This window comes from Salmo trutta, chromosome 39, assembly GCF_901001165.1.
Source record: "Salmo trutta chromosome 39, fSalTru1.1, whole genome shotgun sequence".
Classification (NCBI taxonomy): domain Eukaryota; kingdom Metazoa; phylum Chordata; class Actinopteri; order Salmoniformes; family Salmonidae; genus Salmo; species Salmo trutta.
Genome location: NC_042995.1, coordinates 18,298,792 through 18,442,970, shown reverse-complemented (window position 1 = coordinate 18,442,970; position 144,179 = coordinate 18,298,792). Strand labels below are relative to the sequence as shown.

The window sequence follows — 144,179 nt, the reverse complement described above, 5'->3', positions numbered from 1 at the left end:
TTATCTTAGTAGAACTCCCTACCTCCCTAGGTAGTTAAGAAACCCAACTGTCTGGGTGAAAAATAACTCAACGTGTTGTTGTGTCCACTATTTGCCCATTCGCTCGGTTGTTTATAACCCAGCATTCTTTTGGAGTGCAATTACTATGGATCAAGTTTGAAACCTGGACGGTTTTGCTTAGTACATGCACAGTATGCCTTTGCCATGAGTAATGTCTCCTTTGGGTGTAGTAGTAGCAGAGGTTATTTGGCTAACACACATGAACCGCGAGAAGAGTGCGTATAACACAACTCTGTGTAAACATGAATAAATCAGGAGAACACCAGGGCCTTCCAATGGAGCTCCCAGAGGAGTTCTAAAGAGATGTCGTTGACATGTGATACTAATACACTGAACAAAAATATATAAGCATACAACAATTTCAAAGGTTTTACTGAGTTACTGTTCATGTAAGGAAATAAGTCAATTGAAATTAAATCATTAGGCTCCAATCGATGGATTTCACATGACTGAGGCTACAGATACGCATCTGTTGGTCACAGATACCTTAAAAAAAAGGTAGGGGCGTGGATCAGAAAGCCAGTCAATATCTGGTCTGGCCACCATTTGCTTAATGCAGCGCGACACATCTCCTTCACATATAGTTGATCACATATAGTTGATTGTGGTCTGTGGAATGTTGTCCCACACCTCTTCAATGGCTGTAAGAAGTTGCTGGATTTTGTCGGGAACTGGAACACGCTGTTGTACATGTCGAACCAGAGCATCCCAAACAGGCTCAATGGGTGACATCTCTTGTGAGTATGCAGGCCATGGAAGAACTGGGACATTTTCAGCTTCCAGGAATTGTGTACAGATCCTAGCGACATGGGGCCGTGCGTTATCAAGCTGAAACATGAGGTGATGGCGGCGGATGAATGGCACGACAATGGGCCTCAATATCTTGTCACAGTATCTCTGTGTATTCAAATTGCCATCGCTAAAATGCAATTGTGTTCATTGTCCGTACCCTACCCATACCATAACCCCACCGCCACCATGGGGCACTCTGTTCACAGTTGACGTCTGCTAACTGCTCGCCCACACAATGCCAGACACGATGTCTGACATCTGCTTGGTACAGTTGAAACCGGGATTCATCCATTAAGAGAACACTTCTCCAGCATGCCAGTGGCCATCAAAGGTGAGCATTTGCCCACTGAAGTTGGTTACAATGCCAAACTGCAGTCAGGTCAAGCCCCGGGTGAGGACGACAACCATGCAGATGAGCTTCCCTGAGACCGTTTATGACAGTTTGACAGTGAGGCCGGTTGGGCGTAGTGCCAAATTCTTTAAAACGACATTGAAGGCAGCTTTAGGTAGAGAAATGAACATTACATTCTCTGGCAACAGCTCTGGTGGACATTCCTGCAGTCAGTTATGCCAATTGCACACTCCCTCAAAACTTGAGACATCCGCGGTTATTGTGTTGTGAGACAAAACTGCACATTTTAGAGCGGCCTTTTATTGTCCCCAGCACAAGCTGTACGTGTGTAATGACCATGCTGTTTAATCAGCATCTTGATATGCCACACCTGTCAGGTGGATGGATTATCTTGGCATAGGAGAAATGTTCACCACAGGGATGTAAGCAAATTTGTGCACATTTTAGAGAAATAAGCTTTTTTTGTGTGCGTATGGAGCATTTCTGTGATCTTTATTTCAGTTCATGAAACATGGGACCAACACTTTACATGTTGCGTTTATATTTTTGTTCAGAGTAGAACATGCTAGGAGGTTGGACATACTGGCATACTGGCATACTGCCATACTGTGTAATTCAAGTACATGGTCTAAGGCTATTCGACTAAAAGGAGATCCTTTTCTACAGTTGAGATTCTAACCTTGTGGCCACAATACACATTTCCTCATTTCAAGCAACAACCCAGAAGCTCAAACACTTGATGTGAATGTAAGATGTAGAAGATCTGAAAGCTAACTCAAGAGATTTGGGATGAAGCTATGCAAAGACCAAATTCAAGAGATTTGGGATGAAGCAATGACAAGACCAAAGTCAAGAGATATGGGTTGAAGCTGTGCAAATACCAAACTCAGCATTTTATTCAAAGGAGGAACCAATTCAATGGGGGAAATGGGAATATTGTTTTAAAGTCTTGTTTTACAAAGTGCAGCCTTTGGTGTTTTTAATTAGTAGACATTAGCATATTTCTGCCTGATAAGGCGTCGGGACACAGCTGGGTAAAATTTTGAGTTGTTCTGTATGGAAGAAATCCAGGGGAAGGTCAGAGAGGACTCAGAGGCACCGAGACATCAAGGTAGAAATCCAAAATCAACTGACTTCGCATCTCAAATTCCATTGAACGATGAATGTTGAGTAATTTATTTTCCCCCTCAATAAAGCAACGAGCTGGAAGATATGGTAATTACCTAAAGCACCTAGCACAAGCCCCTGAGATGAATGCATACATTAATTGTTTTTGAATTAGCTGAAAATGATCTTTATATGAAAAAATGCAATGCGGCAGAATGTAATTGTGTGATCATGAAAGGAATATATAAAATGTTCTCTTTTTTAACTGAGGTTACAGATAAAAGGTTTACAACAGGAATGTTCCAGTGTAGCTTTTTGTAGCGTACAATAGACCAGTAATGATAAACTGAATATGTAGACTTGAGATGTACTGAAGGCTACTTAGAAAGGGGAGTTGAAAACTCAATAAGTGCATCACAGCATTGGAGTATATACTTTATCTACATTATCTGTACATTATGTACAGGACCCATAGTCCATAGACCAGGGCTGTTGTCAACACCATACTGTAGGGAATAGGGTGCCATTTGGGATACACATAATAATTTATCAGCCATCACACTCCAGCCAGACTCATTTCTTTTTACGTCAGCAAACAGCATAGACTGCATTTATATTTTTTGTTGCATTGCCTCCAGGAATTTCATGAATTCAAAATTATAGGAAATGCCATGTAAATAACCTGAATGGCTTTTTATTCACTGTGAAAAAGGTCAGACAGATCAAAAGAGAAAAGGGAATCATAGCTAAGCTTCTCCCTTGGCTTTGGTTGTAAATGTTCACCTCTCCTCTCCCCTCTTTGACAAGGTTGCTGTGTGTGTGTGTGTGTGTGTGTGTGTGTGTGTGTGTGTGTGTGTGTGTGTGTGTGTGTGTGTGTGTGTGTGTGTGTGTGTGTGTGTGCACGTGTGTGTGGGTGTCTGTGCTTGTGTGGTTGCAGCCAGGTAGCTGGCATCTCACAGCAGGCAACAGGAGTAAAATGAATAGCAGCATCTCCAACCTAGCCTCTCCCCCTCCAAGCCCTCCCCATGTTATGCGAGTGTGCTGTGCATTAGGTATTGCAGCAGCAGGACGGAGATAATTACCACAATCAGACGCGAAGCGCATCAATCTCAGGTGAGCCACGGGGAGTAAATGAAGCAGAAAGAGGAGGAGGGGGGGATGGAGAGAGGGAGCGAAACCCCACTCAGGGGGAGAAGTACGTAGTTGTGAGCCCCCGGTTGTTTGTCGCCTCTCATATTCTCTGACATTTGCTGTCAGAAATTTGCCACTCGCAGAATTAATCACACAGATAGAAAATCTATTTATCTACACATCCATCCATCCATCTTTCTCTCTCTCTCTCTCTCTCTCTCTCTCTGCATTTTTGTCTCTCTTTTCATTTCACACCCCTCCCTCTCTCATATCTATTACATGGTCTAGGTAAAACATCACGCTGAGCCTCTCACTATGAGAGGAGGAATGTTCCGGAGTGCTGTTATTATTCCGGAATTTCTGGAGTGACATTTCAGAGTGACACGCTATCACATTCAACCTTTTAAAAGTCCAGCAGCCTGCTGTGCATAATAGTATGATCCTCCTCATCATGACAGTAAAGGCTCAACGACAGACAGTCATGTACTGACCAGATTCCCACAACACAGCTGAGACGGAAGGCTAGCCCAGTTTTAAGCCTGTTTTGGATGGCATATATCTGTGTCTGCATATTTCCTCTGCCTCAGGACTCATCACTCTCTTCCCACCACAGCGATCTGCTGAGTAAGAGAAACTGCAAAGTTACCGAGCTGATTATCCCACTGGTAAAACCACTGTTTCAAAATAGAAGGAATCACCAACACTACAAATGGATTATCCTTATGGAAACTCAGCCACTTTTCCAAGTTTATAATGCCTCGAGCAACAACTTCACCCCCTATTGTTATAAAGCTGGCGAGAGACCAGAGCCCTATACTACAAATGTAGTTTGAGGAGTTAGCGAGGTAACTTTGGTCAACTCTGAGTTCAACCTGGGATAACCAGTAACACGAAAGTGGCTCACCTTTTAGCCAGGTTCATTTCTATGGCAACGAATCCTTCAGATCTAATCTAACTAGCTTACTCTGTGCTAACTCCATTTATCATTGAATTAAATGTCTGAGCTGAGAGTTGAGGACCAATGAAAACAGATTCCCTCCTGCTAGCAAAGATAGTCATCATCCACTTCATTTGAATATATTATTCATCAAATATACTATTAGTCAAATGTTGTTGTGTGTTAAAAAATAGCCATGTCAAAAATATCCATCACATTACACATTTAGTAATGACAAATGCTTTTGAAACTTCACGCAAAGTAAAACTTTTGCATGACTTAATACAAATGTTGTATTGTTAAGAGTGGGGAAAAAATATGCTTGTGCATTGATAACCACAGCAAAGCCGACCAAAGATCAAGACAGCACTTCTAAAAGTCTATAGCCTGCTCAATTTACAAGATAACTTTTCCTCATTTTGATTTTGGCACATCTGAAAATGTGGCACTGACTTGCCCATGGATTGACGTTTCAGCATTGTCATAATGAAGAGTTCAGGGTTCAACTAGCCACATACGACATGCACGCGCAGTTACAAACCCCGCTAGAGTTAGCCGCAGGTGGACGAGCAATATCCACCGTCGTGGTATGGATGAAGCCTAAACTAGAATGGGAAGCTAACTTTAGAAAACCCTGAGTAGATGTAGCTTCCTTTGTAGTATACCCCTCAGGCTGTAAGGAAATGTTTGTGTTTAGGTATGAGCAAGTTTTGTATGAGGTAAATATCTAGTACGTTTAGGGACTATTCCTCCCATCCCTTATAATGCATGCGTCCCAAATACCACCCTATTCCCTATATAGTGCACTACTTTTTGTCACATGAGTTGACGCTGGAGAGACGAAGCAGGTACGGGGAGTCAAACATTTAATAAAGAACGGACATGGAACGAGACAGGAACAGCGTCAGCATACAAGAAAACAAAGACAAAAAACAATCAATGCAGAAGCAGGGAACAGAGCCGGGGAACTGACAAATATAGGGGAGGTAATAACAGGTGACGAGTGAGTCCAGGTGAGTCCAAAATCGTTGATACGCTTGACGAGGGAAGGCAATGGATAATAGGAGTGCGTGATGCAGGGCAGCCTGTCGCAATCAAAGCGCCTGGGGGGGAGCGGGAGCAGACGTGACACTTTTGACCAGAGTAGTGCACTTCTATTTTTTTAATCACCCTTTATTTAACCAGGTAGGCCAGTTGAGAACAAGTTCTCAATTACAACTGAAACCTGGCCAAGACAAAGCGAAGCAGTGCGACAAAAACAACAACACAGTGTTACACATGGGATCAACAAACGTACAGTCAGTAACACAATAGAAAAATCTGTGTAGAGTGTGTGCAAATGAAGTAAGGAGTTAAGGCAATGAATAGGCCAATAGCGGCAAAGTAATTACAATTTAGCAAATTTACACTGGAGTGATATATGTGCAGATGAGGATGTGCAAGTAGAAATACTGGTGTGCGAAAGAGTAGAAAAACAAAAACACATATGGGGATGAGGTAGGTAGTTGGTTGGATGAGCTGTTTACAGATGGGCTGTGTACAGCTATATAGGGATTACAGTAGTATGCCATTTGGGACGCAAACAAGACCTCATACTCCACAAAACATCACAGGACCTGTCTGTTTGGCAGCGAGATTAGAGGAGGTTGGATGAAGAGTAGAGTGAGACAGAGGAAGAGACAGAGCCCCATCCCAGTAGTGATAAGACTGGAGAAGAGAGGAAAAGAGAGCCATAGCTCCATCCCTATCCACTCCCTCTCCCTTTCCTCTCTCTGTTGTGATTGGTGATGGTGAGGAGGGAAACTGGATCAGCACAGCAGCATGGCTGGGTTCTCCTCCCCAAAGCCTCACGGGCTACGAACTTCTTAGAAGGTCCCCATTATTACCAGAGGGGTACACACGCACACATAAGCACACATAAAATGTATATTCATGTACAAATTACCTCAACTAACCTGTACCCCCGCACTGTGACTCAGTACCGGTACCCCTTGCATATAGCCTCGTTATTGTTATTTTATTGTGTTACTTTTTATCATTTGTTTTTACCTTAGTTTATTTGGTAAATATTTTCTTAATTCTTCTTGAACTGCACTGTTGGTTAAGGGCTTGTTAGTAAACATTTCACGGTAAGGTCTACACTTGTATTCGGCACATGTGACAAATAAAGTTTGATTTGATTTGATATTCCCACCCAAATACACACACTGCGGGGAAGTGGAAACACTCACATGACACCCTGTGTTCCTGCCAGGGTGCCTGGTTGTTGTCGTGCCATCTGAGGGCCCACTAGAGATTTGCTCAACTAGGAGCTGTCTAATGGCTTAACAGGGCTCTGGTCAAAAGTAGGACACTACAGTATATAGGAAATAGAGTGCCATTTGGGAGGCTCACGTCTTGTAATAATGATCATGTTTATGACAACAATGAATAACACATGGAAGAAGGCATTACGCCAAATGTGTGTGTGATTTTAATACTCTGGAGGAAACGCAGGAAAAGTGTATTTATCGCACTAAACATGAAGTCAGTATGTAGATAAAGTACTATTGATTTGTTGTTGTGGTATAGCCTTAGTCATTTAGCAAGTAGTTTATAATAGAGCACTATTTACTGTAGCCTATATTATGTGGTTGAATTGAGTTTCCCTTTCCCTATCATCAGCTGTTTTGTGAATCTGGCATCATTATGGAAGAACATTTAGGAACATATTTCCATGGAAATGCATAACTGTAACACTCTCTCCAGTTACAGAAGGACATATATTCGTCTTAATGAGGAATCTGGCTAGAGTGTAATGGCTGATGCACATCTGAATGGGATAAATCATTAAGTGTATCCCAAATGGAACCCCATTCTCTATATAGAACACTAGTGTTGACCACAGCCCTGTTCTGTGGACTGGGTCCTGGTCAAAAGTATTGTTCTTTGTGTGGAATAGGGTGTCTTTTGAGATGCAGCCGTTGGACTAAATAGCTTTGCTTTAATGGATTCATGTTTATTTTTATTTGGTCATCATTTTCTCAAGCTAAGCCTAACGTTTATGTTTCATGAAGTTATAGACCTACGGTGTCGCAATGCTGGCTGGTGGCAAAAATGTATTTACTTGTTCAGTAATTCAAGTGGTAAATTCAAACACTGCAGATTGTAAAATGAACTTTCGATGCAACAGCAAACGAATTAGTAATGAATTTCCAGGACCACCAACACGTAAAATGTATGCATGCAAGATAAAAGTGGATCAAAGTGTCTGCTAAATGACATATATTATTAAAATACAATTGTCCTGTAGGCCTATAGCCTCCCTTAGCCATCCTCGCACTCTCTCAAAGCTTGGATACGCCGAGTCAATATTCACTTAAAAATAAGGAATTCCCCTCGACCATGCACACAAATTGGTGGGGAAATATTATTTCCTACTGACCCCCATTGTAAAAGAGACAACGTAGTAGTATATTTTTTGTTATAGATAAATAACAAAATATATCGAAAAGTTGCTGTGTTGTACAATGTACATGTAACCAGGTCAAAAATTCAGACTTATGGTTCGATATGATCACACATAGGGAAATAGAGGCTTCGAGAAGAGCCCTGTGGCTACATGCTATGTGGCGTGGTAGAGTGGGAAATGTGGGGACCCGTTGTCCAAGTAGGCTGCAAGTAGCTATGTGTATGGAAAACATTTAATCACAGGTAAACCATTTAACTTGTTAAGTATAGTCTGTTTGTAACTCCACTCACTACTTGTAGCTGTATAGTCTGTTTGTTTGTGTTGTTGGTCTTGGCTAGCTTAATGTTCAGGTCAGAGAAATATTTAGACATGTTGTACTTTTCTTAAATGTTGTTTTGTAATTGACTAAAACAAGCAGAGCACAAGATAATTGCATTTGAAAAAGGTGAAGTATTTGCTGTGAGCCAATTGGGAAACCACAGGTTGTTTTCCACACAGACGTTCTATCTAATATCGACTGGGACTGTAGAAAGTTTCTGATGCGTAAAACCAGTCTACTAATGCCAAATGATACAGTCAGCCCACCGTCAAAACAATAGCTTATTCTGGATTGTTTTATTACGCAGACAATGCAGTCTACTAGCATATGTTTGGCTATATACAGTATTTAGCTGGTAGACTATTTATATTACACATTGGAACTCAGATTCCACGCTGTCAGGGCTATCCTTCTCATCACTAGTAGGCTTATCAGTGTTCACAGAAGGGGGGTTTCTCTAGTGAGCGCGGCTAGGTCTCTGGGAGAGGAGGACCGGCACTCTCACTAGACTAGAGGAACTGTCACTATTCTTGATTGGGAGTAAAAAGAGGAGGAGCAAGGCCACTGTCATTGCTAGGCCTGGGAAGTGAGGTCTCTGTCAGGACTGCTTGTGCTGGCTGCTGCATAAGTAGGCCTATAGCTTCCACCTGTGATGGTGTTTCGTCAGTCGAGGACGAGGTGGTAGTTTACCTGATGTGGTTATCTTCGGTAATTTGGCACAAGCTTCATCCGATAAAGCTTTTTTTGCGGCCTTCTTATTCACCACTTGGTCTTGCCTTTTGTTTATCCATCTTGAGTAACGCACTCACTCTCCTGTACTACCTGATTCACCTAGCTTTTTTAAACTTGATAGCCTATTAGGTGAAGAGGCCAAGGCAGGCTGCCGCCCACGCAGCCGAGAAATAGGCTAATTAGATGCATGAAAACTATATTGTCTGCCTGAGTCACCTACTACCCATGTAAATTGGACAACACAAACACTTTGCTTGCTACATGTGGAAATTAAAAAGGAGGGTTACTGTCAAAATTATTTAAACTTCAAAACACAAACTTTAACATACAGTGTCTTCAGAAAGTATTCACACACCTTGACTTTCCACATTTTGCTGTATTACAGCCTGAATTTAAAGTTGATTCAATTCTGATTGATTGATTTTGCGTCACTGATCTACACACATTACCCCATAATGTCAAATTGGAATTTTGTTTGTCTACATTTTTTTGACATTTCTATAACATGAAAAGCTGAAATGTCTTGAGACAATAAGTATTCAACCTCTTTGTTAAGGTAAGCGTAAATAAGTTAGAGTAAAAATGTACTTCACAGATCACATAATAAGTTGCATGGACTCATTCTGCGTTCAATAATAGTGGTTAACATGATCACCCCATCGCTGTACCCCACACATACAATTATCTGTAAAGTCCCTCAATTCAGTAGTAAATTTCAAGAACAGATTCAACCACAAAGACCAGGGAGGTTTTTCAATGCCTTGTAAAGAACGGCACCGATTGGAAGATGTGTAAAAAAAAAAAGCAGATGCTGAATATCCCTTCGAGCATGGTGAAGTTATTAAATAGGGTTTGGATGATGTATCGATACACCAAGTCACTACAAAGATACAGGTGTCCTACCTAACTCAGTTGCCGGAGAGGATGGATTTCACCATGAGGCCAATGGTGATTTTAAAAGTTTAATTTTACCTTTATTTAGCTAGGCAAGTCAGTTAACAACCAATTCTTATTTCAATGACGGCCTAGGAACAGTGGGTTAACTGCCTTGTTCAGGGGCAGAACAAAAGATTTTTACCTTGTCAACTCGGGGATTCGATCTTGCAACCTTTCGTTACAAGTCCAACACTGTTATATGAGAAAAATTAGGAAGGTTCAACAACATTGTAATTACTCCACAACACTAAAAGAAGGAAGTGAAAAGACAGAAGCCTGTACAGAATAAAACTATTCCGAAACATTCACTTAAGTAATACTGCAAAAAGTTGGCAAAGAAATTAACTTTTTGTCCTGAATACAAAGCGTTACGTTTGGGGCAAATCCAACACAACACTACCACTGTTCATATTTTCAAGCAGGTGGCTGCATCATGTTATGGGTATGCTTGTCATCAGCAAGGACGAGGGAGTTTTTTGGGATTAAAAGAAAGGGAATAGAGCTAAGCAAAGGCAAAATTCTAGAGAAAAACCTGGTTCAGTCTTCTTTCCAACAGACACTGGGAGAATAATTCATCTTTCAGGAGGACAATAACCTAAAACACAAGGCCAAATATACACTGGAGTTGCTTACCAAGATGACATTGAATATTCCTGAGTGGCCTAGTTACAGTTTGACTTAAATTGGCATTGCAAATTCAATGGCAAAACTTGAACATGTCTTTCTAGCAAGGATCAACAACCAACTTGACAGAATTTGAAGAATTTAAAAAATAATAATGGGCAAATATTTTACAATCCAGATAAGTAAAGCTCTTAGAGACTTACCCAAAAAGACTCAAAGCTGTAATCGCAGCCAATGATTTATCCCATTCAGATGTGCATCAGGCATTACACTCTAGCCAGATTCCTCATTAAGACTAATAGATGTCCTTCTGTAACTGGAGAGAGTGTTACAGTTATGCATTTCCATGGAAATATGTTCCTAAATGTTCTTCCATAATGATGCCAGATTCACAAAACAGCTGATGATGGGTGAATGGAAACTCAAATCAACAAATGACAGGTGAAGGGAAACTCAATTCAAGTCATAATATAGGCTAGAGTAAATAATGCTCTATTATAAACTGCATGTTAATGGGGGGTGTACATTAATTGTGTGTGTGTTTGTGCATGTGAGTGTGTGCGTGTGTGCGTGTCCGTGTGCGTGTGTGTGTGTGTGTGTGTACCCCTCTGGTAATAATGGGGACCTTCTAATAAGTTCGTAGCCCGTGAGGCTTTGGGGAGGAGAACCCAGCCGTGCTGCTGTGCTGATCCAGTTTCCCTCCTCACCATCACCAATCACAACAGAGAGAGGAAAGGATTAGAGAGTGGAGTGGGCCATATAAACCAACCCTGTCCCAGAGGGGCTCTGTGCATCACTGCTGGGATAAGGATGGAGCTGTGGCTTTCTTTTCCTCTCTTCTCCAGTCTTATCACTACTGGGATGGGGCTCTGTCTCTTCCTCTGTCGCACTCTACTCTTCATCCAACCTCCTCTAATCTCTCTGCCAAGTTTGAGTTCAAGGTGTCAGCTACCTCCAGGGGCTGCTGTTGCTTCAACTTGTATAGTATATCCGTGATGTTTGTTTCAACTGACTTACCAGCTAAAAATACCCTTATTAAAGCACCTCATATCTGAGTGAACAGCACATTAATTACACTTCTCGCTCAGACATACTGACATATTGAAACATGCTCAGAGATTTGGATATGAGATAATATAGAATAAGGATAAACTGGAAATAAACTCAGTATAAGTTCATCATTTTGCATGATGTATTAAACCACCCAGACTCATCAAAGATACAGTAGTCCTTCTGAACTGAGCTGCAGGACAGGAAAGAAACTGTTTAGCGATGTCACCATGAGGCCATTGGTGATTTTATAACAGCTACAGAGTTTAATGGCTGTGATAGGAGAAAACTGAGGATGGATCAACAACATTGTAGTGATTCCACAATAATGAAGGCACTGTAGGTGTGAGATGACGGGCGCTTGGGCCCCCAGAGCTGCTAGGCCCCCCCGCCTTGCGGGTGCTGTGGGGGTTTCTGCTATCCCCGTGAAAAATGCTCACATACTATACTGTGTTATCCAGGTAATGCAGAGGAGAGGATAACACTTTGCTCACAAAAGTATTTTAGAGATGTGCTGTTCCTTCAAGCCCCGGTCTTGTGTCCTTTAACAGTAGTGCGTTAAGGCGAGGCAAGGCCATGTTTGGTGCTTCAACAAATGATGTCCCTAAAAACAAAAGAACAAGAACATATGCCTGGCTCTGTTGGAAATTCAATAATGACTTCATCCACTTTGCCTTCTGTCTTGAGGATGTTGAATATGATTATAGATCAAATCCACTCCAGATTGTCATTCACCCAGCTTTAAAAGGCTTCATCCTCTCAAATTGGTTGTGAGCAGTTGTGTGCAAAGAGGAGTACAGTGAATATATTGAACATTTTTCTTGGAAAGAAAAAATAAATGAATAAATACATAATTATTTATTTAATATTATAAAAAAAAATCAGTCCCTGTCAGAAATGTTGTTTATTTCATCTCAATTACTTAATTAATTCTCTAATACCCAGCCTATTATATAGAGGGCCAAAAGTATTGGGACAGTGACACATCTTTTGTTGTTTTGGCTCTGTACTCCAGCACTTTGGATTTGAAATGATACAAATACTACAGTATGAGGTTAAAGTGCAGACTGTCAGCTTTAATTTGAGGGCATTATCATCTATATTGGGTGAACCGTTACAGCAATTTTGTACAAAGTCCCCCCATTTTAAAGGACCAAAAGTATTGGGACAAATTCACTTCTATGTGTATTAAAGTAGTCAAAGGTGTAGTATTTGGTCCCATATTCCTAGCACGCAATCATTACATCAAGCTTGTGACTCTACAAACTTGTTGGATGCATTTGCTCTTTGTTTTGGTTGTGTTTCACAATATTTTGTGCCCAATAGAAATTCATGGTAAATAATGTTTGTCATTTTGGAGTCACTTTTAAAATAAATAAGAATATAATACGTTTCTAAACACTTCTACGTTAATGTGGATGCTACTATGATTATGGATAGTCCTGAATGAATCGTGAATAATGATGAGAAAGTTAGACACACAGATATCATACCCCCAAGACATGCTAGCCTCTCACCATTACATTAACAGGGGAAGTTAGCATTTTTTGGAGGGGATATGATATATGTGCTTCTGTGACTTTCTCACTCAACATTATTCACTCTGGATAAGAGCGTCTGCTAAATGACTTAAATGTAAATGTAAATTTTCGATTCAAATCAGGAAAACCCATTCACAGACTTTAAAACTATTTCTACGCCTGCTGCGTCATTTTTTCCCCATCTTTATCTTTAACTCTGCATTGTTGGAAAGGGACCCGTAAAGTAAGCATTTCACTGTATGTCTACGCCTGTTGTTTACGAAGCATGTGCCAAATAACATTTGATTTGATTTGATTAACCCTCCTGTTGTGTTTGTTTCATGTTAATTAATTCTGTGTTCCTGGTCCAAAATGACCGCCCCGTTATAGCTGATTATAAATCCATAATATACATATATTATCACCTAATGTTGTGTTAGATCTTTTTGTCAACTTAAGTTCTTGTGAACATTACAAATTTTGAACTTCTATTTGCTATTTATGGCCTGTAGGCCTCATTGACCTGAGCTCATACAACTCGTTTTTGAGTAATAAAAGCATTATGTATGGATTATTTTGACTATAACAAATACTCAGATGAAACATATTGTGCTATTTATCACAGACTACTTAGTGTCAAAGTTTAACAAGGACTCTCTCCTCCTCACCAGTGTCATGATCAAAGATATGATCAAGAGCCTCACATACAATATAACGTTTGGTCATTGTGCTGCCACAGAAAGAATTGTGAGCAAGGCCTCAAAAAAGCTTTATATACCAGAGCTGCGAGAAAAGTTCTATATATTATTGAAACAATGTTGTGATTGTTTGTGAGAATGCCAACAGGTGTGGTTCCCGGGGGGGAAAGATTCTATTATGGAAAGGTTCCGTGGGGGTTGCCATGGAAGCCAAGAAGGGGAGTGAGGTGTGTGCGTGCGTGCGTGCGTGCGTAACAGTGTAGGTTCCGTCCCTCTCTTCGCCCCAACCCGGGATCGAACCAGGGACCCTTGCATACATCAACAACTGACACCCCACGAAGCAACGTTACCCATCGCGCCACAAAAGCCGCGGCCCTTGCAACGCAAGGGGAAACCCTACTTCAAGTCTCAGAGAGAGTGACGTCACCGATTGAAACGCTATTAGCGCGCACCACCGCTAACTAACTAGCCATTTCACATCGGTTACACGTGCGTGTGTGTGTGTGTGTGTTTAAACACATATGCATGTGGGTGATTAAATTAACTACATTTTTCAGAGAGAAAACTTGTAAATCGGTCCAATTCGACCGGAACACAGCAGGAGGGTTAAGATCATTTTTTGATGTGAATGCAACACTATTTTTGTGTAAATTGATTATTTGTCTAAAAACATGCATTTTCCCTGATTTGGGGACTCAGACTGGCAGCCGTCTGCAATGTTGTCGCCCGTGGACAATGTTCTGATAATGTCCCTCACCCTCTTCACGACTTCCCACCCACTCCTTTAGGTGATAAAGATCCTTCCGTTGACGGAAGAAAATGTGAGTGATATCGCTCATGGCCGTCACCCTTCCTGTCAGCTATTGGCTGATTGGACGCCTCCAGGCATAATGAAACTCTATACTGGGTTTATTTCCAGTATATCCTTATTCTATATATTCTCACGTCCAAAGGTTTTCAATATGTCAATATGTCTCAGCGAGAAGCGTGACTAATGTGTTGTTCACTCAAATATGAGGTGTTTTAATAAGGGATATTTTTAGCTGGTAACTCAACATGTGATATACTATACAAGCTGAAGCAACAGCAGCCCCTGGAGGTAGCTGACACCTTGAACTGAAATCCCAGGCGCTCCTCTTTTCCCTCTCTTTTTTAGTGAACTTTCTCCTCCACTTGTTCCCTCTGCCACTTTCCTTTACACTCTCTGACTCCAGTTAGTAGATCAAATAAAAGCAATGATTTGGTGTTTGCCGGCGTGACCGACATTACTGTGATATTTTGCAAGACATTTGAGTATTGCTTTTACGTTCAACTGTTGGACAACTTCACATAAAGTTCTGTTTTGGTTTTGTGCGAGTTCATTTTTCCCTACTGGGTACTCTGGTTGTCGTGGATGGTGAGTGAGAATGAATGGTTGGTCGTTATTGAAAGTGACTAATCAACATGGCGCCTTGTCTTTTCAGCTCTCTGCTGTCCACAGCGCCTGTTGTAGCACTCTGTCCCCTACGGGGACTGTAGTCCTCTTTCCTCTCATCCATATCTCACCCACCAGCAACAACTACTGGAAATGCACACAGACACATGCACACATCGCAGGCACACAGACACAAGTCCAAACGGTGTAAGATGTAACGGATGTGAGCACGTTGACAAGCACAGCTTAGTAGACGGCACATCTTCTAACATCAGTAGAAGTGAAGTGACGTAGCTACCTGCTACATAACTCCTCTTCCAGACCAACGCAGTCTAAGGCAAACACATTCTCATTGAAAATAGTTCACAAGAAAATACAATTGTACAACCAAATGAAATTGTATTTGTCATAGACGCAGAATACAACAGGTGTAGAACTTACCGTGAAATGCTTATTTACAAGCCCTTAATTAACCAACAATGCAGTTCAAGAAATAGAGTTAAGAAAATATTTACCAGATAAACCAAGTTAAAAATAAATAAATAAATGCAAAAGTAACACAATTAAACAACAATAACGAGGCTATATACAGGGGGTACCGGCACTGAGTCAATCCGCGGGGTCACAAGCCAGTCGAGGCAATTTTACATGCAGGTAGGGGCGAAGTGACCATGCACAGACAACAAACGGCGAGAAGCAGCAGTGTAAAAGCAAAGGGGGGGGGGGTCAATGTAAATAGTCCAGGTGGCCATATGATTAATTGTTCAGCAGTCTTATGGCTTGGGGGTAGAAGCTGCCAAGGAGCCCCTTGGTCCTGGACTTGGCGCTTCGATACTGCTTGCCGTGCGGTAGCAGAGAGAACAGTCTATGACTTGGGTGACTGGAGTCCTTGACAATTTTTTAGGCCTTCTGACACCGCCCAGTATATAGGTCCTGGATGGCAGGAAACTTGGCCCCAGTGATGCACTGGGCCGCACACACCACCCTCTGCAGCGCCCTACGGTCAGATGCCGAGCAGTTGCCATACCAGGCAGTGATGCAACCGGTCAGGATTTTCCCAGTGGTGCAGCTGTAGAACTTCTCGAGGACCTGGGAACCCATGCCAAATCGCCATGAAACTCTTGAGTCGCTCCACTACAGCCCAGTCGATGTTAATGGGGGCCTGTTCGGCTCGCCTTTTCCTGTAGTTCACAATCAGCTCCTTTGTCTTGCTCACAATGAGGGAGAGGTTGTTGTCCTGGCACCACACTGTCAGGTCTCTGATTTCCCTATAGGCAGTTTCATTGTTGTCGGTGATCAGGCCTAGCACAGTTGTGTCGTCAGCAACTTAATGATGGTGTTGGAGTCATGTTTGGCCATGCAGTCATGGGTGAACAGGGAGTACAGGAAGGGACTAAGCACGCACCCCTGAAGGGCCTCAGTGTTGAGGATCAGCGTGGCAGAAGTGTTGTTGCCTACCCTTACCACCTGGGGGCAGCCCGTCAGGAAGTCCAAGACCCAGTTGCAAAGAGAAGTGTTTAGTCCCAAGGTCCTTAGCTTACTGATGAGATTTGTGGGCACTATGGTGTTGAAGGCTGAGCTGTAGTCAATGAACAGCATTCTCACATAGGTGGTCATTTTGTCCAGGTGGGAAAGGGCATCTGTGGATCTGTTTGGGCGGTATGCGAATTGAAGTGTGTCTAGCATTTCCGGGATGATGGTGTTGATGTGAGCCATGACCAGCCTTTCAAAGCACTTCATGGCTACCGACGTGAGTGCTATGGGGTGGTAATCATTTAGACAGGTTACCTTCACCTCCTTGGGCACAGGGACAATGGTGGTCTGCTTGAAACGTAGATAAGTTGTCTGAGTTATGATCCGACAGACTGTGGACATCACCATGGAAAATCGATGCAATAGATTGAATGTTAAATATTTTCACCCAGGAGGGCATGAGTCCATGAAGATACCCTTATGCCAATCTTCCTTGTAGATTGGCAACATTGACAGGAACTGCCGTGCTAATTTGTTTGGGGAGTGAGGAGATCCCATAGATGTCCATCTATTTTCCAGCGTCTGAACTCCCTGGCATGCTGATATTGAAATATCTTCAGCACTAATGTGAACTGTGCCATGGCAGCTCTTTATGGGGGCATGATTTTCACATTTTCGTAAATTCCCTGATCTCTCAGCTCAGCCAGGCTGTCCATCCGAGGGGCCGGGCAAGAGACAATTTTCCCTTATTTGGGGATTTAGACTGCCCGGCGGACCGTGAAATGAGTTCATTTAATCAGACCAAGTAGCAAATGACTGAAATGACTGGTGCTGCAGTAATATCACACACCGTCATAATCATTTATGCATTTAGAAAGGTAAAAAATGTGTAATTTCCCAACTGTTGTTTCTGTGTGTTGAGATGGAATTTCTCGACTGAAGCCTACCATGCAGTCAGATATAGGGGAGTTGGATGGTAGGACCAATCTGGTATTCAGTCATTTATTGTAACTTAAGAGCACAATAACAAAGGTTAGCTGAAATAGTAACCACAGATATCTGTAATATAAAAAAAATGCCATATTTAATTTAGAACTTTCAGTTGTTTTCCTATTTCCTTGCTTTTCTTCTTAATCAATCATACTGTTTCAGAGACCATGCAGTGGCAATCTGGATCTGTCATCCAGTCACTTTATCTACATCAAAAACCTAAATGGTTCTCCCACCACAGGGCTCATCATTTCACAGGCGGATCCAGATCCATCCTCATCATCATAAATCTGTGGATAAATGCTCACGTTTCCATATGCCAACAAAGGAGTCATCGATCCATAACCGGACAGGAGCAGATGATCAGGCAGTGGAGTGAGGGATAGCACCGCTGTTTATACCTCTTACTCCAGATCTCAAATATTGATTGGCTTTTGAGACTCACTCACACGCCTCAGCCTCAGACTGTGATTGCTGATCAGCATCAGAATGAAGCAGCTTTCTCTTTGAAGGTGAAGAACTGTCTGTAGGCATTGGGATTTTGGTCATTATAAGAAAGCAAATGTGTTGTACTGTCTGTCTAGCCTACTCTGGGCACAGACATCAGTTCAACATCCAGTTTTGATTTAGATTTGATTGAGTTGTCAATTAACGTTGAATTCAACATGAAATAAACTAAAGAATGGCATTTGATTTCGGTAAAAATTTTGATAAAAAAAATATGAATTTCCCTTACGTTGTTTTTACGTTTACATTTTAGTCATTTAGCAGACGCTCTTATCCAGAGGGACTTACAGTAGTGAATGCATACATTTCATACTTTTTTTTTTCTTCCCGTACTGGTCCCCCGTGGGAATCGAACCCACAAACCTGGCGTTGCAAACACCATGCTCTAACAACTGAGCCATGTTGTTGACTTTTTTCTAATCCAATCAAGAAACAATATTGATTCAACTAGTTTTTTCCTATTGGGTCTTTGTTTTTGAAGGCAAAGGGATTGTTGTTATTGAGGACACCAAAGTCAGCTCAGATTATGTTGTTGTTTTTTTAACAAAATTCCTCCATTGCTCCAAGGTGTTGGTTTCCCTTCGTTATCAACTGACATATGCATGACGTTCATGATGAGAACATTTATGTTTCTACATTTGTCTTGTGGTTTAATTGTATGCCTGATACATGTTAATTGTATGCCTGATACATTTGTTTATCGATTCATAAAACATGATTATCAGACCACAATCCAAGCAGTTTTTCTAACAATTGACCTCCTTTTGCTTTGCCACCTTGTCAGAAAATGGCTGCTTTCTATGTAGATAATGAGTGCTGTTAGCATCATCCTCTGTGTTCTTAGAACGTTGTCTGGTAATGGGCACAAAAATAAAATGACTAGAATGGGAGTCTCTAGTCAAGTCAATGGTGTTAGGTTATATGGCCACTCTAGTGATTATATTTCTATGATTATGGTTTCACAGCACAGTGCATGGGCTTCAGTTGCAGCTTCTCTTCACCCTTAGTATAACAATGAGCCGAGCAGCATGCTCAATGAGACACAGAGGAGGGCCAGCCTAGTGTACGGCTCTGTGAGCAGTAAATTGACAATCTCGGTTCTCTCAGAAATGTCAGACGGAAGTTATTAGCCTGGCACGCAGCCTTTTTCTATAAATAGAAAATGACACATTTTCATAGGCACATTATCATTTGCCAACAGATGAGCTGAGGAGAGGAGCGAAAGGAGAGAGAACCAGAATCCTGCAAATGAAACAGTCAATTTAGTGTGAGAAATAAAACTATTTGTTTTTTATCATTAAACGAGGGGGAGGAAATTGAAATGAAAAATGTGCAGCGATATTATGTCGTCCCCTAAATTGCTTAGTTCCAAAGTGATGAATTTGGTGCACCAAGAAGTCATGAAAAGGGCAACAACAGAGTATATATGGGTTGGCATCGCAAATCAGCGTGGGTGAGATGATGACTGCGTTCTCATTAAAACCTCTCTAATTTGTCTCCCCTTTTTTCAGCATCCCCATTGAGATGAAGGCTTGAATGCAAACAAAACTGAAGCTCCATGGGATTCAATGTGAGGGATAAATTGCTACTGGTATACTTCTCCCATGTAGTCAACTTGGCTAACACTGGAACCACAGAACTGTAATTCCACCATTCACGTTCTAGTAATTCTAGTTATACGGCTAAAATGGAACTCCATCCGCAACTCTCCTATTCGAATAAAGATTGACATCTGAGAGAGTTTAGTGTCAGCACAAGTACCCACTCATAATGCAACGCATAAATTATCGTACCACACAACCCATTGTGGACAGAGGAAGGAAGACCCTATGGGCCCTAGTCAAAAGTAGTGCACTATATAGGGAATAGGGTGCCATTTGAGATGCCACCCAAACCATTCTGACTTGCTGTGAGTGGCTGCATAGCCAGGGATCAAGCACCACAAGGTTGATGTTTCCTCCCGACTCAGACTCAGCGACATCAGATGTAAACACTGAGTACAATCTGGGGATGTGCACATGTACAGTGTCGATGTGGGGATATCATCCCTCATCCACGACAGCTTAGTCAGAGGTAGCAGGGCTGAGGTCACGAAGGGCATGCATCATAGTCACACCAAATATCTATCATCTGAGATTCATTCAGAAACGTCCTATTGACATGTTTTGCTGTTGGTGATAGTGCGGTTGTTCTTGTCATTTTGACAAAGCCTTTGTCTAGATACGATCCTATCATAACAGTCGTTCTTGGATTTGACTTTGAACGTGATAAAAATGACTGCTTATTAAATCATTAGTGTATTTTTATAATTGAGGGCCCAAATGAAGACACACAGGACAGTTCTTTTTCTCTGTATGCATTGTTGAAAATATACAAAATATCTATTCTTTATACCAAACATTAGCCGTCTCCTTTTCTCTCTCAGTGGTCTCTAATGGGAGCTTAAGTACAGTGTGTAAGAGCTTATTTTACTCCGTTCCTTCAGAGTATTTCTTCCATCCTATCTCTGGTGTAATAATGAGTCCAGTGGGAACTGGATTAGAGTGAGAAAGAGACTCATGGTGTGAGAAACTCAGGGCTCCTCTCTTCTCTTCTAGAGGAGATCCTTCTACTACACTGAACACATGACTCACAACACACACACGCACACACGCACACCACAGCTACCGTTGTTTCATTTCCTGATTGGCTCCAACTCCCAACCCAACGGACAGCTGAGAATCAATCTGTATGCTAAGTTTCTCTGCGCCGAACCTGAAAATGACAGTCATTATCCAGATTTAAATTTGATCCCCCAGCTAGAATAATGACAATATATCATCAGGGGTGTCCCCGGTGTTGATAATTACAAACTGAATGGCTGGTGAGGAATTTGTCTTAGGAGAGCCTGGCGAGACGCCACGGTAACAGCAGAGTAAGGGGGGAAAGATGACAGTGAAAAATGGGATTGATTCATCCACATGGGGAAACAGATATAAGATGAAATTGATAACTTCTCTTAGGTCCTTTATAAACTAATATTGTCTTTTTTCATTCCCACTTGCAGTTGTTTGGATAAGCTCAGCAAGGGACTAATAAAACAATTTCATAGAGATACAGTAAACCCTGATAATCCAGTCATGGGTTACAAAAATATAAAGATATAACAGCTTTCACTGAGATGGGACATCATTATTTGGAATCTAGATAGAACAACTGCATATCATTATCTGCCATGGCAACATGACATGGAACCGGTTCAGACACGCACATACTGTATCCATGAGTTTCATGAGTCCTATTCATGAGTCAGCTCTCTATGGGTAACATAAGAGACATGCGAACAGGGGGTGCAGTGATCCTTCTGGATGGATCAGCATGTACTCTTCTGCCGAGTAAGGGCAGGCCTATTGTTTTTTGATTGGTTTGTGTGGGCTGAAAGAGGTGCTTGAACTGTAAGGTAAAAGAAGAGAGTGTGCTGAGTGGTGGCTTAAGTGGAGGGGGAACTTTTAAAGGTACAAAGAATGGATGTTTGTGTGTGCCGTGTGTGTGTGTGTGTGTGTGTGTGTGTGTGTGTGTGTGTGTGTGTGTGTGTGTGTCTCTGTTTTTCAGTAATGACTAGTTGAAACTACTTACCATCAGCATCGGAACAGTCTGTTGTTTCTCTGACGTGGCGTCAACTGAGACAGAAAGGCCAGTAATAATGCTGAAATTGGTCTCTGTTTGATGGTTCAACAACAACATTTCAACTAGACAACGATGCTTTCACAGAAAGAGATGAAGGAACATATGATTGAACTTATAGAGAAAGAAAGGAAAAAGGAGAGAAAATATCAAACTTTTACAAAAGCATCCGTTCACACCGAAGCAGAAAAGAGATTGCACTTACCCCATCAACACAAAACGGGGATGTATTTTACTTTACAACCTGTGAGAAGTTTAACCTGAAAATAATAAAACACGTCGGGCACAAATATCTTAATCCAGAGGTAACAACCACACACGGATCAAAACGTGTGCGTCCCAAATTGGCTCCCTATTTCCTATACAGGGCACTACTTTTGTAGTGCACTATGTAGGGAATAAGGTGCCATTTTTGGGATGCAGACAGTATATTCTCCACCTGGTCAGAAGCCGAAACACCATGATTAATAGATAGGGTCATACTGTTGTGACCCACTGAATAACAACCATACATCCTCTCTGTCTACAAGACTGCAGGCGAATGCATGGGGGGGTTTATGCTCAGTGTGAACAATGAACATTGACAACCTAGCCTCTATACTACTGTACATGCATTATTGAGCTACCCAGCAGGTGAATGTATTTATTTACCCTTATTTTACCAGGTAAGTTGATAGAAACATATTCTGTTTTACAGCAAGGACCTAGGGAAGAGTTAAGGGAGGGGGGGGGGATGAACGAGCCAATCATGAATCAATCATTTGGCTTGATACTGAATGCATCTCCCGCTGAGAGCAGTTTAGAAAAACATTAGAGGTATGCGCTCAAGTAAACGACGCAATATTGTCTACTGTGGATGTTTTGTTATGAAGTCCGCTGCCCTCTCACCCTGTCAGCTCGACAGCTACAACACACTGTACAGTAGAAGTGTCAGATTTTTGTTACAGCCCGGTTTGAGCTGTTAATTACCTGGAATGTACATGGTGTTAATTCAACTTCAAAAATGTGTGGTAACAACGGACACATTCTGGTACTAGCCTCGAACAATTCAACACGATTGGTTACTCCCTGGTACCAATAACATAACACTTGCGTCAATGGATCTCAAAGAAACCAAAGTGTAATCACTATGCAATAGGGAGGTATCAAATGATGCGTCATTCCAAGTGACTAATTCTCTGGAGCATCCAAGGTCATGCTGTACTGTATACCCTTCCTATTTAGCATCAGGTAGCCTCTCTCTGCCTCTACCACATCTGATGCATCCTATAGCCAGATATCTGTCAGGGCCTGCTGGCTCATAAGGAGAAGCTACATAAATCAGTGGCTTCATAACTCATCAGACCTTGGTCCAGATTAAAAGGGGCAACCAGGCGAGAAGATTCTCTTTCAGAAACCTGCAATAAGAGAGAAGATAGGGCACATTGTTGCGTACTGATTATATGCAGAATACATGATCGATTTAGGACAACTAGCTTGTGAAGTTAATGGTAAAAATCTAAAAATCTAACACGTCAAGTGAGTTCCGTTCAACTGAATATCACTTGATATTACCCCCTCAGTATCACTAAAAATGCAGTGAGGAGGAGATAAAAGGAGGGAAAAGGAGAAAATGTCCCAATTTTGACGTTGAACAGACACCTTCTCACTTATCTGGCTTCTGTGAGGGCTCCCTGTCACTCATTTTATCTTGGGCGCCCTGTGCGGACCAGTAGTTCCTCTCAATTTGCTAAATGTCAACATCACCTCTCTCTTTCTAGTGCCTCCAGAGAGGCTTAACCTCTATGCTGCTTTATCTCTTTTGAACCTGTTCATCTCTATTAAACCTGTTCATCTCTATTGAACCTGTTCATTTCTATTGAACCTGTTCATTTCTATTGAACCTGTTCATCTCTATTGAACCTGTTCATCTCTATTGAACCTGTTCATCTTTTACCTCTACTGAACCTGTTAATCTCTATTGAACCTGCTCATGCCTATTGAACCTGTTCATCTTTTACCTCTATTGAACCTTCTCATCTCTATTGAACCTGTTAATCTCTATCAAACCTGTTCATCTCTATTGAACCTGTTCATCTTTTACCTCTATTGAACCTGCTCATCCTTTATCTCTATTGAACCTGTTAATCTATATTGAATTTGTTCATCTCTATTGAACCTGTTTATCTCTATTGAACCTGTTCATCATCTACCTCTATAGAACCTGTTCATCTCTATTGAACATGCTCATCTCTATTGAACTTGTTCATCTCTTTTGAATCTGTTCATCTCTATTGAACCTGTTCATCGTCTACCTCTATTGAACCTGTTCATCTCTATTGAACCTGTTCATCTCTATTGAACCTGTTCATCTCTATTGAACGTGTTCATCTTTTACCTCTACTGAACCTGTTAATCTCTATTGAACCTGCTCATGCCTATTGAACCTGTTCATCTTTTACCTCTATTGAACCTTCTCATCTCTATTGAACCTGTTAATCTCTATCGAACCTGTTCATCTCTATTGAACCTGTTCATATCTATTGAACCTGTTCATCTTTTACCTCTATTGAACCTACTCATCCTTTATCTCTATTGAACCTGCTTATCTCTATTGAACGTGTTAATCTATATTGAATTTGTTCATCTCTATTGAACCTGTTTATCTCTATTGAACCTGTTCATCATCTACCTCTATAGAACCTGTTCATCTCTATTGAACATGCTCATCTCTATTGAACCTGTTCATCTCTTTTGAACCTGTTCATCGTCTACCTCTATTGAACCTGTTCCTCTCTATTGAACCTGTTAATCTCTATTGAACCTGTTAATCTCTATTGAACCTGTTCATCTTTTACCACTATTGAAACTATTCATACCAGAAACAACTCTGTAATAACTTAATAAAGTACATTTGGTACATACTGCACTGTGTACTCCAATCATCTACTGTATCATGCATTTGTTAGGGTATGGATATTTATTCAAGGTTATTATTGGTTTTGAATGAACGAAGCAAATCAGCTTTTAAAATGAAATAAACATAATTAGATTTTTCTGAGCACAGTTCCCCATTCATTTTGCATGTCAAGCAATTGCAACAACCCCAGATGCTCAAGGCTCAAATAAATTCCAAATCATATTTTATTGGTCACATACACATGGTTAGCAGATGTTAATGTGAGTGTAGCGAAATGCTTGTGCTTCTAGTTCTGACAGTGCAGTAATATCTAACAAGTAATCTAACAATTCCAGAACAACTACCTAATACACACAAATCTAAAGGGATGGAATAAGAATATGTACATATAAATATAAGGATGAGCGATGGCCGAGCGGCATAGGAAAGATGCAATAGATTGTATAAGATACAGTATGTACATATGAGATGAGTAATGTAAGATATGTAAACATTATTAAAGTGGCATCATTTAGAGTGACTAGCGATCCATTTATTAAAGTTGCCAGTGAATTGAGTCTGTATGTAGGCAGCAGCCTCTCTGAATTACTGATTGCTGTTTAACAGTCTGATGGCCTTGAGATAGAAGCTGTTTTTCAGTCTCTCTGTCCCAGCTTTGATGCATCTGTACTAACCTCTCATTCTGGATGGTAGCGGGGTGAACAGGCAGTGGCTCGGGTGGTTGTTGTCCTTGATGATCTTTTTGGCCTTCCTGTGACATCGGGTGCTGTAGGTGTCCTGGTGGGCAGGTAGTTTGCCCCCGGTGATGCGTGTGCAGACCGCACTACCCTCTGGAGAGCCTTGTGGTTGAGGGCGGTGCAGTTGCCGTACCAGGCAGTGATACAGCCCGACAGGATGCTCTCAATTGTGCATCTGTAAAAGTTTGTCAGGGTTTTAGGTGACAAGCTAAATTTCTCCTGAGGTTGAAGAGGCACTATTGCACCGTCTTCACCACACTATCTGTGTGGGTGGACTATTTCAGTTTGTCTGTGATGTGTACGCCGAGGAACTTAAAACTTTCCACCTTCTCCACTACTGTCCCATGGATGTGGATAAGGGGGTGCTCCCTCTGCTGTTTCCTGAAGTCTTCGAAGTCTGACCAGGAGGCCGCTCCGTCTACCTCTTCTGGGGCGATGTTGTTTTGGGTCGGCCTCTGGGATTAGAGGCCTGGCCCTAGCGGCCATATGAGACCTGGCCCTAGCGGTCATATGAGGCCTGGCCCTAGCGGTCATATGAGGCCTGGCCCTAGCGGTCATATGAGGCCTGGCCCTAGCGGTCATATGAGGCCTGGCCTTAGCAGCCATATGAAGCCTGGCCTTAGCAGCCATATGAGGCCTGGCCCTAGCGGCCATGTAAGACCTGGCCCTAGCGGCCATGTGAGGCCTGGCCCTAGTGGCCATGTGAGGCCTGACCCTAGCGGCCATGAGACCTAGCCCTAGCGGCCATGTGAGACCTGGCCCTAGCGGCCATGTGAGGCCTGGCCTTAGCAGCCATATGAAACCTATCCCTAGCAGCCATATGAGGCTTGGACTTAGCAGCCATATGAGACCTAGCCCTAGCAGTCATATGAGGCCTGGCCTTAGCAGCCATATGAGGCCTGGCCCTAGCGGCCATGTGAGGCCTGGCCCTAGCAGCCATATGAGACCTAGCGGCCATGTGAAGCCTGGCCCTAGCAGCCATATGAGGCCTGGCCCTAGCAGCCATATGAGACCTAGCGGCCATGTGAGGCCTGGCCCCAGCAGCCATATGAGGCCTGGCCCCATTAGCCATATGAGGCATGGCACCAGCAGCCATATGTGGCATGACCCCAGCATCCTTATGAGGCATGGCCCCAGCAGCCTTATGAGGCATGGCCCCAGCAGTCTTATGAGGCATGGCCCCAGCAGCCTTATGAGGCATGGCCCCAGCAGCCTTATGAGGCATGGCCCCAGCAGTCTTATGAGGCATGGCCCCAGCAGTCTTATGAGGCATGGCCCCAGCAGCCATATGAGGCCTGGCCCTAGCAGCCATATGAGGCATGGCCCCAAGCAGACGGAATCTCTTATTAGGAGGGCAGGACGAGCCCCCGGCCCAGTCTGCTGTTGGTGTGTTCAGCAGGGTGCCCTACAGAAGAGCCATATAGACTGGGGGATCTCCCACACACACACACACACACACACACACTAATGTGTGCCCTCTAGTGATGCCCTCTTACCAGTCAGGAATAACTGGGGATCCTTCATTTGCTCCTTCAGGTTTTAAGAAGCGTTTAGGCAGCTGTTTTGGGGAAATAGGAAACATTGGGAAACTCCCACTGCAGGTGAACAGCATAGCATTCTGCTGTTGTAAGATGCTGAATCTGTTGAACGATGGGGCTTCACATCTGAATATTATGGTTCCTTCAGAGTTTAACGACCCCCTTCCCTCTCACAATCACTCTGGATTGGGAGGTGATATGATTGAAAAATGATTATTGTAATGCTTGAAAATTGGTTACTGTAATGGCTTAAAAATGGTTTACTGTAAAATGTTTGTTTTATTAAAAGATGGAGGGAATCCATCTGGAGAAATGACGTATTCATCCTCTATCTTCTAGTCTCCCAGGGATCAGAAGGCAGTCAGTTAGGGAGGGTTTCCTTGATGTCTGCTCTGCTCACAGCTACAGGGTCGGTGGCCAATCCCCCGACAGCTACTCTCCTGCTCCCTAACTGAGGAGGAACAGCTAACCATACGCTCCTAGAGTCTCCCCATCTGTAGTTAAGACAGAGGGGTATCTACTTGGGCGGCGTTACTGTAATAAAGTATGGGCTAACTTAATACCCATTTCCCAGTGTCTCTGTACAGTCAGATCTTACTAAGATCATAATGCACTCTCAATAAAAAAGGTAGTGAATTGTACCCAATAACATCACACCTTACCCTATAACAAACACTTGTTCCTGTAGGGGTACCCTATAAAGTAGTCCATTGTACCATTACTTATAGGTACCCTTGCAGTTGGAACCTTAAAAGAGCCAAAAGATGTTTTGCCTTTTTCGGTTACTGTCACGTCCTGGCCAGTATAAAGGTTAATTGGTATTGTAGTTCGGTCAGGATGTGGCAGAGGGTATTCGTTTTATGTGGTTCGGGGTGGTGTGTTTGTTGACGAGGCATTTGATTTAAGTATTCCGGGGTTTTGGGGCACTGTTTGGTTTTCATGTATTCTATGTTTAGTCTAGTGTGTGTGGTTCTATGTTGAGTTAATTGGGGTTGGACTTCCAATTGAAGGCAGCTGTTTGGTGTTGCCTTTGACTGGAAGTCCTATATTAGTTGGGTGTGTTTGTCTTGTATTTTGTGGGAGATTGTTCCATGTTTAGTGTGTGTCAACATTACAGGACTGTCAGTTAATCGGTCGTTCTCTTTTGTTATTTTGGCGTTCATTTTGGAGTGAATAAATCTCAAGATGAGCTTACTCATACCTGCTGCGTTTTGGTCCTCCTTCACCGACGTAAACTGTGACAGAATCTCCCACCACCAAAGGACCAAGCAGCAGAGGAAGGAGCAGAGGGAATTTGGATTGGATACATGGAGGAAATGGAGCAAAGACCGGGAATGCTACCGAGGAACACGACTGGCGATTAAACCCGAGAGGCAACCTCAAGAATTTTTTTGGGGGGGCATATGGGTAGTTTGGCGGGGCAAGTTTGGCGCCCCAGGCCAAATCCCCGGACTGTTTCTCGGAGGCCAGTTAATGGACAGGTCTTATGCTTCGGGGTAATGGGTGTTATGGCGAGGCCAAGTGTTTTTAGGCCAGTACGCGCTATACCAGCGCCCCGCAGTTACCAGGGGGTAGTAGGCATTCAGCCAGAAAGGGCGATGCCAGGTTTAAGCTCGAGACCGCCAGTAAGCCTCCATGGTCCTATATATCCTGTTCCCGCTCCACGCACTAGCCTAGAGGTGCGTGTTCCCAAGCTGGCATATCCGGTACCAGCACCACGCACCAGGATTATAGTGCGTCAACCCGCCAGTCAACAGTCACCAGATCTGCCCGCCAGTCAACAGTCACCAGATCTGCCCGCCAGTCAACAGTCACCAGATCTGCCCGCCAGTCAACAGTCGTCAGTGCTGCCCGCCAGTCAACAGTCACCAGATCTGCCCGCCAGTCAACAGTCGCCAGAGAGGCCAGACTGCCCTGAACTGCCGGAGTGGCCAGACTGCGCTGAACTGCCGGAGTGGCCAGACTGCGCTGAACTGCCGGAGTGGCCAGACTGCGCTGAACTGCCGGAGTGGCCAGACTGCGCTGAACTGCCCCGAGTGGCCAGACTGCGCTGAACTGCCCCGAGTGGCCAGACTGCGCTGAACTGCCCCGAGTGGCCAGACTGCCCGGACTGTCCCAAGTTGCCAGACTGCCCAGACTGTCCCGAGTTGCCAGACTGCCCAGACTGTCCCGAGTAGCCAGACTGCCCAGACTGCCCCGAGCGGCCAGACTGCCCAGACTGCCCCGAGCGGCCAGACTGGTCAGACTGCCCCGAGCGGCCAGACTGGTCAGACTGCCTGGAAAGGCCAGAACCGGAGCCACCTCCTGATATAGGTGGGTTGGGGAGGGGGGGGGTGTAGCACAGTGCCGTCGTTGACGGCAGCCACCCTCCCTTCCCTTCCTTTAGTAAGGGGGAATTTTTTGTTGTTGTTGTTTGGGGTTGTTGTTTTTTTGTTTTTAAGGTGCTTCCGGGGTTAGCACCTTTAAGGGGGGGGTACTGTCACGTCCTGGCCAGTATAAAGGTTAATTGGTATTGTAGTTTGGTCAGGACGTGGCAGAGGGTATTCGTTTTATGTGGTTCGGGGTGGTGTGTTTGTTGACGGGGCATTTGATTTAAGTATTCCGTGGTTTTTGGGCACTGTTTGGTTTTCATGTATTCTATGTTTAGTCTAGTGTGTGGTTCTATGTTGAGTTAATTGGGGTTGGACTTCCAATTGAAGGCAGCTGTTTGGTGTTGCCTTTGATTGGAAGTCCTATATTAGTTGGGTGTGTTTGTCTTGTATTTTGTGGGAGATTGTTTAGTGTGTGTCAACATTACAGGACTGTCAGTTTATCGTTCGTTCTCTTTTGTTATTTTGGCGTTCATTTTGGAGTGAATAAATCTCAAGATGAGCTTACTCATACCTGCTGCTTTTTGGTCCTCCTTCACCGACGTAAACTGTGACAGTGACAAAGCCGTTTGTTCCTTTTAAGTTGCGAAAACATACCCTTTCTCTATACCAAGTCCCTCACATGTACACACCACTTCTGACACCAATGTAACAAATTCAGGGGGTAGCCCCGACCGGGATGCGAACACTTTAACCATTACACCAAGAGGTCTGTACCTCTTGACTAGGTTGCTCAGTGTTGGGTGAAGGTCACTACAATATTTATTACAGCTCTTTCTTGTCACATGCTTCTATGTAAGCCTTTATTAAGACTTCAGAACCGGCAATGGACATACTCAAAATGAACATAACAATAGACCACTGGTACAACACTTCCACTCATGGATAGACAAAAAGCACTGAAGGCCACTCCCCCACTAAGCCATGCCTCCAATGATTGTACCTTTATATTGAAAATATTAGGTACAAAAATGTACCATTACAATACATTATCTACACATGTGGATAATCAGTGTAGATGAATGGGAGGAGACAGGTCAAAGACGGATTTGTAAGCCTTCAGACAATTGAGACATGGATTGTGTGTCACATGGAATGACGCTGGCGAGACGAAGCAGGTACGGGGAGTGAAACATTTAATAAAGAACGGACATGGAACGAGACAGGAACAGCGTCAGCGAACAGGTAACACAAACAAAAGACAATCAATGCAGAAGCGGGGAACAGAGCTGGGGAACTGACAAATATAGGGGAGGTAATAACAGGCGATGAGTGAGTCCAGGTGAGTCCAATATCGCTGATGTGCGTGACGAGGGGAGGCAGGTGTGCGTAATGGATGATAGGAGTGTGTGATGCAGGGCAGCCTGGCGCCCTCAAGCGCCAGGGGGGGAAGAGTGGGAGCAGACGTGACACTGTGTATGTGTGCCATTCAGAGGGTGAATGGGAAAGACTAAATATTGATGTGCCTTTGAACAGGGTATGGTAGTGGGTGCCAGGTGAACCAGTTTGAGTGTGTCAAGAACTGCAACTGTCACACCCTGATCTGTTTCACCTGTCCTTGTGCTTGTCTCCACCCCCTCCAGGTGTCACCCATCTTCCCCATTATCCGCTGGGTATTAAAACCTGTGTTTTCTGTCTATCTATGCCAATTCGTCAACCAGTGTGTTTTTCCCGTGCTCCTGCCTTTTCTATTTTCTTTTGCTAGTCCTTCCGGTTTTGACCCTTGCCTGTTTTCTGGACTCTGTACCCGCCTGCCTGACCATTCTGCCTGCCCTGACCTCGAGCCTGCCTGCCACACTGTACCTCCTGGACTCTGAACTGGTTTTGACCTTTTGCCTGTCCACGACCATTCTCTTGCCTGCCCCTTTTGGATTATTAATAAATATCAAAGACTCAAACCATCTGCCTCCCGTCTCTGCATCTGGGTCTCGCCTTGTGCCCTTATAGCAACGCTGCTGGGTTTTTCACGCAACAGTTTCCCGTGTGTATCAAGAATGGACCACCACCCAAAGGATATCCAGCCAACTTGACACAACTATGGGAAGCATTGGAGTCAACGAGTCATCCCTGTGTAAGGCTTCCGACACCTTGTATAGTCCACGCCTCGACGAATTGAGGCTGTTCTGAGGGCAAAAGGGGGTGCGACTCAATATTAGGAAGCTGTTCCTAATGTTTTGTACACTGAGTGTATACTTCCTTCCCCCTGTCATTAATTAGGCTATTTCATTGAAACTGCAGGAAGTTAATATTGAATAAATTCTCATAATCAAAATAAAAAAGAAACATCACACCTTATCCTTTTCCTGATTCATTATTGCTCACTTTTTACAATTTTATTTGTCAGAGAATCCTGTTGCATTGCTATGGGATTGAAATAAACATAAACCTTGGAACAGTTTGGTAAGCATTGGTAAGTCTCTTACCAAGCTAAATATTCAAATCATCATAGACTCTAATGACAGAAATAAGTTATCATGCGAATAGGAAACAAACAGGATACACTGCAGCCAGCCATAATCAAGGCTCGGAGTCCTCTTGAATACTCATATGCACATCTAATTATAAGTATCATAATAAATGGGGTGATTATAATAATGAACCGTAATTAAAATTAGCGATAAGTACGCTTTAACCGGAATCAAGTTGTAGAACAGTTTTTGAAAGTGCTCTCCTTATCCATAGTATTGAGTGCTTAACCAAGTAGACAAAAGTCACATGTTTACAGTATTGTGCTTGAGAAATCCTTGTAACACTAGGTCAAGTCAAACTTAATAACACTGTAAATAAAAATCTGTTTTCAGGGTATTTTACTGGATAAGTTATAAACAAAATACAGGAACAAAAATGTCAGTTTAGCGATGGCCAAAGTAAATGGCCTTTTTCAGAGAAAAAGTGAGGCTTGTAATGGTCGTGGAAAATTGTTGCGCCCACTCTCTTTTCCACAGCGCCCGACACGTCAACACATGGGCTTGTTCCAAACAAATATAACAGATTTCTGGGTAAAGCCAGGGTCACTCAGTGAAGGTTATGGCTAATTGGGACTGTTTATCACCACACTCCAGCCAACAGTGACAAGTACATGCTTTTCCCTGTTTCTCATTACCACTATCAGCAATGAGAGCAGAAAGTATGTGGTAATTTACATAGAAACAGAGGACATCCTGTGAATAAGGGAAAAGGTAGAGCAGTTTCCTGGATCCAGTAAATAAAGGACACTGGGTCATGATGGCGTTGTAATAGCGTTGAAATATATATATAGTTTAAATCAGTATTAAACAGTTATAACCCATCACTGGAAATTATGTGATTTTCATTTGTCTATAATGACCAACCTACATCAATGTACATGATTTATGATGTGAGGGTTTAGGCTATAACACAAGCTCATGCATATTGATTTTGATTAAAACCATTGGTTATCTTTATGTGCTAATATACCCATTATAGATATCCATGTGGCCACATTTCATGGGCAATTCATTTTATAAGTAATCGAAGCTCAGGGGATCTTTCCCATCCACCTTCAAACAGAACACATTAGTTCACCTTTATGCTCTCCATAAAATAATGATTTCACCAATGCGTTACCTTGGTAACAAATGATCCGCATTGATCGTTGATGTCTGAAGATGTAATCAAAACAGAAGACCATTGAGCTACTGTGTTTTAACGTCATTGTGCACCGGAAAGACCTCCATATGGACATGTGGATTTAAAGCAGAAACCCCTGTATAGTCTTTCCATTATACACCCTATTTTCTACAAAGAGTACCTGGTGCCACGTTTGATTTAATCACCCAACATTATCTGAACTAATTACGATTTCTCAGCCGCATGCTGTCGCCAAAGGGACCTTGGAATAGAATTACCTTCAGATGGTTATTTGTCCCCCCAGCTATTGGTATTCAGGGTGCAGTCCCATCCTCCCATCCCCTCACCATGTCTGACAAGTCTTATCTTCGGGAGTCGTCCACAGGTGTTCTGACAGTGGAGTGTGATCAAAATGCTATGCAGGGCCTGGGCCAGCCAAATGCTGTTTACTCTGAGAGATTACAGGTTACCCGTCGGTCTCTGAAAGTAAAGCATCCCACATACCTCTACCAACGCTTTGATGTGACATATGGACAGGAGTGGTAAGCCTGTTTTTAAGCAGTAGCTTGACAGAGTTGCATTGGCAGCTAGTTAGCATCACATTCACCACCGCTACCTTCTCTCTCTCTCCCTTTCTCTATTTGACTCTGGCTGGGTTTGTGTATGATGAGTTCAGTTGAAACATTTCAGAGAAAATTACATCTACTTTGGACAGACAGCCTTGTGTAATCTCTGCAGTGGCATTAGTGGTATGAACAAATAAAGAACAGTCCTGCGGACATCAGAGGATGTTATTGACTAGGAAGGAAACTTGTATCAGGATCAAAGTCAACTGCTAATAATGCTAACCCTAACAAAAGCCTGACTGATAGAAGAGGTTTATATCAGGCCCCTCCACAGTTTGGGATTTCGTTTGCACTGCCTTTCCGCTGAAGTTAACAATATAATATCGCACATAATGTGTTGAATTGAACATTTTGTTAGACGATAACCATTAAGAACTGTGGCAATTTAAAATGACGGAAAGTCTCTGGGTGTCATTCATCTCTCCTGTTGTTTGATTCTGGGTGAATGCTTAAGGCTTTCACTTGAGATCTAATTTGTATTTTCAGATGTTTAACCTGTTGAATGTTTTTTGCAGCAGTACAGCGGGGTGTGCCTACTTTTCTATGACAACACAGTCAGATCACCACATAGCTTTGGGGCGTTGCAAGCTAATCTGTTTTGTTCCTGTTTTGATCAATGAAATAGAAGCATGTCTATTTATAAAACCTCTTGGTCGCATTCCATTTGTCAGGTTTTCAAACACGAGCTGAAATCAGAATTTACTGCTGTTTGATCCAGTAGTCTGTAAATGACTGTAAGGGCTGTCGTGAGAGAGAGTAGACCAAGGTGCAGCGGAGTTAGTGTTCATCATTGAATATTTAATAAAGAAAGAACACTATACAAACAAAACAAGAAAACTGACAGCCAAACAGTCCTGTCAGGTGAAAACACTAACAGAAACAATTACCCACAAAACCGAAAGGCAAAACATGCTCCTTATGTGTGACTCCCAATCAGCAACAACGACCTTCAGCTGTGCCTGATTGGGAGCCACACACGGCCCAAAACATAGAAATACAAAAACATAGAAAAAGGAACATAGAACGCCCACCCAATGTAACACCCTGGCCTAACCAAAATAAAGAACAAAAACCCCTCTCTATGGCCAGGGCGTTACAGTACCCCCCAAGGTGCGGACTCTGGCTGCAAAACCTGACACTGAAGGGGAGGGTCCGGGTGGGCCTTCTTACGGCGGCGGCTCAGGTGCGGGACGTGGCCTCTGTTCCACCCTTGGCGTCGCCCTCTTAGGTGGTGCACCTGGCCGCACCGAAGGTCTGGTGGGCGGCGATGGCTGCGCCCGGCTGGCGGGCAACACTGGTTGCGCCCGGCTGGCAGGCGTCCCTGGCGGCTCCTGCGGCACTGACCCAGGATTCACCAGGCTGAGGAGACATGTAAGAGGCCTGGCCCTAGGCGTAGGCACAGGACTCACCGGGCTGGCGGGCAGCTCTGACTGCTCTGGACAGGCGGGCGGCTCTGGCGGCTCTGGACTGGCGGGCGGCTCTGGCGGCTCCGGACTGGCGGGCGGCTCTGGCGGCTCCGGACTGGCGGGCGGCTCTGGCGGCTCCGGACTGGCGGGCGGCTCTGGCGGCTCCGGACTGGCGGGCGGCTCTGGCGGCTCCGGACTGGCGGGCGGCTCTGGCGGCTCCGGACTGGCGGGCAGCTCTGGCGAGACCCATTGGAGGCCTAGTCCTGGGAGGTGGCACAGGACGGACCAGGATGGGGAGACCCACTGGAGGCCTAGTCCTGGGAGGTGGCACATGACGGACCAGGATGAGGAGACCCACTGGAGACCTGGTCCGTGGAGCAGGCACAGGACTGACCAGGATGGGGAGACCCACTGGAGGCCTAGTCCTGGGAGGTGGCACAGGACGGACCAGGATGGGGAGACCCACTGGAGACCTGGTCTGTGGAGCAGGCACAGGACTGACCAGGATGGGGAGACCCACTAGAGGCCTGGTCCGAGGAGGAGGCACAGGATAAACCGGGCTGTGGGGGAGCACTGGAGTTCTGGTACGGACGCTCTTTACCCACACTCCAGGCTGAATGCCCACTTTGGCCCGGCACGGGCGGAGAGCAGGCATTGGGTGAACTGGACCCTCCCAGCGCTCTGGAGACACAGTGTGCAACGCCGGCGCAGGATAACCTGGACCCAGGAGGCGCACTGGAGACCAGACGCGCTGAGCTGGAACCATCCGCCCTGGCTCGATGCCTGCACTCGCATGGCACTTGCGGGGGGCTGGCATGTAGCGCACCGGGCTTTGAACGCGCACTGGGGACACCGTGTGCTCCACAGTCTTACCAGTACCACGCTGCTTCCGGTAAGCACAATCTCCCCGTGTGCCCCGGCTGCCTCCCGTGTCCGTTGCGCTCCCTTTCCTCATACCAGCGCCTCTCAGCTCTCGCCGCCTCGATCTCCCACTGCGGGCGGCGATAATCCCCAGCTTGAGCCCATGGTCCTTTCCCGTCCAGGATTTCCTCCCAAGTCCACGACTCCAGATAGCTTTTCTCCTGGTGCCTCTCCTTGTGCTGCTCCTTCCTCCGCTGCTTGGTCCGTTGTTGGTGCGTAATTCTGTAAGGGCTGTCATGAGAGAGAGTAGACCAAGGTGCAGCGGAGTTAGTGTTCATCATTGAATATTTAATAAAGAAAGAACACTATACAAACAAAACAAGAAAACTGACAGCCAAACAGTCCTGTCAGGTGAAAACACTAACAGAAACAATTACCCACAAAACCCAAAGGCAAAACATGCTCCTTATGTGTGACTCCCAATCAGCAACAACGACCTTCAGCTGTGACTGATTGGGAGCCACACACACGGCCCAAAACAAAGAAATACAAAAACATAGAAAAAGGAACATAGAACGCCCACCCAATGTAACACCCTGGCCTAACCAAAATAAAGAACAAAAACCCCTCTCTATGGCCAGGGCGTTACAATGACTCACAAAAATAGAAAGACAGCCCTTAGCATGACACCTCAGAATAAATGAAGACATGGAATTATTCAGCTTCTCTGGTCTGTTTTGATACAAATGATTAATAGCTGCTTATGTTTAACTAATTTATCGCCTGGAGATGTCACCAGGCAAGTCAAAACTGCATTCGACCAAAAGAGACTTACATTTCAGGCAGTCTTTTCAAACAGCTCTTACACTTAAAGAGCATTATTATAATTTTCACAATTTCACAGTATTATTCCAACCTTTTAACTGCACTGCTTGAGCAACAAGTCACGCAAGTTGTAGAACACAGCAGCAGGCCAGTGGCTGGTGCCTCCTTTCACAGAGTACAGCCGTGCCATCTGATCCAAAACATCCACACTAACCTATGGAACAGAATAGAGTAGAAAACATAAGGATTATTTTCCCATAGGAAAAACAACACCCGTTATACAGAAGAGCATAACACATTGCATAAGTTGATCAATATATGACGATGCATATTATGTAATATTGGCATACCTTTGGTTGTAATGCATAACAGTATCCGGTTTTCTCTTTATTGTGTCCCCGTTGATGGCAACTGACGGACACATGGGGCTCATCACAGAAACGTTCTTTCTTGCCTTGCATTGGTATAGTGTGAGTGTTGTCTTGTCATTCTTCAGCACCATTGTGGAGTACAACGGCGGTGCAGGTGCCTTATTTTGCACAGAGGGAGCTCCCATCTTAATTTGTTCATGGTGCCGACCTGGATTGTTTTAATTGCAAGCAACTTGTTCGGGAATGCCAGTGAAGTAAAGAAATTGTCCACGGTGACATTTCTCCCCTGCCCACGTAAGTTTCCACAAGCCTCATCTCCTCCGACACTCGCACACATGCTGCCTGATGTGGATATTTTCCAAAATGGTGCCTTCCCTTCCTTTCTCCTGTCTCAGCGTTTCATGTGTTGGTGGCACAGGCACCTGCTCAGTGCGTACCATTCTGGCTTTTTTTGTGCTTAGGCCTCATAGGTGTAGGTTCAGGCTGAGGCTCAGAATTAGAAGACGAATCATCAGAGATGTTATGATTAAATTCTCTGCCACCATCTGAGTCGTTTTCATTCAGATCTTGTAGCAGCGCTAACGCAGCATGTGCATCCATTAGTCTTCTTGCCATTGTAAATTACGCACGCTCTCACTGTGTACTACAAATAGGCCAGAGAAGACTGATAAGATTGCTTGGATTTGGAGGACAGATATAGGGTACTTACCCTTTTGGGATTATAATTAGAATATACCAATACAATAAAATGGCCTGCCCAGTTCATCACTCACAATTGGTGATTACATAATTATGCTTTATACTGTACGTTCCCACTCGCTCATCAACTCACTCATTGTTCCCCTTTCTCCCGCCTCGTACTTTACTTCATTTATTTAATCTGTTGTTATATGTGACCAGCAGCAACATTTGAAATTGTGATATTTTTACATTGGATAAAAGTAGAGATTAATTGCTTGAAAATTGCATATCCTACACTGCAGTCGAGTAGTCAATGAATAGCATTCTCACGTACGTGTTCCTTTTGTCAAGGTGTGAAAGGGCAGTGTGGAGTGCAATAGAGATTACATCATCTGTGGATCTGTTGGGGCAGTATGCAAATTGGAGTGGGTCTAGGGTTTCTGGGATAATGGTGCTGAATTGAACCATGACCAGCCTTTCAAAGCACTTCATGGCTACAGACGTGAGTGCTACGGGTCGGTAGTCATTTAGGCAGGTTACCTTCGTGTTCTAGGGCACAGGGACTATGGTGGTCTGCTTGAAATATGTTGGTATTACAGACTCAGACAGGGAGAGGTTGAAAATGTCAAGACACTCCACTTTCCGCATGCTTGGAGTACACTGCCTGGTAATCTGCCTGGCCTTGCGGCTTTGTGAATGTTGACCTGTTTGAAGGTCTTACTCACATCGGCTGCAGAGAGTGTGATCACACAGTCGTCCGGAACAGCTGATGCTCTCATGCATGTTTAAGTGTTATTTGCCTTGAAGTGATTTAGCTCATCTGGTAGGCTCGTGTCACTAGGCAGCTCTCTGCTCTGCTTCCCTTTGTTGTCTGTAATAGTTTGCAAGCCCTGCCACATCCGACGAGCGTCGGAGATGGTGTACTGGTGTAGTACGATTTGATCTTAGTCCTGTATTGACGCTTTGCCTGTTTCATGGTTCGGAGGGTAAAGAGGGATTTCTTATAAGCTTCAGGGTTAGAGTCCTGCTCCTTGAAAGCGGCAGCTCTACCCTTCAGCTCAGTGTGGATGTTGCCTGTAATCCATGGCTTCTGGTTGGGGTATGTACGTACAATTCTATTGCATTCTATTATAACAATGGAAACTGGGTAGTGAATCAGTAGTTTTCCTCTTGTCATGTCAGTCATTGCGGACCTTGGATAGCCCCAAAAATGTCCAGCTGATCAAATAGCTCATGTCCGCTAACATTCTTTAGCTAGGGTTTTCAGCCCATTGATTTTGTTGTAATATTTGAATGACTCAGGTATCACATGATCACACATACGACATGACAAAATTATGGAATTGCAGGTAATTTGCTACAAAACTGCAACAATTGATCTGGAGATGGATCTGGAGATCTGGGGGTGGAGATGTTCCTCAATGATGAAAGTGGGGCATGAATGAAAAAGTTTGGGAAGCACCGGTGTTATGTGCACTCTTAGAAAAAAAGGTTCCAAAAGGTTTCCCTCGGCTGTCCCCATAGGAGAACCCTTTTTAGTTCCAGGTTGAACTCTTTTGGGTTCAATGTAGAACCCTATGGGGAAAGGGTTCTACATGGAACCAAAAAGGGTTCTTCAAAGGGTTATCCTATGATGAAAGTCAGAGAACCCTTTAAGGTCCTAGATAGCTCCGTTTTTTCTAAGAGTGTAGAGTGGTGTGCGAGTGCATGGGCTAATGCATTTACTCATGGAATGAAGTGTATCTGTATTTTTTTTTAGATACACAAAGAAGGTCGGGAAATACTTTGTTTAGTTTAGAAGCAGGACAAATATATTAATATTTAGCTGGGGTCAGAGAGCTCACAACTGAATTAGTTGTCTGGTGATGTGTTGCTTTCTAATGTGATTCAGAAGGAGGAGGTGGAGGTCTGCTGGCTGAGGATTAAGGATGCACACTTGTATAGAAATGCATTATGGAGACTTTCTCAATCGAACAAAACCACCCCCTTCTTGATTATTGACAAAATGATTCATTCATATATAATTCTACTATTCAGCAACTTTTGCAACCTACTGCAATTGTGACAGTAGCGAATGAAGGCAAAACCTGGGGGAAAGAAAACGTTCAAAAACACTACAAATAAGGGGTGGGGGGAAAAAGTGTCAGGGAGTCATTCTGCTTATATGCCTGGTGCAGGATGATAGTGCAGTACAATAACAGCCCATTGAGCAGTGGAGCCCCAGAGAGAGGGGCTGCCAAACCAACAGCTCTCCTAAAGCATGAATTCAGCTGAGTAGGGAGTGACCGAGGAGATTGTAACCTACTAAAATGTTCATGCTCAAAATTACACCGCCAGTTGTTTACTGCGAGTACAGAGCATATGGCGTTATGACATTATGGCCGGATTCAGTTATGCTGAGTTGTGTTTGCAGGGACAGTTGATGTGATTGCTTTCTAACACAACACAAGAATGTAGGCCTATATTCTTCCTGATGTTTTATTCTCTCTGTGGATCCTTTCGTATCCATATTACGTTTTAATATCATGCTTCTTAGAGAGTTCTCATGCAACTATAATTTGCCAGTCTTGAGGTCAAAGAAATATGAGATAGAACATTATTTAAAGCCGGCAGGTACAATGCTTTATTATGTGTTATAAGCATGTACAAACCCTTATAAGGCCGTATTATAAGGATTATAACATGTGGTTCAATATTACTCAGTGACTTAAATATTGTAAAATGTAAACAATATTTCTCTGCCAAATAATAAGTGAGGGGCAGATAAAGCCAGATGACAGTGAGACACTCTTTTTACCAGAGAGGTGAGGTGGCAGGGTGTTCGTGCTTCTCTGTGTGCCAAGGAGAGTTTATGAGGACAACATAATGTGATCTCCAGATAATAACATAACAGACATATTAGAGAAGTGTTCCAAACATGAATTTAGAGGCTGCAGCAGCAGTGGCTAAAGTCACTTATCAAAGAGGTTTCCTGGGCCCCCTAAGTCATTACCAGTCTGCCTGCCAACACAATTGTTAAAGAGACCTTGTCCTTGTGAAGCGCTAAGAGCCGAACATGTTCATGTTTCCTTGCTGACGTGACTTCAGAAGAGGACTTTCTCTCATTGCAGCTAGTGGTTCAAAGAGGCAAAGTCTTGATTACTGGCAGAGTGGTATACACACCACACACTCCTAGTCTTATAATATATTCATTCATTTGGATGGAGATTTCAATTATTGAGGATCACTAAAATCAGTGACATGTTTATATGTTCTCCAATCAATTACTCTGTTAAAAAATGTACATATACAGCGCGGAAATTATTTAGACCCCTTGACTTTTTCCACATTTTGTTACGTTACAGCCTTATTCTAAAATTGAGTAAATAAAAATAATCAATCTACACACAATACCCCATAATGACAAAGTGAAAATAAAAAACTTGATTGGAGTCCACCTGTGGTAAATTCAATTGATTGGACATGATTTGGAAAGGCACACACCTGTCTATATAAGATCCCACAGTTGACAGTGTATGTCAGTGCAAAAACCAAGCCATGAGGTCGAAGGAATTGTCTGTAGAGCTTCGAGACAGGATTGTGTCGAGGCACAGATCTGGGGAAGGGTACCAAAACAATCTAGGCAGCATTGAAGGTCCCCAAGAACACAGTGGACTCCATCATTCTTAAATGGAAGAAGTTTGGAACCACCAAGACTCTTCCTAGAGCTGGCCACCTGGCCAAACTGAGCAATCGGGGGAGAAGGGTCTTGGTCAGGGAGGTGACTAAGAACCAGATAGTCACTCTGACAGAGCTCCAGAGTTCCTCTGTGGAGATGGGAGAACCTTCCAGAAGGACAACCATCTCTGCAGCACTCCACCAATCAAGCCTTTATGGTAGAGTAGCCAGACAGAAGCCATTCCTCAGTAAAATGCACATGACAGCCCGCTTGGACTCTCAGACAATGAGAAACAAGATTCTCTGGTCTAATGAAACCAAGATTGAACTATTTGGCCTGAATGCCAAGCGTGATGTCTGGAGGAAACCTGGCACCATCCCTATGGTTAAGCACGGTGGAGCAGCATCATGCTGTGTGGATGTTTTTCAGTGGCAGGGACTGGGAGACTAGTCAGGATCAAGGGAAATATGAACAGAGCAAAGTACAGAGAGATCCTTGATGGAAACCTGCTCCAGAGCGCTCAGGACCTTAGACTGGGGCGAAGGTTCACCTTCCAACAGGACAACAACCCTAACCACACAGTCCAGACAACACAGGAGTGGCTTCGGGACAAGTTTCTGAATGCCCTTGAGTGGCCCAGCCAGAGCTCAGACTGAACCCGATCGAACATCTCTGGAGAGACCTGAAAGTAGCTGTACAGCGACACTCTCTGTCCGACCTGACGGAGCTTGAGAGGATATGCAGAGAAGAATGGGAGAAACTCCACAAATACAGGTGTGCCAAACTTGTAGCGTCATACCCAGGGAGACTCGAGGCTGTAAACGCTGCCAAAGGTGCTTCAACAAAGCACTGAGTAAAAGGTCTGAATACTTACAGTACCAGTCAAAAGTTTGGACACACCTAATCATTCAAGGATTTATATTTTGTATTTTAGATTCTTCAAAGTAGCCATCTTTTGCCTTGATGACAGCTATGCACAACTCTTGGTATTCTCTCAACCAGCTTCACCTGGAATGCTTTTCTTGAAGGAGTTCCCACATATTCTGAGGACTTATTGGCTGCTTTTCCTTTACTCTGCGGACCAACTCACCCCAAACCATCTCAATTGGGTTGAGGTCGGGTGATTGTGAAGGCCAGGTCATCTGATGCAGCACTCCATCACTCTCCTTCTTGGTCAAATAGCCCTTACACAACTTGGAGGTGTGTTGAGTCTTTGTCATGTTGAAAAACAAATTATTGTCCCAGTAAGCGCAAACCAGATGGGATGGCGTATCGCTGCAGAATACCTGGTAGCCATGCTGGTTAAGTGTGCCTTGAATTCTAAATAAATCACAGACAGTGTCACCAGCAAAGCACCACAACACCATCACACCTCCTTCTCCATGCTTTACGGTGGAACCACACATGTGGAGATCATCCGTTCCCCTACTCTACGTCTCACGAAAAAACAAACAAAAAAAAATGTGGACTCTTCAGACCAAAGGTGTCACGCCTGCTCCCACTAACCCTCACTTCGGGCGCCAGGCTCCCCAGCATTACGCACTCCTGCCACCATAATTACGCACACCTGCCTTCCCCCCATCACGCACATCAGCAATTATTGGACTCACCTGGACTCATTCCTCTGTGTCATTACTTCCCTTGTATCTACCTGTTGCCAAGCTCTGTTCCCCGCTTCAGGATTAATGTTTGTTTGTCATTTTTGTTACCTGATCCGACGCTGTTCCTGTACTGTTCGATGTCTGTTCCACATTAAATGTTCAATTCCCCGTACCTGCTTCTCTTCTCCAGCGTCGGCCCTTACAAAAGGACAGATTTCCACCGGTTTAATGTCCATTGCTCATGTTTCTTGGCCCAAGCAAGTCTCTTCTTATTATCGGTGTCCTTTAGTAGTGGTTTCTTTGCAGCAATTCTACCATGAAGGCCTGATTCACGCAGTCTCCTCTGAACAGTTGAGGTTGAGATGTGTCTGTTACTTGAACTCTGTGAAGCATTTATTTGGGCTGCAATTTCTGAGGATGGAAACTCTAATGAACTGTATATTTATTCTCTCATTGTTTATTTGGATCAAGCAGAGCATGTCCAAATTTCACCCTGAGAATTCACAGCTATAAATTTCTCAGCAATTTAACACGATCACTGTCTTAGCTCAACAACCATGGACAATTAAAGGCCAAAAATCATGCCGGCAGTTCCTTCCTTGCATGTCCAAGCACAACCCCAGCAGCTCTTGCATGTCCAGGTGGAAAGGTTTTTATTCACACCTCATATGATGTGCTCTCTAGCTGCAAGATCTCACTGCCATCGGCCTTATTGGCTCATGATCCCTAGCGAATGGCAGCAAACTGCGCATCCAACCCTGACCTGGCATAACACCAGAGAGAGAAAGAGAGAGCACTGCTGCGTCTCAAATGGCACCTTATTCCCTACATAGTGCACTACTTTTGACCAGGGGGCCTGATCAAAACTAGTGCACTGTAAAGGGGATAGTGTGTCATTTGGGACGTAAAACATCACATTTCTATCATGAAACAATGTGCTCGGTGTGACTGCGTGCGGTCTCCCCCGAGGCCCTGGGACAGTCTCATAATGATCCTGAAAATGATGGGCGCCTTTTCAGCATGCTTGAACCAAATGTTGTCAGACTAGGAAACAGTGGGACACAGTGGGAGCTTAGGTTATTTGTGAAGCGATCAATGACAATGCAAGGCAAATTAGGTTTATGACCTGACTTGGAGAGGATCGCGGGCTGTTATTACATAGCCTATTCCACAAAAATAGATCCTGCATGAAATTACCAATATCCATAACGCACTGAAGCTATACGAGTCAAACACAAAACATAAACGCACTTCATGTTTTCTATACATGTACATTGTGAGCAAATCCTCGAGGCTTTTCTACTGTATAGTATATCCAAACATGGAAATAACAACAACAGCTACAAACATATTTGTAGTTTCTGAAATAGATTTTTCTTCATCCCAGAAATCCACAACATCGAACAAACAAACAAACATCCTTGCTTGCCACAATACATTAGCTATCCATTCCCATTTGCATGGATGTGTTGGAGTGTGCCAGGACCCACTCTCTGTGCAATGCTAATGAATTCCTGCAGTGCAGGGATAACACCAGTGGGCCCTTCCTTTGAGAGAGCGCCAACATTAATACGAATGACACATTTGAAATGTAGAACATGATCAACTAGAAATCCAGTATGAAAGAGCTAGACGAAGAAAGGCCAAGAGCAACATTCATGCAAGCCACCCTACACAACCTAGACACACACACACACACACACACACATTTTTCTGAAATGACAGGTGGATGTCTTACTCTCTAATGGGGTAACGGGATTACAAAGTGAAATGCGTTTTGTGTGTGTGTACGCCCGCGTGTGTGTGTGCGTGTGTGTTGATACGGTGAATTGGCAGTGGACTGACACAGTAGGGCATTAAGATCATCCTTCTGTTGACTCCTCCTAACTACCAGTATGTTTCTCTTACTTTATAGACTAGAGTGTGATTGGCAGATTATAGCTGCTGTGTTTCTAAAAAGCTCCACTCCACTTTAACGTCTTTAGTCACCCTTGTTGAAAGCCTAGTAGGCCTACTTGAATACAACCAAAGCACTATATTTCTAATAGAAACAACACTAAATGCCATGCTCATTATTAAAGTAAATAAAGAAGGGTAAAAGGGATACATCTAAATGACGTACACATTTAGTACAGTATACTGTATGTCAACAATTCCCCAAAAAGTTATGCTATTTCATCTGCTTTAGGCCTACTTAATAGTCCACTATTTACCAAATAGGGCATTTGCAAGGTAAAAACCACATAGGACATTATAGTACAGTTTAAAACATGCAACACCTCTTCAGAGGGAGTCCTTGTCACTGACCACATACTGGCAAGTGGGGAGAGTACTGGGATCGGATACTACAGATGGAATGATTGAATAATGAATAACACCTGATTAAAAACAGGGATTCCAATCCTGTGCTAGTATCTCTCTCTACAGTACCTCATAGATGTATAACAATATAGTCTGTCTCTGTCAGCGTCATCTCTAAGCTTGTGTCCTCAATGACACCCTATTCCCTATATAGTGCACTACTTTTGACCAGAGCACTGTGGGCCCTGTCATAAGTAGTAGTGAACTATATAGGGAATAGGGTGCCATTTGAGATGTAGCCCTACAGTATAACTGACTGCAGTGGACTGAAATCTCTGTCGAAGGAGATAAGGTCAGCTGGAAAATACAATTTCCCTGCTCAGCAAGGCAGTAACAGAAAGGGCAGTTGTCTTTGAGATTACAGACAGACGAACAGACAGACACACACTAAGACAGGGGGCATTTACAGTATGTGTTTAGGGTGGGGGTGCTATTACTGTGTGCCACCTCCTTCTTTGGCTTGACCTAAAACTACGCTCTCCATTTGACCAGCTTCATATCTCCTCCTCACCCCTCATACCACGTTGCATAGCTTCATGTCTCCTCTACCCCTCATACCACAGCGCATCGCTTCATGTCTCCTCTACCCCTCAGCCTTTTGTGATATGTTCTGTTCTCTACCTTATGAATGCAGCTGCCCCACACTACACTACACACACATGGACACACACACACACACACACACACACTACACACACACACTAGGCTGTCAGGAACGTTTAATTACATTGTTAGTGCAGATGGGGTTTCTGTGTTGTGTTGTTCTAGGCAAGCAGCATCAATATGCACCGCCTGGCGTTTCGTTTCAGGGCTATAGTAGAGTTCCCTAGTTCCCTCTGTCTAACCGTAAGAGATGCTCTCTGGGCCTCAGTGATGACACTATAAACACACAGTGGACATCTGGGCCAAACCAAGTGTAAAAGACGTCACGCCACGCAAAAAAAGCTAGCTATTCACTTGTACAGGTGGGGTCACTTCAGGCTGAGGAGTAAGTTTTACACATGCACAACACTCACCCCTCAAACTTACTCAACAGCGACCCCAGATCCAAGTCACCACTGTAAAGGACGTCATGCTGCTTGCTTAATGAGTACCAGATCCTCCCGATTGAGCCCATACCTTGCGCGAACTCTGGACCTCTGCCCTGCTAGCACACGTGACCACCCTCCTGAAGCGTCTTACATGTCGGTGCCACGTGAAAAGCTAGCTATTCACTGGCACAAGTGGGGACACTTCAGTCTGAGGAGTAAGTTTCACACAACCCCATGTGCTACACAAGCAAAAAAAAGTGTCTTGCATAGGCTAATTGGATTTGCTCTTCAAAGGTAACTGTAGGTCACCTATAGCAGCGGTCCCCAACCCCCGGGCCATTTGGTACCGGGCCGCAGAGAAAGAATAAATAACTTACATTATTTGCGTTTTATATATTATCTGAGTCTGAACAATGTTTTATTTTGAAAATGACCGGACGGCTGTCTGGTTTAACTACTCGGATTAAGGAGGTTGCACCTGAATGTGAGTCTACGCATTGTGTCATTCACAGGGAAATGCTGGCTAGCCGAAAAATACCACCGGAACTTAACAGCGTATTGAATGATGTTGTTAAAGTTATTAACCACATCAAAGCACACGCCCTTAACTCGCGCCTGTTCGAGCAGCTTTGTGAGGAGATGAACACAGAGCACAGACACCTTCTCTTATACACAGATATAAGATGGTTATCCCGAGGGAGATTCGTTTGAATTATGAGAGCCGCTGCAGAGATTTCTCTCAGACAAAAAGTCACCGCTGGCAGCACATTTCAGTGACGAGGAATGGGTCGCAAAACTCGCTTACTTGTGCGACATATTCAACCTGCTCAATGAACTCAAATCGGTCACTTCAGGGGAAAATGACAACTGTCTTCAAGTTGGCAGATAAAGTAGCTGCATTTAAAGCCAAACTGGATTTGTGGGGACGGCGCGTGAACAGAGGTGTATTTGACATGTTTCAAACTTTCGCGGGGATTTTGGAAGAGACTGAGCCCGAGCCTTCATTTTCCCAGCTGGTGCACGATCCCCTGTCTTTGCTTTTAAAAGAGTTTGAGCGCTACTTCCCAACCACAAAAGACCCACGAACTGCCAAGGAATGGATCCGCGACCCATTTGTCAACAAACCAGGTGAATCCAGCATGTCTATGCAAGAAGAAGATCAACTGCTGGAGATCGCAAATGACGGCGGCCTTAAAAGTATGTTCGAGACAACAACTCTGCCGGTGTTCTGGATTAAAGTCACGGCAGAATACCCTGAGATCGCCACAACAGCACTGAAAACCCTGTTGCCATTTCCGACATCCTATTTGTGTGAAGCGGGATTTTCTGCAGTGACAGCAACCAAAACAAAATGACGGAGTAGACTGGACATAAGCAACCCACTTCGGGTGTCATATTCTCCCATTACCCCTAGATGGGACCGTCTCGTTGCAGAGGACGCTGCTAATAAAGTTGCATACGAGTACACAGTGGATTCACGTTTATTATTATATTTTAAAAATACCACAGTTTTTATGCCGGTCGTATCATTTTATGTTGTGTATTTATCCGCCACACCTTAAAGGCCGGTCCGTGAAAATATTGTCTGACATTAAACCGGTCCGTGGCCCAAAAAAGGTTGGGGACCGCTGACCTATAGGAAGATGGCTAGAGAGAGCATTGCAAAGCTACAAGGAATAATAATAATTCATTTTCATTACATATTTACAATTCCCCCCTTCCACCACCAAAGTATGCCAACCTGGGTATTACAGATGTAGGATCTTAATTTGAAAATAATCCTGCAACAGCAGTATATGTAAATTATTTAAAAGCCTTTTTAAACCTTGAATACACTACAAGTTTTCATTTCATGCTGTGCAGGAAATTTCCTTCAACAACAGGGTCATCAAATTAAGATCCTATTAGCAGTTTTGTGCTGGAACACTCAGTATATTATATGGTCATGAAGAAAATGAAAAGAGAAAAAGAGAGAATTGAAAAAGCTATGTGGGTATTATCTCTGTGTTGTGCAACTGGGTGATACATGGTAGCCATTGTGTACCAGAACACTGCTGCATCCGTCAGTGAGAGGTAAGTACTGAGATATAGCAACCTAACAACCCCTGGTGTGTGTGTGTGTGTGTGTGTGTGTGTGTGTTGGGTCTGGAGTGTACAGCTAGTTGCACTCTAATGAGGCGTGGTGAGCCTGTGATGGGCTTGTAATGTTCTGTGACGCTTTCTCCACCACTCAGCACCACCAGCACACACTTCACACTTCACAGAGTACATACGGTGCGAGCCAAAGCACAGACAACACAGCATGAAGAATACAACCATGGATGGAATAGCTACATTTGTTTAACGTGTAGAAGATACTGTTACGTTTTCTCTCTCTCACTTTCAAGTAAACAGCAGCTAATTCACCTGGGTGTGCTTTTTCTTGTCCAAATGTTACCATATATAATGTGGACATATTGAGTGAACAGACGATAGCAGGTGTGATCTGCAGCGTAGGTGTGAATCCCAACTATTTTATGCCGTTCCATACACTTTCCTTGCTGTTAATTGTAACATTGTGACACACGTGTTAACCACCATCACCATCTAAGCATAGCCATGCTAATTATACAACATGGCCAAAGGGGCTTTTTTTTGCACTTTCTATGGGTATCTCAAAGAGAAGGTATTACGTAGCGCTAATAAGACAAACGGTTACTCTATGGGTAACATATACCAGCCATCTCGGTTACCCTTGGCGTGTTTTGTTTAATCCGGTAACACACATATATTGTTATTTGATTGTATATTAATACATGATTGACGATTTATCTTTCTTTTCCCAGATGGAATTTGTACACACACACACACACACACACACACACACACACACACACACACACACACACACACACACACACACACACACACACACACACACACACACACATAAAAAGACATGGTTCCAGTACAGTAGTGTCAGGCCCTTGTCTTTAGCCTTTGAGAGGAGCACGTGACAGTGTCTCTTGATGTGGCGCGAGCTGCAGTAGCACCCTGGTGTGATGCCATCACACAGGTAATGGAGGTAGACGCAGTTAGACCCATGGCACACTGCCACCTCAGAGATTACATGAAGACACCACGGGGTGGAAAGCGATGATTTCTGGGGTGTCTTGAACTAGCTGTTATATAGTTTACATTCCGGTGGCGTCAACAATGTAGGGAGGGAGTTGGATTGTAGGATATACTGTACCACACATATATACTAGGTGAGTGAGTGAGTGAGGGGATATATACATACAATTCATACACATGCAGTCATAAATGACATTTTGAGTGTAGAAAGCCAGTAACCCATAAACAAACCACCCCTTACGATTTGCTAGAAAATTATTATTCCTTTAGCTAGCGACCCAATCAGAATCCCCCAAACCACCCCCTCAAAAAACCTGATTATAATTATAATTTAAGTTCCTTGAAAAGAGAGAGGGAAACACCTTACCAGGACCTCTATGTTCTCTCCAGCTATGCCTCACCACTTCCTACTGATAAACAGCCATTTATGCACAGCTTGAATACTCTCTCTATGCGTTCCAGAATGTCACAACTCTCTCTCAGAATTTAATTTTCTCTCTCGCTCTCTATTTCTCTCTCTCTCCATCACATTGGATATGTCCCAAATGCCACTATCTAGAGAATGGAGTGCCATTTGGGATGGCTATGGTCAGGAGTAGTGCACCATGTAGGGGATAGGGTTCCATTCAGGAAGCAGGGGCCCTGGTCAAACTCAGTGCACTACAGGAAATAGGGAATTGTGACTCAACCATTTACTGACTGGGCCCTGCTGTTTTAACCTGTAGGAAATCTCAAGCGAAGCTTTCTGCTCAATTTTTTTTTAAATGTATTTGAGTAAGACTCGCTCTGGTGAGTTTTACACCCCAAATTAAGCCTTCCACATTCTCCTTTTTTTTACATTTAGCAGACACTCTTATCCAGAGTGACTTACAGGAGCAATTAGGGTGACGTGCCTTGCTCAAGAGCACATCAACAGATTCAAACCAGGTCGGCTCGGGGATTCAAACCACAGTCTTTTCGGTTACTGGCTCAACGCTCATAACCACCAAGTTTCTTTTCATTTTGATAAGAGATCAAAACATCATAAATTGAAGGTTATTTGTTGATGTAAGGTTGTGTCATTACATTTGGGGGGGGGGGGGTCTCCCAAAATGTGTAACATTTCACATTTACTGTAGTATTCATGGAACGAAGTGCTGTGCCACATGGATAGGCTAAACTGTGAACATCTGACAACAGTGGGGTCAACATTATAAATCTGACACCATCATAATGTGGTTCAAATCAACACTGTCAGCCCCTCCACTGAATGACATTATTGTAGACCTATACGTTTCTCTGCACAGGTCACAACTACCATTAATCCATAACACTACACCCACCACCCCTCTCTAATTCAACCCAGAGTGTGTGCACCATTCCTTGACACAGCTCAATTAATTAGTATTTTTATTCATTAAAGGCCTCACTTTTAATTAGCGTTTTGGCAGCTTTTTCTCTCTTGCAGAATGTGTTGAAGGTCAGGCAGCTCCTGACTAGCTTCCAATTATAATTTTTTTTTTTATTTAACCTTTATTAAACTAGGCAAGTCAGTTATGAAGAAATTCTTATTTACAATGACAGCCTTGTTCACAGGGAGAATGACAGATTTTTACCTTGCCAGCTCAGGGATTCATTCTAGCAACCTTTTGGTTACTGGCCCAACACTCTAACCACTAGGCTACCTGCCACCACGAGATATGTTAATTAATTCAAATAGAAGAGAGAAATATAAACAACCATGTTTTGAAAAGGAAGGAAGTTTGTCTCAGTAAAATATTTTTATACTTTCTTAATTCTTATTTGTATTTTTATAATTTTGATGAGCTTGACATGACGATCATCAAAATGTTAACTGGAGGATCCTGTAACTAATTTAGCATTCTGTACTTTCACGGTTTTTAAAAAGTAATTGTGAGAGAACACACAATGCATCACAGTTTAAACAGAGGGTTTAAACAATATACTGTACATGGGGAGCATTCTAGAACAAAATGGATACCGATGTCACCTAGGTGGCTTCTACACTTTAGGGGTAGATGAGGTGAAGTATACATGAAACGCTCTTAACCTGTTTGGGATAGGGGGCAGTATTTTCACGGCCGGATAAAAAACGTACCCGATTTAATCTGGTTACTACTATTGCCCAGAAACTAGAATATGCATATAATTAGTTGATTTGGATAGAAAACACTCTAAAGTTTCTAAAAATGTTTGAATGGTGTCTGTGAGTATAACAGAACTCATATGGCAGGCAAAAACCTGAGAAGATTCCAGGCAGGAAGTGGCCTGTCTGACAATTTGTAGTCCTTCCGTTGCATCTCTATCGAAATTACAGCATCTGTGCTGTTACGTGACACTTTCTAAGGCTTCCATTGGCTCTCTAAAGCCTTTAGAAAGCGGAATGACGTGTCTCCTGTCTCTGGGCAAAGTATAGGAGCAGAGTTTGTAAGTGGCCTGCCTGGGGACAGTGAGTCTGGAGATGCGCATTCACAAGACTTCGCCATTTCTTTCTTTCACTCTTTGAATGAATACAACGTTGCCCGGTTGGAATATTATCGCTATTTTACGAGAAAAATAGCATAAAAATTGATTTTAAACAGCGTTTGACATGCTTCGAAGTACGGTAATGGAATATTTTGATTTTTTTCTCACGAAATGCGCTCGCGCGTTACCCTTCGGATAGTGACCTGAACGCACGAACAAAACGGATATAACTATGGATTATTTGGAACCAAAACAAAATTTGTTGTTGAAGTAGAAGTCCTGGGAGTGCATTCTGACGAAGAACAGCAAAGGTAATCCAATTTTTCTAATAGTAATTCTGAGTTTAGGCTGCCCCGACGTTGGTGGGTCTGAATAGCTAGCCTTGATGGCCGAGCTATGTACTCAGAATATTGCAAAATGTGCTTTCGCCGAAAAGCTATTTTAAAATCGGACATAGCGATTGCATAAAGGAGTTCTGTATCTATAATTCTTAAAATAATTGTTATGTATTTTGTCAACGTTTATCATGAGTAATTTAGTAAATTCACCAGAAGTTTTCGGTGGGTATGCTAGTTCTGAACATCACATCCTAATGTAAAAAGCTGGTTTTTGATATAAATATGAACTTGATTGAACAAAACATGCATGTATTGTATAACATAATGTCCTAGGAGTGTCATCTGATGAAGATCATCAAAGGGTAGGCTGTGTGATTATTTGTGGCTATGTACTCTCCTGACATAATCTAATGTTTTGCTTTCGCTGTAAAGCCTTTTTGAAATCGGACAATGTGGTTAGATTAACGAGAGTCTTATCTTTAAAATGGTGTAAAATAGTTGATTGTTTGAGAAAATTTAATTGTGGTATTTTAGTTGGTTTTGTATTTCGCGCGATGCTGTTGGCTAGGGGTTCCGCTGGCGGAACGGGGTTCCGCTAGTGGAACATCTAGATGCAAGTTAAACCTGGCCTCAAAAAATATACATACATTACCAATCTAAAGTTTGGACACACCTACTCATTCAAGGGTTTTTCTTAATTTTTTTAAACTATTTTCTACATTGTAGAAGAATAGTGAAGACATCAAAATGATGAAATAACACATTTGGAATCATGTAGTAACCCAAAAAGTGTTAAACAAATAAAAATGTATTTTAGATTTTAGATTCTTCAAAGTAGCCACCCTTTGCCTTGATGACAGGTGTCGTAAACTCTTGGCATTCTCTCAACAAGCTTCATAAGGTAGTCACCTGGAAAGCTTTTCCAACAGTCTAGAAGGAGTTCCCACATATGCTGAGCACTTGTTGACTGCTTTTCCTTCACTCTGCGGGCCAACTCAACCAAAACCATCTCAATTGGGTGGAGGTCGGGTGATTCTGGAGGCCAGGTCATCTAATGCAGCACTCCATCACTCTCCTTCTTGGTCAAATGGCCCTTACACAGCCTGGTGGTGTGTTTGGGGTCATTGTACTGTTGAAAAACAAATGATAGTCCCACTAAGCGCAAACCAGATGGATGGCGTATCGCTGCAGAATGCTGTGGTAGCCAATGTCAGTTAAGTGTGCATTGAATTCAAGATAAATCACAGACAATGTCAACCAGAAAAGCAACCGCACACCATCACGACTCCTCCTCCATGCTTCACGGTGGGAACCACACATGCGGAGATCATCTGTTCACCTACTCTGCATCTCACAAAGACACAGAGGTTGGAACCAAAATATAACATTTGGACTCATCAGACCAAAGGACAGATTTCCACCGGTCTAATGTCCATTGCTCGTGTTTCTTGGCCCAAGCAAGTATCTTCTTCTTATTGGTGTCCTTTAGTAGTGGTTTCTTTGCAGCAACTCGACCATGAAGGCCTGATTCACACAGTCTCCTCTGAACAAATCAAATCAAAGTTTATTTGTCACATGCACGGAATACAACAGGGGTAGGTAGACCTTACAGTGAAATGCTTACTTACAGGCTCTAACCAACAGTGCAAAAAAGGTATTAGGTGAACAATAGGTAAGTAAAGAAATAAAACAACAGAAAAAGGACAGTTAAAAAAAACAGTAGCGAGGCTATATAAAGTAGTGAGGCTATATACAGGCACCGGTTAGTTGGGCTGATTGAGATAGTTTGAACATGTAGATATGGTGTTGAGGACCTGATCCCGGTATTGGGATTTATTGACAAGAGACCATGGCGGGAAATTCAAAACTGCAAGAATCTAATAATTTCAATTTCTCAAACAATCAACTATTTTTCACCATTTGAAAGATAAACATCTCCTAAATCCAACCACATTGTCCGATTTCAAAGAGGCTTTACGGTGATAGCATAAAGTTAGGTTATGTTAGGAGAGTACATTGAAAATAGCGTGTGTAATGTTTTGTCAATTCAAAGACAGGCGTCACCAAAAGCAGATAACCAGCTAAAATTATGCACTAACCTTTGACAATCTTCATCAGATGACACTCCTAGGACATTATGTTACACAATACATGCATTTTTTGTTCCATCAAGTTCATATTTATATCCAAAAACAGCATTTTACAGTAGTGGTGAAATTCAGAATTTTTTTGCCCTCAAATGCTTCCGGTGAATCAGCGTTACAATTTACAAAATTACTATTTGAAAACATTGGTAAATTATAATATTGTCATTCACAGAATTATAGATTAACATCTCGTAAATGCTACCGCATTGCCAGATTTCAAAATAACTTTACTGGGAAATCACACTTTGCAATAAACGGGGTGCTATGCTAAGAACAATAGGCTAGGATATACAGCTGAGCACCATCTAATATCAATAATACTATTGTAAATAATCCCTTACCTTTGATTATCTTTATCAGAAGGCACTTCCAGGAATCCCAGGTACACAACAAATGTGGTTTCTTTCGACAAAGTTCATAATTTATGTCCAAATAACTCCAAGTTGTTCCATGTTGTTAGGCGTTCAGTAGGCTCCTCAAAATGTAGGGCGGGGGGGGGGAGTCACGACGAAAAGTTTAAAAAAAAAATCTATTTACGTTCGTTCAAACATATCAAACGTTGTTTAGCATCAATCTTAAGGGCCATTTTTAACGTGAAACATCAGTAATATTTCAACCCGACCTCTCCTGTGTCTTGAAAAACGTTTGTGAAAAATGTCTCGCCTCTCATGCACGCGCAGGTGCGCACAACAATGAAGTGACGACATCCCAGGGACGTCAACTTCCCTGCATTCTAATTCGGTCTCTGTTCATCATAGACACTTCAAACAACTTTATAAAGATCGTTGACATCTAGTGGAAGCCGTAGGAAGTGCAAAATGAATCCTTTGTCACTGTGTGATCTAGGTGGCGAGACACAATGCAGATAGCCCGGTTAGCCAATGTGCAGGGACACTGATTGGTCGGGCCAACTGAGGTAGTATGTACATGAATGTATAGTTAAAGTGACAAAAGAGGGGTTGGGGGGGCACACAATGCAAATAGTCCGGGTAGCCATTTGATTACCTGTTCAGGAATCATATGGCTTGGGGGTAAAAACGGTTGAGAACTCTTTTTGTCCTAGACTTGGCACTCCGGTATTGCTCGCCATGCAGTAGTAGAGAGAACAGTCTATGACTGGGGTGGCTGGGGTCTTTGACAATTTTTAGGGCCTTCCTCTGACACCGCCTGGTGTAGAGGTTCTGGATGGCAGGCAGCTTAGCCCCAGTGATGTGCTGGGCCGTACGTACTACCCTTTGTAGTGCCTTGCGGTCGGAGGCCGAGCAATTGCCGTACCAGGCAGGGATGCAACAAGTCAGCATGTTCTCGATGTTGCAGCTGTAGAACCTTTTGAGGATCTGTGGACCCATGCCAAATCTTTTTAGTTTCCTGAGGGGGAATAGGCTTTGTCGTGCCCTCTTCACGACTGTCTTGGTGTGTTTGGACCATTCTAGTTTGTTGGTGATGTGAACACCAAGGAACTTGAAGCTCTCAACCTGCTCCACTACAGCCCAGTCGATGAGAATGGGGGTGTGCTCGGTCCTTCTTTTCCTGTACTCCACAACCATCTCCTTAGTCTTGGTTACGTTGAGGGATAGGTTGTTATTCTGGCACCACCCGGCCAGGTCTCTGACCTCATCCCTGTCTCGTTGTTGTCGGTGATCAGGCCTACCACTGTTGGGTCACCTGCAAACTTAACGATGGTGTTGGAGTCATGCCTGGCCATGCAGTCGTGGGTGAACAGGGAGTACAGGAGGGGACTGAGCACGCACCCCTGGGGGGGTTCTACTGAGTGTATGTTAACTTCTGACCCACTGAGAATGTGATGAAAGAAATAAAAGCTGAAATAAATCCTTCTCTCTACTATTATTCTGACATTTCACATTCTTAAAATAAAGTGGTGATCCTAACTGACCTAAGACAGGGAATTTTTACTAGGATTAAATGTCAGGAATTGTGAAAAACTGAGTTTATATGTATTTGGCTAAGGTGTTTGTAAACTTCCGACTTCAACTGTAGGTGTTCCTCTTGTCCAGGTGGGAAAGGGCAGTGTGGAGTGCAATAGAGATTGCATCATCTGTGGATCTGTTTGGGCGGTATGCAAAATGGAGTGGTTCTAGGGTTTCTGGGATAATGGTTTTGATGTGAGCCCTTACCAGTCTTTCAAAACACTTGATGGCTATGGATGTGATTGCTATGGGTCTGTAGTCATTTAGGCAGGTTGCCTTCGTGTTCTTGGGCACAGGGACTATGGTGGTCTGCTTGAAGCATGTTGGTATTACAGACTCATTCAGGAACATGTTGAAAATATCAGTGAAGACACCTACCAGTTGGTCAGCACATGCATGGAGCACACGTCCTGCTAATCCGTCTTGCCCCGCAGCCTTGTGAATGTTGACGTTTTTAAAGGTCTTACTCACGTCAGCTACGGAGTTCGTGATCACACAGTCGCCCGGAATAGCTGATGCTCTCATGCATGCTTCAGTGTTGCTTGCCTCAAAGCGAGCATAGAAGTGATTTAGCTCGTCTGGTAGGCTCGTGTCACTGGGCAGCTCGCGGCTGTGCTTCCCTTTGTAGTCTGTAATAGTTTGCAAGCCCTGCCACATAAGACGAGCGTCGGAGCCCGTGTAGTACGATTCAATCTTAGCCCTGTATTGACGCTTTGCCTGTTTGATGGTTCGTCATAAGGCATAGCAGGATTTCTTATAAGCTTCCGGGTTAGAGTCCCGTACCTTGAATGCGGCAGCTCTGCCCTTTAGCTCAGTGTGAATGTTACCTGTAATCCATGGCTTCTGGTTGGGGTACGTACGTACAGTCACTGTGGGGACGACGTCCTCGATGCGCAGTTGATGTTGAGATCTGTTTGTTACTTGAACTCTGAGAATCATTTATTTGGGTTGCATTCTCAGGTGCAGTTAATTTGCTGAATTCTGAGGCAGGTAACTATACTGAACTTATCCTCTGCAGCAGAGGTAACTCTGCATCTTCCTATCTGTTGCTGTCCTCATGAGAGCCTGTTTCATCATAGTTTTTGCGACAGACCTTCATGTCTTAAAGTAAGTATGGACTGTCATTTCTCTTTGCTTTTTTGAGCTGTTCTTGCCATAATATTGACATTGGCATAGGTCAGTAGGGGTCTTTTACCCCTACTGTCCTATGCCAACCCAAAATTGTCACAACACAACTGATTGGCTCAAATGCATTAAGAAGGAAAGAAATTCCACAAATTAACTTTTAACAAGACACACCTGTTAATTGAAATGCATTCCATGTAACTACCTCATGAAGCTGGTTGAGAGAATGCCAAGAGTGTGCAAAGTGTCGTTACAATGAAGAATCTGAACTATAAAATATATTTTGAACACTTTTTTGGTTACTACATGATTCCGTATGTGTTATTTCATAGTTTTGATATAGTCACTATTATTCTACAATGTGGAAATTAGTAAAAAATAAAGAAAAACCCTGGAATGAGTAGGCGTGTCCAAACTTTTTACTGGTACTATATATATATATATATATATATATATATATATATATAATATATATATATATATATATATATATATAAATATATCAATTATTATTACAAGTCTCAGATTGGACTGCAAGTCTTCACTTTTGAGGTATCGTGTTTGGGGTAGATTATGGATTGAGTTATGGTTATAAACTGGTTATATTTATGGAAATATTATCGTTCTACTATATTTTCTTCCAGATTCACTATCAGGAGGTAGATCATGCTACTATTTAATAAGAAGGGATTCATAAGTGTCACCTCCCTTCACTCAGTAAGGTGATGATGCCAGCCCATGGCTTCTCCACCCAGCATGATTTCTGCTGTCTCCTATGTGTTTTATCTCTCCCCTGGTGGTGCTTGATGTCAAACACAGCGCATGTGAAGCTCCACCGCCTTACCTCTCTATCCTACCCGTTAATTGTATCTTAAGTGAAATTAAAAGCAAGCACTGAAACTGCTCAGGTAGCTCTTTCTATGGGTGTGTGTGAACTGCTTCACAGAGCTGAGGTTTTATTTATTTGTACAGTGGTTAAATGTTGATAAACTTCCTGGATCCTCACAGCAAAACACCTGTGTTTCTGCCTCATGTAGCAAACTAAGCTTAGGCTACTGCCCATGTTTGACAAGCTTACCAACTCCCAATGGGGATGGGATGTAATGGGAGAAGGTTTGAATAAGCTAAAATTAAATTAACCCAAAGGAAAAACCAGTTAGAAATAGGGTCTAATCAAAATTTGATTGGAAATAATCTTGGGATAGCCAGAACCAAATCAGCTAATGTCAAGGCTGTGACGAGAGACTAGACAAGAAACAATGTAGATAGTACCCCGAATTAATGACAACATACTGCATTTATTTAACAGTTTGACCATCTCTTCATATGTATAGTTAGGTTACAACGTCGCAGATGCCGTATTACAAGCCTAAATTAAATTAAATGAATCTGTGGAGTTTACAAAATGACTTGTATTGTTGTGTGAATGACAGGTGCTTTGTATATCATCAATAGCCAAGGTTAAGTGGGAGAGAACACAAATGTTTTTATTTTACCTTTATTTAACCAGGTAGGCCAGTTGAGAACAAGTTCTCATTTACAACTGCGACCTGGCCAAGATAAAGCAAAGCAGTGCGACACAAACAACTCAGAGTTACACATGGGATAAACAAACGTATAGTCAATAACACAATAGAAAAATATATATACAGTGTGTGCAAATGTAGTAAGATTAGGGAGGTAAGGCAATAAATAGGACATAGTGGTGAAATAATTACAATTTAGCATTAACACTGGAGTGATAGATGTGCAGAAGATGATGTGCAAGTACAGCTGATGCTTAATGTTAGTGATGGAGATATAAGTCTCCAGCTTCAGTGATTTTTGCAATTCGTTCCAGTCATTGGCAGCAGAGAACTGGAAGGAAAGGCGGCCAAAGGGGGAGTTGGCTTTGGAGATGACCGGTGAAATATACCTGCTGGAGCGTGTGCTACGGGTGGGTGTTGCTATGGTGACCAGTGAGCTGGTTATGTAAAGTAGTGTATTGAAAGAAATCACTGGAATGTGGATATTTGATGGCAAACTTGAGGCCCTGTTCATCATTAATAGCCAAGGTTAACACAAATAGTTATAAGCAAGAGTATTGTATTGAAAGAAAAAAATCACTGTGAATTTGATGGCCCCGGTTAATCATCATGCAAATAACAAGATCTAGCTTTTGCTTTTTCATCCCTAAACAGACAGGGAAGCCAAGTCGAAGCCTCCTCGCTCCAGCGAGACGAGGTGAGGGAGACAGAGAGGTAGATCAAAGCAGCAACCACCAATAGCTTGCCGTTTGAAGCACGAAGACGAAACGGATGCAATTAAAACGAAGCTCAAGTTTTGGCTTTTATAGTTGTTTACGCACTAATTTCTGCAAAGCATGTGTTCTTTCTGGGTTTTTTTTTTACTCTTTCTCGCTCTCTCTTTCTCTCTCCTTTTCGACAGGGCAAGGCGCCTCAGATTGGGTAGTCATGCGTTGAGAGATGTGGTATCACTCACTGAGGAGGATGTAAAGAAAGATGAAAGAAGCAGACACATCTGGTCAACTGCAAAGTTTCATCTCCCTACGGAGTAGGCCGGTCTACGATGTGTCCATACAGTACATTCTGGGTTTTAATTAGACAGATAGTGAGAGCAGCATTTGCCGCCCGACGACCGAATTGTTGAAAAATTGTTTGATCCCTGATTGGCTTGGAAACTTTTCCGGTACAAATACAACTCCAAATGCCAATCAGATACCAAATTAAAAGAAGCGCCTGTCTGTAAAGTTTGACTGCATGGGGTATGAAAACAATCCTTCTGGAGGAGTGAGGATTCTAATTTAATAGCATGAGTCATCATTTTTGCATTTGTGGAATATAAATCACGTACTGTCTCGCCTGATGTGTATTCAAAAAGAAAATCACCTGATGTAATAACTTTCCGACCTACAAGGGTTAGGCTATACCTTATAAAGTTGTGCATTTTCTCATGGTGTCTTGTACAAGGTTAACCATGATATGACTCATATGATTCCATCATCTTACCTTCGAATTCACTTTCTGCTGAGAAGTGCCGTTTCACAGGGTGACATTGGACTGTTCATTCCATGTAACGACCTTGTCTCGCAGTGACACAGTCACACCTGAGGTCACTCTATCAGAGACAAACCATTTGATCATTTAGCCAGACAAGCCTTCAGGGGACAGGTTAGGATGGTGGTAACCATCGTTTTCTCCTTTCCATGAGACATAGACAGATAGATGCTGCACACACTGACGCATGGTGTGTGTGCGCCCGACTGTCGTGTGTGTGTGTTGAAAATGTCCTGCCAGTAACTTAGAAACAGAAGCAAATAGCTAATTAACTAGCCTACATCTTGTCTCCATGTACCTGACTGCGTCCAATCAATCAATGTTGTCTGACAAAGACTTAAGATCTTTGTCCTCCTGCTATATCAGTTTATCACTAATCTGCTGGAACTGGGTCTGGGGGCATTTGCATTAGGATGAAACTGGTGCAAATTGAATGTAGCGGCGGAACAATGTCCTCCACTCTGAGGCGAGATTGCTTCTCAACTGTCCCTCATGAGTGGACAGGCAGGCAATAAGATTCTGTTAAGACTTCTGGACTCAATGGAAACGAGTGGGGAGACATTGATCGACTGCACCAACACATTATGGCTCGACAGTTACTACAAGCTTCACTCCATTGATCTACGTGCATACGTGAATGTGGGTGGAGTGGGATTTTTGGAAAAGTGGACGATAGCAAGGTTTCATTTTGTTTTGTTTTTTAAAGCAAGGAAGAGTCAACTTCCCTTGCTAGTAGAAGCTAGCTGGCAGCCTAGCTAGCTGGCTTTAGCCTGGCTAAAAACATAGCAAGCTAGCTAGCCTTTTTAGCTTTCCACATCTCTATGTGAAGTAATCAGATTTATAAAAAAAGAAATCAATAAAAAAGAAATGAGTCACTTCTCAATATTCAGGTAGTACAAAAGTACATTGAATGTCGGAGCATATTAGAAGTAGCCGCCCCCTTTGTGATGAAAAACGATATTGCAACACAGCGGTACACTCCGTACCTTCGGTCTCCGTAAGTGTGTGAATTTAACTTAAGACAGTTATCACTAGGCAGTCATGAAGTTGTGCAGTTTAGGTAGCTAACAATTGAGCGAAACTAGTGTAGAAACTTGAAACTGCACTAACACACAATATGCTCAACACTTATCACTGATTTGCCTGGGTCTGCAAATTGTGCTGCTTGTTAGGTAGGTAACTAGAGTAGAAATGAGAAGCTACATACAGAAATCAACACATTACTGATCGACAGTTATCACTGGAGTTGGTAGTTGGAGTTGCTAGACTCTACTATTGTGTACTGATAAGTTTGTTTACACATCTGTATATTCAAGAGGAACCAGTAGGGAGGACACGTCATCAACAAGTTATTGCTTTGAGGAACATTTCTGTTCAAAATATCAAATGTCAAGTTGTTTAAGAGTAATATTTTTTCAGTTTGATCTGATGATCTGAAGATTAAGAAGGCATTTTACATCAAAAGCAAACTGAGTAATGTTTCTAGATCTTGGAATAAATAATTGATAACATTGGTATTTGATGTAGGGATTCGTAAACCCCGTTTATGATTTAAGCGCTACTCTAGAGACTTTTATTATTTTTTATTTTATTTCACCTTTATTTAACCAGGTAGGCAAGTTGAGAACAACTTCTCATTTACAACTGCGACCTGGCCAAGATAAACCAAAGCAGTTTGACACATACAACAACACAGAGTTACACATGGAGTAAAACAAACATACAGTCAATAATACAGTAGAAAAATAGGTCTATATACAAAGTGAGCAAATGAGGTGAGATAAGGGAGGTAAATGTAAAAAAGGCCATGGTGGCAAAGTAAATACAATATAGCAAGTAAAACACTGGAATAGTAGATTTGTAGTGGAAGAAAGTGCAAAGTAGAAATAGAAATAATGGTGTGCAAAGGAGCAAAATAAATAAATACAGAAGCGGTAGTTGTTAAGGCTAAATTATAGATGGGCTATGTACAGGTGCAGTGATCTGTGAGCTGCTCTGATAGCTGGTGTTTAAAGCTAGTGAGGGAGAGAAGTGTTTCCAGTTTCAGAGATTTTTGTAGTTCGTTCAAGTCATTGGCAGCAGAGAACTGGAAGGAGAGACGACCAAAGGAGGAATTGGCTTTGGGGGTAACCAGAGAGATATACCTGGTGGAGCGCGTGCTACAGGCGGGTGCTGCTATGGTGACCAGTTTAGCTGAGATAAGGGGGGACTTTACCTAGCAGGGTCTTGTAGATGACCTGGAGCCAGTGGGTTTGGCGACGAGTATGAAGCGAGGGCCAGTCAACGAGAGCGTGCAGGTCGCAGTGGTGGGTAGTATATGGGGCTTTGGTGAAAAAACGGATGGCACTGTGATAAATACTCAATAAACTGGATGTAGTCTAAGGGCCATGACATGGTAATTTAGATTACATGCATTGTTCTGTTGTCAATGTTGGCAGGTAGTAGGCCTAAATCAAGTCAGAACTTGGAATACAAATGGAAAGAAATAGGGGAAGGATAGAACAGCACAGCAGAAACCTTCTTTGAGTGACAATGATGTTTGGCAAGGACTGAGGATTTTGGAAAGGCTTTGTTCACCTTTCACACCTTTTCTCTCAAGGCATGCTTTTAGGACGAGGTTGAGGAAGTTATTGGGGAAGGGAAGTGGGGCAGGTAGACTTACAAAGGCCCTGTCACTTTCTTTATATAGTACAAAAGCTTTCCAGAAAATAGCTCAGGTTGCCATCTGTGTGGTACCAGCTGTGCTGCTCTCTCTGTCCTTGGGTGAGTAAGATGGAGAGAGAAAGAGATGCAGGGTATCTTTTCCATAGACGAAGGCAGACTTTTGGGATACTTGGTCCAGACTGAAGTATTAGTAGGCTATCTACTGGTGCTTCTGAAATCACAACCCAGGAAGAATGAAACTGAATAGTACTAAGTGAATAGCTACAGTACTCAAAATATAACCAATGTCCTTGGAATACTATCTGGTAACAGAGTAAGGGTCACCTCTTTCTTTTGTTCTCTCCCCAGTATTGTTGAATGACACCAATGTGTTTGTAATGTTCAGCTCTCAAGGTTTACCCATTTCATTCAGATCGAATGATTTGTCAGTAATAAAAACAAATAGTAGTTGATTGATGTCTTGAGAGACTTGTGGAATACACATCAGATACACAGGCGATGGACCAATTCCTTTTTTTGTGTGTGTTCTTTGCAGAATCACAAAAAGGTGATTCGATATCTACTGAGGTAATCTATATTTTCTTAAAAACCACTGGCAGAAAAATGCCCTGGGTGAGTAGGATTCAAGCATGCGCATTAAACTATTACCCACCAAAACATCTTTCAATTTCACCTCTGCATGTGAATCAAGTTGACTAACAGTCGTCTAACTCTTTACTGGGGGACATATACTACTACTGCTTTCTCACAGAGGAACAGGCTCACTCAGTTTAGCTCAATGCTGATTGGCTATTATTTTATATTTGTTTTATGAAGGGAGGCCAAATGCTCACTGGCTTCCCTTGCATTCAATGCTACGGGCGACAACAATGTCATACTCTTTCTGACCAGACAGTCTCAGAAAGATACACTTACACATACTGAGACAGAGGGGTGCTGTTTTGTTTGTTCGGATACTTTAACCGGTGAGATACATTCAGCCTCTTACAAATTCTAGGAAAATTATTTTGTTGTTTTTTTCTTTTTTTCTTGGTCAATTTCTTGGGGAAGCCTGGCTTCCCGTAGCATCCATGAATACACGCCACTGCACATACTACTACTACTTTCTCAAAAAGGAACAAGTTCACTATACCTCAGGACAGAGATAATGAGAGAGGAGACCCCGTACTACCATACTGAAGTCTCAGAGGCCATGTGATAAAGATGCACCTGCATTATCTCCATGTTAAAATCCCTTGCCTAGTTAGCATGTTAAATGATGGATCGTCTTCCTAGAACAGAGGAGCATCCATTTCCCCATTACTACCTGGAAATCCCAGTGCCCAGGGGTATGATGATAGATTCCTCCGGCCTTATCTCACACCACTAATTATTCCGGTATCATAAAGTGAAGTCTGGGCTCGGCTAGGCTGGTTTGCGGGTACTAGGCACTTACTTGTAATGCTGGGTAAAATAGATTGATTATGCATGTTACTGGTCGTTCGTTATCAGTGTGGATTCTTATCTCTTTGTTTTATGCAAGCCGCCTTGTTGTGATGCACAAATAAGGGTGTTAGAAAGGGAGGGACAATGTTCACATCAGAGGGGGAAGAATTAGCTAGCTCAATTAAGCCTCAGCCTGGAACCCCTAATACGTCTCTGCTGACAGATATAATCATATTAAACAAACTGTTTACATATATTTGGAATATATTTAAGGGATTACATTGAATAAAGGAATAAAATAGAGGGCTCTATTTTAACAAACCTAACTCAACGGTAAATCCTAGCACTGGTGGTAACGTCAGACGTCAAGGGATGTGTCAGAAATACTGTTGCTATTTTCACAATGGGAATTATTTGGCACACCAGCTGGCTTTAGCGTAAAGAGGCAGGCTTTATGAATGAATTCATTGGAGGTGAGATGAGGGCTTGACCACTCAGTAGCCAATAAAAACCTGCTCCGAAGCTAATTATGCAGTTGCTTAAATTTGTGTATTTACGGTGTCTGATGTTTAGTTGTCATAAACTCAAATTCTGCAGGAGGTCATGGATGTTTATCTTTAAATAGTAGTCTTCACAGTCCCCCTATAATATTCCTAGTTATAACAAACATGTAGCCTATTCTGTGGTTTACATGAAGAAAGTAATTGGCTTCAACATGGAATTAGCCTGGAATTCGCATTTCAAAATGGTGTTGCATGCCTGAGCCATTGATGTTTCTATCAAACGTTCAAAAATAATTTGCCTACCTCACCGTTAATAAGGCCATGTAGTGACTTTGCCACGTGAAGAAATGTTGAGGTAAACAAACAAACAGCGGATTCCACACTGGACAGCCTTCGGAATTCCTGCGATTTGACCTTAAAGTCCAAAAGAAGAAGGTGGAAGATAACAATAATCAGTCTTTATAGCAACTTCATGTTTCTAATCAGGCTTCCTACAGTCAGTTACATTTTTCATTCAATGGGCAGCGCACATAAAGCTGGACAAAAATAATGTTAAAAAATTACTAAAAAGGCAATGTCTGTTGACTGTTTTGCTGCTCCCAAAGATGATATTTCTAGTAAAACATTGGGGATAGGCTACTGATTAGGCTAATGTTTGCCTCCGCTGGTAAAATCTGATTTTGACCAGATTTTGGTTGGTCTTAAATATCGGTAAAACTTTACTTGAGACTGGTCATAACCATGTTATAATGCAGTATGTCATAACTTGTTATAACCTATTATAATATGGTCATAACACTGCCATGACACATATATTTAGACCTGTTGTGACATACTGTATATTGTGTTATTTTATGATTATGACACCTACATAAGAGTGTTAAGACCCACAAAACCTACCACACAAGGCAAAACACTCCATTACACCTCAGTCTACTTGTCACACATTGATGTCAGACATGCACCTACCCCAATGCTCTGTTGCAGATGAGCAGATTTCAGGAGCAGGACAAGACATCCTCTTTTTGGCTGATGACTGACATAAAGTCATGTACGTGATAGGCCTATCTGGCTTATATGATTATGATGGTCATAATGCTTCTTGACAGTGTCATAAAGTGCATTTTCTTAGTACAAGTAAAGTGACACAGGATGGTCATAATGCTTCATGAGTGTCATAAAGTGTATTTTCTGCAATTTACTTAAAATTCTGTATGATTTAAAAAAAAAACATGACTGTCAGGAATTAATTACAACAACAACAAAGCACTTAAGAAACAAACGTTCAAATGAATGGAAACTTCTTGGAAGGAAAAAAAACATTTATTCAAATGTGAGTTTTGACACTCCGATATAGGTGTTATAACCAGCCATAAAATAATGCAATATATGTCACAATAGGTATACATTTATGGGTCATGACAGTGTTGTGACCATATTATAAAAGGTTATGGCAAGTTATTTCAGCTGTTATGACATATTATGACATGGTTATGACCATATCATAACGTGTTATGACGCTGGTTTTCAAGTAAAGTGTTGCCTAAATATCTCCAGTTGCGAGGCCTGAATTTAGCACGTTGGCACACATTTTTAAGGACTCCCCTCAAATATTTCCACACCTCCCACATTAACGCAAGCGAGCTGATGTTAAACAGGTAAATTCCCAATGCTGGTGCAAGGGTTATTTTGTTTTTAAATTGCAAACAAGAGTGTGTTTGACAACAGCACTGCTTTAACGCCAACTGAAAATAGAGACCATAGTGTCCACAAAGGACCCCAGACTCAACGGCTGAGATTAAGAATCAAGCGATAGCAAGCCACTTCCCAATACTAGATTAACAATATTATCTGAAACTAAAAGAGTGCCAGAGAAGTGATGTGTTTGTTGAAAATAACAAAATATATATATACAGAAAATACTAATATACAGGAAAAAAAGTCATTTTCAAAATATATATATATTTTTTTATTGTTTAAAAAAAAAAATAATAAAAAAATATTGGCGGTATTATGCATGGAATCATTTGTTTATATTAATGCAGGGAGACAGTCTGCCCTTCAGCTTTGACTGACATCTGAGGTAATTTGATGACATACTGCCCTTGGAGAGGCCAGTCTGTCTTAATGCCAGAGTTCTGACTCGGATAGCTGAAGGCACTGATATTACAACAAACATAGCACTGAACTGAAGTGGTCCTGTGGGACTCAGATGGTAGAGTAAGAGTATGGTGCTTACAACGCAAAGGTCGTGGGTTCAATTCCCACATTTATCACATAGGCCTACACACACTGACAGTTGAACATTTTTATTCCAAATGATAAAAGAAATGTAGGCACTCGCTGTAATGTAAATCGCTTTGGATAAAAGCATCTGCTAAGTGAAGTATTATTGCAGTAAGTGGCAGTAAATATGCCCATACAGTATAAGTATTGCGTAATACAAAGAAAATACTTTTTCACTTTGTGCAGGGTTTCTTTATGAGACTTTGCTTTACTGTAGTTTTATCTATCTACATTCCCATCCTGTCTCTCACTCTCCTACTTGAGATATTTCTGTCAGAGCCTCCATGTGATTGTGCAATGAGCATTGTGTTGAACATGGTTGAACAGGGATTACATGGTGCCGCTGACAATGGCGTGGCATGCAGCTCTGGAGTGCTCTCGGACGAGACCTGACTGAAATCACTCTGACAGAAGGCCCAGGGCTTGGTATGCTGCACAACATGGGCTGTATACACACACACACACACACTGTATATGTATATGTATATGTATATATATATACATATATATATATACACACATACATATATATATATATACACACACACACACATATATACATACACACACACACACACACACACACATATATACACATATATATATATATATATATACACACACATATACATACATATATACACATATATATACATACACACACACACACACACACACACACACACACATATATACACATATATATATATATATACACACACATATACATACATATATACACATATATATACACACACACACACACACACACACACACAGTATCTCACAAAAGTGAGTACACCCCTCACATTTTTGTAAATATTTGAGTATATCTGTTCATGTGACAACACTGAAGAAATGACACTTTGCTACAATGTAAAGTAGTGAGTGTACAGCTTGTATAACAGTGTACATTTGCTGTCCCCTCAAAATAACTCAGCACACAGCCAATAATGTCTAAACCACTTGCAAAAAAAGTGATTACACCCCTAAGTGAAAATATCCAAATTGGGCCCAATTAGCCATTTTCCCTCCCCGGTGTCATGTGACTCGTTAGTGTTACAAGGTCTCAGGTGTGAATGGGGAGCAGGTGTGTTAAATTTGGTGTCATCGCTCTCACACTCCCTCATGCTGACTGGTCACTGGAAGTTCAACATGGAACCTCATGGCAAAGAACTCTCTGAGGATCTGAAAAAAAGAATTGTTGCTCTACATAAAGATGGCCTGGGCTATAAGAAGATTGCCAAGACCCTGAAACTGAGCTGCAGCATGGTGGCCAAGACCATACAGCGGTTTAACAGGACAGGTTCCACTCAGAACAGGCCTCGCCATGGTCAACCAAAGAAGTTGAGTGCACGTGCTCAGCGTCATATCCAGAGGTTGTCTTTGGGAAATAGACGTATGAGTGCTGCCAGCATTGCTGCAGAGGTTGAAGGGGTGGGGGGGGTCAGCCTGTCAGTGCTCAGACCACACGCCACACACTGCATCAAATTGGTCTGCATGGCTGTCGTCCCAGAAGGAAGCCTCTTCTAAAGATAAATGCACAAGAAAGCCCGCAAACAGTTTGCTGAAGACAAGCAGACTAAGGACATGGATTACTGGAACCATGTCCTGTGGTCTGATGAGACCAAGATAAACTTATATGGTTCAGATGGTGTCAAGCGTGTGTGGCGGCAACCAGGTGAGGAGTACAAAGACAAGTGTGTCTTGCCTACAGTCAAGCATGGTGGTGGGAGTGTCATGGTCTGGGGCTGCATGAGTGCTGCCGGCACTGGGGAGCTACAGTTCATTGAGGGAACCATGAATGCCAACATGTACTGTGATATACTGAAGCAGGGCAGTATTCCAACATGATAACGACCCCAAACACACCTCCAAGACGACCACTGCCTTGCTAAAGAAGCTGAGGGTAAAGGTGATGGACTGGCCAAGCATGTCTCCAGACCTAAACCCTATTGAGCATCTGTGGGGCATCCTCAAACGGAAGGTGGAGGAGTGCAAGGTCTAACATCCACCAGCTCCGTGATGTCGTCATGGAGGAGTGGAAGAGGACTCCAGTGGCAACCTGTGAAGCTCTGGTGAACTCCATGCTCAAGAGGGTTAAGGCAGTGCTGGAAATGATGGTGGCCACACAAAATATTGACACTTTGGGCCCAATTTGGATATTTTCACTAAGGGGTGTACTCACTTTTGTTGCCAGCGGTTTAGACATTAATGGCTGTGTGTTGTGTTATTTTGAGGGGACAGCAAATTTACACTGTTATACAAACTGTACACTCACTACTTTACATTGTAGCAAAGTGTCATTTCTTCAGTGTTGTCACATGAAAAGATATACTCTAATATTTATAAAAATGTGAGGGGTGTACTCACTTTTGTGAGATACTGTATAGACATACAGTTGAAGTCGGAAGTTTACATACACCTTAGCCAAATACATTTAAACTCAGTTTTTCACAATTCCTGACATTTTGTCCTAGTAAAAATTCCCTGTCTTAGTTCAGTTAGGATCACCACTTTATTTTAAGAATGTGAAATGTCAGAAAAATTGTAGAGAGAATGATTTATCAGTTTACATACACTCAATTAGTATTTGGTAGCATTGCCTTTAAATTTTTTAACTTGGGTCAAACATTTTGGGTAGCCTTCCACAAGCTTCCCACAATAAGTTGGGTAAATTTGGCCCATTCCTCCTGACAGAGCTGGTGTAACTGAGTCAGGTTTGTAGGCCTCCTTTCTCGCACAAGCTTTTTCAGCTCTGCCCACAAATGTTCTATAGGAATGAGGTCAGGGCATTGTGATGGCCACTCCAATACCTTGACTTTGTTGTTCTTAAGCCATTTTGCCACAACTTTGGAAGTATGCTTGGGGTCATTGTCCATTTGGAAGACCCATTTGCGACCAAGCTTTAACTTCCTGACTGATGTCTTGAGATGTTGCTTCAATATATCCACATAATTTTCCTTTCCTCATGATGCCATCTGTTTTTATGAAGTGCACCAGTCCCTCCTGCAGCAAAGCACCCCCACAACATGATGTTGCCACCCCCGTGCTTCACGGTTGGGATGGTGTTCTTCAGCTTGCAAGCCTCGCCCTTTTCCCCCAAACATAACTATGGTCATTATGGCCAAACAGTTCTATTTTTGTTTCATTAGACCAGTGGACATTTCTCCAAAAAGTACAATCTTTGTCCCCATGTGCAGTTGCAAACCATATTCTGGCTTTTTCATGGCGGTTTTGGAGCAGTGGCTTCTTCCTTGCTGAGCTGCCTTTGAAGTTATGTCGATATAGGACTCATTTTACTGTGGATATAGATACTTTTGTACCCGTTTCCTCCAGCATCTTCACACGGTCCTTTGCACTTTTCGCATCAAAGTACTTTCATCTCTAGGAGACAGAATGCGTCTCCTTCCTGAGCGGTACGACGGCTGCGTGGTCCCATAGTGTTTATACTTGCGTACTATTGTTTGTACAGATGAATGTGGTAATTTAAGGCGTTTGGAAATTGCTCCCAAGGATGAACCAGACTTGTGGAGGTCTACGATTTTTGAAATACATCCACAGGTACACCTCCAATTGACTCAAATGATGTCAATTAGCCTATCAGAAGCTTCTAAAGCCATGACATCATTTTCTGGAATTTTCCAAGCTGTTTAAAGGCACAGTCAACTTAGTGTAATGCTCTCACCAGGCTCGAATATGACTCTCACAATATTAACTTATGTAGAGTGCCTCAACAGCATGGGATGTTAGGTGAGAAGGACATCTCCAATAAGAATTCCTATTGTAAACTATCTAGGGTTATGACAATAGGGTATTATCTTCAGATTAAATGATTATAGGTTTCTGTTATTAATCCAGGATAAACCATCCCATGCATTAAATTAAATTGAAACAGTCAATGACTCCACCAAGGCAACATACATAACGTTCCATATATGTATTAAAACATTTTCAAACACAAATACATGTTCAGACACAACATCAAAAGAAATAAAAAATAATAAACCCCAATGAGTCGTGCACAACCCGTGTCCAAATTATTTCAAGTTTGCTTAAATAAACTGTTGGCGCGCGTTGGAGCTCAAAAAAATTACGACACCCAAAAATAACCAGAAGCACCTCACGTGGTGGTTACTCACTGCTTGGTAGATATTCCCTCAGCAAAGTATGGCAATTCCATGCAGGTCTCCTCACAAAGTCCAAGGCAAGCACAGCTACCCATGCAGACAGTACTCCTTAGCCGTAACCGATATCCCATGGGAACACGAACTCGTTAAGTTTCCCAAGCAATTATCTGCCGGTGTCACACGATGCTAGGCTAACCTCAAGGCTGGCGAATACCTCCACGACGAGACGGTAGCTTCAGTCTTTACTAAGTTTGAACAAAATTATAATAACTCTTTTATAAAATAAAACATGTCTTAGTGGGTATGGGTTTTGTTCTAGTTCTGTCGTCTTCTTTTATAATTTTTCTTCACCAACCAACCGTCCTAAGGTAAACCGTCCATCCTTTCATCAACGTCTTTCCCCTCTCTTTTTTCCCAGGCCTCCCGTTAACCAGGTCAACTCCCATTGGCCACAACTTAACAAGCGACCTTATTGGTCAAAACTTAAACTTCAAAAGAAAAACAAACTATTCACTTATACATGAAATAAATATTTCTTCAAAAAGCATAATGCATTAACAACATTACAGTTTAGGAGCAATTCAATCATCTTTTAAATATAATACCAATTAATTATAACAAATAAACTCAATACCTGGTTCAAACAAGGGTATTACATTAGTGTATGTAAACTTCTGACCCACTGGAATGGTGATACAGGGAGTTATAAGTGAAATAATCTGTCTGTAAACAATTGTTGTAAAAATGACTTGTGTCATGCACAAAGTAGATGTCCTAACCGACTTGCCAAAACTATAGTTTAACAAGAAATTTGTGGAATGGTTGAAAAACGAGTTTAATTGACTCCAACCTAAGTGTATGTAAACTTCCGACTTCAACTGGATAGATAGATAGATAGATAGATAGATAGATAGATAGATAGATAGAGCGAGCAAGAAAAAGAGCGAGAGAGAGCAAGAGAGAGCAAGAAAAAGAGAGAAAGAAAAAGAGCGAGAGAGAGCAAGAAAGAGAGAGAGAGAGAGAAAGAGCGAATGGAAGACAGGGAGATATTAGTGAGAGAGAGAGAGAGAGAAAACGAGAGTGATTGAGGGAGAAAGGGGAAATATGCCAGGCATCATAACACTGTAAAATATATCCACCCAATTATTCATGGTGTTTTCTTGGTCTCCAGAACCACAAATACAATTCTACGTGGACTCCAAAATAGTTACTAAACAAACACAGACCCATGATACATTGGTGAGATGAGAAATGCAACTTCAGGATTCAATATTCCCAACTCTTCATGCCATGTAGCCGAGATTTATATCCTGCTGATGTACTGTACATGAAATATGCATGCCTTTTCAGTCCAATTAACAGCTTTGACACAGATGCACTATAAAACATTACATAACAGGACTATCCATTCACTGTATACACTCAAGACATTCACTAAATATATATTATGTGTCTCTCTTCTACACACACACACACACACACACACACTACTTGACCAAAAGTATGTGGACACCTGATAGTCTAAAATCATGGGCGTTAACATGGAGTTGGTCCCCCCCATTGCTGCTAGATGTTGGAACATTGCTGAGGGGACCTGTATCCATTCAGCCATGAGCATTAGTGAGGTCGGGCACTGATGTTGGGCGATTAGGCCTGGCTCGCAGTCGCCATCCAATTCATCCTAAAGGTGTTCGATGGGGATGAGGTCAGGGCTCTGTGCAGGCCAGTCAAGTTCTTTCACACCAATCTCGACAAACCATTTCTGTATGGACCTCGCTTTGTGCATGGGGGCATTATCATGCTGAAACAGGAAAGGGCCTTCCCCAAACTGTTGCCACAAAGTTGGAAGTTATGCATTGGGGCAGGAAGCTTTCTCCTGGCATCCGCCAAACCCAGATTCGTCCGTCAGACTGACAAAGGGTGAAGCGTGATTTGTCACTCCAGAGAACGCATTTCCATTGCTCCAGAGTCTAATGGCGTCGAGCTTTACACCACTCCAGCCGACGCGTTGCATTGCACATGGTGATCTTAGGCTAGTGTGCGGCTCCTCGGCCATGGAAACCCATTTCATGAACCACCTGATGAACAGTTCTTGTGCTGACGTTGCTCCAGAGGCAGTTTGGAACTTGGTAGTGAATGTTGTGACCGAGGACAGACTATTTTTATGCGCTTCAGCAATCGGTGGTCCCGTTCTGTGAGCTTTTGTGGCCTACCACTTCGCGGCTGAGCCGGTGTTGCTCCTAAACATTTCCTCTTCACAATAACAGTACTTACAGGCTTCCACTGTTGTCAAGTTGTTCTCTTCTAATGAAGATGAATAAACCCTAAAGCACAGCGATAAAGAGTGAGTGAGATTGAGGGGGAGAGAGAGTGTGACAGAGACAGAAATAGACTGAGAGAAATATAGAGAGAGAGAGTGAGAGAGAGAGAGCTTATTGAGACTGCAGCTCCTGCTACAAGATATCACTGGACACTATCACAGCCATGTGTGAATATGTCCTCCCTACAGTCTCTTACTTTTCCTTTACAAAGAATGTTATGCAGTCCAAACCACAACCATCTAAATAAAGGAAATGATTACAACTGTTTTACTCTCAAGTTGAACTCTACTGTTGGCAGAGCATCAGCAAATTTACATACACTCTTTAAAAAAAAGGCGCAAGTTATTTTAGTGTCTCTGAAGAACCATGAATGTGATGGTTCTTTGAAGAACCAGACAAAAATTGTAAACCAGAAATTTTTCGGCCACCCAGAAAGGGAAATGTATAGACCTGCTGTAGGGTTTTAAGCCTTATTTGCATATTCCCCAGGGTGCCTTTCAAGTGAATTTTAGAGTTAACAGTACCACCCATGACCGTGTTTGCTAGTGACAGAGAAATGGTTGCTGCATTCATTTATTTATATTTCTTTGTCCTTCACCAAGTGAGATCCCAAGTGAGTATGTTGTCATCCAATTCTTAAAGACAGGTATTCCCAAACTTGAGGTATGCCAAATAAAAAAATAATAAAAAAATATATATATTTTTTAAAACTTTTTTCCCTTCACATTTTCAAACAATCCATTTATATTTTCCAACGGGCTATACATTTGGGTGAGTTTTTTTTCCTCCCCTGAGTAGCCACATTTCACTGCCAAAAATAAAATTAAACCATCTAGTGTTCAGCAAAATAACAACACAATGTCAAATACAGGTAACCAAATCAAATAATTAACACCCAATCACATTAAGCTGTTCCTAGGCCGTCATTGAAAATAAGAATTTGTCTTAACTGACTTGCCTAGTTAAATAAAGGTAAAATACATTTTTAAAAAGCGTTACTCTCTCACGGGAATTCCACTTAACGGTCCGTATGTAGCCAAACGTAGCAGCTGTTCATGTTGGTATCTGTGCTGATGGCGCAAAAGCATGACAGGGAGACATAGTGGAGTGGTAATGCGCGTGCAAGCAGTTGCTCCCGACGCCACTTGGGTACACTGCAGCATCCACCGAGAGGCTCTTGCTGCCAAGGGAATGCCTGACAGCTTGAAAGACGTTTTGAACACTACAGTGAAACTGTTTAACTTTGTTAAAGCAAGGCCCCTGAACTCTCATATTTTCTGCATTATACAATGATATGGGCAGCGACCATGTAACGCTTTTACAACATACAAAAGTGTGCTGGTTATCATTGGGCAAAGTATTAAATTGAAAGACGAGCTTAAAGTTTTCTTTACTGACCATCATTTTCACTTCTCTGACCGCTTGCATGATGACAAGTTTCTCACACGACGGGCCTATCTGGGTGATGTTTTTTCTCGCCTGAATGACCTGAATCTAGGATTACAGGGACTCTCCGCAACTATATTCAGTGTGCGGGACAAAATTCAAATCAAAGTTTATTAGTCACATGTGCTGAATACAACAGGTGTAAACCTTACAGTGAAACACTTACTGACAGGCTCTAACCAATAGTGCAAAAAAGGTATTAGGTGAACAATAGTTACGTAAAGAAATAAAACAACAGTAAAAAGACAGGCTATATACAGTAGCGAGGCTATAAAAGTAGCGAGGCTACATACAGACACCGGTTAGTCAGGCTGATTGAGGTAGTATGTACATGTAGATATGGTTAAAGTGACTATGCATATATGATGAACAGAGAGTAGCAGTAGCGTAAAAGAGGGGTTGGCGGGTGGGACACAATGCAGATAGCCCGGTTAGCCAATGTGCAGGAGCACTGGTTGGTCGGCCCAATTGAGGTTGTATGTACATGAATGTATAGTTAAAGTGACTATGCATATATTATAAACAGAGAGTAGCAACAGTGTAAAAAGAGGGGTTGGGGGGGCACACAATGCAAATAGTCCGGGTAGCCATTTGATTACCTGTTCAGGAGTCTTATGGCTTGGGGGTAAAAACTGTCGAGAAGCCTTTTTGTCCTAGACTTGTCACTCCGGTACCGCTTGCCATGCGGTAGTAGAGAGAACAGTCTATGACTGGGGTGGCTGGAGTCTTTTTAGGGTCTTCCTCTGACACTGCCTGGTGTAGAGGTCCTGGATGGCAGGCAGCTTAGCCCCAGTGATGTACTGGGTCGTACGCACTACCCTCTGTAGTGCCTTGCGGTCAGAAGCCGAGCAATTGCCGTACCAGGCAGTGATGCAACCAGTCAGGATGCTCTTGATGTTGCAGCTGTAGAACCTTTTGAGGATCTCAGGACCCATGACAAATCTTTTTCGTTTCCTGAGAGGGAATAGGCTTTGTCGTGCCCTCTTCACGACTGTCTTGGTGTGTTTGGACCATTCTAGTTTGTTGTTGATATGGACACCAAGGAACTTGAAGCTCTCAACCTGCTCCACTACAGCCCTGTCGATGAGAATGTGGGCATGCTTGGTCCTCCTTTTCCTGTAGTCCACAATAATCTCCTTACTCTTGGTTACGTTGAGGGATAGGTTGTTATTCTGGCACCACCCGGCCAGGTCTCTGACTTCCTCTCTGTAGGTTGTCTCGTCGTTGTCGGTGATCAGGCCTACCACTGTTGTGTCATCTGCAAACTTAATTATGGTGTTGGAGTCATGCTTGGCCATGCAGTTGTGGGTGAACAGGGAGTACAGGAGGGGACTGAGCACGCACCCCTGGGGAGTTCCAGTGTTGAGGATCAGCGTGGCAGATGTGTTGCTACCTACCATCACCACCTGGGGGCAGCCCGTCAGGAAGTCCAGGATCCAGTTGCAGCAGGAAGTGTTTAGTCCCAGGATCCTTAGCTTAGTGATGAGCTTTGAGGGTACTATGGTGTTGAACGCTGAGCTGTAGTCAATGAATAGCATTCTCACATAAGTGTTCCTTTTGTCCAGGTGGGAAAGGGCAGTGTGGAGTGCAATAGAGATTGCATCATCTGTGTATCTGTTTGGGCGGTATTCAAATTGGAGTGGTTCTAGGGTTTCTGGGATAATGGTGTTGATGTGAGCCATTACCAACCTTTCAAAGCACTTCATGGCTACAGACGTGAGTGCTACGGGTCTGTAGTCATTTAGGCAGGTTGCCTTTGTGTTCTTGGGCACAGGGACTGTGGTGGTCTGCTTGAAGCATGTTGGTATTACAGACTTAATCAGGGACATGTTGAAAATGTCAGTGAAGACACCTGCCAGTTGGTCAGCACATGCCCGGAGCACACGTCCTGGTAATCCGTCCAGCCCTGTGTATGTTGACCTGTTTAAAGGTCTTACTCACGTCGGCTACGGAGAGTGTGATCACACAGTTGCCTGGAACAGCTGATGCTCTCATGCATGCCTCAGTGTTGCTTGCCTCGAAGCGAGCATAAAAGTTATTTAGTCTGGTAGGCTCGTGTCACTGGGCAGCTCGCGGCTGTGCTTCCCTTTGTAGTCTGTAATAGTTTGCAAGCCCTGCCACATAAGACGAGTGTCGGAGCCGGTGTAGTATGATTCATTCTTAGCCCTGTATTGACGCTTTGCCTGTTTGATGGTTCATCACAGGGCATAGCAGGATTTCTTGTAAGCTTCCGGGTTAGAGTCTCACACTTTGAAAGCGGCAGCTCTACCCTTTAACCTCTCTAGGGTATGTGGGACGAAATCGTCCCACCTACTCAACAGCCAGTGGAATCCCGTGGCGCGATATTCAAATACCTTAGAAATGCTATTACTTCAATTTCTCAAACATATGACTATTTTACACCATTTTAAAGACTCTCGTTAATCTAACCACACTGTCCGATTTCAAAAAGGCTTCACAACGAAAGCAAAACATTAGATTATGTCAGCAGAGTACCCAGCCAGAAATAATCAGACACCCATTTTTCAAGCTAGCATATAATGTCACATAAACCCAAACCACAGCTAAATGCAGCACTAACCTTTGATGATCTTCATCAGATGACACTCCTAGGACATTATGTTATACAATACATCCATGTTTTGTTCAATCAAGTTCATATTTATATCAAAAAACAGCTTTTTACATTAGCATGTGACGTTCAGAACTAGCATACCCACCGCAAACTTCCGGTGAATTTACTAAAAAACATAACAATTATTTTAAGAATTATAGATACAGAAATAATAGTTCTGAAAGGCTACCCGAAACGTTTGACCCAAGTTAAACAATTTAAAGGCAATGCTACCAAATACTAATTGAGTGTATGTAAACTTCTGACCCACTGGGAATGTGATGAAAGAAATAATAGCTGAAATAAATCACTCTACTATTATTCTGACATTTCACATTCTTAAAATAAAGTGGTGATCCTAACTGACCTAAGACAGGGAATTTTTACTAGGATTAAATGTCAGGAATTGTGAAAAACGGAGTTTAAATATATTTGGCTTAGGTGTATGTAAACTTCCAACTTCAACTGTACATACTGTAGAATGATAAATCATGCAATTATTATTCTCAAGCTAACCAAAAGCATTTAGCTACGAACGCCTGTTCTTGCCATTTTCAGTTGAATTAATCTAACTTTCTTTCATGGCAACTCATCAGCAGGGCATGTCCTATTTGTTTCATAGTCGATATATAACCATATTTCATGACAGTGTAACGGTTAGCTTTTTTTACAGAAGGATGAAAGAACACAATATGTCTGTCAGGGAATGCTATTCTGATATGTCAGATGAAGAGTTTGACCAGAAATACAGCGCCATTAAGGCAAGGATGCCCCATGCAGACTTTAGAATGGTCAAATTCAGTATCAGAGCAATAGACCATCATGTACAATGGTGAAGAGTTAGGGAGTCTTTGCAGCATGTCGATGGTGCAGGTATCATTGCCAAAATGATCCAGCTTCATTTCACTGCTCTGCAAAAACGCTATGTCCCTGCTTCCCAGTCTCTCGTCCACATTGACTCAAATCATAAATTGCTAAGGTACTAAGTTAAACTGGAGTTCTTCATCAACTGGTATACATAAATAACCAAGCAGGTTAATGGGTTAAACATTTCACTTTTATTTGAAATGCTTTTTTTCAAGATACAACATTGTCATCTTTGGCGGTATAGATGGATTATCAAGGAAGGTAAGTATATTATTTTGTATATACATATTGCATATTTCCCATCACCTAATGAACAACCACAATACCAGTCTGGTGTTAAGCTTTCTGTGCTGTATTGACGTATCCTGAAAATGACAACTGCTGCTTTAGATTGAACGGTCATATGGCAGTTATTGTTTTCATATCTACAAAAAAAAAGCTATTTTCTTTACTTTCAGAGTGCGAGCTGATCAAGGGGTCGAAAATGTAGATATTGCCAGATGTTCACTGTCCGAAGAACAGGCCGTAGAAGCTTTATTGCTGGCTAAAGTGCTCATAACCAGAGGTAATTAAACTGTTCTGTGTTCTTTTTCTCTCTTCCTCTCTGCCTGTTTTGTTGTACATGGAACCTGTCTCACATGCATTCATTAAAAAACCCTTAAGATGTCAGCTGCTAATTTTCAGATTTACACCACATTAACACTCAGGTATTTTCACTGGACTATCTGTTGCGGCTAAGTCATGATTTCCCTGGGGGTTAGCCTTGCAATAACTAAGTGGTGAGACACATAGCCCTCTATATTTAAATGTTTCAGGGACACTCCGATAGGTGTCTGCGTCACATACAGTCAGTAACCACTCACAGAGGCACTCACAACTTGCACTTCTATAACCTCGGACCCACCTCAGTGTTCACTATTCATGGAGGAAGACCACAGAGATTAGGCCCCCCCCACCACAAAACCCTTTCTTTCTCTCTGTTAGAGTGGAACGCTTATGGAGAGATGTTTGGAGTGCTGTGACATGTCAGTACTACAACTTGCTGCACAGTTTGGAGGGAGGATACCTTGACCTGTCGAATTCTATCTACCTCTTCTGTGTGGGATATGTTTTCCTACCTCGTCTGCGGGCAGGTCTGCAGCATTTCACAGAGAGTTGGAATAATCACCCTTTAAGTACAGAGGCGAACCTGACACCTCACCAGCTGTGGCATATCGGAATGCTCCAAACACCTGTGTACATTTTTGTTTTTGCCTTAGCACTACACAGCTGATTCAAAAGATCAAGTCATCAAGTGGTATTTATGTCTAATAATGACATAATCTTCTATTGTTTGTCCTCATGTGTCTGTTTTTCAGCATAAAGTACTCTGTAGCCACTTAGTGTGGACACCAGGTGAGACCACACACACACACACACACACAATACCAGTCTCTCTCCTTCACTTCATCCCTCTCCCCCTTCTCCCTAAATCCTCTGTTATATCAGCTGTGTTGGTGAACCCCTCCCGCATCTGAACTGGCTGACAGAGGGCACAGCATGATCATAGGTGAGAGGTCACTTGGTCGGGTAAACAGGAAGTATTATTAAAGAGATGCTTTACATTGAAATAGACGGAGCTGCTCTTCCTCCCGGGGAAGGACTGCCCGTTCCATGATCTCGCCATCACGGTTGACAACTCCCTTGTGTCCTCCTCCCAGAGTGCTAAGAACCTTGGCGTGATCCTGGACAACACCCTGTCGTTCTCCACTAACATCAAGGCGGTGACCCGATCCTGTAGGTTCATGCTCTACAACATTCGCAGAGTACGACCCTGCCTCACACAGGAAGCGACGCAGGTCCTAATCCAGGCACTTGTCATCTCCCGTCTGGATTACTGCAACTCGCTGTTGGCTGGGCTCCCTGCCTGTGCCATTAAACCCCTACAACTCATCCAGAACGCCGCAGCCCATCTGGCTTCCAGTTGAAGCTCGCATCCGCTACAAGACCATGGTGCTTGCCTACGGAGCTGTGAGGGGAACGGCACCTCCATACCTTCAGGCTCTGATCAGGCCCTACACCCAAACAAGGGCACTGCGTTCATCCACCTCTGGCCTGCTGGCCCCCCTACCTCTGAGGAAGCACGGTTCCCGCTCAGCCCAGTCCAAACTGTTCGCTGCTCTGGCACCCCAATGGTGGAACAAGCTCCCTCACGACGCCAGGACAGCGGAGTCAATCACCACCTTCCGGAGACACCTGAAACCCCACCTCTTTAAGGAATACCTGGGATAGGATTAAGTAATCCTTCTATCCCCCCCTTAAAAGATTTAGATGCACTATTGTAAAGTGGTTGTTCCACTGGATATCATAAGGTGAATGCACCAATTTGTAAGTCGCTCTGGATAAGAGCGTCTGCTAAATGACTTAAATGTAAATGTAAATGTAAATACAGATAGAGATGTAGTAGTCCCAGAGTTAATGATCTAAGGTCAGTTTTGCATTTCACCTCCTGATGATTATGATGACTGACCGTGTTAGAATAAAAAAAAAGGCTTAATCATGCTCTCTCTCTATCCATCTGTTTCTCGCCTATAGGTATGTTTTGATGTGAGAGAGGAAGCCAGTCCCGTCATCGCCACCTTACCCGCTCTGAAGATAACCTTCGGGCCAACTGGGGGCCCAAGGCTGGTTAGGAGACACCGCTAGAGACACTGTAATTGTGATTAAGTGAGAGAATATTAGGGTAGCACTGTAATTCATTAATCATATGCTGTCTGCCTCTGTTCTTACCTCTTTCCCTTTCTGTCTTCTACACCTCTCTCCCCACCCCATCTTTCTTCCTCATTTTATAATGTACACCATATGTGCATTGAAGTACAGATTGAACTTGTATTTATAATATTACAATTATCATAATTATCATAATTATAATGCATGTATTCTGTATTTATGACACCTTGATAATGAACTTCTTTCATTAAAGCGTTTCACATTCTCCACTGGTTGAAATTAAATATCTCATTGAAATATTATTCTGTGTCCTCAGATTAATGCAGATGAAGGGAGTTAGATATGCATAGGTTTTTTTTCTGTATATATGACTTACAAATCAGCCTTTACTTAAATCATGTTTCTAGTCTATTGCATAGTTACAATGTGTAATCATTGATGTCCCAGGAGCAAAAGTGGTAAACACTGTTGAAGTGTATAATTGTAATACATGCAGACACAGCACCATTCAAAGAATGGAGTTTGATACACCTGGTATTGGATATGACTGAAATGAATGTCTCACAGAGATTCATACCTGAACCGCACCTTTATTTGCCAAGGAAGACTACATGATCAGTGAATATATTCAATGTACAGGTTACAATGTGGGGATCTCATGCGTGGTAATAACTACAGTACATGTATATAGAACTTGCACCCTTGCCACAAAGTTATTATTTTCTACTCTATCCATAGGCTTCATTAATGCCATTCAGACTTGAAGTTGATACAACTATGATAGCTGAGGTTCATAGATAGGTTCTGAACTAATATTCATACCAAACGTTTTAGGGTCCAGCCACAGATCGGCTACATACTGTAGCTAGCTACACATCCATAGGCAGTTATTTTTATCCTCCACTACACAATAAGCAAGGAAATAGTTAGCTAGCTATGTTACTTCAGCTGCATTGCACGGCAAGGCACGCTTAGACAATTGTGCATTCAATTTGCAGTATGTGCTTTAGCTAGCTAGATTCTTTACATCTACTGTTTCATAAGACGACAGCCTTGTTTGCTGGTTCTCTCAGGAATCCCTAAAACATTAAACATCATGAATTACAATGTCATACTCATGTCATAACACCAGCTAGCTAGCTGGATAATGTTAGCTAGTGAGCTAACTTGCTAAATAGCAATTTTCATAAATTAACTTTATGACAAAAGAATATGCACAATTGTTTGTCTCTACATTAACTAACATATTTCTCTCAATTGTACATTTTTTGCTTGACTCGTTATGACGTTAAAATTACTTACATTTGCTTCCACCATTATGTTTTGTCAACCATCTTTACTGAAGAAAGTCACCAGGGATGGGTGGCTCACGTCAAATTCGTCATTGGATCCATTCGATATGATTGGTCATATAAAAACCTTGGGACCCAAATGGATAATGAGTGTTCTAACTTCCCCTTGTGGTGGTCTGGAGCAATGAAGCCGTGATGCTGGGTACCTCTAAGTCCCGCGGCATAAGCTCACAACTTTTAAAGGAGCAACCACTGTACTTTCCCGAAATGAACGACACAAACAACTGGATTCGTTGTCCCTTTCAGGGAGCAAAATGTATTTTATATTTGAGATTCTTCAAAGTAGCCACCCTTTGCCTTGATGACAGCTTTGCACACTCTTGGCATTCTCTCAACAAGCTTCACCTGAAATGCTTTTCCAACAGTGTTGAAGGAGTTCCCACATATGCTGAGCATTTGTTGCCTGCTTTTCCTTTACTCGGTGGGCCAACTCATCCCAAACCATCTCAATTTGATTGAAGTCGAGTGATTGTGGAGGCCAGGTCATCTGATGCAGCACTCCATCACTCTCCTTCTTGGTAAAATAGCCCTTACACAGCCTGGAGGTGTGTTGGGCCATTGACATGTTGAAAAACAAATGACAATCCCACTGAACGCAAATCAGATGGGTTGGCATATCGCTGCAAAATGCTGTGGTAGCCATTGTGATTACTGTCCATGAGAATCCAAATAGGTCAGATCAGGTTTGCAATGAATAACTTCAATCAGACCCCTTTCACCCTTAGAGGGGGAAGGAAAGAACTAGTGGGGATTAACAACTCACGTCCTGTTGTAAATCAAGGGAGAAGATGCAGGTCTCCCTCTCCAAATTCACCAAAGGAATGTGCTTTGTCTCAACGTACCTTTTTCCCGTTGGAACGCTAAAACGTTCAAAGGCAACTACTGGAACAATATTTCTAACATAGAATGTGGGGAATGGTCAGAGGCAATCTATAGAACACTAAAGTAATTTTGTTAGTTATTTTGTTATGTCATTAAAAATGATATAAAGGAAATGCTATAACTTGGAAAGTATACCCACTACATATATGAAGTTGCCATACAATGCGTTGTGCATGTAATATGAAAAAAAAATGTTTTTAAGAGAGGGATGTGATTTGAGAAGCTATAACAGCTAATTGTTTTTCATATCTTTTGTGATAGAAAAATTACATATTTACCTGATTTGTTTGATACTAATAGTTAGCATTCCAGGTGACTACCTCATGAAGCTGGTTGGGAGAATGCCAAGATTGTGCAAAGCTGTCAAGGAAAAGGGTGCCTACTTTGAAGAATCTCAAATATAAAATATATTTGATTTGTTTAATACTTTTTTGGTTACTACATGATTCCATGTGTTATTTCATAGTTTTGATGTCATTACTATTATTCTACAATGTAAAAAATTATGAATATTAAAGAAAAACCCAGGAATGAGTAGGTGTGTCCAAACTTTTGACTGATACTGTATATACAGTATGTCCTTGAAATCAAGTGCCCGGAGCCATAAGAGTCAAATGGTTCAGTCTTTCCTGTCCTATCATTGATCTCAGTCTGTGTTTGACAAGAGCCAGATTTGAAAAGGACCTTTTCCCTGATGCATTGGTTACAGGTAAAGTCAAGAATATTTGCAAGGCAATGTCAACATTGGGAAACATTGCTTGTAGATTCCTCTCTCAACATGTGAAGCAGTGCCGTTCTAGATGTGTTTTTCTCACTTCTTATAAATTCTTGAAACTGGACGATTTCACCTGAAAAATCAAGTTGCAAGTCAGATTGCAATTTCCTCTGAAGGTTGAGTGCAGAGGAATTGCTTAGCTCTTTGTATGACTCATACCTCCTATTCAACTCGGCAATAAGTGTGTCAATCACAACAGTGAACACACCGATGGCCATAAAATCTTTCAAGGAGGCCACCAAACGAACAGCGTTAGACAGGTCCAGTTGGACTGCCTGAAGTGCTTCTATTATGAGAACATTGGAGTATCGTTTTCCACAAGTCACAGAGAAAAGCAATCTCAAGTTTATCCATCGGGTATAAAGTGTTAGAGCCTCATGATTGGCCAGAGTTTGATTTTCGTCCTCAGATATGTCCTTGAGCTTGAAAATAGAAGAGACTGACTAACATTGGCATGATACAGGCATAATGCTCAGAGATTTGAGGGTTTCAATTCAACTGTATTCATTTGGCTGTAAACCTGATGTAACAATTTGCCATCGCCAAGTGTATTTGGAGCAAAAGTTAAATGCTGACTGCACAAACGGGAAAAACTCATTTGTCCCAAGGCAGCAGTTCACTGTTTTTACCCCAACCAAATTCAGAATATATGCAGCACAAGGCACCCACTATCAATGGGTTGATCTCTCATATGTGCGATTGCAGGCCTTTAGTTGTCCCTGTACTTTGTATCTTTGTGTTGCGCATTAAAAATAACCAGTCAGTTTGGGTATTTTTCATTTCAATTCTTGCTCCTGCTGTTGTTTAATTTTCAGTAATTTTATTTTCTGTGCTCCACTCAGGATATTTTCACCCCGTTACCCACCTGGTCCCCCTACCTCCTCTCCTCCCCCCATCTGATGATTAGCAGAGTGGCAGCAGCAGGCCGTCTACGCTCATTGAGAGCGAGCTCCTGAGCCTGGGAGTGGTTGACTCCTAGGCCCCCCTTTTGCCCTCAGAACAGCCTCAATTCATCGGGGCATGGTCTCTGCAAGGTGTCGTTCCACAGGGATGCTGGCCCATGTTGACTGCAATGTTTCCCACAGATCTGTCAAGTTGGCTGGATGTCCTTTGGTTGGTGGACCATTCTTGATAGACATGGACTGTTGAGCGTGAAAAACCCAGCAGCATTGCAGTTCTTGACACACTAACCGGTGCACCTGACACCTACTACCATACCCTGTTCAAAGGCCCTTAAATATTTTTTCTTGCCCATTCACCCTCTGAATGGCACACATGCACAATCCATGTCTCAATTGTCTCAAGGCTTAAACCGGTCTCCTCCCCTTCATCTACACTGATTTACGTGGATTTAACAAGTGTAATCAATAAGGGATCCTGGCTTTCACCTTGATTCACCTGGTCAATCTATGTCATGGAAAGAGCAGGTAATCATAATGTTTTGTTTACTGTATATATTTCCTTTTTCTTTTTTTGCTGCTCTTAGGCCCCCCACGGGCCAGCCCCGGTAAGCCCCTGCATTAATCAGGCCCTGCCTGCAAGTCACATTATGCTGGCTTGCAAATTGATATGTAATTCGTATTGGAATCCAGCCAAAGTAGGGATATCCAACATTTGGAGAAAAAAAATTGCCCGCAACCTGCATTTCGAATGCCTGCCAGGGTTGGGAAGACTAAGATATGAGAGTACCTGAAACATCTTAACATCAACCTGCTATAGAGTATGCTGGGAAATATGATAATGATGGCAGTGTTTTTGGTTCAACACTGGTTATTAACACCAACACTGGAGTTCTTTTACACCACTGATTGTTCATTTATGTCTTTACAGATTGAATTTAACTCCTGAATCAATACTAAAAAGGTTACGCTGGAAAATCAACGATAGTTAACACTGGCCAATTTGCTGTGTGCTATGAAAAATTGCAGAGTTCCATACATTTCAAGAACCTTTAAGAATTCTTAAGAACCGTAGATGCCCCATCAAGAACCCCACACTTAACTCAAAGGTTCTTTATCGGGCAAGAATTCTCCATGGAGCCTTAAGAACTGAGGAAGAACCATTTAAGAACCTTTATTTATGTAGGATACTTCCTAAATGGCACCGTATTCCCTAAGGAGCCATATGAGCCGTGGTCAAAGGTAGTGCACTATATAGGGAATAGGACACCATTTGGGAAATACACATTTACACAGTATATTGAAAATAATTGGTTTGCATGAATCAGGTTCATTAATACAGGGCTTACACTCACAGCCAGTGAATAGAACATCCAACTTAACATTACCATTGTGATTAGTAGCCTATACATGATCCATGAAGCATATATTTCTTATTGCTGTGCAGAGCAATGATACAATGTGAAAGGTCATTGGATGTTATTGCCACATCATGCTGTCATCATGGGAAGCAGTGGGGGCATAAGCAGGGGGGGACTTAAGACAGCTGCCTGGAATGAAGGACTACATGCCTCCAAAGCTGTAATGAATACTCACTTGAGAAAAAAGGTGTAGATTCACGCACAGAGCGCGGCAGGTGTTTATTTCACCTTCGCAGAAGGCAGGAATCGTGGCCATACACAGGTAGGCAAACAGGCAGGTGAATCAAAACTAGGACTGAAGGCTATAACTGGTTCTCATAAATGAGATAGGAAAAGGATTAGTAGAGTCAACACAAACAATATCTCACAAAGACACAAACAGAATGAACTGAACTAAATAAGGAGCTGATGAGACCAGGTGAGTAACTAACACAGGTGAAATCAATCAACAAAAATGAAAGACAGGTCTACGTTCAAGAACACAAAGAAACAGGGCTACGTTCAAGAACACAAAGAAACAGGGCTACGTTCAAGAACACAAAGAAACAGGGCTACGTTCCAGAACACAAAGAAACAGGGCTACGTTCCAGAACACAAAGAAACAGGGCTACGTTCCAGAACACAAAGAAACAGGGCTACGTTCAAGAACACAAAGAAACAGGGCTACGTTCCAGAACACAAAGAAACAGGGCTACGTTCAAGAACACAAAGAAACAGGGCTACGTTCCAGAACACAAAGAAACAGGGCTACGTTCCAGAACACAAAGAAACAGGGCTACGTTCAAGAACACAAAGAAACAGGGCTACGTTCCAGAACACAAAGAAACAGGGCTACGTTCAAGAACACAAAGAAACAGGGCTACGTTCCAGAACACAAAGAAACAGGGCTACGTTCCAGAACACAAAGAAACAGGGCTACGTTCAAGAACACAAAGAAACAGGGCTACGTTCCAGAACACAAAGAAACAGGGCTACGTTCAAGAACACAAAGAAACAGGGCTACGTTCCAGAACACAAAGAAACAGGGCTACGTTCCAGAACACAAAGAAACAGGGCTACGTTCAAGAACACAAAGAAACAGGGCTACGTTCCAGAACACAAAGAAACAGGGCTACGTTCAAGAACACAAAGAAACAGGGCTACGTTCCAGAACACAAAGAAACAGGGCTACGTTCAAGAACACAAAGAAACAGAACACAAGGTTGACTAAGAAAATAAATACAGAACCTTACAAAAGCCTCTCATGACATTTTGATTTATTTTGCCGCCAAGGGAAACTGATAACTTCAACATTATTCCATGTTTTCTTGGGCTGTGCCAAAACTCCCCCCTACAAAAGAAGACTCAAGTATGACAGGAATTCTGATATTCTCTATGCATATAAAGCTGTTTTGTTTTAGTTTAGGCTCTAAATGTCCAAAAACACCACTGTATGCATGAAGGATATTACAACCTATGAAAGAAAGATGGACACATTACCAGCACACTGTTGAATGCTCCCTCAGTTTAATTGAAAGCAATGCTTTGACCCGAAGGTCAAACTCACCAATACACCTACCCGGTTTTACCCTCAGTAGGAGTTCAACATTCATCACTCAGTCTGCGTCCCAAATGGCACTCTATTCCCTACATATGCACTACTTATGACCAGAGCCCTGGTCAAAAATAGTGCTCTATATAGTGAATAGGTTGTCATTTGGGACTCAGCCAATGTGTTGCCATATTTAGTAGCTGTGTTCACTACAAACCAAACCCATTTCCTCTTTTCAGTACCACGGACAGTTCAGTGCCTCTGTTTATTTTCATTCTGACAGTCAATTCGGGGCCGCAGGCAAATAGAGAGGGGTGATAGCAAATAGAGAAATTAACTCCAAATAAATTGGTTGTCATTGTCATGAATGAAATAGAGCTAATAAACCATCAGAAATGAACTCAAATCAGTCAGTCAAGGTTAGTCTGGGTACCTCTAAAGTCCATGCTATCATTAATTTGTCTGTCTGTGGATGAAAGGTGTAGCAGACTCTTTGTACGTCCCAAATGGCACCCTTTCCACTATAAAGTGCAATACTTTTGACCAGACCTCTACGAGCCTTGGTCAAAAGTGATGCACTGCATTATGGAGGAAATATGCTGCCATTTGAATTCCATGTGAATGCTTCTCTTTTCCACCTGAAGGATTTCCTGCAGATCAGGTGTAGAAAATGGTCTAGTAAGCCCCATAGCAAAACAGCTCCAACCACAGGCTGTGATGACTGATCAAATATTTAACTGAGAGAGAGAGAGACTGAGAGAGAAGGGGGGAGAGGAGAGAGAGAGGGAGAGAGACAGAGACAGAGAGACAGAGAGAGGGAGAGAGAGAGAGAGAGAGACTGACAGAGAAGGGGGGAGAGGAGAGAGAGAGAGGGAGACAGAGAGACAGAGAGAGGGAGAGAGAGAGAGAGACAGACATATCAAAAGCACAGGGAAATGCCATCATCATCATCGGTGCCATCTTTGTCCTGTAGAGAAAACAAAGGGAGTGAAGACTTGCCAATGCTGCCAATTGGATACAGAAGAATCAATGGGATGAAGTTCATCTATTGTTACTTCTTTCATGGTCTGACTTGGAGTTCTCCAGTTCTCAACCCAAGGCCATGCCACCTCTTAGTGCAAAACTCCAAAGTCCATTTTTCTCTCCTTTTTCTTCCTTCACTCTGTAAAACATAGCTGCAGGCAGCTGTCGGTTGCAATCGCCCTCCGTGACGGGAAGTATATGTCCATGGTTTAACATAGGAATCCCTCCCTACCTACCTCCCATCCAAACACACACCATGTCAGGAGAGCACTTTAACCCACACACGTATGCAGGTATATGCAAACACACACACACACACACACACACACACATTGCCCTGGGGTGGCTGATGGAGCGTGTGTGTAGCGTTGGTTGGTGGGCAGCGGGCAGTGCCACTGTGTTCACTTCGTCGGTCAGGGGAGAGGAGCTCTAGTCCTGAGGGACGCTGCGTGAGTTAATGTCTCACATCCAGCAGATTAAGCTCCACACTACACTACACTACACTGCCAGGCCCAGGTAGAGTCCTAAATGTCAGAGGTAGTGCACTATGAAGGAAATAGGGCTCCATTTGTGGGATGCAGCCCCATACATCAAGTCTACCAGTCCACCAAGACATAAGGGAGAGGAAGGAGTAATGGCTCAGAGAAATTACTTTTGGTTGGAAAGAGGAGGTGGAAAGACAATCAACCGAAACGCCAGCCATCTCAAAGATAGAGCCTTTAACTGTCCATTCCTTCATTAGAGCTGCAGAGCTGTTTTATATCATGGTGGTTCACACTTCCTCCCTATAGGCCAGACCAATCTAAAGGAAATGAAAATCAGCATAGGGAGAGGAGGTGAGAGTGAGAGAGAGAGAGAGAGAGAGAGAGAGAGAGAGAGAGAGAGAGAGAGAGGGAGAGAGAGAGAGAGAGAGGAAAGAGGGAGAGAGAGAGAGAGAGAGAGAGAGAGAGAGAGAGAGAGAGAGAGAGAGGGAGAGAGAGAGGAAAGAGGGAGAGAGAGAGAGAGAGAGAGGAAAGAGGGAGAGAGAGTGTCATAATACTGGAGGTTTGATATACAGGAGCCTGATGTGACATTGGTAAAGCTGTTGATACAAAATCATGGATTTAGCTCCTGAGTCCAATAGAATCCCATGATGTTTGTTATTAAATTCCTGTTATTACAGTAATGGGCTGTTGGCTGATAGGTAGAAATAGTATCGGTGGGGCTGGCCTAAGGATACAGTTTATTTAATGTCTTTATTCTATTATGTTCTATATGCAGACAGTTCTTCCTCCAAGATAAACTCAGCAAAAAAAGACCCTGACTTTCAAGACCCTGACTTTCAAAGATAGTTTGTAAAAATTCAAATAACTTCACAGATCTTCACTGTAAAGGGCTTAAACACTGTTTCCCATGCTTGTTCAATGAACCATAAACAATTAATGAACATGCACCTGTGGAACGGTCGTTAAGACACTAACAGCTTACAGACAGTAGGCAATCAAGGTCACAGTTATGATAACTTAGGACACTAAAGAGGCCTTTCTACTGACTCTGAAAAACACCAGAAGAAAGATGCCCAGGGTCCCTTGCTCATCTGTGTGAACGTGCCTTAGGCATGCTGCAAGGAGGCATGAGGACTGCAGATGTGGCCAGGGCAATAAATTGCAATGTCCATACTGTGAGATGCCTAAGACAGTGCTACAGGGAGACAGGACGGACAGCTGATCATCCTCCATGTCCGGGAACTTGCAGGTGCCTTGGTGGAAGACTGGGATAACATCTCACAGCAACAACTGGCAAATCTGGTGCAGTCCATGAGGAGGAGATGCACTGCAGTACTTAATGCAGCTGGTGGCCACACCAGATACTGACTGTTACTTTTGATTTTGACCCCCCCTTTGTTCACGGACACATTCCATTTCTGTTAGTCACATGTCTGTGGAACTTGTTCAGTTTATGTCTCAGTTGTTGAATCTTGTTATGTTCATACATTTACACGTTAAGTTTGCTGAAAATATACGCAGTTGACAGTGAGTGGACGTTTCTTTTAGTATCAGAAGGTGATATTGTTGTTATTATGTTAGGTATTTGATGTCTCTGAAACTAATCAAACTGCAACAGGAAATATATACTTTACTGATGTGGAGTTAGAAGTGTAGTTTATAGGCATTCAGTGAAAAGATTGGAAGTGGTCTTTCACCATCACCATCCATCTATGGTAAATAATCATAAAGAAAAAAACATGCATTCCCTTTGTCATGTTTACCACACAAAATGTTGTTAATAATTATGCCTGTCATCTGATGCATTTAAAATTGCTTTTTATAGTACTGCTGATATTGATTACTGCATTGTTGGCAAAGAGCTTGCAAGAAAGGCATTCACTGTACTTTTGCACCTGACAATAAAAGCTAGAAATTTGAAATACAGTTATGTCTAGCTGGGTCATCCATCACAATTGTAGCATGTCAGCGTTACCAAGTCTGCATCGCAAATGGTACTCTATTCCCTATATATTGCACTGCTTTTGACAAGGGCCCTTTGAGCGCTGGTCAAAAGCAGTGCACTATATAGGGAATAGGGGGCCGTTTGGCACGCAGCCTGAGACACAGCCTGCAGCTTTTCCTTTTCATGATCAAGATGTGATCAATGATTAAAAAATGTGAGAAAGCATGAGGGCTGCCTGAGGCTAAACGCTCTAAGGATTTGACCTTTTCTTCTTCGGGATACATTCAGCCCTGACTGCGGTGTTTTAATGGTGGGCACACACACTCACACACACTGGTGGGACTCATTCGCCATTACACACACACACATTGGTGGGTCACCCTCGCCACATACACCCACATACACACACACTGGTGCGTTTCTCTAGACAGACAGAGAGACAGACAGAAAAGTGCATTTGAAGAGTTCAGGCAGATGAAAAGGGAGATAGAACAAAGCAGCATGCCGGACGGGATGGGAGATGCATTGCGAAAGAGCTGACAATGTTTTCTAAATATCACCATCAGACGATACACAATCAATCCAGCCTTCCAGGGATTCTGCAGACATTGGTCGCCTCTCAAATGGTGTCCTATTCCCTTGATAGTGCACTGCTTTTGTCCAGGGCCCATATGGGGATCTGGTCAAAAGTAGTGCACTTCATTAGGAAAAGGCTGCCATTTGGGACACATACATGGATCAGGCCTATGAGGATCAAATGTGACCGTAGAATTGGAAGAGAAATTATTTAGAGGAAAGATCATTTTCAACCATAGAACTTAGACACATTTAAAACCCTGGGTTGAGTTACCATTTTTGTTGTTACAGTTAGATTGTAGAGAGGTGTCTATTTTTCAAATGTATCCAATCTCTAATTACCATATGTTTTGTAAATCAAGTGATGTTTTAATCACCATACAGAGACGTAATTATATTCTAATGGGAGCGGGATAGATTGAGATCAAAACACTCTGCTTGGTCAAATATTAATCTGATGCAATTGCACCAGACCTTTCCACGAGAACATTAAACATTCAAATTAATGTTTATTTTCCATTCTATTTATCAGGATTATAAATTGTTATTTCTAAAACAAATTCCTCATGCAGCACTCATAAGTGTGTGTGTGTGTGTGTGTGTGTGTGTGTGTGTGTGTGTGTGTGTGTGTGTGTGTGTGTGTGTGTGTGTGTGTGTGTGTGTGTGTGTGTGTGTGTGTGTGTGTGTGTGTGTGTGTGTGTGTGTGTTTGTGGATGGGTGTGTGAGAGAGAGAGAGAGAAAGAGAGAGAGAGACACAGAGACAAAGTCAGAGACAGAAACAGGAACAGAGACAGGGAGAAGGGTAGCATTAAATCATTAGATAAGGTGTTCTCCAAAACTGAGGAAACTAATGAAGTACACTGTACCACTGTATAGCAGCTCACTCTCCAGATCCCAATCACCTGAATTCTAATCACCTGTTCACACACTATTTAGTTCAGTTCTTTGCACCCCATCACTGTGAGGTGTTGTTTGTTTTGTGACACACGTCTTTCGGAGCGCTGGTTTTCCCTGTGATTTACTCCTCCGTGTATGATAGTTTTTGCCTGCCTCACTAACGACGCCTTTTGCCTATTCCCTGCCTGTACTTTAGCCTATCGGATTTCCTGTTATCTACCTATTGCCTGATCTCCCGGACTATGTTACTAGCCTTTTCCCTGCCTGTACTGTTGCCCTTTTGGACCCCCTGTGTATGACCTTCTGCCTGTCCCTGGACCCAGCTACCTGCCCCCTCCTTTGGTCCTTTGCAATAAACACCTGCTGCGCTCTGCGCTTGAAACCAGCTCTCTGTCTCCCCTCGTGTTCATTACGCCTATCCTGCTACTGAGAAGCTGATACTTATGAGAACAAACATCCAATCAAGGCGCATGTAACAGGGGCGTGATCACAATGAGGAAGTGAAGGTAGGAGAGTACATAGACTCCTCTTCTTCTGCTCATCCTCACTAAACACGGGTTTTAACATTAAGACCACAAAATATAAAGAGTACAGTATGTAGTAGAATGACAAGCTAGATATACAATAACCTTTCTCTGCTTGCTATAGACTCTTCTTCTTCTCCATCTAAACAAGGGATATACAGTAACTTTTCTCTGCTCACCATAGATGGTTCAAGATGGCGACAACAGAGAGGGCTGCCTCGCTTCTAGTTCTTAGGAAACTTTGCAGTATTTAGTTTTTTATGTATTATTTCTTGCACTGTTAGCCCAGAAAATGTTGTGTTATTACATACAGCCGGGAAGAACTATTGGATATCAGAGCGACAGCAACTCACCAGCACTACCGTCATTACGACCAGGAATCTGACTTTCCCAAAGCGAAACCTTTGTTCGCACCAACCAGGGCAATTGAACTGATGACAGAGGCCAACCCAAAACAATGCCAGTGTAGAAGAGGAATTTGGAGTGGTCTTCTAGTCAGACAGAGGGGGCACGCGTACCACCCACCACTTCCGAGTATATTACTTGCTAATGTTCAGTCCCTGGATAACAAAGTTTACGAGATCAGGGCAAGGGTTCCTTTCCAGAGAGACATCAGGGATTGTAACATACTCTGTTTCACGGAAACATGGCTCTCTTGGGATATACTGTCGGAGTCGGTCCAGCCAACTGGATTCTCAGTTCATCGCGCCGACAGGAATCACTCCGGGAAGAAGAAGGGCGGGGGTGTATGTTTCATGATTAACGATGGTGTAATTGCAATAACATACAGGAACTCAAGTCCTTTTGTTCACCCGACCTAGAATACCTCACAATCAAATGCCGACCGTATTATATCCCAAGAGAATTCTCTTCAGTTATTGTCACAGCCGTGTATATCCCCACTCAAGCCGATACCACGACGGCCCTCAAGGAACTTGGGATTTTAACAAAGCAAATTTAAGGAAAAGCCTACCTAAATTCTATCAGCATATTGACTGTAGGACTCGCGCTGGAAAAACACTCAACCATTGCTATTCCAACTTCCGGGATGCATACAAGACCCTCCCCCAGCCTCCTTTCAGCAAATCTGACCACAACTCCATTTTGCTCCTCCCTTCCTATAGGCAGAAACTCAAACAGGAAGTACCCGTGCTAAGGACTATTCAACGCTGGTCTGACCAATTCGGAATCGACGCTTCAAGATTGTTTTGATCACACGGACTGGGATATGTTCCAGGTAGCTTCCGAGAATAATATTGATGTCTACAATGACACAGTTAGTGATTTCATCAAGAACTGTATAGGAAATGTTGCACCTACTGTGACTATTAAAACCTATCCTAACCAGAAACTGTGGATAGATGGCAGCATTCGTGCAAAACTGAAAGTGCGAACCATCGCATTTAACCATGGTAAGGTGACTCGGAATATGGCAGAATACAAACAGAGTAGTCATTCCCTCCACAAGGCAATCAAACAGGCAAAATGTCAGTACAGAGACAAAGTGGAGTCGCAATTCAATGGCTCAGACACAAGACGTACTGTATGTGGCAGGGTCTACAGACAATCAAGGACTACAAAAGGAAAACCAGCCACGTCGCCGGACACCGACTTCTTGCTTATGGACAAGTTAAGCGCGTTCTTTGCTCGCTTTGAGGATAACACAGTGCCACCGATGCGGCCAGCTACCAAGGACTGTGGGCTCTCCTTCTCCGTGGCCGACATGAGTAAGACAGTGAACGTGTTAACCCTCGCAGGGCTCCCAGCCCAGACGGCATCCCTAGCCGCGTCCTCAGAGCATGTGGAGACTAGCTGGCTTGTGTGTTTACGGACATATTAAATCTCTCCCTATCCCAGTCTGCTGTCCCCACATGCTTCAAGATGGCCACCATTGTTCCTGTACCCAAGAATGCAAAGGTAACTCAACTAAATGACTATTGCCCCGTGAACTCACTTCTGTCATCATGAAGTGCTTTGAGAGACTAGTCAAGGATCATATCGACTCCACCTTACCTGTCACCCTAGACCCACTTCAATTTGCTTACCGCCCAAATAGGTCCACAGACTATGCAATCGCCATCACACTGCACACTGCCCTATCCCATCTGGACAAGAGGAATACCTATGTAAGAATGATGTTCATTGACTATACTGTGGGGGAAAAAAGTATTTGATCCCCTGCTGATTTTGTACGTTTGCCCACTTACAAAGAAATTATCAGTCTATAATTTTAATAGTAGGTTTATTTGAACAGTGAGAGACAGAATAACAACAAAAAAATCCAGAAAAACGCATGTCAAAAATGTTATAAAATTAATTGCATTTTAATGAGGGAAATAAGTATTTGACCCATTTTCAATGCCCTGGCTGAGGGAAGGAGGTTTTCACCCAAGATTTGACGGTACATGGCCCCGTCCATCGTCCCTTTGATGCGGTGAAGTTGTCCTGTCCCCTTAGGAGAAAAACACCCCTAAAGCATAATGTTTCCACCTCCATGTTTGACGGTGGAGATGGTGTTCTTGGGGTCATAGGCAGCATTCCTCCTCCTCCAAACACGGCGAGTTGAGTTGATGCCAAAGAGCTCCATTTTGGTCTCATCTGACCACAACACTTTCACCCAGTTGTCCTCTGAATCATTCAGATGTTCATTGGCAAACTTCAGACGGGCATGTATATGTGCTTTCTTGAGCAGGGGGACCTTGCGGGCGCTGCAGGATTTCAGTCCTTCACGGCGTAGTGTGTTACCAATTGTTTTCTTGGTGACTATGGTCCCAGCTGCCTTGAGATCATTGTCAAGATCCTCCCGTGTAGTTCTGGGCTGATTCCTCACCGTTCTCATGATCATTGCAACTCCACGAAGTGAGATCTTGCATGGAGCCCCAGGCCGAGGGATATTGACAGTTCTTTTGTGTTTCTTCCATTTGCGAATAATTGCACCAAATGTTGTCACATTCTCACCAAGCTGCTTGGCGATGGTCTTGTAGCCCATTCCAGCCTTGTGTAGGTCTACAATCTTGTCCCTGACATCCTTGGAGAGCTCTTTGGTCTTGGCCATGGTGGAGAGTTTGGAATCTGATTGATTGATTGCTTCTGTGGACAGGTGTCTTTTTTTACAGGTAACAAGCTATGGTTAGGAGCACTCCCTTTAAGAGTTTTTGACATGCGTTTTTCTTGATATTTTTGTTGTTATTCTCTCTCACTGTTCAAATAAACGTACAATTAAAATTATAGACGGATCCTTTCTTCGTCAGTGGCCAAATGTACAAAATCAGCAGGGGATCAAATACTTTTTTCCCCCACTGTAGCTCAGCATTCAACACCATAGTACCCTCCAAGCTCATCATTAAGCTCGAGGCCCTGGGTCTGAACACCGCCATGTGCAATTAGGTCCTGGACTTCCTGATGGGCCGCCCCTAGCTGGTGAAGGTATGAAACATCTCCACTTCGCTGATCCTCAACACTGGGGCTCCACAAGGGTGCGTGCTCAGCCCCCTCCTGTACTCCCTGTTCACCCATGACTACGTGGCCATGCATGCCTCCAACTCAATCATCAAGTTTGCAAATGACACAACAGTAGTAGGCTTGATTAGCAACAATGACGAGACGGCCTATAGAGAGGAGGTGAGGGCTCGGAGTGTGGTGTCAGGAAAATAACCTCACTCAACGTCAAAAAACAAAGGAGATGATCATGGACTTCAGGAAACACCTGAGGGAGTACCCCCTTATCCACATCGAAGGGACAGCAGTGGAGAAGGTGGAAAGTTAAGTTCCTCGGCGTACATATCACTGACAAACTGAAATGGTCCACCTACACAGACAGTGTGGTGAAGAAGGCGCAACAGCGCGTCTTCAACTTCAGGAGGCTGAAGAAATTTGGCTTGTCACCTAAAACCCTCACACACTTTTGCAGATGCACAATTGAGAGCATCCTGTCAGACTGTATCACTGTCTGGTACGGCAACTGCATCGCCCGCAACCACAGGGCTCTCCAGAGGATGGTGCGGTCTGCACAGCGCATCACGGGGGGCAAACTACCTGCCCTCCAGGACACCTACAGCACCCGATGTTACAGGAAGGCCAAAAAGATCAAGGACAACCACCCAATCTACTGCCTGTTCACCCCGCTATCATCCAGAAGGCGAGGTCAGTACAGGTGCATCAAAGCTGGGACAGAACCTGTTTTTCAGTCTCTTGCTCAAGGCCATCAGACTGTTAAACAGCCATCACTAGCACAGAGAGGCTGCTGCCTACAATCACAAACTTGAAATCATTGGCCATTGGTCACTAATAAATGGAACACTAGTCACTTTAATAATGTTTACATATCTTGCGTTACTCATCTCATATGTATATACTGTATTCTATACTTTCTACTGTATCTAAGTCTACGCTGTTGTGTCATTGCTCATCCATATATTTATATATTCTTAATTCCTTTACTTAGATTTGTGTCTATTAGGTATTTGTTGTGAAATTGTTAGATATTCTTGTTAGATATTGCTGCACTGTCGGAACTAGAAGCACAAGCATTTTGCTACACCCTCAATAACATCTGCTAATCACATGTATGTGACCAATACAGTTTAATTTAGACTCTTCTTCATCATCTAAACAAGTGATACATATTATAGTTCACATTGGCTGTGATTTGGGTTCCTAGACCACAACAGGAGAAAGATGCTGTAGATACTGTAGAACCAAATGCTGATACAGTAAACTTCTCTCTCTCCCTCCCAAACACACACACACCCACCCATGTAGCGTGCCGTTTGCCTTTCGCTAAACCACTTAACTCCAATTGACCAGTGGCATATTACAATTGCTCTCTGTCCTGTGGAGAACGGGATAACTCCTCTGCGCTGTGTGCATTAGCATCGATAAAATCCTGTGACACTTTGTCTTGGAATAGGGTGCCATTCGGGAAGTAACCTTTGTCACTGGTAATTGGATGGGAAAAACATGTAAGAAACGTATTAGGCCTCTTCCCTCATGCACACTGTAAAACGAGCCCTTGCATGTGATGTGCGGCAGGTAGCCTAGTGGTTAGAGCGTTGGGCCAGTAACCGAAAGGTCGCTTGATCGAATCCCCGAGCTGACAAGGTAAAAATCTGTTGTTCTGCCCCTGAACAAGGGGTTCTGTTCCCCGGTAGGCCATCATTGTAAATAAGAATTTGTTTTTAACTGACTTGCCTAGTTAAATAAAGGTTAAATAAAACATTTTTAAAAAGTGATATAGTCTACCTTGGGTTACAAATGACGCTGAAACTTTAACACTAAAATGATCGGTCACAGAGAGGGCTTCCTATTAACTGACAATATTAGACGGTATCAATGTCAGAAGTTTGATGAACCAACCAAAACCAAGTGCCTTTACAAACTGTTTTCCCTTTTATAAAACACTAGCGAGATATTCTGTCATGGAGAGAGATCAATAACTGAGATTTGCGAATGTTTTACGTTCACTGTGAAATCACCTTAAGAGCTGAGATGAATATCTGTAGCATCTCTCACGTAAGTGATTATATTACACCAGTTGAAGGGAGCAAAGCACATCTACTTCAGAGCAGTCGAAGGTTCTTTGGGTTATATATTGTAGGGGAGCTGCATATAAAAAAAAAATGCACCAGTGCCAAAGCGCACACAGTACTGCGGACGGAGCTACTGCTCCCCCACATGTTAGAGATGGGTACTGACTCTGTCCACACCTCCATCTCAGCAGCCTCTCTGGAATCGACCGGAGGATATATCACAGGAAACACACACACACACAGAGATGTGTGAGAGCACACGTGTGTACACACACACAGAAGCCATACAAACACTTCTTTGCAGACATTTGACAAAATGCCTCTTATCAGCATTTCTGCTGTAATCTTGAAAAGCCAAATGATATTCCTTATAAAAGACTGTTACGAGGACCAATTAAACATGGCCATGACTTAATAACACCTTTTACCAATAGTTTTTACCAAGTTGCTGAATGTTGTGCTGTTACGTTAGACTGGGTTGGTAGAGAGGTTTGCATCCCAAATGGCACCCTATTCCCTATATAGTGCACTACTTTTGACCAGGGCCCATAGGGTTACCAGCTCAATTGCCATTTGGGACGCATACAGTGGTTTCCCTCTGCTCTGTTGACGAGTCTCAGATAAAAGCCTTATTAACATGCTGCTTAAATATGACCTTGAGTTAAAGACAAGTGTAAATGCAGCTGGCCCAACCTTTCAAAGCCATTAATGTCTCACTGCCAGAAATCTTTCAATAAAATATGCTCTCTGCCTAAGCTGTTTTATACTAATAACAGAGTTCAATCCCATTGGCAGAGCCATAAAAAATGTTTAACAAATTGACAGCACCGTGTAATCTAAGAACGCTTTGGCTTTGTCATAAGATTGTCAACATAGTCAAGATGCAAAACTCCTGAGCCTCTATCAATTTCCATTATTTCAGACAATGCAAAGCAGGAAAAGTTATAAACTGGATACTTTAATGAGTTACTAAATTATAATGCTATTTCAGATGAGGCATCGCCAGAGGGATGTAGCCAGAGGGATGTAGCCAGAGGGATGTAGCCAGAGGGATGTAGCTACAACACAATGAGTTATCTGATTAGTGCCGCTCTTCTGTTTATAACTTGATTCTAAAATACTGTTCTCTGAAGACAATCTAAACTGAAGGACAAAGATGTTCAGAGGTGAAGTACTTATATACGTTTCACCAAAGGTGCTTCTTGCTAACCTTACTATCATGTTCTTGTCTTCTTTTAAACAGATGAAATGGATGAATATGGTCACTTGATCCGATTCAGATCTAAGAAAGTCATCTTAAACCTATTATGGGAGCATGTCCCCATACAGGGACTTATCCTATAATGCAGAAATAGGAAAAGTGAGCAGAAGCTAAGACACACACATACCAATTGGATTACAAGCTATACTACAGCGAGGACCCGAGGAGGATAAGCCTGTCTCTAATGTGCCGGTGTATAAATAGAAAGACATCAAAAGACAAAATGAGGCAGCTGTGTAATTGACAGAATAATAAAGCAGTTGTGCATTTTTGAATGGTAAATATGCTTAAGCACTTTAAATCGAACCTCTTAGTGTGTCCTTTGTTGAACCACCCTGTATGCAGTCAGTTTAAGTTAGGTTCAAATTGCTAGAAGTCTAAACCGGTGTCGTCCTCTTGTGTACTAGGATATAACTAGGGTTCCGATTTGTATTTCCTAGTGAGGTCACATGGTCAGGGTAAACGCACGGTCCTGTGTCATTTTAGAATGAGGAATGAACGCAGCTACTGACTTCACTTAAGATGGAGCACAATATTTCAATGACGTGTATCCGTGTAATGTTGTTGAGCGTAAGCTACTAAGATATTTAGACCACAAACTGTTCCAACATATTTTTGTCCCAGGACTTGAGATACCAAACCTTATATCTTCTGAATTTTGTAATGGATCCTGTTTTTATTTTTGGAACAAAATATTAATATTTGATTAGGCCAAATGCCACAGTGAGGACAGATGCTTGCAAAAAGACTTGAGGTTTAAGTTATGCATCATTTAGTGGCATTTCTATTTGATGTTCGTGAGTTCATCTTCAGAATGCTAAGCCTAGAAAATACATTGTGAAAAATCTGTTAAATCAATCCTCATCATTTTTATTTTGTTTATAATATGAGTAAAGTGAAAGGGGGGTTTATAGACAGACCAGAATGGGCATCTAATGATTGAAGTAAAAATCAGAGTTATTGAATTGCCTACTGAATAAAGGCAGCAAAATCACTTTTAGCTGGTTGTAAGTACTCCTTAATATCACATCAGATACTGAAAGCCTTTCATTGAGCAATGTATTCTGTATAGAAACAGTGCGCTCCGGTCGACCTACAAAAGATAAGGTCAAAATGTGGGTGAATTGCACATGATTCGACTGTGAACAGCAGTATACTTTAACAGCCATTGTGTGACAGAAAAGCAAAATAGAAAATCAATCACAAAACACTAAGTTGACCGCAGGTCAATGTCAACATGACGCAGCTACAGCATTAGGAACAGAATAAAATGCGTGTCTGTGCGAAAACCCAAACCTTATGATGGTGTTCAGTACTGTATGTTTATGGAGATGTTTATGAAATTCAATCTACTGAACGTATCTGTGTTTTTGATGGGATGTCATAAGGCAAAACACTAATTAGAGCACAAGAAATGAATAAGTGTAAATATTTTTTTTACTATGTCACATAGGTTCATCTTTGTTCACAGGTCGGCACAAAAACGCAGACGGTACACTTGATTCAGTACACAGAAACTTTTTACCCCCTTTTCTCATTCTTTTCTTTCTTTGAAACGTCTCCCATTCCAGAGTGATTGAGTTTCAACTTGGCCCTGGCCTAAATGTGAGATGGTACACTTTCTCCCAGACCGAGCATCCGTTCTCAGAATCACAACTACTGTTATTTCCCTCTCTCCTTTCTGAGGGATATCCAATTTTTTGGCCCTTTAAATAGTTTGTCATCATTTTATCTTGGGAAGGAACACAGTGAGTAGTCAGAAATTGTCTGCAATTTGTAACTGTTAGGCCTCTGTATCTTTCTTATTGTTGTCAGTGGGGCTGTATTTAAATGACGGCATATCTGAACACAACAGGCTCTCATAGTCTTACGTCAGAATTAGACATTCATCCATGTTTCTCAAAATTTCAAATTTCGAGGTTGTTCCAAATTTCAAAGTGTTTGAGGTTAAGTTTAGGCATTAACTCCGCATTTTGAAGGTTAGGGTAAAGTTTAGGCCTTAACTCTGAAATCCTAAGCTTAGGTATTAAGTCTGAATGGTTAAGGTTTGGGATAGACTTCAAACAAAAAATCTTAAAATTGCTGGATTTGAATATGCAACCTTTTGCACTAGCTTGTATGGCTCCCTGGGGCGCTATTTGATAGATTCACCCACTCCCCCTACCTCTGGCTTCCAGTGGGGAGACCTGAGGTCAACCTACCCCCGCCCACCTCCCCATCTCGTACTTCTGCGTGGGAGACCTTCCCAGGCAGTAGCCTGCCTAGCTCACAAACTAGAATCAGGGGGCCCACTCCGACAAGGTTAATTGACCCACAGTCCCACACGGTGACATGATATCATTGACGTGACGTGCAAATGAGTGGTAGAAAACCGATCGCGCAAATGTCACCATTCCACATTTTTTGGTGCTGGTGCCCCGTGTCGCCTATACCTAAATCCGCCACTGCTTACACTCATTCGCCACTGCCAACACCCTAGCAAAATTCAAACCTACTTGAAGATAACAGCGCTCACTGCTGCCCCTAGTGGCTAATACTGACTTGTATCACGGGTGACCTGGCTGTCTAAACAATATTGAGATGGGCCATCTCTGTGCTATGTCTAATATAAGCCTAGCTTTCTGACGTCATGATGCCATTCACAGTTCCACCCATAGCTTTGTTCTTACCTTTAGTCTTGGTTGATTTTAAAGGCTATATTTGTCGGCTATTTTCCCCCACATGCAGCTCTAATTGGGTCTGAAGACGTTCACATTTGTGCTGTGGGTTGAGAACAAAGAGTTCTTATTTTCTTCTGCTTTGTTTACGACTGAATATACAGTAACATTAATGTTCTACAGTGTACAGCATTGGCGTTCATCTGATATATTGTTCAGTTCTACATGCTGAACAATCAAATCACTTCAATGTAAAATGAAATACATAAATAAGTGATGCAGCCGTCTTGTTATGACTAAGCAATTTTAGTGAGTTGAACACCATGTGCAGACAGAGATATATTGATAGTGATATCATTAGAATATTCATTCTCTTTTTATACAGTGCAGATAATGGCCTGTCTGAAAGGCACATCACCTTTACCCCTTCATCTATCTGATCTAATGGTCTTTTTTTCTCGGTCTGCCTGTTGTCCTTCCATCTCTCTGTCCTTCCATCTCTCTATCAATCCCTGCCCTCCGCTCCTCTTTCAATCCCCCTCTTTGATTTCTCTTTCCATCGCCCCAGCTCATGAATTGCATTTCCCCTTCGATCTACAGGAAGTATTTGATCTTTTAGCAGATTTATTTTATCAACGTGACCTTGCTCTGTCTTTGCAGCGGCAGTTACACTCATGAGCAGCGGCCGGCCAGATGGGGAGAGAGAGAAATAAGGCTCTCTCCCTCCCTCCCTCTTTCCCTCCCTACTGCCTCCCTCACACCAAACAAAAAGCTCCTGGCTTTATCTGTAAGCACAAGCCCTGAGAACTCTAATTACCTCTGGTCTGCTTCCTAAATGGCAACCTATCCTCTATGTAGTACACAACTTTTGAACAGAGCCCTATTTGGGCTTGGTCAAAAGCAGGCACCATCTAGGCAATAGGGTGCCGTTTGGGACAAAGTCCTGGTTTCAGTCTCAGCACCATTCAGCCATCATTCCATTTTACAGAACAGAGGAAGTGGATGCTCTTACAGCTTTACTTTCCTCCACATAATTCTTTTGTCGAGTAGTTTCTTGTCTTAATTATAATTATGTCCATCCATAAGCTTTATATCTGAAATTGGACTACTTAATTTAGCTCGTTTTGTCCTTGAGAAAGATATTGCAATCATTTTACTGTAGGGGCAGATGAGAAATGGGAGGAAAAATGAAAACTGCAATTGCACCATCTCAAATCAAATTTTATTGGTCACATACACATATTTAGCAGACGTTATTGCGGGTGTAGCGAAATGCTTGTGTTTCTAGCTCCAACAGTGCAGTAATAGCTAACAATTCACAACAATATACACAAATCTAAAAGTAAAATAATGGAATTAAGAAATATATAAATATTAGGATGAGCAATGTCGGTGTGGCATTGACTGAAATACTGTGATAGCCTTGAGATAGAAGCTGTTTTTCAGTGTCTCAGTCCAAGCTTTGATGCACCTGTACTGACCGTCCGTTCTGGATGATAGCGGGGTGAACAGGCCGTAGCTCGGGTGGTTGATATCCTTGATGATCTTTTTGGCCTTCCTGTGACATCAGGTGCTGTAGGTGTCCTGGAGGGCAGGTAGTTTGCCACCCGTGATGCGTTGTGCAGACCGCACCACCCTCTGGAGAGCCCTGCGGTTGCGGGCGGTGCAGTTGCCATACCAGGTGGTGATGAAGCCCGACAGGATGCTCTCAATTGTGCAACTGTAAAATTTGTGAGGGTCTTAGGGGCCAAGTCAAATTTCTTCAGCTTCCTGAGGTTGAAGAAGCGCTGTTGCGCCTTCACCACACTGACTGTGTGGGTGGACCATTTCAGATCATCAGTGATGTGTACGCCGAGGAACTTGAAGCTTTTCACCTTCTTACTCTTATATTATAACGTGTTGTGTTGTAAGTGGGTATACAGAGGCTATCATGCTTGAGGGGTTCATATGATTCTGATTTTATGCAATTTACACTCATAGCTATATTGGTCTCATTGAATCCACATGTAATCAAGAGTTATCATATTGTACATTGCCATGGGCAGTTATTGGTGCCAGGCGTCCAACATCTACCTTAAGATTGTACAGTGGGCCATATTGAATAAGGGCATTTTTTGAAGTTACATGTAGTCTCATAAGGAGAGTGTGTCTTGGAGTATTGATATAATGAGACTCAACAATTGGGTTGGGCTTTCAAAGACATGGTGGTGCTGGGAACTATTGAGTCAGTCAGACCGGATTCTGCCTCTTCTGTGTTTTAAACCACGAAGAAAGACGTTTACCCGCCTCACCCGTGTTATTAACGACATCTCCACACTTCACCCGCCGCTAATACATTATCTCCACTTCATTATTCAAACAGTCCATCACCCACCCACCCACCCACACACACACCTACTTCTGAACGATACGATAGAGCCAGTGTTTTTTTTCTAGAGAGCGTAACCTGTCTAACGCACATTATATATAACCATAAGCAAGACTAAAGGAGCAGGGAATTTGTGCTGACAAGCCGGTAAGGAGTACGTGTGAGACTAGGGAGAATTCCTATTGTTCTGGTATTCTGGGCCCTTGGGAAATAAGTGCTGACTGTTTGAAGTGGTTGCAAAGGAAGAATTGAGCTCTTGGGACCGGGCTTAAAGCATAGAGAGATACAGACAGAGGCTATCTAGCTCCAGCTAATAATATAAGCGTATATATACAACTAGTTTATTATTGAAGTCATTACATGATAAGGTTATGTACGTGGATTTACCCTTAGAGGGGATAAACTGGGCTCGCTATTAGAATTCATTAACTGGTTGAAAATACTGCTGTAAATTAGGATGTAGACATTATTAAAATAACTAATTGAAATAATTTTTAGCTTCAGACAACAAAATATGCAATTCATCTGAGATAATAAAACACATACATTTTTGTAATATCAGAGGACAGTAGTCTTCATGGGGTCCCCTGTGCTGTTTTAACTCAGTCCCAACAGAGTCCTCCATCCTACTACCTTACATATACCTTACAGGAGGCTCCATATGTGGGCATCGTTGGCAGGGCAGCAGACAGGACAGATGATTAATCGGTCCAATGTGTTCTTCTTCTGTAGGATCCTGTCTGGCACATTTAAGATGTTGAGCCATCAAACTGCAATCTAGTCAGGCCGCAACAATTAAACCGCACATGCCCCATTCTTCTAAATGGAGGACACTGGCTTCATTCTTTATAATACAAAATGACTTGTCACAGCAGGCAAAGGAGCCATGGGCTGAAGAAGACTAATAATACAGGTGTTCATCTCTAAAGGTTTGGAGGCTCATCATTGTAATTAGTGAGAGTGTGTATAATATACAGTATACCGAAGCAAAATATAAATGCGACATGTAAAGTGTTGGTTTCATGAGCTGAAATAAAAGATACCAGAAATGTTCCATACACACAAAAAGCGAATTTCTCTAAAATGGTTGTGCACAAATGTGTTTACATCCCTGTTAGGGAGCATTTCTCCTTTGCCAAAATAATCCATCCACCTGACAGGTGTGTCATATCAAGAAGCTGATTAAACAGAATGATCATTACACAGGTGCACCTTGTGCTGTTGACAATAAAAGGCCACTCTAAAATGTGCGGTTTTGTCACACAACACAATGCCACAGATATTTCAAGTTTTGAGGGAGGGTGCAATTGATATGCTGACTGCAGGAATGTCCACCAGAGCAGTTGCCAGAAAATTGAACGTTAATTTTTCCACCATAAGCCGCCTCCAACGTCGTTTTAGAGAATTTAGCAGTACGTCCAACTGGCCTCACAACCGCAGACCACGCCAGCCCAGGACCTCCACATCCGGCTTCTTCACCTGCGAAATTGTATGGGAAGGGGGGGTCATTCTGATTGGCTAGGGCTGGTTCCCCAGTGGGTGGGTCTCTGCCCTCCCAGGCCCACCCATGGCTGTACCCCTGCCCAGTCATGTGAAATCCATAGATTGGGGCCTAATGAATTTATTTCAATTAACTGATTTCCAAATATGAACTGTAACTCAGTAAAATCCCTGAAATTGTTGCATGTTGCGTTTATATTTGTGTTCAGTATAGTTGGGTCAGTCAGTCCAATAATACAAAGGGGACTAGGTCTCCTTCACCCTGTCCGCTCCCCTCTGTCTCAGCCACTGACACACATGACCGGAAGTCACATCCAGCAGAGTTCCTCCAGCCAGTGGGAGACTTACCATTAGACAAATATATATTATACTTTTTTTTATGTGGGAACTCAGTCAGGGTCTCAACTTACTGTTGGGAGTTAGAATAGTAGAATACACACGGTCGCAATTTCGAAAATTGATACTGCATCAGTACTCTTCCTCTTATGTCAGTCACTGACAGTCACTCAATAAGCCCATTTGAGCTACCATTGTATAGATTGGTAGGTAAATTAGTCTAGCCAGCTTTCCAAACCTTGTAGTAATCATGGCTGAATTACTGACCTGGCACGAAGAACACCTCCCTAAATGTTTTGGGGGGGCCCTGACCTCCAGGAGGCCACCATTGAATTTGTTAGTCAACCAGATATTGTATGAACATATTGTACATTAAAAACACAGTATCATATGATGCAAAATGCTGATTTATGTATTTTGAAAGTTACATATCTTAAACTTGATTGCTGACAAGCAAAACATTTTGGGACTATGTCAACAATGGACTAATGAAACAAATACTAAAATATAGTTTTCCTTTGGGTGGAGTTTTCCTTTGAGTTGTATTGCGTATGGCTCAATCTGTGATCACTCATCTTTAACGTTGTGATTCACAGACCACAATTTCAAAACGGCAACTGAGACAGAATGATGTCGAAGGATGTGCTGAGAACCTGAGTATAACTGGACAGGTAGGGAAAAAATGGCGTAGTTTTCATGGCACATTGTAAATATCTGACTGCTACTGGGATAGTATTCTGTACAAAACACAAGACCAAATGCGTCACAGGAGGTTGATGGCACCTTAATTGGGGAGGAAGGGCTCATGGTAATGGCTGGAGCATAATTAGTGGAATGGTATCAAACACATGGTTTCCATTTGCTCCGTTCCAGCCATTATTATGAGCCGTCCTCCCCTCAGCCTCCACTGAAATGCATAAATAAGACAACAAATTCATGAAAATGTTCAATATATCTTTCGTTTTGGATCAAGGTAGCTAGTAGCTAGCTAGCTGACAGCAAAGGTGTCAGCGATAATGTGCCGGAGCTTGGAGGGATATGTAGTCTTACATGATGTCTACTTTGATGCTAGTTAGCATTTTCAAATCTGAGAGTAAATAGAGCCAAATATATTGATAAAAGTCAACTTGTCAGAGAGATTTACAGAGTTATCAAAACGTGACGCCAGGGAAAGCCTACATGAAACACAGACAATGTTTGAAGTGGTTATATGGAAAAAATCAGTTTTTGACTGCTAGGTTTTATGTTTATTATTACATGTCCACTGTGGGGCTAGAGTTTTAAGAGTGTTTAACTTTTTAAAGTCATAAGGTGTATATGCGTGGCTCGCAACGGCCCAAGCCCGCAGCGTGTTTGCCTGAGTATGGGGAAGCCGGAACACATGTGCTGGAAGATACCGGGACATCTCCGAAAAATATGAATTATTGTAGCTCAGCTGCTGCTATAGATGTCAAAGTATAATTTGTTAATTAGACATTTCACATTACATTGCACAAATACAAACCAGTCCGTGTATCCCAATGTTTTCTTACAGGTTTAGTCAATTTCACCGTATTTCAACAGATAGTTTTGTAAATCGAACCATTCAAAACGAATACAATCTGAACAGCATAATGGAATATAGCACCATATCAAAGAAAAATAAATAACAATTTGCAAAACTGCAGCATTCCACAAATTGAAATAAATGTAAAAAAGGATGCTATTACACATGTGCATTTAAAGTATAACTTTTTTTATGTATTTAAACAAAGTGCATATAAATGTAACAATTCAAAACGAATACAATCTGAACAACATAATAATAGAATATTGCTCCATAACAAAGAAAAAGAAATAACAATGTACACAACTGCCGAATCCCACTTAAAACATTAAACTGGTCCCTCTTTTCTCTCTCTTCTTTAGTGCCATGTTATAACCAGCAGCACACAGCAATGCTGACCATATTTAGCTTTTATGAGAGATTTGCATTCAGAAATGCAAGCTGCCTCACTTTCGAGGGGCTGATGGGGTTTCTTCTCTCAGTAATTATTTGTCCCGTTTTCAAGAAGACCCTCTCAGAGGGAACGGATGTGGCCCAGATGGGGCTCCTCCAAATAGGATTGGACCTCCATTATGGCACCTGCTGAGGGATTCCATCGTGCTGCATCCCCAGTTGCTCTCTCGTCAAACAGCATCCAAACAGCAGACGTTTGTGGCTCTACTGCTGGTGCTTCTGCTCCATCTGATCCCTCTTCTTCCTGTTGCCCTGGTGCCTGAGCCAGCTGACTGCTGGGGCTGTCCCTCCCTGCTGCTGAGGTTATTCTTTGAAGAGCCTCATCAATCACTCAGGCATCACCGTAGGCTAACTTCTTAAACCTGGGGTCAAGTGCAGCGGTTTCTGATAGAACATGATTATATTCCATTCTGTGGAACTTTCTGTCCATTGATGAACATAGGGTGTCCATCAACTCTGTCACATGTCCTGTGGTTACATTTGCTTCTCTCTGGCGGCTGGATGTGATTCACTGCTTTACTCCTTACACAGGAGTATCATTTTTGAGGCTGTCACATAGCTGAAAAGAAAGAACAGTAACTTATTAGTTCAGGTTCATGTTCTGTCTACTGATACTACATTCTCATCTACTGCTCATATACATATATAATACTGGATTAAATAGTGATGTAGTAATAACTGCTTACTGTACCTCTCTCTACTGATCTCCACAGTGACCTGCTCAAAGGGTTCCAGGACTCTGCAAACCTCCTCCAATTCCTCTTGGGTCAGAGCATCAACAGGTGCATTGACAATGGCCAGGGTAGAGATGATGGCATCCTTTGACTCAATAAACCGCTTCAACATATAAAATGTTGAATTCTACCTTGTAGTTCAGTCTTGTTTAGGCCTCAGCTCAGGCATCCCCATCTGGCATCCCCATCATGTGCTCCAGTGGAAGTATTCCACAGCTGCTTTCACTTTGTCCACAGTGGGCTTCATCACCTTCAAAGCATCTCTTACAATCAGGGTGATTGTGTGGGCAAGACATGGATGATGGGTCTATTTTAACATTTTCATGGCTTTGGTTATGTTAGCTGCATTGTCGCTAACACAACAGAACACTTTTCCATCTACTTGCCATTCTCTGGCCACTCTCAACAGTTCCTCTGCCAAGTTCTCTGAGGTGTGTCTGTCGCTGAACTCAAAGCAGTCCAGAAGACAGCTAGACATCGAAAAATCTTCAATGAAGTGACATGTAACCGACATGTAAGAAGTGGTTACCCTTGATGTCCAGTAGTCAGTGGTAAGGCAAACTGCAGTAGCTTTTTGGACTCTTTCCCGCACTGAAGCCTGTGTGCTCTTGTACAGCTGTGGAATAAGTGATTTTGAAAGGGTTTTCCTGCTTGGAATTGTGTACATTGGATTTAGACTATTGCTATAATTTCTAAAACCTCTGTCCTCCACGATCGAAAATGGCTAGAAATCGGTGGCAATCATTTTAGCCAATGCAATATCAATTTGGCCTTGTTTTGCTACAGACATAGACTTTGGCATAAATTGGTCCATAGAAGACTGCGTTACTGTGGGTCGTGGAGTAGGGCTACTGGACTGAGTGGATACAGCTCCACGTGTGGAGGTGCAGGCTCCACCATTATCACTAGCAGGTCCGCTAGTTTCTCGAAGCTCCGCTACAGCTAGCTTCACAGTTGGGTGCACAGTTCGCATATGCCGGTGTAGGTTGTGTGTAGAACCGGCTTTATATGAGATTTTGTTTTGGCAAATTCTACACTCTGCTCTAACATTGGCTACATTATTAAAATGCATCCAAATGCTACTGTGCTTCCGAATCATTTTCCAGCTGTTGTTTTCACAGCTATCCTTCCTATCTCTCCTCGGCTGCTAAGTGTGTGACTGTGAGTGAGTTGGCTCGGCCCTCCCTCACGCATCTTTGGTTCATTGGTTGACACTGCGTGTCTGATTGACAGGAACAACAGGTGAGGCTGTTAGTCTGAGCAGACAGTCTGAGCAGACAGCATTTAGGCCTATATTATTTTATTTCTTTTTTTGTTCTTTGAATTAGTTAATTCTATTCATTTAAATCTTTTGATTATTCATATCTTAATTTTGGGATATTTTTATAAATAGATTCGGCTCTTCTGATATGCCAGCCGGCTCCCAACGTTCACCGCCAAGAGCCGGCTCTTAGAGCCGACTCGTTTGCGAACGACCCATCACTAATCCAGCACTTATTTGCATTATCATCAATATTTGTAAAGCAGTGCAGAACAAGCCGTTTTAGTTTACTGCAATTGTTTCTAAAACCGTAATGGCACCATAAACAATAAGAAAGCTTTTTTTTTATGTATGTGTAGATTAACCTTGAATGCTACGCTTGTTATTAACATGCAGGGACTTACCTGTTGTAGTTTACAGTATTAGTTCGACTGCCTCCGTAATGAGTGAATAAGCCTAGCTATGTTGTTTAGCCTAGCCTAATACAGTTGCCCACATCAGGTTTATCTAGCTCCAAAATTCCACTGTGCTAATATGGATTTGATTAGGCTTTTACACAATATTTCACTGGCAAAGTTACAGTAGCTACGTTTGTCAATAAACCTCATAGCTTTCAATGAATAATGCTAGCTATGTTCTCTTTATAGAGATGAGACAAGCTGCTGGGCTCTCTCAGGGAATGTGCTGGAGCTCAGGTGGCTGCAGTGATGATCACTGCTCCAGACAAACTAGAGGTAAGATAGTAAGGTCTTCATCATCATTATCCTATTCTTCTATTCCTTGTACACAGGTTAAAGGTCATATTTTTGTTGTGTTTAGGCCTACTGCTGGTTGATACATTTGGTCTTTATCCATTGTCAAAGAATTTACCTTCAGATTTGCCAAAGATGCCAGAGGGTTGGTGCTGTGACCCCTGGATATAACTTCATGCTTACACCCAGGTAGTCACTTACTAACTCTGAGAGAGATACACACTGAATATACCAAGATTTGGAACACCTTCATAATAAGGGAACATAGCTTTCACCTGGATTCACCTGGCCAGTCTTATGTCATGGAAAGAGCAGGTGTTCTTAATGTGTTGTATACTCAGTGTATAGAACAGTCATATTCAGATACATATGCACACATAAGACAGGCAGAAACACAAAGACCCAGTTGGTTGGGTTGAATGAGAATAAGTGCTCTCAATGTTTTGTACACTGTATTTCTTTAACATCTAGATAACTGGGTGTTATGTACAAAAACAAATCATTTGTAACACCTTTATAATAAATGGAGCTATTCATGTGTGGGAGTAAATTAAACCTAAGGCTATAGAACTGAACAACGGTTGCATTTGTGTCTTCATTAAGGGCACGCATTACACAGCCAACAGATTGTGTAATAAGTGCATGCTTTATTATAGAGCCGTACAGTGTTGTTAAATTAATTATTAAAAACATGACAAAAAAGCATCTGTCCCTTTGTTCTCCCCAGGGAGGACATAGAGGAGTTTCTGCCTGGCGATGCCCACAGTAAAGCAGGCAATCGCCTTCACATCTCTATAACGCATTCAAAAAGTGGCAAGAACACCATCCTATCCAGCTTAGCCTCCAGGGAGGACCTCATAAAGGTAGCCTGCCACAAGCCTGAGCAGATTATATTACTGTATCTTACTATAAACCTTGGCTTTAACACAAAATGTTGTCGGAAATGTTTATGAGGAGCATGGCCATTGTTTTCCCCTGATACACTTCATTGTTGGGTCAGTTCTGTGTTTTAGCCAGTCAAGTGACCGAGCAATTCACATCTTGCAATATGTGTGGGTCAAGGAACATTTCAAAATCTCTTTCACTCCATATTTTAGGATTTGGTCTGACCTAATTCCTTTGCTTCTTTTAATTTAAGGCACTCTTAGCCAGTAGTTGTGTGCCTGTCTATGCTGGAATCAAACTGGTGGAATGGCAAGGACAGGTAATAACTTTAACTGCATCTCAAACTCAACCAATGGATGTTATCCATTATGTTACTTTTTGTTTGTTTATAACTGAAAATCAATAAACTAACTGTAACACATATCCTTCAGAAATGGATTGACGGGGGCTTCACGGATAGCCTCCCCATCCTGTCAGAGGGAAGTACCATCACAGTCTCCCCCGTCGCAGGTCCCCAAGATATCTGCCAAAAACACAGAGGGCTCATGAACCTCCCCTCAAACTGGCCAACATGGACATAATGGTTATTACATGTTCACAGGGATAGAGACAGTACACTTATTGACAAGTGTGTGTGTGTAGCATTCATTGAATGGTTTTGCACATAATTTTGCGGAACTGTAATTGAGTGGCTGCCTGGACAGTTATTTTGCAGTATTTAAATTGGTTTGATTTTGCAGACATTTTTGTTAATGTTTTGTGTTGTTTTCATCCCTCAGTTTTCCAAGGAGAACATCATCAGGTTAAAACCAGTCCTTATCCCTCCTTTAGAGGAAAGGATGAACCAGTATTGTAAAGAGGGTCATGACGATGCAGTGATGTTTCTGAAGAAAGCTGGATCTAGTAGGGTTGTATTTCAATTGAGAATTTTGTTTTTAGTGTTTTTATTACTTTTAAATGTGGTGCATTGACATTACTTTAGATTTTGTGTGATACATGGTTTAAACCAAAAAAATGCAACAATCTAAGTAAAATGTATAATTTGCTCTTTGCACATTCACTGCAAATCCACTGTAGCCCATACAATCAACAGTAATAACAACTCTATAATCTGAGATGTTGGAATATCAGCATGTAACTATATCTCCCATGTGAGGTAACTGGGCTTGATGGACTTCCTTGAGGAAAATCAGTCTTTGAACACGCCTCACCAATTTCCAGCAGCGATCCATTACCCCTGAGCCAGCAGTGGCAGGCAGTGGGGAAATCAGTAAGGCACTTCACAGAAGTACATAATATAACGGGCAGTGGAGTCACGCTAACCTAGCGGAGGTCCTTCAGCTCCTCCAGGACAAGGATGGAGTACCCCTTTGATGTTTCCATAGAAATGGTTGTTTGAACTCTGCAAATTCTTCTCTCCTTCTGAGGAACCATTTAATTTCCTCCGGTCCTAGGGTATCGACGTGCACTGTGTTCAAGATCATTTTTTTCCCGGTGGTTGAACACACACACACACACACACACACCTCCCTCTGGATCTTCTGAGGATACCAAGGCAAAATGTGCTGTTTAAATGACTGCCTTCAAATCTAGTAGCAATTACTGAAATAATGTAACCCCAAAACAAATAACCATATTTGTATCTATTAACACAAGGCTGAATTATCATAACTACTTACCCAATGTGACTGATAAAAGCATAATTGTCCAAAAGACTTTGGATAAGTTGAAATAAATGTTTCGCACTGCACACTCATCAGCATGAGGGCAAAGCGCAGATCTGTACGGTAAAGCTGAGATTGAGCTTGATCAGAAACCACACAATGACTATGTAAACATTTTTGTGCTATCATAGAAATGTCTGTTGCATCACAATCATTGTGTCAAATGAATTGCACATCAGTTGTACATCACCAACTAGGCCATACAGTCCTGTAAGTAAACAGGATTTACCATCCACACACTAAAGTGAAGTAAGCATGGTGTTTTCCTACCCCTATCCAGACTCCCTGCTGTTGCTAATAATGAGCCAAATTTTTGTCCACAGTTGTAATTAACACCTGGGGACATAGATTCCCTGGCTTATGGTTTAATACTGTTGAGGTCTTCTCTCTCTGAGGAAAACTCTAAATAACACTAGAAGACCAGAGGGGCTATTCTACAGGGAATGTCCCAACTAAAAGAGGCATCTGTACATTTCATTATTCCACCGCAGTATGTTCTCCTCTGTCTAAAAAGCACACACCTGGAAATAGTTAGGTGTGAGTGCAGTTTTTTGGATAAAAGCTTTGCATTATGATTGCAACCCTTGCATTTATGTCGTAATCCCTCGACGGTGAGAGGTCCTTAAAAGTCCAGCAGCTATATTCATTTGAATAACAAATGAAAAAGCAAAGTAAGCAATATGATCATCAGATGTCCTACCAGACATTGCTGTTGCACCATTCAAATAAGGCTGAGTGGGGTAAGTATTGCACTAGGTCACACAAACATTCAGTTCAAGAATAACATCCTCCCCTTGTCCCTATCATGATCCTATGACTTTGACACCCTATGGTCCTATATAGTGGGCAACTTTTGGCCAGAGACATACAATTTAAGTCGGAAGTTTACATGCACCTTAGCCAAATACATTTAAACTCAGTTCTTCACAATTCATGACATTTAATCCAAGCAAAAATTCCCTGTCTTAGGTCAGTTAGGATCACCACTTTATTTTAAGAATGTGAAATGTCAGAATGATTTATTTCCTCACATTCCCTGTGGGTCAGAAGCATACATACACTCAATTAGTATTTGGTAGCATTGCCTTTAAATTGTTTAACTTGGGTCAAACGTTTCAGGTAGCCTTCCACAAGCTTCCTACAATAGGTTTGTAGGCCTTCTTGCTCGCACACACTTTTTCAGTTCTGCCCACAGATTTTCTATAGGATTGAGGTCAGGGCTTTGTGATGGCCACTCCAATACCTTGACTTTGTTGTCCTTAAGCCATTTTGCCACAACTTTGGAAGTATGCTTGGGGTCATTGTCCATTTGAAAGACCCATTCGCAACCAAGCTTTAACTTCCTGACTGATGTCTTGAGATGTTGCTTCAATATATCCACACATTTTTCCTTTCCTCATGATGCCATCTATTTTGTGAAGTGTACCAGTCCCTTCTGCAGCAAAGCACCCCCACAACATGATGCTGCCAACCCCATGCTTCACGGTTGGGATGGTATTCTTCGGCTTGCAAGCCTCACCCTTTCTCCTCCAAACATAACGAGGGTTGTTAAGGCCAAACAGTTCTATTTTTGTTTCATCAGACCAGAGGATATTTCTCCAAAAAGTGCGATCTTTGTCCCCATGTGCAGTTGCAAACCGTAGTCTGGCTTTTTTATGGCGGTTTTAGAGCAGTGGCTTCTTCCTTCCTGAGCGGCCTTTCAGGTTATGTCGATATAGGACTTGTTTTTGTACCTGTTTCCTCCAGCATCTTCACAAGGTCCTTTGCTGTTGTTCTGGGATTGATTTGCACTTTTCGCACCAAAGTACATTCATCTCTAGGAGACAGAACGCATCTCCTTCCTGGGCGGTATGATGGCTGCGTGGACCCATGGTGTTTATACTTGCGTACTATTGTTTGTACAGATGAACGTGGTACCTTCAGCCATTTGGAAATTGCTCCCAAAGATGAACCAGACTTGTGAAGGTCTACATTTTTCTACAGTTTCTGAGGTCTTGGCTGATTTCTGTCAAGCAAAGAGATAGAGTTTGAGGGTAGGCCTTGAAATACATCCACAGGTACACCTCCAATTGACTCAAATGATGTCAATTAGCTTATCAGAAGCTTCTAAAGCCATGACATCATTTTCTGGAATTTTCCAAGCTGTTTAAAGGCACAGTCAACTTAGTGTATGTAAACTTCTGACCCACTGGAATTGTGAACAGTGAATTATAAGTGAAATAATCTGTCTGTAAACAGTTGGAAAAATGACTTGTGTCATGCACAAAGTAGATCTAACCAACTTGCCAAAACTATAGTTTGTTAACAAGAAATTTGTGGAGTGGTTGAAAAACGAGTTTTAATGACTCCAACCTAAGTGTATGTAAACTTCCGACTTCAACTGTATGGGCCCAGGTCTAAGATAGTGCACTAAATAGGGAAAAGGCTGCCATATCTCTGAGGTGCACATGTGCATTGGCAGGCCTGTCCATGCAGAGCTGTGCTGCGCTCCACTTCTCTGGCGTTCGGGAGCAGAGAGGCTGGGCTGGATGTGATGGACCAGTGGCCAAGCCAACACACAGGGGTTGCGTTCCAAACGGCACTCTAAATAGTGCACTACTTTTGACCAGAGCCCTGGCCACTGGTCAAAAGTGGTGCACTATGTAGGGTATAGGGTGCCATTTGGGAAGCAGGCCCCGAATGAAAGACGAGATAAACACTGCCAAACTCTCTGTTGTGGATGGATCCAATAATGATCAGCCACCGTGATCACAGGGCCATGGATGGAGGAAAATAATTAGATTCATACACATTGTCAGAATACCAGTCAAGTTGAATATCAATCTCAGTTATAGTGATCGTGGCTGTAGTTCTGTAGTGGGTGCTGGTAGTTATTGGTAGCATCAGTAGTGCTGTTGTAGCTGGTACACCACACAAATCAGATCATTATTCATTTACATTAGAAAAATATGTTGAAACAAATTAACATTTGGTAACAAAATAACACATGGTATAAAATGCAACGCATAGTGGGTGTGTGGGAACGCGCAAAAATAAATCAGCATTCAGCATCCATCATATAAATGACTAAACAGGGGAGAGAGAGCACTCCTTAATATTCAGAGATTTGCTAATGGTAGTCTGTGACAAATAGACTGCTGGATATAGGAGTTAAAGGGAGAATAAGATACATATTAACTAAATGTCACTGAAATCTGAGATCAAATGAAGAGCTAAGCTTAAAGCTAGTCTGGGTGATGAAGATTTACTGCTGGCTGTGGCCACTGGGGGATGAGCCGTGTGTGACTCAGGGACTCTGGCTGACTCTGTACCGACTGCTGGCATTAGACACGCAAGCGCTGCTGAACATCTTAATACAGCTCGATTTGTTAATACAGCCATGTCTTTCCATGTCGGTTGTCCACTCAGTTTCATTGCTTCCTGGATGTGCAGATGCCTTTTACAGAGACCCTGTAGAGTCTAAATGATGAACAGTGATTAAATGATCATCGGTACCCTACAAGGGTAACACAGGGTTGTTGTAGTGCCCCGGAGAATAAGACCAGAAATGCTCCAACTTGAGTTGGACCTTGTGCTAATCAGTGCATCGAGTTGCTCTCCTCTCCTGCACAATGTGCTAGGTTTCTCCTCATATATATATATATATATATATATACATACTCTTTACTTTATATATGAGGACTGGCCTCAACAATCACATTTGATTCATATTGCGCTCTTTTTTTTTTTTACAAATACATTTGTCACAAAGTGCTGTAAAATACATTTTAGTCCCAAATAACAGCAACTGCATAAACCCCTCAGGGAGCAAGCGTAGGCAACACAATTTACTGTATATTTTACTGGATGTGTTCCTGAGAGGCCAAATACTAAAATGTCTGTTATTACAGATCACCCAGTGAGGTCACATACCCACGTCAAGTAGATCCAGGTCACTTCTACCCACAAGCCCAGTTAAAATGCCAGGTCGCAGTTGTAAATGAGAACTTGTTCTCAAAACGGCCTACCTGGTTAAATAAAGGTGAAATAAAACATTTAAATGGGGGTATTTTCCCTGCCGTTTGTCTCTTGTCACAGATTGTTTACATACATACTAAAAGATTGGTTCTGGGTTCCTACGTTACCCTCCCCGCAGTGTTAAGCAATGATGTGCTGGTCCTGTGGAGAGTCTGCCTCTGCCGCAGTGCTCCGGTGGCCGTGTCTCCCACCATCTCTCTCACACCTGCAGAGCTGGGACAGGGAGGAGCAGCAGGGCTGCAGCCAAGGCTTCCATAGGAGGTGTCCCGGGGCGAGCTGGTCCTGAACGGGGGTGATGGACTCCTTATGGAGAGCCACCGCAGCCCGGATCTCCTCCAGGACCGAGTGGAAGGCAGGTTCCGTGTCTGGGGTCAGGGGCGTGGTCTCCGAGGGGTCGCGGGAGAGGTCAAAGAGCAAAGGGGGGTCGTGGTAGGTCACGTAGGATGTGGTGCAGAAACAGGCGTGGGTATGCATGCAGGCTGTCCCGTTCTCGGGGTAGAAGTCCGGAGTGAAAAAGAACAACTTCCATATTGAATAACCTTAAAGATTTACAATGAATTACAACCACCGTAGTACTTTACGTTTCAAGTTAACTTGGTTACAAAAACCATTGGAATTATTACTCAATCATAATTAGCAGCGCTGTTACAGTAATTCAATTGCATTCTTAAAACTATTACATTGGAAATATGGACGTACTGTTGGGAGGCTGCCACCTGACAGCGTTGAGGTAGGCGTTACAGTAATGGAAGAGAAACTCGTGCTTTGATCTCTCAACTTTCCCCTGCAGCAGGGGCATGAGGTCATGACCGTCTATCACTCTAGGAAAAGAAGACACACACAAACACAAATTCTCTCTGAGACACAGAAATGGAGCACACTGTAGGAATGATCCTTTGCGTAGGCAGCGAGACCTCAAAGGCCCATGAAAACATTTGATCAAAGGTTTAGAACAGCCTGATCCGTTTTGAGAGCTTTTTCATTAGCTGGGATTTTTTTTCCTAGCAGGTCCCTTGTGACACCTATTGTGAATATAATGTCTCTAGTTAAGAGGTGATTCAGAGCACAGAGTGCATATGATTTCTATGGTGACCTAGATTACAAACGCTGTAGTTTTGACTGACAGACGAGGCTGCTAGAAAACCTACCTAGTGCTTTGGGTTTACCAGTAAAAGTCAACGAACAAACAAAACCCCTCAGACCTCAGCACTCACCTGTCTCCCAGTGCCGTCCCTCCGGCTAGCTTCACCACAGTAGGGAAGATGTCCATGTTGCTGGTGGGTTCATCAATGTCTTTTCCTGCAGGTAACATCCCAGTCCAACGGAGCAGTCCTGGAACTCGGATCCCCCCCTCCCAATTGGTGGATTTCCCGGCTGCTCAGAGACAGATCGAAGCACTTCGTGAGGACTGAGAATATGGGAAGTCCTTTATCACTCGACCGAAATATAAGGCTTACCAGAACCTTTCATGGAAACGTCTCGTCTCTTATGCATGAGGACATTCAGATAATCTGAGCAATTTATCTGGTAATCTATTATTCTATACATTGACTGGCTCTGATATCCAATTTACATGCCTATTAATATACCCTACTAAACCACTGCAGATGCTAACTAAAGCCTCTCTGCACATGCACCTCTAGGTTGAGTATTGTTACTCCTATTAAAAAAAAAAAAATTCACCTGTTTTAACCGAAAACTCGACATCTGGCTGTTTGGTCTCTGTTGACCTATTCTTCTGAAGCTGTAACAGACCGTACCTTTGTATATCCCGTTCCAGCCTCTGTGCACCTCCCCCCCGACTGAGATCTCCTCAAGGTGCGCCCCCTGGTCTGAGGTCAGGTAAACCAGTGTGTTCTCCCTCAGGTTCAACCGGTCCAGAGTCTGCATGAGCTGACCTACGAACAGATGTTATGAAACAGGACATAATAAACTCAGCAAAAAAAGATACGGCCCTTTTTCAAGACCATAATTCGTAAAAATCCAAATAACTTCACAGATTTCATTTTAAAGGGTTTAAACCCTGTTTCCCATGCTTGTTCAATGAACCATAAACAATTAATGAACATGCACCTGTGGAACGGTCATTAAGACATTAACAGCTTACAGACGGTAGACAATTAAGGTCACAGTTATGAAAACTTAGGACACTAAAGAAGCCTTTCTACTGATGCTGAAAAACACACAAAAAAAGATGCCCAGGGTCCCTGCTCATCTGCGTGAACGTGCCTTAGGCATGCTGCAAGGAGACATGAGAACTGCAGATGTGGCCAGGGCAATAAATTGCAATGTCCATACTGTGAGACGCCTAAGATAGTGCTACAGGACGGACAGCTGATCATCCTCGCAGTGGCAGACCACGTGTAACAACACCTGCACAGGATCGGTACATCCGAACATCACACCTGCGGGACAGGTACAGGATGGCAACAACAACTGCCCGAGTTACACCAGGAACGCACCATCCCTCCATCAGTGCTCAGACTGTCTGCAGTAGGCTAAGAGAGGCTGGACTTAGGGCTTGTAGGACTGTTGTAAGGCAGGTCCTCACCAGACATCACAAACCCACCGTCGCTGGACCAGACAGGACTGGCAAAAAGTGCTCTTCACTGACGAGTTGCAGTTTTGTCTCACCAGGGGTGATGGTTGGATTCGTGTTTATCGTCGAAGGAATGAGCGTTACACGAGGCCTGTACTCTGGAGGGGGATCGATTTGGAGGTGGAGGGTCCGTTGTGGTCTGGGGCGGTGTGTCACAGCATCATCGGACTGAGCTTGTTGTCATTGCAGGCAATCTCAACACTGTGCGTTACAGGGAAGACATCCTCCTCCCTCATGTGGTACCCTTCCTGCAGGCTCATCCTGACATGACCCTCCAGCATGACAATGCCACCAGCCATACTGCTCATTCTGTCAGTGATTTCCTGCAAGACAGGAATGTCAGTGTTCTGCCATGGCCAGCGAAGAGCCCGGATCTCAATCCCATTGAGCACGTCTGGGACCTGTTGGATCGGAGGGTGAGGGCTAGGGCCATTCCCCCCGAAATGTCCGGGAACTTGCAGGTTCCTTGGTGGAAGAGTGGGGTAACATCTCACAGCAAGAACTGGCAAATCTGATGCAGTCCATGAGGAGGAGATGCACTTCAGTACTTAATGCAGCTGGTGGCCACACCAGATACTGACTGTTACTTTTGATTTTGACCCCCTCCTTTGTTCAGCGACACATTATTAAATTTCTGTTAGTCGCATGTCTGTGGAACTTGTTCAGTTTATGTCTCAGTTGTTTAATCTTGTTATGGTCATACAAATATTCACACATGTTAAGTTTGCTGCAAATAAACACAGTTGACAGTGAGAGGATGTTTCTTTTTTTGCTGAGTTTAGGTAAAAGTCAATCAAATCGTCCAACCTTTCAAATATAATTAGTGTGGACATTTCAAATCTTCCAACCTTATAACTTATTGAACATAAAAAAGAAGGCCATACAGCAATATAAAGTAAATATCAAGTCTTACCTACACTCCAGTCTACTTCGTGGACGGCGTCTCCATAGATACCGTGCTGACTGGTCCCCTGGAAGGCTGGCGACGCAAACATGGCCGTGTGCACTTGGATGAAGGAGAAGAACAACAGGAAGGGTAGTGCAGAGTTCCTGTCAAAATAGTCAACACACACCGTGTAAATGGAAGAAAATAACTGTATGACAACAATGCAAACTACTGTGTACAGTATGCTTTCATTTTACAGACAGTCACCTAGGTCACCAACCCTTTACACACACTTTCCTTACATGCCATTTAGAGTTTCTTCCAATAAGCAAACACACTCACGCACACACAAACACTTGATTTGGCTTCTATTCTGTCTCAATCTATCACGTAGCAGGGGAAATATAAACAAAAAAACGGCACACACACCTTTCTAAAAAGTCCACTGCTTCATCTGTCATTCTCTGGGTCAGGTTCTCCGAGACATACGGCTGCTCCACCACTTCCCGGTTCCTCATCAGAAAGCAGTTGAAGTAGGGGAACGTGGCGGCGAATGTGCCAAAGATGGCCGCCGCCGCGCCCACCAACGCCACCACGCTCAGCACCAACTTCCTCCGCACGGTGAGCACACCCCTCGCATGCAGGAGGGTCACGGTAGCCACACCCACTCCCAGGGTCTTGTAGGGTAGAGTTGAGAATCTTTACTATCCTATATCCCTGAGGGACAAGTTCCTTTATAGCTAAAAGGCCAAACAAACTACATACAACAAACATTAAAACTAGTCTGATTACCAGCCCGTTTATGCCATCATGCCAACTCCTTATCACTTTGTTTGGCTTGACAATGGAGTTGGCAAGAGCATAAACAGATCCGGGACCACATGTTACACCAGGATACATAAATAAAAGTAAAAATACTCAATGCAATACTGTAGTAAAAAGCATGAGCTGAAGCACATCCCAAAATGGCTGTAGAGGTACTGACTATTGGAGAGTAAACAGTAGACAAATCTAATTCATTTAGAAAGCCCTTTTTACATCAGCAGATGTCACAAAGTGCTATTACAGAAATCCAGCTTAAAACCCCAAACAGCAAGCAATTCAGATGTAGAAGATTCTCTATGCACGCTCCCAACAATTTAAAAGGTTAAACCAAAATAGTGTACGTCATAAACATGTATTGTACACTGTACATCACCTTGAAGGGTATGTGTGCTTGGACATTGGTAAAGATGGAGCCGTGGCCGGGCTGACAGTCACGTAGGTTGGTCAGGGTTATACCGTAGAAGTGGTCGAAGCCGTGAGCACTGGGGTGGTGACAGAAGTCGTCGTTCCTCTCACAGTTAAGACCAAGGTGCCATTTTCCTACAGTGGAGAGAAGGGGCCAGGTGACGGACCATATAGACTTGCAACTTAAGGCATCTTCAAAGAACAACAACCTTGAAAGACAACACATAAAGTGTTTCAACAGTGGAGAAAAAAGGCCGATGATGCCAATTATTACATTTAATAATATGTCAACTTGGGTTACTGAAAAGCCTGTGAGGCATATTACACATCAAAGAACAAGACCTTGAATGTCAACTTGCATGTAAATGTGCTGTAGGCTGTTGTCTGGGCAACCATTGAGAAGCCAATATGAGTATGAAAGCTATTATACTGTTCAAATCAATCATGTAGCTATAGCTATACAGTCAGAATTTTAAAGACATTCAAACAAAACAGACACATTGCTGCAACCAATCAAATGAACTGTTACTGCTTCTGTGTGTTCCCTATTCCCAAAGTGAGAAGTACTGATACATACCCATGACGATAATAAATGGGTCATATGTAGAGTTTTTCGTGGACCTAAAGACGCTTTACATAGTAACAAAGGAGAGGACTTTGGCTCACCTATCAGAGCAGTCTCGTAGCCCTGTTGTTTGGCCACCTTGGCAAAGGTGACTTCTTCACTGGGAAGACCACCAGATGCAGCAGAGATGATATAGACCCCTAACTGTCCAAGGCCGGCCATACCTGTTCAAGACAAAAATAGGATCAAAAACAGATATCAAATCACAAAGTGGGGAGAGTAACAAAGTATAAAATTATACAGTGGAATGATGTACTTTTCATCCTGCTGCATTGTGGTGAACATGCTATTTATCCTGTTCTATGAACTGTTCTCTCCACTTAGCCTAACTAATGCATCGCTAATGCCACATATTACTAGTAAGGGCTATCAATACTAGCTAGTGATCTGTTAACCTCTCTAGGGTAGGGGGCAGTATTTTTACGGCCGGATGAAAAACGTACCCAAATTAAACGGCCTACTACTCGGGCCCAGGAACTAGAATATGCATATAATTATTAGATTTGGATAGTAAACACTCTGAAGTTTCTAAAACTGTTTGAATGATGTCTGTGAGTATAACAGAACTCATATGGCAGGCAAAAACCTGAGAGAAATCTAAACAGGAAGTGGGAATTCTGGTGCTTGTAGTCCTTTCAAGTCATTGCCTATCGAACAGTGACTTAGGGTTCATTTTGCACTTCCTACGGCTTCCACTAGATGTCAACAGTCTTTAGAAAGTTGTTTGAGGCGTCTATGATGAACAGAGAGCGAACAGAGGAAGTTGGAAGTTGTTGACTCAGGAAAGTACTGGCGTTCATTGAAGCACGTTCACGTGAGAGAGTTAGCTGTGTTCCAAAACGTTTTTCAAGACATTGCAATCGTCCGGTTGGAATATTATTGAAGTTCTAAGTGAAAAAGGCCCTAAAGATTGATGCTATACAAAATTTGACATGTTTGAACGAACGTAAATATAACTTTTTTAACTTTTCGTCGTGACATTTTCCACGCGCTTCCCACATTTGGAGTAGCTAACAACAAGGAGCTATTTGGACATAAATTATGGACTTTATCGAACAAAACATTTATTGTGGACCTGGTATTCCAGGACCTGGAAGTGCCTTCTGATGAAGATCAAAGGTAAGTGAATATTTCTAATGCTATTTATGATTTTAGATGACTCCAAAATGGCGGGTATCTGTATTGCCTAGTGTATTTTTCTGAGCGCAGTACTCAGATTATTGCAAAGTGTGTTTTCCTCGTGAAGTTTTTTTGAAATCTGTCACAGCGTTTGCATAAAGGAGATGTTCATCTATAATTCTTTGAATAACAGTTTAATATTTTATCAACGTTTATGGTGAGAATTTTTGTAAATTGTTGTGCTGATTCACTGGCAGTATTGGAGGCAAAATATTTTCTGAACATCACGCACCAATGTAAAATGGGGTTTATGGATATAAATATGAACTTTATCGAACAATAAAATGCATGTATTGTGTAACATGATGTCCTAGGAGTGTCATCTGATGAAGATCGTCAAAGGTTAGTGCATAATTTTAGCTGGTTTTTGTGACGCCTGTCCTTGCTAGGAAAATGGCTGTGTGCTTTTTCTTGTGTTGGAACTGTCCTAACATAATCTAACTTTATGCTTTCGCCATAAAGCCTTTTTGAAATCGGACAATGTGGTTACATTAAGGAGACCTTTAAAATGGTGTAAAATAGTCGTATGTTTGAGAATTTTGAATTATGACATTTTGTGGTTTTGAATTTGGCACTCTGATTTTTCACTGGCTGTTGAATAGTGTGAACCGTGGGTGGCTAGCATCCCACCTGCCCAAGAAAGGTTAAGTGATCAAATTATAGTACTAGGCAAAGCTTTGTGTCAAACCCCAGGAGGACAGGCTACACGTTGAGCTGTTGTTGTTGTTGTTCTTGTAGTATATTTTATTACTATTGTGTTACTATTTTTACTATTTCACAGTAAAGTCTACACCCATTCGGCGCATGTGACATATAACATTTGATTTGTTGTTTGAGACTCGCCTCACCAGATCGTATTGGGTACCGGCCCGTCAGGAACGCTGCCCTGCTGGGCGTACAGAGGGGGGCAGCAGCGATGTGCTGCGTCAGCCTCACCCCCTCCTGAGCCAGCATGTCGATGTTGGGGGTCCTGCAGACACAACGACACAGCACATTACCACCCAGCTGGGCTCATCATCTGGAAGGAGGTGTTTAAGTCATGTTTTAAAAGGTGAGCAGATAGCACAGCAATAATTAGAAGTCAGAATAAAAGGAATATAATAGAAGGTTGTCTTCCGAGGATGTACATTTTTGTTTGGAATCACAACTACAAATGAGAAGTATATGTAATGCAGGAAAGACATGCTTAGAAACATAAGAAAGAACATAAAAAAAGCCTGTTGCAGTTTATATCACTGTAACTTACCGCAAGGTAGTGTTCCTATAGCAGCCCAAGTCTCCAATCCCCAAGTCATCGACCATCATCAGGACAAAATTCGGCCTTTTGTCACCATTCAAGGCATAGCACACGTCAAACAACAGTAGACCTAGGCAACATGGGATCCATGGGGACTTCATTTTTCAAATGAACACTGGAGAAGCAAAGACAGAGGCAATACGAGAAGATTGGATAGGGTCAAACGCTTCAAGCTCCTCGGCATGCATATCACTGAGGACCTGAAATGGTCTCGGCACACTGACATCATAGTGGCTGAAGAAATTCGGCATGGCCCCCCCAAGACTCAAAAACTTCTACAGATGCACCATTGAGAGCATTCTGTTGGGCTGCATCACCACCTGGTAGGGCAACTGCTCTGCCCTCAACTGCATCATGGCTGCGGGCAGTCTAACGCATTACCGGGGGCACGCTGCCTGCCCTCCAGGACATCTAAGGCACCCGAAGTCAAAGTAAAGGCCAAGAAGATCATTAAGGACCTCAGCCACCTGTTCACTCGGCCATCGTCCAACAGACAGAGACAGTACAGGTGCATCAAAGCTAAGACAGAGAGACTGAAACTGCTTCTATTTACCAGGCCATCAAACTGTTGAACAGCCATCATTAGCCATCTACCAGGTGATACACACACCTCATAGAAATTTTTGCAAATGTATTAAAAAATTATTATTTCACATTTACATAAGTATTCAGACCCTTCACTCAGTACTTTGTTGAAACACCTTTGCCAGCAATTACAGCCTCGAGTCTTCTTGGGTATGACGCTACAAGCTTGGCATGCCTATATTTAAAGGAGTTTCTCCCATTCTTCTATGCAGATCCTCTCAACCTCTCAAGTTGGATCGGGAGTGTCACTGCACAGCCATTTTCAGGTCTCTCCAGAGATGTTCGATCTGGTTCAAATCCGGGCTCTGGCCACTCAAGGACATTGAGACTTGTTCCGAAGCCACTCCTGCATTGTCTAGGCTATGTGCTTAGGGTCGCTGTCCTAATGGAAGGTGAACCTTCACCCCAGTCTGAGAACCTGTTTTCAGGACTTCATCAAGGATCTCTCTGTACTTTGCTCCACTCATCTTCCCCTCGATCCTGACTAGTCGCAGTCCCCGCCGCTGAAAAACATCCCTACAGCATGATGCTGCCACCACCATGCTTCACCATAGGAATGGTGCCAGGTTTCCTCCAGATGTGACACTTGGCATTCAGGCCAAAGAGTTCAATCTTAGTTTCATCAGACCAGAGAACTTTGTTTCTCATGGTCTGAGAGTCTTTAGGTGCCATTTGGCAAACTTCAAGCGGGCTGTCATGTGCCTTTTACTGAGAAGTGGCTTCCATCTGTCCACTCTACCGTAAAGGCCTGATTGGTGGAATGCTGCAGAAATGGTTGTCCTTCTGGAAGATTCGCCCATCTCCACAGAGGAACTCTAGAGCTCTGTCAAAGTGACCATCGGGTTCTTGGTCACCTCCCTGACCAAGGCCCTTCTCCCCCAATTGCTCAGTTTGGCCGGGCTACCAGCTCTAGGAAGAGTCTTGGTGGTTCCAAACTTCTTCCATTTAAGAATGATGGAGGCCACTGTGTTCTTGGAGACCTTCAATGCTGCAGAAATGTTTTGCTACCCTTCCACAGAATTGTGCCTCGACACAATACTGTCTCGGAGCGCAATGGACAATTCCTTTGACCTCATGGCTTGATTTTTGCTCTGACATGCAATGTCAACTGTGGGACCTTACAGGTGTGTGCCTTTCCAAATCATGTCCAATCAATGACATTTTCCAAAGGTGGATTCCAATCAAGTTGTAGAAACATCTCAAGGAAGATCAATGGAAACAGGATGCACCCGAGCTCAAATTCGAGTCTCATAGCAAAGGGTCTGAATACTTATGTACGTAACCTTACTTTCTGTTTCTTTTTTCTTTTTTTAAATGTTTTCGCTTTGTCATTATGGGGTATTGTGTGTAGATTGATGAGGAAAATAATACATTTAATCCATTTTAGAAGACGGCTGTAACATAACACAATGTGGAAAAAGTCAAGGGGTCTGAATACTTTCCGAATGCACTGTATACTGCTGAACATATAATTCTTAGTTGATCTTGTGTAAATCCTGTGTACATACGTATAGATTGCATTTGATTACTGCTACAGGGCTATTTGGCTTGTTAATCAGATTTGCCACACCGTTGTCTTTTTTCTCTCCTTACATTTTAACTGTTTGACATTTTACTGCATTTTTAAGAGCTAGTCACATAAGAATTTCGCTGCACCCGGTAACCTGTGTACACGACCAATAAACTTTGATTTGAAGAAAGCTAGAGCAAATGTTACTAATGCGACGTCCCAAATGGCACCATATACCCTATATAGTGTACTACTTTTTGAACAGGGCAAATAGCCATTTTAGAGCCCTAGAAACCATAGATAGCTACAGTTTAGGCCAGGGTTCCCCAACTGGCGGACGGCAGGTGATTTTATTTGGACATAAGACTGTAAAAACATTTTAATTTTGAAAATCTGCTCCTTAGTATTCCCACCCATAATACAGATATTTATCTGATCGTATACAACCGTAAGCAAGGTTTGAAATGATTATGTTCTAGACAAATATTATGTGTGTTTGGGCTTCTCGCTATCAATCTGCAGTCTACAAATTATTTGTAATTATGTTCTGGCAACCTGACCATCAGCTCAAGAAAGAAAATCATCCTGCGGCTGAATCTAGTTGATGATCCCTGGTAAAGGCTATGCCCTTCTGTGCCTTAATCAATAAAGGATGATATAATTGCATGCCTGTTTACTGAATCATGCTGTTTCTTCACCATGTCTGAATTTGCTCACCACCTTGCTCAGAAACCAATAACATGATGTGTCTAAGCTACAAAGCCAAACAGGCATGCAGACAGTACATGCCTGCTGTCTCCATATACTCTTACGTAGCGATCAATACCATATCGCCAAACGAGGCTATAAATAGAGAGAGCGAGAAAGCCAGAGGGGCAATTGCTGAGCAGAATAAGTAAAGTGGTTAGTGGCTAAGCATTCATGTGAGTGTTCAAAAGTCAAATGCTGGTTCCTGAGTATTAGCTGGCTACCAACCGGTAACTGAAAGCATAGGCCAGTCCAACTCAGAAGAGGTTTTGACTTCCAGTATTGACTGGGAGTACCACGGTGGCTACAGCCTACTACAACTATCCTGCAAGTTCAATAGGAACGCTCCTACAAGCAATACGCGTTCAACAATTTCCCAAAACACCAACATAAAGATATCTGTTGAATAGACAGAATACTTTACTGTTGGCAAGTCGTTCAAATCATACCTTCGTGGAGAAGCATGTCACGAAATGTTTTAACTAGAACCAGGAAGTACGTTTTATTGTCAACTGTCATGTGACTGGGAATGAAGCAGTCTCATTGGATTATGGTTCATCCAAATATTTTAGATGACCTGTGAGCTGCCTAAATGTAGTGCAATCAAGACTAAAATACTGTAGATTTCAACCCTCTATGGTGCAATCCTACAATCCAATGTGCAGCCTTAATCCCTGCCAATATTTATTTAACATGTTTAGATACCCCTTGTGTCAGGAACATAAGGTCAGGAAGCCCACACTAGTGGATCATAGTGAGACAATATTCTTCAAAAAAATCTATAATTCTATTTCACCAGTTAAAATGACGAATTCACAGGCTAGTATATTACAGATTACACCTTTACAATTCATTTTTTAGTAAATGTAATTTACTCTGGCATAGGCCTACAGTAGAACACTGCAGCGTAGAACACTGCAACCAGGGATTCCATCATGGCTCTTTGAGTAGGAAAACAATCACAATATTCACTTTTCAGTTTCTGACCAACGCTGTTGTCCCTGCCTTGAAGACAAAGTTCCCGGCATATGTTCTTGATGGCCCTCTCTACCCCTCGAGCAGAATGGGACATGACTGTTTCATACATAAATAGACATAGAAGACATAGAATAGAAATGCCCTAGATGTGCCGTAGAACCAAATGATGGTATCATCGTCTGTGGTTGGGTGAATTGAACTGGTCTACAGGCATTGACCAGTTATCTTTTAGATACCGTTGAAAGAGGAAACTGTGCTGGTAGGTCAAGTCTGGTTCACACACTGGGCAGAGGATTGACCATAGAATTATAATGACTTCTAAATTCTATTACCTCTGGGATGACTTCACATTCAAATTATCCATGGTTGACTCTCATAACAGACTCTGATCACGCTGGGATATGAGTAATATTGAAAATTCATACTTGTGCTGTTTTTGGTCTATCAAATATTAATTATTCCCACTGTAAATCCCTCAGCAAAGTGATTAACTAGTATGCATGGTTGCAGATGAGTGTCCCTGAAGTCTAAATACTCATTACAAAATGTAGAGCTTTCGGGTGAGATTTTTGTATTGATGCTTGCAAGCTGATTAGTCTTTTGATGTTGAGCTGCATTCCACAGGAGAAGCACATTACTGAGTGAAACGAAGAGAGGGGTGAAATCCTACAAACACATCAATTGCTTTTCATGGGAAATATTCCAACCATGTGAAATTAGCAATTGAGGAAATGGTAATATGATATTTCCGTTGGAATATACACCCTTATGAAAAGCTATCTTAGGTTTAGATGATGGGGATGGTGGGGGTGTTTGTTTGTTTGTTTGTTACACCGCTTTTCCTTTTTTACAGCCGTTTGTAATACAAATCTGTTAAGGGATTTTCCATTTATTCGTTTCTGCAGTTCTGCAACCTATTCCTAGGAGAGAACTATGCCTCTGTGTCGCCTCTCTCCCAGGTCTGGTCTCCTATGGATAAATACTGTCATCTGTTGTCTAAGCCATATATTGCAGAACAGGGGGCTGAGTTGGGCTCTATATGCATGATAGGCATGTTAATACTAGGAGATGTTTGAAACTGTGAACTGATCATTTAATAGGCCTGTCCAACCCACTACCTAGTAAAAGTCGACATTTTCCTGCCCACTTAGATATTGAACAGCAACAGATATGTTCTTTAGTCCATACAGTCAAACTTCTGTGAAGGTTGCTGGACCATCTTCAACTACTTTTCCTATAAGTATCCAAGCGTAACCCATTTCCACCAATGTTAGATGTATAAATTACAAGGCGTGTGCGGTGTGTCATAGATTACTCTGTATGCCATGCGTACGTGAACTAGGCCCTGGCAGGTTTGTCTCTCTGTGTATTGTCTGCCTTAGGACTCACACCATTAGCTGTGTTCATGAGCATTCAGGGGACATCCTATTGGCTGTCTGGCCCCCGCAGTCCAAGCAGCGTAACACACGGCAAGCAGCCAGTATCAAAGCATTAACGTCTGTTCTTCCTATCCAGGGCCTCTTCAAAGACACAATCACTGTCAGACCTCTTTTTAACAGCGGATTTCTCTCTGGCCCCAGAATGTACAGTACAATGAGACCGTTGCAATTACTGCTAGGATCATGTCCACTCCCATTACACAAAGACGCACCATGGGTTATGAAAGGTATTCCAATTCACGCTGATGTAAAGCACCTACAGTACAACTCCACTACTGTGTGATATTGTCAGATGTAAGCATAGCTGTATGTGAGCCCAGGTTTGAGCTCCTCGGATTCTGTGATCATCTCTGTTCTTCATGCATCCACACACACCTTTTAGTGGCAGCCACTCATGAATTCATAGTACCCTCATCTGCAGAAATAGAGAGAGAGAGAGAGAGAGAGAGAGAGAGAAAGAGAGAGAGAGAGTCTCTTCTGAATGGTTGTCGGTTGTACGTTGTTCACAGAATGTGCATCCCATAGAGATGAAACCAGTTCTATCTGTGGTGTATCCACAGAATCACAGGCCTGATGGTAACACGACAGCACCACAGGGAATCGAGTTCCAGCCCAGAAATAAAATGTCTGTAATTAGGCTGATTATACACTAGCTGTCTGACAACACAGTAAATCAGGAGAGTGATGAACCTGAACAGTCATTCCACATTCACTAAAACGTCACTTTGATGCTGTGCTAATTAGTGACTGGGTGCATTTGTATTGGTTCTTATTGAGTTTTGTGTACAAACAACGGTAATGTTGCTGATATTAGAAAAAAAAGTTGGTTATTAAAATAATGCACACTTTGCACCGTAGTCTTCTATTTTGATATTCAACGTGGTATGGATATGTCACCAGCAGGGAGCAGCATTGCACAGCAGATCTTCCAGTTCAAGACATCTTACAATGAGAGCTGTGTAAAAACGACTTCACCTCAGTATGCAGGGATTTATTTAGTGTTTGCCATTGATTCAGCTTATGTCTTCCTCTTCTAATGATGCTCTGCTTCACCAGCCTCTTTCCAAGACACACTCTCCTCTACGTGCTTCTACATGTGCATTGCTTTCTGTTTGGGGGTTTAGGCTGGGTTTCTGTATAGCACTTTGTGACATCTACTGAAAAAGGGCTTTATAAATAAATGTGATTGATTGATACTCAAAGACAAACTCTTCATAATGTGGCTTGCAGACATGCCTCTCTCCCCAAGATGACCCCAATATGCAGCTCTATTTCTTTGGGTCTGGGACTCATTCACTCATCACCCTGTGAGGTCCATGGCTTCCCCAGGCCTCCCCCTATCAGCCTGGGCCAGGTTTCATTTGATATGTGATATGTGAATGGTTCATGACTGGGTCTCAGTGACAACAGCTGACCTGTAAGAGTGTCTATAGCCCCTGAGGGCCTCTCCTCCTCCTGGCTCTGGGGTCCTTCCTGCCCACCCAGGGTGTTAACAGACTCAGGGTATGGTTAGGGTTGTGCGTCTCTCTCTTGTTCTCGTTTTCTCTGTGTCTTTCTCTCTCTGTCTTTCTCTGTCTCTTTCTCTGTTGTCTCTCTCTCTCTCTCTGTGAGTCTCTCTCTCTCTCTGTTTTCTCTCTCTATGTTGTCTCTCTTTCTTTCTGTTGTCTCTCTCTCTCTCTCTCTCTCTCTCTACCCCCATCGAGATCTTATCATACTGGTCATTGACAGCACACCTGGATAGGGACAGCTCAGGCATCCCTCACTCATGGTGGTGACAGACCGAGAGGTGAGGTAGAGTGTTTGTGGTTATCTCTTACGGTACTCCATGACTCAGAAACATTTGCAGGAATCCTCATTGTTGGCATCCTCACATGTTGCCATATTGAAAACATACGATCTTGTCATTCATGCTCTCTCTTTGATCACAAATAGAGGAAGCAGGAGCAATATGCAGAGATCTCTTTCAAATTGTCCCTCATGTCAGGAGAGGAAAAATAACTAATAGGGTGGAGTAATTTCTAAAAACAAAATTCTATGATTTAAATCTGATTCTGTTTCTATAATGATCCTTCATTTATGTTGCCTGAAATTCCACTGACTATACTGTCCCACTGACTGCCATTTCCATACTTCTGTGGCATACTGGTGCATTCATACTGGAGCTATCACAATAAATTGGGTATCCGATGCTCTTATGTTTCTCTGCCTTTGGTTGACCCTGAAGAGACTTTAATGTTTTTGAGGGTTTATCATACATTTTACAAAATGGATTGCAACTGAAAACAATTGTCTTCCTGTTTACATGTACATGACTATCCGAATAAAAGTTGGGGACAAACTGTTCAAGTGGTTTCACAGTGCAGTCAAAAGGGTCTGTTTCACTTGATGTTGAAGCCAGCGAAAAACGTTTGACTTGACGCATTCATTTGTCCGCAGCCCTCCGGTTATGCCGCAACCACAACAGATGGTTAGAGTGTTTGATTTTGTTCACAGTTATGCCGTATTTGAACTGGAATCAAACAACCTCCATGAAATCAAATTATGAGTACTTACATCCCTATTAAGAACAAAAGCATAAAATATAAAAATAAGCATGATTGGGTGTGGGCAGATAAACAAAATGCCAGATATGTGGCCAGCAAACAACTATCGATGTGTCATTTGAAGCCATTTATTTTGGAGTTGTATTATGGGCTGTCCAGTCAAATATCTGAGGGTGTTTTGTGGTTTTCACAATGGGGTGGCTAAACCTCATCACTCACAAGCAGGGTTTAGGTCGAAGCCGGGAAAGACACACAAGGCCTTAAGCTGTTTGTCAGAGCTGTGTGTGTGATGGACTGTCAACAAAATGAGCACTGAAGCAGACTAGGCTTGTGCATGAGGATCACAGCAGTACTGCACACACACACACACAATGCATGCACAACTGTTAAATATTGAACATTGTAACAGCTTGGTGGTTTAACATTAAGAACAAACAACATCAAAGTTAACAAAATACTCACTTGATTGGCAGAAGTTAGAGCGTTGGACCGTTGGACCAGTAACCAAAAGGTTTCTATTTTGAATCTCCGAAATTACAAGTTGAAAAAAATGAGTCGCTCTGCCCTTAAGCAAGGCACTTAGCCCCAGGGTCGCGGTCAATAATGGCTGATCCCTGGCCATGCCCCCACTCTCCGAAGGTGTCTCAGGGGGAGTTGGGATATGCAAAAAAAAACACATTTCCATTTCACACCTCACACACGTACAGGTTACCCACTTGTACATGCAGTGAAGCAGGACAAATATAAGCACCCCCTATTTGACCTTTGGCACACACAGCCTGAACTAACCACTGAACGTGAGGACTGATTTCCCTGTCTTACTTCCACTTGAAAACAGGTAGTTTGATTTCCATCTCCAATACCTCAGCAGCCTGCATCTAATTGTTTCAACTAAGTATTATTAAGTAACTGGTTCCACAGCCTTTTTTTTGTTTACTCAACTTTTCAATCCAAGTGTTACCTAAGTGTTACCCAAACTTACAATGCCTTCAGAAGGTATTCACACCCCTTTTTCCCAAAAAATGTTGTGTTACAAAGTGGGATTAAAATGGATTTACTTGTCATTTTTTGGTCAACAATCTACATAAAATACTCTGTAATGTCAAAGTGGAAGACAAATTCAGAATGAGAATGAGCCAGGTTTTCCTCTAGGACTTTGCCTGTGCTTAGCTCTATTTCATGTATTTTTATCCTAAAAAACTCCTTAGTCCTTTCCGATGACAAGCATACCCATAACATGATGCAGCCACCACCATGCTTGAAAATATGAAGAGTGGTACACAGTGATGTGTTGTGTTGGATTTTCAGTAAACATAATGCTTTGTATTGAGGATTTCTTTGCCAAATGTTTTGCAGTTTTACTTTAGTGCATTATTGCAGTCTGGATGCATGTTTTGGAGTATTTAAAAAAAACGTTTTGTACAGGTTTCCTTCTTTTCACTCAGTCATTTAGGTTAGTATTGTGGAGTAACTACAATATTGTTGATCCATCCTTAGTTTTCTCCTATCACAGCCATTTAACTCTCTAACTGGTTTAAAATCACTATTGGCCTCATGCTGAAAAACTGAGCAGTTTCCTTCCTCTCTGTCAACTGAGTTAGGAAGGACACCTGTAACCTTGAAGTGACTGGGTGTATTGATACCCCGTCTAAAGTGTAATTAATAACTTCACCGTGCTCGAAGGGTGGTGTCCTATTCAATGTACTGTATGCTTTAAAAAAAAACTTTGGATATTACATGTGCGTGGGGCTGCCTTAATCAATTTCATCGGCACCCGGGGAGCAATTGTTGTTGAAGGTTAACAGCCTTGCTCAAGGACATAATAGCAGGTTTTCCCATCTTACCAACTCAGGGATTTGAACCAGCAGTCTTTCAGTTACTGGCTCAATGTTCTTAACCACTAGGCTACCTGCTGCCCATAAATGTGTTATTGTGTGCCGATCACTGCCACAAAATGTAAATGTTGTAACACGACACAATGTGGAAATAGCCAAGGGGTGTGAATACTTTTTGAAAGCACTGTAGCTCCAACTTGAGAAAACTTCAGCAAAAAAAATGATGTGTTTGATCAATTTGTCTCATATGTTCATTCAACTAGAAATCGTTATTTGGGTATCTGGACTACAAAAGGCTGTGGAACTGGTTCCACACACTTTCAACGTTACTATGGTGTGCATGTTCATTTATACATTATTGAACACGTTCTCACCTGGGATTTGAACTCATAACCTCTTGGTTGATGGAATTCCACTCTCCCTGCTACTCCACCGCGTGTGTAAAGGATCAGTTAGTCTGACTATTCTCTCCTCCTTGTTATCATATAGTTGTCTGGAGGGGAATATTACTCTGTTTTAACGTTACTCCTGAATCACTATGATGAATGAAATAGTTTTTCTGGAGTGTAATTCAGCAGAACTGATATTCACTTTGAAGATAAAGTGCAGCAATACAGGTGAAGTCAGTTATTGACACAGACATGGTGGCATAGCAAGTAGCTTGATGTGTCATGAACCAAGAGGTGTGAGTTAAAATCCCAGTTGAGGACATGTTGAATATAAATGACTCGAAATGAACGTTCCCCTTGTAATCATGTGTGTCAAATATGTCAGTTGGAAACATTATTTTTACCACTGTTGTGTGTAACTAATTCCACAGCCTTTTTTTCTAGTAAGATGCCCAAATAATATTTTCTAGTTGAATGAACATATGAGACAATTTGAGCAAACACCACATTTTTTTGTTTCCTCATGTTGAAGCTAAGTTTGGGCCAACTAAAAATGTTACGTTCAGGTAACACTTTGACTGAAAAGTTGAGTAAACAAAAAAAGGCTGTAGAACCAGTTACTTAATAATATTTAGTTGAAACAACTAGATTTTTTTTTTTTAAAGTGTGGTCCACAGTCCCACTACTAAAATCTGTTACGAATGCAGGACTTTACTAAAACGGCAGGCAGACACATTTCTGTTCTTCCTCTCGAACTAGAACAATCTGTTTGACACAGCTAGTCACACTGTGGAATCCTGAAAGTGTTCCCATGTTATAGTATATTCTCAAAATGCACCATCTTGGTCTGAAAGACCCTGTGGGCGGCCCACTTTCCTAGATTAACCGATATAAATCTTTACTAGACCACTGCAAACTGAACTAAAACTAACAGCAGCACTCTACTGTTAGTAGGTTAATGATGAATTATAACTGTGACTAACTATGACTTTGTGATCCATTCGTCCTTTGCTGAGCTGGCCAGGCTTCAGATCCCTGACAGCACATAATGTAGAAATCGATGAACACGCCTCCGGTGCTGACGTATACCCAGCGGTGCTTGACATATCTATCAATAACTCATAATTAACTGTCTTTAGGACTGTCTAACAACAGTGATATTATTACTGTAAAACAAAGCTTTTGAGCAATGACAAAGTGAACAATTCTAAAAATAAACAATCTAGCTAGCATGTACAGTTGAAGTCAGAAGTTCACATACACTTAGGTTGGAGTCATTAAAACTCGTTTTCAACCATTCAACAAATTTCTTTTTAATTAACAAACTATAGTTTTGGCAAGTCGGTTAGGACATCTACTTTGTGCATGACACAAGAAATTTGTCCAACAATTATTTACAGACATTATTTCACTTATAATTCACTGTACCACAATTCCAGCAGGTCAGAAGCTTACATACACTAAGTTGACTGTGCCTTTAAACAGCTTGGAAAATTCCAGAAAATGATGTCATGACTTTAGAAGCTTCTGATAGGCTAATTGACATCATTTGAGTCGATTGGAGGTACCTGTGGCTGTATTTCAAGGCCTACCTTCAAACTCATTGCCTCTTTGCTTAACATCATGGAAAATCAAAAGAAATCAGCCAAGACCTCCAAAAAGAATTGTAGACATCCACAGGTCTGGTTCATCCTTGGGAGCAATTTACAAACATCTGAATGTACCACGTTAATCTGTACAAACAATAGTACGCAAGTATAAACACCATGGGACCACGTAGCTGTCATACCGCTCAGGAAGGAGACGCATTCTGTCTCCTAGAGATGAACGTACTTTGGTGCAAAAAGTGCTAATCAATCCCAGAACAACAGCAAAGGACCTTGTGAAGATGTTGGAGGAAACAGGTACAAAAGTATCTATATCCACAGTAAAACAAGTCCTATTTCGACATAACCTGAAAGGCCACTCAGCAAGGAAGAAGCCACTGCTCCAAAACTATCATAAAAAAAGACTACGGTTTGCAAGTGCACATGGGGACAAAGATCGTACTTTTTGGAGAAATGTCCTCTGGTCTGATGAAACAATAATAGAACTGTTTGGCCATAACGACCATCGTTATGTTTGGAGGAAAAAGGGGGAGGCTTGCAAGCCGAAGAACACCATCCCAACCATGAAGCATGGGGTTAGCAGCATCATGTTGTGGGGGTGCTTTACTGCAGGAGGGACTGGTACACTTCACAAAATAGATGGCATCATAAGGAATGAATATTATTGTCACGAATCCCACCGAAGGTGGCTCCCCTGCCTGCTCGGGCGGCGCTCGGCGGTCGTCGTCACCGACCTACTAGCCGCCGCTGATCCTTTTTTCCTTTTCGTTTGGTATGTCTTATTGTTTGCACCTGTCCCTCATTTGGTTTATTGATTTTGGTTATTTAAGCCTGGTTAGCCCGCCCAGTGTTGTGCGGGATTATTTAGCGTCAGGTTGTGTTTTTGTATTTGGATGTGCTGGCGATCTACTACTATTATCTTTTATGCATGCTATGCACCTGTTCTGGGCAATTTGCATTTTTTCCACGCCGGTTGTGTTGGCGTCGATCGTGTTGTGTTTTATTTAATAAACACAAAGTTCCTTACCTCTGCTCTCTGCGCCTGACTCCTACCACCACTCCTAGCAACTACTGACAGAATCCCGCACCAACTATGGAGTCAGCAGGAGCAGCCTCCCCTCCTCTCCCATCGATGGAGGAACGGGTCCTTCACCATACCACCATCCTCCACCGAATCGGCTCAGCGATGGAGCAGATGATGGAAAGGATGGATCGATGGGAGAGGAGTGGCCTCCCTACCGCATCCCCAGCCCCAAATCCCCCTCCACCATCTACCCCTCCACCGACGTCCGGACCCGGAGCCCTACGCCTGGCTCTCCCCAGGGAGTACGATGGAGCGGCGGCTGGGTGCCAGGGGTTCCTGCTACAGTTGGATTTGTACCTGGCTACCGTTCATCCAACTCCCTCGGGAGAGGAGAGCGTAAGCGTCCTCGTCTCCTGCTTAACGGGACGTGCCCTGGAGTGGGCCAACGCAGTGTGGTATGGTCCAGACTCGGCAAGGGATCATTACCCCGAGTTCACCCGCCGTTTCCGGGCCGTGTTCGACCACCCAGCTGAAGGCCGGGCGGCGGGTGAACGGCTGTTCCACCTGCGTCAGGAGACGAGGAGCGCACAGGACTTTGCTCTGGAGTTCCGGACCTTGGCTGCTGGAGCGGGGTGGAACGACAGGGCCCTGATGGACCACTATAGGTGTAGCCTCCGGGAGGACGTCCGCCGTGAGCTAGCCTGTCGGGACACTACCCTGTCACTGGATGAACTGATCGACATGTCCATTCGTCTTGACAATCTGCTGGCTGCGCGCGGGCGTCCAGACGGGGTCCTGTTGGTTCCACCTCCAGGTCCTCCAGCTCCCATTCCTATGGAGCTAGGGGGGGCCGCGTCCAGGGGAACCGGAGGAGGAGGCTCCCCTTGTCCCCAGTGTGGTCGGAGAGGACACACTACCGACCGGTGCTGGGGGAGCTCCTCTGGGAATCGGGATGGCAGGCGGAGCACTCCTCGTCCATCTCAGGTGAGTAAGCACCAACCTCACCCAGAGCCCCCTGTTGGTCACATGTTCGTTTTAGTAACTTTCCCCTTGTTTTCTCCCTCTTTCCAGCATAAGGCGCTAGTCGATTCAGGCGCAGCTGGAAACTTTATAGATCGTGGGCTCGCATTAAGGCTAGGGATTCCCCTTGTATCGTTGGACCAACCTTTCCCCGTGCACTCCTTAGATAGCCGACCATTAGGGTCAGGACTGGTCAGGGAGGCCACGGTGCCACTGGACATGGTAACGCAGGGGGATCATGGGGAACGGATTAGTCTCTTCCTCATTGATTCTCCTGCGTTTCCAGTGGTGCTGGGGATTCCCTGGCTGGCCAATCACAATCCCAATATTTCGTGGAGACAGGGGGTTCTCAGAGGGTGGTCAGAGGAGTGCTCAGGCAGGTGTAAGGGAGTTTCCATCGGTGCGACGACGGTGGAGAGTCCAGACCAGGTTTCCACAGTGCGCATTCCCTCAGAATATGCCGATTTGGCTATCGCAGTCTGTAAAAAGAGGGCGACCCGATTACCACCTCATCGACGAGGGGATTGCGTGATAAATCTCCAGGTAAACGCTGCACTTCCCAGGAGTCATGTGTACCCATTGTCACAAGAGGAGACGTTGGCTATGGAGACATATGTCACGGAATCTCTGAGACAGGGGTATATACGGCCCTCCATGTCACCCGTCTCCTCGAGTTTCTTTTTCGTGAAGAAAAAGGATGGAGGTTTGCGCCCGTGCATTGATTATAGAGGTCTAAATTCCATCACAGTAGGGTTCAGTTACCCACTACCTCTCATCGCTACGGCGGTGGAATCATTTCACGGCGCGCGGTTTTTCACGAAACTGGACCTCAGGAGCGCTTACAATCTGGTGCGTATCCGGGGAGGAGACGAGTGGAAAACCGCATTCAGTACCACATCGGGCCACTATGAGTACCTCGTCATGCCGTACGGGTTAAAGAATGCTCCAGCCGTCTTTCAATCCTTTGTTGACGAGATTCTCAGGGACCTGCACGGGCAGGGGGTGGTGGTGTAGATTGACGACATCCTGATTTATTCCGCCACCCGCGCCGCGCATGTCTCCCTGGTGCGCAAGGTGCTTGGACGACTGCTGGAGAATGACCTGTACGTCAAGGCTGAGAAATGTGAGTTTTTCAAACGAGCCGTTTCCTTCCTGGGGTATCGCATTTCCACCTCGGGGGTGGTGATGGAGGATGACCGCGTTAAAGCCGTGCGTAATTGGCCGACTCCGACCACGGTAAAGGAGGTGCAGCGGTTTTTAGGGTTTGCCAATTACTACCGGAGGTTTATCCGGGGCTTTGGTCAAGTTGCTGCTCCCATTACCTCACTGCTGAAGGGGGGTCCGGCGCGCTTGCGCTGGTCAACAGAGGCGAACAGAGCGTTCAGTCGCTTGAAGGAGCTGTTTACAGTTGCTCCAGTGCTGGCTCATCCGGATCCCTCTTTGGCATTCATAGTGGAGGTGGACGCGTCCGAGACTGGGGTGGGGGCCGTGCTATCACAGCGCTCGGGCACGCCACCCAAACTCCGCCCGTGCGCTTTCTTTTCTAGGAAGCTGGGGCCGGCGGAGCAGAACTATGACGTGGGGGACAGGGAGTTGTTAGCTGTGGTCAAGGCTCTGAAGGTGTGGAGACATTGGCTTGAGGGGGCTAGGCACCCTTTCCTCATCTGGACTGACCACCGTAATCTCGAGTACATCCGGGCAGCTAGGAGACTGAATCCGCGTCAGGCCAGGTGGGCCATGTTCTTTACCCGTTTCCGGTTCACGATCTCCTATCGGCCAGGTTCACAGAACACGAAGGCCGACGCACTGTCCCGCCTATATGACACCGAGGAGAGGGCCATCGATCCGGCTCCCATTCTTCCGGCGTCGTGTTTGGTAGCTCCGGTGGTATGGGAGCTGGACGCGGAGATCGAGCGGGCGTTACGGTCGGAACCTGCACCATCGCAGTGTCCGGCAGGTGTTCAGTACGTACCGCTTGGTCTCCGTGATCGATTGATTCGATGGGCCCATAATCTCCCCTCTTCGGGTCACCCTGGGATTGAGAGGACAGTGCGGAACCTGAGGGGGAAATACTGGTGGCCCACCTTGGGTAAAGACGTGCGGTTCTATGTTTCCTCCTGCTCGGTGTGCGCTCAGAGCAAGGCTCCTCGACACCTGCCTAGAGGGAAATTACACCCCCTCCCCGTTCCACAGCGGCCGTGGTCACACTTGTCAGTGGACTTCCTCACTGACCTTCCCGTATCTCAGGGGAACACCACTATCCTGGTCGTTGTGGATCGGTTCTCGAAGTCCTGTCGTCTCATCCCGTTGCCCGGACTCCCTACGGCTCTGCAGACTGCGGAGGCACTGTTTACCCATGTCTTCCGGCACTACGGGGTGCCCGAGGACATCGTTTCTGATCGGGGTCCCCAGTTCACGTCCAGAGTTTGGAGGGCGTTCATGGAACGTTTGGGGGTCTCGGTCAGCCTGACCTCGGGTTTCCACCCCGAGAGTAATGGGCAGGTTGAGAGGGTGAACCAAGAGGTGGGTAGGTTTCTAAGGACGTATTGCCAGGACCTGCCCAGAGAATGGGCGAGATACGTGCCATGGGCAGAAATAGCCCAAAATTCTCTACGGCACTCATCTACCAACATGTCACCGTTCCAGTGCGTGTTGGGCTACCAGCCAGTCCTGGCTCCATGGCACCAGAGCCAGACCGAGGCTCCTGCGGTGGAGGATTGGGTGCAGCGCTCGAAGGACACATGGAGAGCCGTCAAGGACGCACTCACCAAGGCGAGTGGACGGCAAAAGAAGAGCGCTGACCAGCACCGCAGTGAGACCCCTGTGTTTGCACCAGGGGATCGAGTCTGGCTCTCGGCTAGAAACCTGCCCCTCCGCTTGCCCTGCCGGAAGCTGGGTCCGCAGTGTGTAGGGCCGTTTAAAGTCCTGAGGAGGATAAACGAGGTGTGTTACCGATTACAACTTCCATCTTACTACCGTATTAACCCCTCGTTTCATGTGTCTCTCCTCAGGCCGGTGGTGGCTGGTCCCATGCAGGAAGGTGAGGTGCCGGAGGTTCCTCCCCCCCCGCTGGACATTGGGGGGTCCCCGGCGTATAGGATACGCGCCATTCTGGACTCCAGACTTCGGGGGGGGGGCCTACAGTACCTCGTCGACTGGGAGGGGTACGGCGCGGAGGAGAGGTGCTGGGTACCCAGGAGGGACATTTTGGACCCCCCACTACTGAGGGAGTTCCACCGCCTTCATGGGGATCGCCCTGCACCTCGTCCTCCGGGTCGCCCTCGAGGTCGGTGGCGGCGCGCTGCGGGAGCCGCGCGTCAGGAGGGGGGTACTGTCACGAATCCCACCGAAGGTGGCTCCCCTGCCTGCTCGGGCGGCGCTCGGCGGTCGTCGTCACCGACCTACTAGCCGCCGCTGATCCTTTTTTCCTTTTCGTTTGGTATGTCTTATTGTTTGCACCTGTCCCTCATTTGGTTTATTGATTTTGGTTATTTAAGCCTGGTTAGCCCGCCCAGTGTTGTGCGGGATTATTTAGCGTCAGGTTGTGTTTTTGTATTTGGATGTGCTGGCGATCTACTACTATTATCTTTTATGCATGCTATGCACCTGTTCTGGGCAATTTGCATTTTTTCCACGCCGGTTGTGTTGGCGTCGATCGTGTTGTGTTTTATTTAATAAACACAAAGTTCCTTACCTCTGCTCTCTGCGCCTGACTCCTACCACCACTCCTAGCAACTACTGACAATTATGTGGATATATTGAAGCAACATCTCAGTCAGGAAGTTAAAGCTTGGTCGTAAATGGGTCTTCCAAATGGACAATGACCCCAAGCAAAATGGCTTAAGGAAATAAAGTCAATGGTGTGGCCATCACAAAGCCCTGACCTCAATCCTATAGAAAATGT

The 144,179-nt window shown here is 43.1% G+C and overlaps 1 protein-coding gene and 1 pseudogene across 3 annotated transcripts; one reads left to right on the top strand and one right to left on the bottom strand.

Moving 5' to 3' along the window:
- Positions 1 to 26,711: 26,711 nt before the first annotated feature.
- Positions 26,712 to 114,282, top strand: LOC115179267 (patatin-like phospholipase domain-containing protein 4; annotated as a pseudogene).
- A 3,403-nt stretch (positions 114,283 to 117,685) lies between these two features.
- On the bottom strand, positions 117,686 to 129,958 carry sts (steroid sulfatase (microsomal), isozyme S). Of its 3 annotated transcripts, none has more exons than XM_029740538.1 (11): positions 129,890 to 129,958; positions 126,548 to 126,713; positions 126,150 to 126,271; positions 124,164 to 124,286; positions 123,466 to 123,632; positions 122,697 to 122,944; positions 122,295 to 122,431; positions 120,543 to 120,680; positions 119,997 to 120,156; positions 119,482 to 119,603; positions 117,686 to 119,321 (listed from the first exon to the last, which is right to left on the bottom strand). In XM_029740538.1, the coding sequence occupies exons 2-11, from the start codon at positions 126,697 to 126,699 to the stop codon at positions 118,903 to 118,905; spliced, it is 1,788 nt and encodes a 595-aa protein (XP_029596398.1). In that variant the 5' UTR covers positions 126,700 to 126,713; positions 129,890 to 129,958; the 3' UTR covers positions 117,686 to 118,902. The 3 variants fall into 3 exon arrangements, with proteins under 3 accessions (XP_029596398.1, XP_029596399.1, XP_029596400.1); XM_029740539.1 differs by having other exon boundaries at positions 129,865 to 129,921; XM_029740540.1 differs by lacking the exon at positions 129,890 to 129,958 and having other exon boundaries at positions 126,150 to 126,319; positions 126,548 to 126,657.
- Between the last annotated feature and the right edge of the window lie 14,221 nt (positions 129,959 to 144,179).

Bases quoted from the DNA above. Each gene is read 5' to 3' on its own strand.
- sts (XM_029740538.1), bottom strand. From the start codon at position 126,699: ATGAAGTCCCCATGGATCCCATGTTGCCTAGGTCTACTGTTGTTTGAC. The intron at 122,945-123,465 runs GTGATGTACAGT...CTACCCTACAAG, and splicing joins AAGCACACATACCCTTCAAG to ACCCTGGGAGTGGGTGTGGC. The intron at 119,322-119,481 runs GTACGTCCATAT...TAAATCTTTAAG, and splicing joins CAGGTGGCAGCCTCCCAACA to GTTATTCAATATGGAAGTTG.